Genomic DNA, 144,179 nt, shown 5'->3' on the forward strand with positions numbered 1-144,179 from the left:
CTCGTATCTCATCAGTCCACCTCCTCAGCCTTCTTGGGTGCCTTTATTTCTCTGAGCAAAGGGAGAGACTCTCCCTTGACAGCACCTTTACCCAGTGGTCGCAACGCTCTCGATCGTGCCTTTGCACCCAAACCCCTTCAGCAAAATGGCACAACATCTACCCCCCTCGCAGGATGGGTGGGGGGGTCGGATGACCACTTCCTCTCCAGCCTTGAAAGTCGTGCTGCCAACGCAGGCTCTGCTCCTCCTTGTTAAGGTGTCGGCAGCTGCGGGAGTTCCCAAACCCCCCAACCCCTGCGCCGAGACATCACAGAAACTCTCTTCATCGGAGCAAATCGACAAAGTGTCAGCAAGCTGCGCAATGGAATCGCAGATTTCCTCCACGGCATTGATGTGTCCCCCCCCCCCCGCGCCCCCCACTCCCTCATTCAATGCGGGTTTGCGGGCTGCCCTGACCTAGGGGGGGGGGGGTCGCCGTCAAGGATTGTTTCCACAACATTGATTTTGTGCAGCCCCTTCGTATGCTGTTGTTACACAGGGTGGTGCATTGCCCCAAGCACTTAAAACATGCAGTTCAACACGTACTGGGCTTTCGCGACCAATATTATCCATAATGAAGGGGGTTTTTTGTGGGTTAGATCGCGTAAGAATACGTGTCGTTAATTCACCACCACCCGACACGGTCAATTTAAAAGGTTCGTCACGTGAACAGATCGTGCATATTAGTTATTAAATTTCGATTTAAAGCTTTTGTGACTGCAGGGATTCATCTTCTTGGTTATTTCGGTAAAGTCACGTAGAAGGGGAGTAATAAAATAATAAAAATAAAACATGATAAAATTATTCTCACGACGTTTCGGCCACAACGCAAGGAGGACGGCTGCTTGCGTTGTGGCCGAAACGTCGTGAGAATAATTTTATTATGTTTTATTTTCATTATTTTATTACTTCCCTTCTACGTGACTTTACCGAAAGAACCAAGAAAATGAGTTATTACTTGAGCACACCGGTGTGTTGGAGAGTAAACCCACACACATTTAGAATGAGTTAACGACGTTTCGCTGGTGATTAAAACAAACAGCTTTATACGTACGCGATTTAACCGCCCCCCCCCCCCCCCCAAAAAAACCTTCATCGCCTTTTATTTCATGCGCTTTGCCCCAATCACTTTAATGACAGCGTGATCATTGATGGTGTGATTCTAATCGTCCATCATCATCTACCTCCAATAGACGAAGGACAGCGAACAAACAGTGTGTGTGTGTGCGTGCCCTCGGTGTTTTGAGTATGCTGGATAAAATATTTTCTTCATCAGCGGACTCTGATATTTCCTTATTAGGCTCACATGCCTTCACCCAGCGGTGGATTGATCGTGGCTGTTGATGATCTATGATTAGGCTCGGGGCTATTTATACTAACCCTCTTAATCAAACCCATTCCTAAGCAGAGCAGAACAAATTGATTTTTTTTTATTTCACTTGAATCGTCAGCTGCCATGGTCAATCTGCCGGATGAAGGCCACCACCACCTCCTTCCATGATAGGCAATGTAATAATCCACCTAAAACTTGCACAAACCGATTTCGTCCGCGATGGACGTACGCTTCTCGATACGAGCTTAGCTCCCTATTAATTTAACACGCGATTTAACAATCATCGGCAGCGTGCGCTATTTGGTTTAATTTACAGTATAGGGCCACATTTTACCGAGCGGTGTTTTTTTTTTTAATGACCACTGCATTTAATTTGTTCAACTTGCAAAACGACCGCCCTCATTAAAATCAGCCGGGAAATAGACCGTTCTGTTCTAAGCCCTCTCTCTTTGTCGTGCTGTTGCAGCATCGCACTCTGCTATCACCCGCAACACGTGAAGAAGAAGTCATAATAATGAGCAAAACTTTTGTTTAAACTCCGACGGGTTTTTTTTTGTGGGCGGTGGTGGTGGGGGGGTTGCAAATGAGCGGCTCTATTATAAAGTTCACATCAATTATCCCACGCCACCGCAAGTTGAAACTTTTTAAAGGCGCGAAAGAAATCACTCCGCTGTCACGGGTCGACGGCATTTGACCGCTCTCTCGAGCAAAAATAGAAGAAGCCGCGCACGTGAACTAGTTCTGGTCGTAGGGGTTAATTTCTTCTCTCGTGTTCAAGTTGCGGTTGGTGAAGTAACGCATCGTTAGAGTCACTTGTTCTTCGGGTCTTTCGTCAAGTTTTAGAGTCAAGATTTGGAGTCCACATGTTTCAATATATCGCTGGCAAGGCCGTAATTATAATTTATATTGGGGAGGACACATACCCCCCCCAATATTCAAATATGCTCAAAATGCCCCCCCCCCCCAATATATTGCTATAAAATAGATTTATGTTTATATGATTGTGGTTATGGTTGTACTTTATTAATCCCTAATCTCTGCCATTACATACAATGAAACAAGAAAAGGTAAAAAAATAAACCGAGCAATGTAATACAATACACTATTAGACGTTATTGTTAAAAGTAAATAAAAAGTCAAACCCATGTGTTAGTGAATATTTTAAATATTTACGGCGGGAAATGGCAGGAAATTCGTTTTAAAATTGAGATATTTTTTTCTAGGGGGGGCGACCCCCTGGAATATTTGGTCCCCCCCAATGTTGACTCCATGGCTACGGCCTTGCTCGCTGGTGGTGAGAGGCAGACTTTGGATGACGCAACGGCAGAGAGTGTCATGGGTTAAGAGAACGTCACCGCAATTATTATCGGCCGCAGCCGAGTGAACTGTGTCCAAGGGGATTAAAACAAACAAAAAAGTGTCAAGCGATCACGCCGACTTTGTTTTCGCTTAACGTTTAGCGTAACGCGAAAACATGAAAGGCCCCCCTCACCCCGTCATCCTCCCTTTAACCCATTCCAGAGCGCCATTGCGAGCCGGGAAGCAGTGTCGCGTTAGCCGCAGCGGATTCTCCCTCGTGTTTGATTTTGTTTTTGTCGTCGTCGTTGTCGAATTTCAGGGCAGCTCCCAAGCAACGCATCGCCTCGGCAGGAATCGTGAAGCAAATGACGTTGTTTCACTTTGAACGCAGGGTGATTAACGCAGTACCTAGTAGTGGCGGGGGTGTTATTCCCTTCTGTGTGTAGAAGGGGTTTAATGTAGCAGGGTGTTTTTTGTTTCCCCCGTGCCGTCTCGTTCAAAGGCACGGCAAACCCATCGCGTACGCTGTGCGAACGTGCAAAATCGATGTGGGCTCAACAATTAATATCAAAGCCAAAACCCCAGATTTGTATTTTTTTTACCCCCTCACATTTTATTTTTTTTACTGAGTGAAATGACCGCTGAGAGGGTGGATTGAGTTGGCATTGGGCAAATATGTGGGATGAAAGTAAGTAAATTAAACATCACAAGTTATTATATTTAACCTTTTTCAGCAGCGGACCTGGCTATCACAAATGGTAGCCCAATGAAGTGGCTTATCATGTAGACGTTTTTGTCAGTAGCCAAACACTCTAAACGCGTGATGTTCTTTCTACATGTGGATGGGAAATACCGGAGGACTCGGAGAAAAATACACGCGACCAGGGCTGGGGGGAGAGAGACACGCAAAACCCCCAAATATACAGCATGCCTCAGGGTCAGGATCGAACCCACGACCTCCTGTATACCAGGCGAGGGAGTTAACATCTCCTAGCCACCGTGATGATGATGAGAGAGAGACACACATACTCCCAATTCACAACATGCGTCAGGGTCGGGATCGAACCCACGATCTCCTGTGTACCAAGCGAGGGAGTTACCATCTCCTAGCCACCGTGATGATGATGAGAGAAAGAGAGACACGCAAACTCCCAATTCACAACATGCGTCAGGATCGGGATCGAACCCACGACCTCCTGTGTACCAGGCGAGGGAGTTACCATCTCGCCACCACGGCGCCTTATGCCAATGACAGCCGCACACGTTGAGGGCCCTTAAAGTTAAACCGTGGAAGGTAAAATGTGTTCTCACGGTACCGTGCACTCCTGGTCGAATCACAAAATGGAGTGCTTTATATGTTGCGAGTTTCCTGTAGTAAGTGGGTGTAGTGTTAAGTTGCCTGTGAAATTGTGTATTTCTTTGTACTTGTATGCCAATTCCGGACTTTGATTTCTTTTTATGAATGCGTTTAAGGCGTCGACACAAAAGCCCTCCGCAGCCAATTCCAAATTATGCCACGGAGCTCTGAGTTAAAAGTGTCCAGTAAGAGTGGGGTAGTGTAGGCAATCAACATTCAACACCAAAGATATTTATAAGCCTCCACTTTCTCCTTAATGCATTTATTTTTTATCAGCTTTCTGACACACCCGCAGATATAATGATGCTTTAACTTTAAATGGCGTCATTCATGCTCATAGCATCCCATAACGCTGTACATTCATTTATAATATATGGGGACCAAATCCCCATATACATCCACTACCAAGCGAATAGAGACCCTACGAGCAAGAAACATAAAAAATGAATAAACTCATTAAGAAATGCCACCAAAACCTAAAGCACAAACAAACAACAAAAATGATGGCAACAAAGAAAGATACGGCCAATTTTATACTGTGGTAAAAAATATAAACGAAGCAATTCTTTCTAGATTTGAAGTTTTCGTGACTGCAAAGGTCCATACACTTTGGTTCTTTCGGTAAAGTCACGTAGAAGGGAAATAATAAAATAATACAAATAAAACATAATAAAATACAATTCTCACGACGTTTCGGCCACAATGCAAGCAGCCGTTCTAGGAATAATATAGCGTAATTCAGATGCTGTCTTTCCGACAGCCCTGTTCTTCACCTGAGGACGGCTGCTTGCGTTGTGACCGAAACGTCGTGAGAATTGTATTTTATTGATTTATTTGTATTATTGTATTATTTCCCTTCTACGTGACTTTACCGAAGAAACCAAAGAGTATAAGCAATTCTTTGTCAATTTCCCCCCCCTGATTTCAGCAGTGTACTACCAAATGGGGATGCTGGTGTGGCAGTACAAACAACGGGGTATGTTTCTTAACGCTCTATACTTCCCCATCCAGCATGCACTATAAATGGGTCATTGGAAGATCATTAGTGGTGGTGTATTAAGTGTGGGCACTCCAACCTTTTTTAAAAGATGCCTGACCAGCGTGCAAGATTATACCTAAATAATATTATTTCTAAATATTATATGGTAAATGTTATATATTCAATATTATATATTAAACTAGCTTTCCTACCCGGCTTCGCCCGGGACTTGGATTCATCACGCCCGGCCGCCATTGTCTCCCCAGTGGCGATGTTTCCACACCACACCAGTTACTCGTTTGAGGCTGAGTCGACCTAGGGGAGGCCCAGGAGCGGTGAAAATAATCGTCACCGGTGGTGGCCGTGAGCGGGAATCGAACTCGGGTCGCCGGGTTCGCAGCGCAGCGCGCGAACCACTACACTACAATGCGTTACGCTTCTGCATGCGCGGGTCACGTGACAGATGTGACGTCACAGCTCACTTGCCGTGAAAAAAATATATGCATTATTTAGCTCCCACCCCACCTAAAAAAACACAAAAGTGTATTTTTATATGTTTTGCATGGTGTACAGTCTGGAAAGTACCCACATGGCAAATTTGAAGTTTGTTGCATGTCGGAAAATACGCTAAACATTTTGAACAGACACACATAATCACAACTTTGCCTTTTTATATATGGAGATATAATACCTAAATCCCGCTAGACGGGCTCTCTAGCGCCCCCTGTAGTGGATGAATTTCTGTCAACAGTGCAACTATAAAACTTCCATAATACAGATACATATATTGACGCAATCCAACCCAAAAACCTGTATTATCGATTATATTTGTCGCGAAAGCTTATGTGTTAAACTATAAACTCTTTTTTATTTTACCACGTAAGGCCCACTAAGCTATATCGTTCTTTTTCAGAAGCGACCTGGTCACAAATTATGTCACAACAAAGTGGCTTATACTGGTAGGAACCTCCTGGTTACACCAGCTTACAGGGGATTATTGTGTCCGTCGTGCAGGGAGGGGCTGGGTGGGGAGGGTGGGGCTGGGTGGGGGGTGGGTGGGGCTGGGTGGGGAGGGGCTGGTCACCCCGTGGTGCCCTTATAAAACTCAACGTTTAACCTACTCACGCCGGCTTGTGTCCGCCCTCACAGTCGGGCATATCTGCGGAATACACCACGCCGCCGTTGACCCTGGCCATTGACCGAGCAACCCAACGATCCTACCCGCTCCCTCCGCAGGAATGTATTTACTTGGAAATGTATAGCAGCCAAAAACTCTAAATGTGTGCTTCTCAATGTGGGGGGGGGGATCGGAAGACCCGAAGAAAAATCCACGCGACCATGGGGAGAGAGACACGCAAACTCCAAATATATAGCAGCAGGCGTCAGAATTGGGATCGAACCCACGACCTCCTGCACACCAGGCGAGGTATTGAGTGAGAACTTATAGGACTGCACCCTTACTGTTAGTGGAATTGTTGGTCTATCCTCCCATTACTGTCACCACACTCCATATTAGCACACACGAGGAATTGGTTTTGGATTTTTGCTAGGATAAATTGATTTTTAAGGACAATTGATGATCTCTTTCAGATGTTTAGATCATTCCCGTGATGTACTCGTATAACGTGTATTTCGTGCTCACAACAGCGGTGTCACCTCATGTCACCCACTTTTGGCAGGAAAAGCAGGGAAGTGACGCCATGTCTGCCTGTCGAATCAATCCGAAACAAAACTTTCACGTTCTGACATTTCATACCTAAGCCTGATTTTCCGATTCATGGATTAACACTAAAAATCGGAAGGGCATCCCTCGTACATGCATACGCACATAACAGGTAAACCGAATCAAGTGCAGACTATGAATGCGTCTCTCAGCCGATAAAAATAGAAGCAGAGGGTATACGGAGTACAGTGTATTCCTTGTGCAATGTACACGCCTGTGGCTACAAACGATGTTCCTGGTGGCTTTGCCAGCACCATTATCAGGCGGCGATGGCCAAGCCCAGTTTGCTTGGATTCATAAGGCTTTGCTTTGGCAGCGTGTTGTTCTCGCTCCCCGCATTTGCATGTAAATAGAAGGACTGCGTGTTCCCACCCAGGGCATCTGGACGCCCACTCTCTCTGTGTGTGTGCGTGGTTTCGCAGATAGCAAGTTCCGAGAGAGTAATATTTCTTCAATTCTCACCTTTCCCCCCCCCCCGTCACATCCTATAACTGTGTCAAGTTGGTCCAGAGCATGATCCTACATAAATTCATGCGGTACAGTATAAATAAATAAGCAATATCAAGGTGTGTGTGTGTGTGATGTGGTCAATATATGTACGTGTCGCATGTTTGAGATGCGCTGTAGATGAGATCTATTTGTTGCAGGGTGAACTGAGAAAAATAAATTTGGTTATATATCTGACAACCCAACAGTAGTTGGGAAGAATCATGTTGCTGTCGTAACGTTTAACTCTTTAAACCGCACCTCCAATTAGCACGGTTGGCTACTTACGGTAAGAAGTTCAACATCCATACATGGGTACATAAAAAATAAACTAAAAGTTTTTTGTTAATTACCGGTCGTAAATACTTCTGCAAAGAATCTGTCCTTTGATTGTTTTGCAGTAGGATTCTGATAAAATATCTAGAGTGAAAATTAACAGTGTCACTGCTTTACATGTGGCTATTAAATAATATGCACGTTAAAATATCGGCGAGAAAATGCATGCCCTGAGAGAGGCAATCCAATTGTGCGTGTGTGAAATGGCCAATGTTAGTTTTTCATAAAGTGCTCATGAATATATATGAACTACATATTTCCACTGCCAAATGCCCGACTGATATTTAGCAATAAATCAAGGGGAGTTGCACCGACTTTGAAAACGCTAATCAATTCCCAGCGTAATAGGGGCACACTTATACCAGGAGAACACAAAAAAACGTATTTTAGTCGAATATTTGAGGACGTCTAATTTGTTTTTGTGTGTGTAGGCCCAGATTTGTGAGAGCTTGAACAACTGCGTCAATTTCCACCAACACTAAACACAGCGCTGTTTGAAATGCAGTCTTTTTCCACGGTCTTTTCCAAAATCCGGTTAACAGCAGTATTATTAAATTCTCAACATTAATTGGCCGATAACATGTATGTTGAACTTCTCTCGCGCCGTACGCAGCCAACAAACTATAGGTCTCTGTGTGGGTCTATGTACGTATGAATGTTGAATTTCTTTTGTACCGTACACAGCCAACCGTGATAATTGAAGAGCGGAGGGGGGGGGGACAGCAAGCTAAACCCAACATACAGTGAGGGAAAAAAGTATTTGATCGCCTGCTGATTTTGTACGTTTGCCCACTGACAAAGAAATGATCAGTCTATAATTTTAATGGTAGGTTTATTTGAACAGTGAGAGACAGAATAACAACAACAAAATCCAGAAAAACGCATGTCAAAAATGTTATAAATTGATTTGCATTTTAATGAGGGAAATAAGTATTTGACCCCCTCTCAATCAGAAAGATTTCTGGATCCCAGGTGTTTTTTATACAGGTAACGAGCTGAGATTAGGAGCACACTCTTAAAGGGAGTGCTCCTAATCTCAGCTTGTTACCTGTATAAAAGACACCTGTTCACAGACGCAATCAATCAATCAGATTCTAAACTCTCCACCATGGCCAAGACCAAAGAGCTCCCCAAGGATGTCAGGGACAAGATTGTAGACCTACACAAGGCTGGAATGGGCTACAAGACCATCGCCAAGCAGCTTGGTGAGAAGGTGACAACAGTTGGTGCGATTATTCGCAAATGTAAGAAACACAAAAGAGCTGTCAATCTCCCTCGGCCTGGGGCTCCATGCAAAATCTCACCTCGTGGAGTTGCAATGATCATGAGAACGGTGAGGAATCAGCCCAAAACTACACGGGACGATATTGTCAATGATCTCAAGGCAGCTGGAACCATAGTCACCAAAAAAACAGTTGGTAACACACTACACCGTGAAGGACTGAAATCCTGCAGCGCCGGCAAGGTCCCCCTGCTCAAGAAAGCACATATACATGCCCGTCTGAAGTTTGCCAATGCACATCTGAATGATTCAGAGGACAACTGGGTGAAAGTGTTGTGGTCAGATGAGACCAAAATGGAGCTCTTTGGCATCAACTCAACTCGCCGTGTTTGGAGGAGGAGGAGGAATGCTGCCTATGACCCCAAGAACACCATCCCCACCGTCAAACATGGAGGTGGAAACATTATGCTTTGGGGGTGTTTTTCTGCCAAGGGGACAGGACAACTTCACCGCATCAAAGGGACGATGGACGGGGCCATGTACCGTCAAATCTTTGGTGAGAACCTCCTTCCCTCAGCCAGGGCATTGAAAATGGGTCGTGGATGGGTATTCCAGCATGACAATGACCCAAAACACACGGCCAAAGCAACAAAGGAGTGGCTCAGGAAGAAGCACATTAAGGTCCTGAAGTGGCCTAGCCAGTCTCCAGACCTTAATCCCATAGAAAATCTGTGGAGGGAGCTGAAGGTTCGAGTTGCCAAACGTCAGCCTCGAAACCTTAATGACTTGGAGAAGATCTGGAAAGAGGAGTGGGACAAAATCTCTCCTGAGATGTGTGCAAACCTGGTGGCCAACTACAAGAAACGTCTGACCTCTGTGATTGCCAACAAGGGTTTTGCCACCAAGTACTAAAAATTTTATTTGCATTAATTTTGATGTTTTACCTACGTGACTTTACCGAAAAAACCTAAGAATATGAATCCTTGCAGTCACGAAAGCTTCAAATCTAGAACCAAGTACTAAGTCATGTTTTGCAGAGGGGTCAAATACATATTTCCCTCATTAAAATGCAAATCAATTTATAACATTTTTAAAATGCGTTTTTCTGGATTTTGTTGTTGTTATTCTGTCTCTCACTGTTCAAATAAACCTACCATTAAAATTATAGATTGTCAGTGGGCAAACGTACAAAATCAGCAGGGGATAAAATACTTTTATCCCTCACTGTACGCACATGATACATGTGAAAATCTGAAAAAAGATTCAAAACTGTCCTCAAAAATACAAAGCTTATCACTACTATCTACACACGGGTAAGGTATGTGTACTTCACAGGGGTAAGCGAAAGTAAACATTTGCAGTATGCAGTTAAATCCCGATATAATAATCACCGTTATCATTCACGCTTCATTAAAGGACAAACATGATACCGCGACATGTCCTATTTTGCATTATTCTCCTGTTTTTGTACCGCAAACCCTACGCCTGTTTGTTTTCTAATGAGGCTTCCATTGGTTAAAAAAAGAGTGTTTGGTAAATTACGCACGGCGATTTGTGGACGCGAATGAACGTGCATTTCACGTACTGCCGGAGAACACGGTAATAACGGTTCATTATGATCAGGTAAACAACCAATAGTCGTTGCAGAACAAAGGCACCGCGGAGTGAATAGAGACGTTTTAATTTCTCACACAATCGGCAAGAACTTGCTGCGTGCCGGATTTACCAGAAGTTAATGCGGTGGCATTTCCAAACAGCCTTCGACGGTCAAACACTGCGCTGCTCTTGCAGATGTTCTTCATTAGATGATGCCTTTGCTTTCTCCTTTGTACTTGAAACGCACGTCATAATATTTATCATCGCCTAATTAAACATAATAAGGATTCTCTGCTGTTGGCTATATCGGACGCACGCTGCTATGCGTTCACACACACACATGTTGTTCACCAACAGACTGTTATCTGTTTCCAATGCTTTCTTTAAATTCGAATCGTAGTCGATCAATTGATGGATGAAGGCCTCCCTCGCAAAGCCACCATGATTTTGAATTTCAAAAGCAGTCCTAGGAAAATGGAACGGGTTGTTTTAATGTTGTGATGGTTTCATGTTAAGAAAACTCGAATAATAGGGTGAGTTGATTTCTTCTGTTCAGGATTCATAGCAACTAAAGATACATTAAATACCGTACGAATTAATATGCAAGCTATCATTATAATCATCATCGTCAGTCATAATAAATACACTGCTGGATGAAGGACTGCTGCCCAAGGCGCTTTCAAATGCGCTTCTGCGGCCGTCTGGAACGCTCTTCTTTCCAATATTCGAAAGCTACTGGGAGTTATTCAATTTGAAATCATCTAGATTTGCAAACTCATTTCTTTAGAACTGCTTTTTGTGTTTATTGAGGGGGAAGGTTAAAAAGTGAATCAATTGTCCCTTGATTTACCCTTATAATATTAAAGATGTAAAGTTTTATTCTATTATGTGAATTAGTTTTACTTTAGCACCGTACATATTAAGATGTGTGTAGCGATTTGGTGAGTACAGTGTTTGTACAGTGAAGGGCAGAGTATCGAATTATATTTTCTCAGATATTGGATTTTTTTGTCTTCAGGGCGCAATTTCGGATTTTATTTCGTAATTTCACATTTTCATATTTAAAGCTATTAGATTTTAATAACTTTAATTGTTTATGCACTGAATGTAATCCAAGTGTGTTTTATATATATTAATAGTAGCATTAAAATGTTTAACCACCACCTGTAAACATTTTTAAATATTTTAATGTTGTAAGCAGGGCCATCGATGGGGGGAGTGCGGGGCCCAGGGTAAATCGCATTGTGTGGGCCCCCCAGAGCGCAGGGCCCAGGGCAGTCGCCCCATTTAGCCGTGTACCCTCGGGACGGGCTCTTGGTGTAGGTAAAAACCACGACACAGTGGCACTTTTGGTAGAAAGGACCGTGCGGAAGCGATGTCGTGTGGTTGGCATCTCTTCACGGGACGTTGTCCTCACCTTCGATTGGCACGGTCGCCTATTCTTACGGTGCGAAAGAAGTTCAACGCACATACCCATCGCCACGTGTCGTCTCTGTTTCGCAAGCACATTCAATCGGTGACCTGGATAATGCATCAATGGATAATAACTGTCCAATGCACCGCTGCGTTAATAACGGTTGGGTTCTCTGATCAATGCCTCCAGTACGATGTTGGGAAACAAAGCAATAACCTATGACTGCAGCACTCGGGTTATTTATTTATTTATCTCAAATTGCTTCAAAATTAAACGTGTTATTTTTTTTCATACTCCATTGGCAGTTGGGCACGAACACAAGTCACACAAACTCAACACATTTGTCAATAACACTGTAGCCTTAAAAAGAATAACATAATGACTTGAACACATTTCTCCGGTTCTCATATAATTTTACACTGACTTCCAGTATTAAAACGGGTAGGGTTTAAGAACCCTCTACAATTTTTTTTTAAAGCCTTGCGTGGGCTGGCACCGCCATATATTCACGAGGTAATGCATCCGTATAATGTTTCTTCACCCGAGGACGGCTGCTTGTGTTGTGGCCGAAACGTCGTGAGAACTTTATTTTATTCTCTTTTAGTTTTTATTATTTTATTATTTCCCTTCTACGTGACTTTACCGAAATAACCAAGAAGATGAATCCCTGCAGTCACGAAAGCTTTAAATCGAAATTTAACCCTGAAGGTTGTTAAGATGTGCAGACTCCACCCTTCTGTGCGTTTCTGGGGTGTGGGGGCATTTGCTCTGTCTGTGCCACGGTTGTGGAATTCCCTACCGTTGGAAATTCGTTTCTACGATAATGTGAATACTCTTAAGTCTCGTCTTACAGACACATCGTCTTAAGTTTGTTGAGTAGTTGTTGTGGTTGTAGACGGAGGTACTCGGAGACGGAGGTGAGTTAGGGGCTTCCGCCAGGGTTTATTAACAAGTATCACTATAAAGGGTTCCCTCTTCACCCCTTCCACTATCCCCGTTCCTCCAGTGACCCCGCTTACGTCACGGGGTCTCCCTTAAATACCCTCTGAGGCGAGACGTCACGTGCACTGCCCAGCGTGTGCGACCCCACGTCCCGTAATGTCACCGCACCGGACAGCGCACGCGACGCCACCACTCTCCTCTACTCCTCTACATCACCCCCCCCCCGTGAAAAAAAAACAGCCGACCCGGCTGCAAGCACCCCGCAAGCGGGGCCCCACACCGGACCGAAGACCGAATATTCACGAGTTCGTGTGCCTGAAGGTATAACCGGCTGCTAGAAACTAAACCTTAGGGCAGCACGGCCCCTCAAGCAGAACAACAACAACAAAAAAAGAAAACAAATAGACCCCGAAGGCCTCATCCGCCGGATAGCGCCGAACGGGCGCCAGGGGCTGGGCCCGCTGAACGGCCATCAGGGCTGTCACCGGAGCCGCATCCCCCTCGAGCGGGTATGCGCTGCTGGCCCGCTCCCCCGTATGATGTCCGCCTCCCGTGCAGGTGGCCCGTCAGCGGGCAACAGGCCCACCGCCGTGGCCTCCGGTGACCGGGGGGTCTCTGTCGGCCTCACTCGGGAGGGGCCTGGGGGCACACACACAGGTCGGACGTCACCTCCGTCAACGAGACCTGGCCGGTCAGGCACGCCGGACACATCATCAGCCGGCCGCTCCGGAATTGGGGGTGGATCCCCCAGGGTAGATGGAACATAACGTTTGAGCCGGGACGAGTGCACTATCCACTGCCGGCGACCGAACCGAATCCGGACACATTGCGGCCGGCGGACCTCCACAACCTCCACGGGGCCCTGCCAAGGGCGATGCAATTTGGCCGATGTGCCAACGGGGACCTGGGGACAATGCAGCCACGCTTTTTGACCCGCTACCCACGGGAGGCCAGCTGCCTGGTGTTTGGGCAGCCACTCATTAGCCGCCTGCCGGCTTGCGGAATTCTCGGCAGCGGCCTGTCGCGCCTCGCGCAGCCGGTCAAGCGCGACCTTCAAAGGGGTCGGCACCGCCGACCCCTTCTTGGAGGAGCCAACGTCCATCTGGACGTGCACCGGGGGCTCCGGTTCCCTACCGTACATCAAATAAAAAGGCGAAAATCCCGTGGAGGCATGAGGGGCCAACCGATGCGCCGCCAAGACCCCCGGGACGAACAGGTCCCAGTCTGACTGGGACGTGTTCACCTGGTGGCACAGCATGGACGTAAGGGTGCGGTTCAAGCGCTCTACCATCCCGTCTGACTGGGGGTGGTAGGGCGAGGTGCGGATTTTCTTGGTGCCAAGGAGGTCACACACCTCCTTGAGCAACCTAGATGAGAAATTCCGCCCCTGGTCAGTCAACAATTGTTCCGGCGCGCCCTTGTCAAACACGTACCCCTGGACGAAGGCCTCGGTGATAGAAGAGGCCGACTGATCTACCAAAGGCCATGCCATGGGCCAACGTGTGAGGTACTCAACGCCCACCAAGAGGTATTTGTGGCCCCGTTGGGATGCAGGGAATGGCCCCAAAATGTCGAGCACCACGAGCTCATTAACGCGAGAAACCCAGATGGACTGCAGCGGGGCCCGGTCCCGGACAACTGGGGCCTTCCTCCGCGCGCAGTCGTGGCAACCCTTCAAAATCAGTGCCACGTCACCCTCAACACCCGGCCAGTAATAGTCCCGCTTAAGGGTCAATAAGGTCTTGTGGTAGCCAAGGTGCATAAGCTTCTCGTGAATGGCTCGGGTTAATTTACCACGCAGGCTAGTGGGCACAACCACACAATAGCGTTCCAATTGGGCATCCCAATGCATGAGTAGTCCGTCATGCACGGCGATCGCCGGGGCAGCCGACGAAGCTGAGCTCCGGGCCTTATGTCCGACACGGCGCCGTAGCTTCAGCAGAGAGGAATCCTCCATCTGCAAGCCGGACCATACCTCCCGGAGAAGTCCAAGGCCGAAATCCGCGGGTGCCGCCGCACCTGGAGGGGTGTCCGCCTCGGCTGACACGACCAACTGGGCCGCGGCATCCCCTGGGGCCTTGCAACGGCTAGAGCCCAGGGCGCAAGCACACCTGCCGCCTGCCGGCAATCGGGATAAACCGTCCGCATTTCCATGCTGTGTCCCCTTCCTGTGGATTACATCAATGGGGTAATCCTGGAGCACTTCGAGCCAGCTAGACAGCTGACCCGAGGGCTGACTAATCTTCAGCGAATATTGCAGGGCCACGTGGTCGGTTCGGACCGTAAACAGCCTACCGTACAAATATGGTCTATACAACTGAACAAAATAAACTATGGCCAAAAGCTCCCTCCGGGTCACACAATATCGCTGTTCCGTCGAGGACAGAACGCGACTGCCATAGGCTACCACCCTCTCAACCCCGTCGACCACCTGGGCCAGGACAGCCCCAATTCCCGTGTCGCTGGCATCGGTATCGAGCAGGAAGGGTTTCGTAAAATCCGGGTACCCCAAGGGCGGCGCATCCGCCAAGGCCGTGCGAAGCGCCGCAAAAGCCGCCTCCTCCTCCGCACCCCAGTGAAACCTTTGGCCTTTGGCGGAAAGGGCGTGCAGTGGCTTCGCAATGGTCGCAAAATCGCGGACAAACCGGCGATAGTACGATGCGAAGCCAACGAAGCTACGCACCTCCGCGACAGATGTGGGTGTCGGCCACGTCCGGACACAAGCCGTTTTATCCGGGTCCGTGGCGACACCTGACGTGCTAACAATGTGTCCCAAATACCTCACCGATGGTTGTAGCAAGTGGCATTTCTGGGGTTTGAATTTCAAGCCAGCAGCACGCACTTTGATGAACACCGCCTCAAGGCGTTGCAAGTGCTCGCCAAACGTACGACCAAAAACAATAACGTCATCCAAGTAGATTAGACAAGACTCCCACTGCAGCCCCACCAAGACCATCTCCATAAGACGCTGGAAGGTGGCCGGGGCCGAATGGAGACCCATAGGAAGCCGATTGAACTCGAACAAACCCTGGGGCGTGCGGAACGCTGTTTTGGGTCTAGAGGCCTCATCCAGTGGAAATTGCCAGAAGCCAGAGAGCAAATCTAAAGTTGAAAAGAACCGCGCGCCCGAGAGGGCGTCCAGGGAATCATCCATGCGAGGCAATGGATATGCATCAGCCACCGAGATCTTGTTCAATCTACGAAAATCGACGCAGAACCGGAGACTCCCGTCCCGTTTCTTGACTAGCACAATGGGGGCACCCCAAGGGCTAGTAGATGGGGAGATGATGTCCGCCGCCAACATTTCCTCGACAGCCGAGCGGACATGATCTTTTTCCGCTGGGCTAAAGCGGTGGGAATTAAGTCGAATAGGGGCCGCGTCGCCCGTGTCTATGTGGTGGTCCAAAAGAGTAGTGCGACCCAGATCAAACTTACTTTGGCTGAACACATCAGTGAACCGCTCGATGAGGTCGCGGAGTTGCCGACGTTCCCCGGAGGACAACGAGGCATTCTCGTCGCACAACGTGGCGATCCATGATGCGTCGGGGTCCCCCGTGCGCATCACGCCCGCCACGACCCCTCCATCCGGGGCAGCGCTCTCGGGTGGAGGAGCCGGGGTCGCGTGTGCCAGGACGGCGCTGGCCGGGACTACGACCGGCAAGGGTCCCGAATTGAGGACCTGCAAAAAAAGGTCCTGGCCCCCCGACACGGCTGTCAAGGCGCCCACCAACCCCTTCGTCCTTGAAAAGTAGCTTGACGGGGACAGGAGGATACCCGTCTCCGTGGAGCCCATTTCGAGCGGTTTGCGCAACCTAAGGGGTATCAGGATTTGTGACGCCGGTGGTACGGTCACCGGCACTTTATTCAAGGCCCGTACACCGGCGACCAAGGGAGACAGGACGGTAGGCGATTGTAGGAATTTCAGCCGCCTCCCTGACGGCATTTCCACACAGCCCTGGTCAACGAGAATTCGGATGGGCATCCTAGACAAAAAGTCGGTCCCCAAGAGGCATGGCACTGCCAAGGTCCTGGAGACCAAAATCGGCCCGGCCAACTCAATCTCGTCAACCCGAACCGACGCTACAACGTGGCCCAAGATGCCCAAACTGCCACCGTTCGCGGTGACACAAGCCCCGCGAACCGGCCTTAACGGACCCACGCTGCGGGGTAGCAGCCCAAAAATGGCCTCCGAAATAATGGTGGCCGACGCCCCCGTATCCACCAGGAGGCGAACGTGCACCCCTTGCACATATCCTGCCACCGCTGAGGAGCCGGCAGCTGCCGCCACCATCCTATGCGCAAGCGCATCCCAGTGGCGGGTCTGTCTGGGCCATTGAGGGGGTGATGACGATGGTGCACCCGACCCTTCGAGGACAACCCCATGACGATGGGCCCTAGCCCCGCTAGATGCATGAGGTGAAGGGAGCGGCGCGCAGATGATGCGTCGCGACTCGCCTGGGGCCCCGGACCCGATGCCAAGGAGGGTCTGGGAGAAGTTGGAGTCCCTTTTCCAAAGGCCCCCTGGCAAACCGGCAGCCCCGCTCAATGTGGCCCCGCTGACCACAGCGGAAGCAGGCCACCGTGTCCGCCTCCTGTGGACGGGAAGGTCCCGGCCGCCCCCGCTGCTCCGGACGGCGACCACCCGCCCCCCTTCCTCGACGATCGGGCATCGCCAGGGCCGCGAGGGTGTCCACCCCCTGAGAGGCGACCCCCCCGTCCGGCGCCGGGACCCCCGCACACGCCGCCATCTGAGGCCGTTTGCGGAGGGAGAGGTGCGCCTGAATGTTTTCGGCGACAGCCAAGGATGTGATCTGCCGATCATTGTTGATCGACAGAGCAATTCCTAGCTCCCTTGCCAGGTCAAGCAGCTTCCCCAAGGCCATAGAATCAAGTGCCCTGCCGTACAGGTCAGGGTATGCAGCCTGTGCCAGGGCCAGGAGCGAGCAGCGGAAGGCCAGCGGCAGTTCCCCCTCCTCCCGCCGCCGCAATGAAAACTTTAGCTGCGCGGTGGACGGCGGCTCAAAAACGTTGGCCATTTGGATATAGGCCGCCGGGAATGTAGCCCGATTGGCCGGATGGATGGACTTGAAGGCCTGCAGAGCCCTTTCGTCCAAGCAGGTCGGAAGCGCCGGCAAGGCCTCCTCCATGGACCAGCCGACCGACATGTATGCCGCGTCGAACCGGTCCTGGAAGGCCGACCAGTCGCCCCCTTGCGCGACAAACGGCGCAACGTCGGGTAACCGGCGCTGCCATTGGCCGCGCGGCGCCGCGAGGTGTGGAAGCCAAGCGGCACCTGCGGGCCACCCGGCGGACGCGACGTGGTGCGGCGGTGGCAGCATTGCGGCTCCCGCGGGCCACGCCGAAGACGCGGAAAGGTGCGGTGGTGCTGCGGCCCCCATGGGCCACGCCGTAGGCGCAGCGAATTGTGGCTGAGTTGCGGCTCCCATGGGCCACGCCGTAGGTGCAGCGAAGTGTGGCTGAGTTGCGGCTCCCATGGGCCACGCCGTAGGTGCAGCGAAGTGTGGCTGAGTTGCGGCCCCCATGGGCCACGCCGTAGACGCAGCAAAGTGCGGCTGAGTTGCGGCCCCCATGGGCCACGCCGTAGACGCAGCGAATTGCGGCTGAGTTGCAGCCCCCATGGGCCACGCCGTAGATGCAGCGAGGTGTGAAGGCACCTGCGCTTTCGCGACCCACCTGTCAGCGGCGGCGTACGAAGCCACGGCGTCGTCCCGCGACGCGGCGAGGGACCACGGCGTTGCCGAAGACGCGGCGGTATAATTCGGGCCTGCAGCGGCCCCCGCGGCCCACCCCGCCGGCGCAGTGAGGTGCGGGACAGCGGCCGCAGCCGCGGCAACCTCTCGCGACGCGGCGAGGCACCAGGGCGTTGCGGCCTCCCCGGGCCACGCCGAAGACGCGGCGGTATGACACGGAGCCGCGGCGGCCCCCGTGGCCCACCCTGCCGGCGCAGCGAGGTGCGGGACAGCAGCCGCAGCCGCGGCAACCTCTCGCGACGCGGCGAGGCACCACGGCGTTACGGCCTCCCCGGCCCACGCCGAAGACGCGGCGTTATAACACGGAGCCGCGGCGGCATCCATGACAAGGGACGCAGGCACGGCGTGGTGCAGAGCCGCGGCATCGCCGGTGGCCGGCCCCGTGAGCGCGGCGACAGGTGGAGCCGCGGCAGCACCCGCGGCCCATTCCGTCGGCACGGCGATGTACGGGGCAGCGGCAGCCGCCGCTGCCCACCCCGGCGGCCCGGCGAGGACGGCACGCACGTACTTACCCGGGGCCCCCCCGGCGGGCGCAGCTTGATGTAGAGCCTCGTCGTCGCCGGCGGCTGGTCCCGCAGGAGCGGCGTGCCGAGAAACTCCGGCCGCGTCGGTGGAGAGACGCGGCGTCGCGGTCGCCATGGCAGCCATGGCGCCGACTTGCGGCATCGCAGCAACAATGTCCGCCGGCTGCCACGTCGCAGCCGTAGTAGCGGCCGCATATGGTTCCCGAGCCAACATGGCCGCCGCGGATTGCGTCGCAGCCAACATGGCGGCCATTTCCGGTGGAGCGGTCGCTGGGAAAACGGCGGCGCTTTCAACGTTGGCAGTTGACAGTTGCTCCTGTCCCGAGTGCGGGGCGGTTGGCTGCGTCCGTGCCTCCACCTCGGCCAACCTGACGGTCAGCTGCCCCACCGCCTGCAGGAGCTGGTACAGCAGAGCTGCGGGGACGCTCTCCGTCTCTGGCGGCGGCGGTGAGCTGGCACTCCCCGCAGCCGACTCCTCCTGCTCCGGCCCGCTCGTCTCCGTGGGGACCGTCACCGGGGTCCCGGGCTCCGGGGTCACTGCTGGAGCCTCCTCTCCGCCTTCGGCACCCTCCAAGTCATGTGCCGGTGGGTTCTTACGCCGTGCGCCCGCTTTTGACATGTTGGCGATGGTGTAAACTTCTGACACCAGTTGTTGAATAGTTGTTGTGGTTGTAGACGGAGGTACTCGGAGACAGAGGTGAGTTAGGGGCTTCCGCCAGGGTTTATTAACAAGTATCACTATAAAGGGTTCCCTCTTCACCCCTTCCACTATCCCCGTTCCTCCAGTGACCCCGCTTACGTCACGGGGTCTCCCTTAAATACCCTCTGAGGCGAGACGTCACGTGCACTGCCCAGTGCGTGCGACCCCACGTCCCGTGATGTCACCGCACCGGACAGCGCACGCGACGCCACCACTCTTCTCTACTCCTCTACAAGTTTATACTTTTAGGAACCTCCTGGTTACACCAGCCCACAGGGGATTATTGTGTCCGTCGTGCAGGGAGGGGCTGGGTGGGGAGGGAGGGGCTGGGTGGGGAGGGGAGGGTGGGGAGGGGCTGGGTGGGGAGGGTGGGTAGGGGCTGGGTGGGGAGGGTGGGGAGGGGCTGGGTGGGGAGGGAGGGGCTGGGTGGGGAGGGTGGGGAGGGGCTGGGTGGGGAGGGTGGGGAGGGGCTGGGTGGGGAGGGTGGGGAGGGGCTGGGTGGGGAGGGTGGGGCTGGGTGGGGGGTGGGAGGGGTGGGGCTGGGTGGGGAGGGGATGGTCACCCCGTGGTGCCCTTATAAAACTCAACGTTTAACCTACTCACGCTGGCTTGTGCCCGCCCTCACAGTCGAGCAACCCAACGATCCTACCAACTCCCTCCGCAGGAATGTGTTTTTCTTTAGCTTCTCTTTCTCTCTTGGCCTTTTACTTATTCTTACAAGTAGGCCTTGAGACATTCGTCAAAGACGCCTTACAGATAAATGTAAATTATTATAGTTGGCAATGTTTTGGGCAATGGCCTTTGATGAGCTGTGAAGAAGGGACTATGCCCAAATCGTTTCCTTTAACATACATCATCATCACGAGCCATTGGGCAGATAGCCCCGTCGGTGCCAGTATTCTCAAAGTGGTGCCACATCTTTCTGGCAACCAATCTCTTGTGTCGTCATCACGTGCATTTAATTACTTTGGTCTAATTTTTTGGGTGTTTACGGCCGAAGTGTTGGCACCCTTTCGTCCGAACCCCCTATTCCTTTTTTTAGCCAGGCTTGGGACTCAGATATCCACTGGATTGTGGACCTCCAGAAGTCGGAGTTCCCTTTAACTTACATTGTATGTGTTTCCTTATTAAGGTGGTAAGAAACCTGTGAAGATTTCCTGGCTTGGTTGGGAAATTGGGACTGTGGTCTGGGATGTGTAGTAGACATCATGGACTCATTTCTTTGTTGTGATAACGTTTTTGTTGTTTGTCATTTTTTTTTGGTGCCATTTATCAATTTGTTTATTCATTTTATATTTGCTTGGTAGTAGCATAATTAATTTACAGCGTTACGGGATGCTATTAGCATGAATGACGCTATAAAAATGTAAAGCATTTTTATTATTATAGTGTTATTGACGAATGTGTTGAATCTTTTTTTTTTCCATAATTGTATCGCCATCAGCATGCTGCCACGCAGCTGCGTTAGCCGTGGTGCCGCCGACAGCCGCCCCGATGTTTTGGCGGAACATTCCGTGCCACGTCAACCACAACATCTTTGATATTTGTGCACAAATGTCACGCGAAATAAATTGGACATCGTTCCAAACAACGGTGGCGCCGTCGAGTTATTTGCGTTGATAAGAGCCACTTGCCAACATCAGCACTGCTTGACAGATATTCCCAAAAAAATCCTGCCCCATAATGATAACCCAACTAGATGCTTGAGCACACACCATTCTGATCCTCATTGCACATGAATAATAGAAATACTAATTGGCAGTAACAGACGCGATTTTATTCTTTGGCTAAGCAGTCCGTTTCCTAAACACTTGGCAGACTTTTGCGAGCAAATGCTTGTTAGTACAGCCCTGATCTAATTGGAAACGGACCAACCGGGTCTTGGCGCTTTCATCCCGCGGTTAATCTCTCCCTCCTCTGTTTACCCAGCAGTTATAAATGGGTTACACCACGGTCCATCCGATCGGCAGGTTACATGTGGTTTGCGTACAAAAAGTGTGGGTGGCTACCAACTCATCCAAGAAGTATTGCTCAGCGTGGAAGAAGAAGCGAAGGTCAACAAAATTCCTTAGAGAGAGAGGGAGAGGGCATCTCTGTTACATTGCTTATGGCTTTATTTTGGTGATTTCGAAAACGTGTTTTGGTTTGGCCATGTTTGTTTGTTGTAGTACGGAGTTAGACTGATGGCTTTAATCTAAGTTGTCTTGTGGTTGTTTGACTTGCACCCCAGTTTTTTCCTGGATTTTTTTGTTTGCGCATAGTCACTTTAATATGTTTTCTTGTTCATGTTTTTGTTTTTTGTTTTTTGTTTGTTGCGGTTGCACGCGATTCAAGAGCAGAATGGCTCACAGGGCTCTACCAAATAAATGAAACTGAAAACTGAAACTGAAATCTCTGGGTCACCCTCAAGCGGAGGCCATTCCACCACCAGCAGCAGCAAGTTGAGAAATTGCGGGGCTGCATCTTAACCTCGTTTGGTGCCGGAGGAGTGGTACAATCTCTCTTGTTATTGTTGTCTTGTATTCAATCGATCAATCCACCTGTCTGCCAGGTGTTACAGCAATATCCGCATTCAGAGGCACGACGACCTATTTCAACAGGGGGGGGGGCGATGCAAGATACGACTGTGGGCCCCCCCTTCCTTTCTCTCAAAACACTTTAACTGAAATCGCTGTGGATGTCTTTATTCCCTATACAATAATACATAGGCTATAACTATATATACTGTGTTATTGTTCTCATATTTATTTTTTTGGGAATACATTTTCTTTACATTTTTATTGCTTGTTTATCTTGTGGCCGACTGCCCCCCCCTTGTGCGTCGCATAACGCTGCCATATACCCCATTCATATTCTTGGTTCTTTCGGTAAAGTCACGTAGAAGAGAAATAATAAAATAAAGCAATACAATTCTCACGACGTTTTCATTGCAACACAAGCAATCATCATCAGGTGTGAAAACCACGGCAAGAAATTTAGAAAAAAGTGGCAGTCACGAAAGCTTTAAATCGAAATATACCCCATTGTTGTGCCCCTGTCGGCATTACATCCCCCCCTCCACCCCCACTTGATGTGTCACCGCTTATGGAGGCCCCTTTATAACGTCTGGTACAACACTTTACCTGTGAATGGCCGATCCCAAATTGGCGCCCTAGATCCATTACAGAAAGATGATACACGCTTGAGTTGAGCATAGGCTGGGCCAACTGCTCAATTGCAAACCAATTTCTTCTCGCTTGATAACCAATTTCTTAACAAATGTTTTTTTCTGTTTAGTTTGTTGTCCTTCGCCCGCACCTCCGATTAGTGCGGTTGGCTCCGTACGCTGCGAAATAAGTTCAACACGCATGCATCTACTGGAAATGCGAAGCGTTACAGCTGATGCTTGCCTTACAACATGATCTTACAACATGATCTTACAACATGATCTTACAACATGATCTTACAACATGATCTTTGTACCACTATTGTAGTTTTTTCACGGTTGTGTTGATGTGTAGCTCTCTGATGTCTTCTAGGGTTGTGCCGCGCGTCGTTGGGCATGGTGGCCGACGTTTCGCTCGCACGTGCTCGGAGCTTATTCAGCAACTGCATGCATTGAGCAGTATATAAATATATACACACACGGGCTCCCTCGATAATGTAGCCTTATCGGCAGCTGTTGATGTTCGATGCAGGCCAGCCGATTCAGTTTCTGCAGAGGCTCACAAGCACCGTGCCAGTAAAATGCCGGACATTGTGCCGAAAAGCACGCTTTATAAGCCGATAACAGATCGGAAAAGCCATGATAGGCTTTGCGGTGACTGGCTCAAGGATGTTCACAGTGAAGCCGTGTTAATTTTAGACTTAGTTGCATTTCATTGTAACGATTTACAACTGCAAGCGAGTATTCATGAACACATTCCTGCGGAGGGAGCTGGTAGGAACGTTGGGTTGCTCGGTCAATGGCCAGGGTCAACGGCGGCGTGGTGTATTCCGCAAATATGCCCGACTGTGAGGGCGGGCACAAGCCGGCGTGAGTAGGTTAAACGTTGAGTTTTATAAGGGCACCACGGGGTGACCAGCCCCTCCCCACCCAGCCCCACCCCTCCCACCCCCCACCCAGCCCCACCCTCCCCACCCAGCCCCTCCCCACCCTCCCCTCTCCACCCAGCCCCACCCCTCCTATTTTTGGATCCACGACGGATGGACGGACACAATAATCCCCTGTGGGCTGGTGGAACCAGGTGGTTCCTACCAGTATGATATAGTTGAATCCCTCCCCCCACCAAAAAAAGACAAACGTTAAAGCTGTTATCGTTTTATTTTCTTAAAATGCTAAGATCGCGTGGGTGGGCTGATGGTGCCATCTTGTGGAAAGAAATGAAAACTACATTGGCCACAGCTTAAATACAGTGCTGGGCAGTAGAATAATGCACAGGAAAAATAAACCTGATCTAAAATTGAACTGCAGTACGGTAGGAATGTTTAATTACATCGCATATTGGATGCGTAATTTCGTCAGCTTTGGAAATAATTATAGATGCTGATCGCAGATATAATGTTGTGATGGGCGGATCACGTGTCCATGATGGTGTGGCAGTGGTCTGAATTCGAACCCAGAATCGCAGTTGTGAAGATTAATTGCCCCTCAAGCCGGCGTGAGTAGGTTAAAGGTTGAGTTTTATATCAAGGCACCACGGGGTGACCAGCCCCTCTCCACCCAGCCCCACCCTCCCACCCCCCACCCAGCCCCACCCTCCCCACCCAGCCCCTCCCCACCCTCCCCACCCAGCCCCTCCCCACCCTCCCCACCCAGCCCCTCCCCACCCAGCCCCACCCTCCCTACCCAGCCCCTCCCCTCCCCACCCAGCCCCTCCCTCCCCACCCAGCCCCTCCCTGCACGACGGACGGACGGACACAATAATCCCCTGTGGGCTGGTGAAACCAGGTGGTTCCTATCAGTACAAATTGTATCTATTGCGTTGAGGCAGAATTTGTTCATAGAACCATTTCAATCCACAACGTGGGAGTGTTTTTTGGCTCGAGCAATGGGACCTTTTTGCCATTATCAAATCATGAAAACATAAAAATAGGCGTCACCATTTCTGGCAATGAAACAGGCGGTGTAAAGATGTCCAAACAACAAATAGATACCGCTTGCAAGGCATCAAGTCTTCATTAGCCACACGTACTTGTGGCAACAACAAAAAATGCAAACAAGCATGCTCTGATAATAATTAACTATGGCATTGTCTTGGAAACTGATTGGTCTACACCCGAGACAGCCTCCCTTATGGCCTTGCCTCACCACCAGTGTTAGACCGGAGAACGCCCAACTTCACTTGAGGACCCCGGTTTAAACACCGACGATTTGACTATCTCACCAGATTCAAGGCCCATCCATCCTTGTCATCGCTTTTGCCAGGCGGACCCCCCCACTCCTCCCTCCCCCCAGACTCGATGTAAACGGCACCTGGGTCTAACAAAAAAGTATTCTCATGACCCCCCCATCCACCCACCCCCCGCCCCTTTCAAATGCATAACCATTTCAATAACCGAGGTCATTTGCCCATCTCCTGCCGTTGAGCTCGCGTGAGATTGTTAAACTTTTAAGTTGCGCACAGTACGACCGCCCGCTGCAAAACCGGGGTGAAGAGACACTGGAGGACAATGCAATCGAAGAGTGTCGTCACCCACTCCAGCTTTGTACCTCAATAATAATAATAATGAAAGTTACATTTCTCAGGCGCCCTCAGACAATCCTTCTAGTGGATTGCGTGGGTGGTGGCAGTGTCATTTGCCCAACACAAAGGTTTGGCCAATTAAACGGCTCACTGCACTCTGTAACTGCTGCGGAGAACGTCTTGCAGAAGATATTTCTAAACAACAACAAAACAGTTCTCTTCGGAAGACAAGATATAGTATACATCATAGAGGGGGTGGGAGAATTGTGCTGGGTTAGATTGCGTAAATATAAACGTATCGTTAAACCCGCCACCTACCCGACACAGCCAAATCAGTAAGGTTTGTCACCTAAACAAAACACGACAATTAGTTACGAGTTCAACACGCCTCTTTGATGGACAATATTGGTCGCGAAAGCCTACGTGTTAAACTAAAATATATTGTCATAGGCACACCCACCCCCACCACACCCTCAACTCCACCATCCCCAAAGAGTGTCTTATAATGTGGAAATAATGGAGTGCACTAATAACCAGGGGCGGCGCGTCCATATCGGCGAACGTGGCGGTCGCCTAGGGGGCCCAAGTTAAGTGGGGTGGGTTTGCGCCAAATTCGAGGACAAACATACAAGTAAAACATATATAAATATGAAATAACGACGATGTCATCACGTCAATTCCACCTCGCGCGCGCACAGAGGGTGTACATGACTTGTAATTAATTTCTCGACATTTCTGAGAATGTATTGGTTGGACAGACTGACGGACGGGGCAAACCGTTATAATTATGCGTCTGTTTTTAAAATATATATATACACGCTTACAAAAACATTAAACGGAAAATTGGGGGCAAAATGTTTCCCATTCGACCAAAAAAAACTCAGCATAGATCTGCCCTTGGGGGTTTGGGGGCGCTGATTGCATGGTTCGCCTTTGGGCACCAGGGCCGCCCCCAGGTAAACACATTCCTGCTGCGGAGGGAGCTGGTAGGAATGTTGGGTTGCTCGGTCAATGGCCAGGGTCAACGGCGGCGTGGTGTATTCCGCACTGTGAGGGCGGGCACAAGCCGGCGTGAGTAGGTTAAACGTTGAGTTTTATAAGGGCACCACGGGGTGACCAGCCGCTCCCCAACCAGCCCCAGCCCTCCCCACCCAGCCCTCCCCACCCAGCCCCTCCCCACCCTCCCCTCCCCACCCAGCCCTACCCTCCCCACCCAGCCTCTCTCCACCCTCCCCTCCCCACCCAGCCCCTACCCACCCAGCCCCTCCCTACCCAGTCCTTCCCCACCCTCCCTTCCCCACCCAGCCCCACCCTCCCCACCCAGCCCCTCCTCCCCACCCTGCTATCCCCACCCAGCCCCTCCCTGCACGACAGACGGACGGACGGACACAATAATCCCATGTGGGCTGGTGTAACCAGGAGGTTCCTACCAGTATAACGCAACACGTGGACGTCACTCGTGTTGCTGAAGTTGCCGACGTGTCAGTGACTGATGACGGTCGTGAGTTCAGCAAAAACTCGGGGACTCGGACGTGAGCTTGTAAGGAAAACGCCGCGCGACGCACTAATGAACACGAAGCTCCCGTTTTGTCAGAACATTAAAAATGCATGCTAAGCAGAGTGGGGACAGATGTGTATGAGCAGGAGGTGCCCTGCACATTACACGTGGAATTGCAAAGGAGGCTGAGTAACGGTGCCGTGTTTTATTCAACGCGGTGACTGATTGGGTTAATACATAGTGGCCTAATAAGTCACGGGATGTTTTGGTTTTTTTAGTTGTGCATATGAGCACCATCAAAACGGGTTCACTAAAACAAATGGGTCCACTAAATCACAAATATGTCTACAATCTAAATGGGCGCCGATCTCGCTAGATTTAGAAATCTAAGCAGCGTTGAGCCTGGATAGTGGCTGGATAGGTGACTGCCATGTATGACAGGTGCTATAGGCTGCAGGGTTACGTGATGGGCAGCATTTGGCAGCGTGGCAACATACATTGGTGCAGAGTACATATATGTCCACGTGTCCATTCTACCCACCTCCTCCAACCCGCACTAGCCAGCATGGTGAAGTATGGTTAAATAACTGAGCATGGCCATCCAGCGGTGGTTTGATGAAAGGTCTGTAGATGAACGTATAAATACCCAGAACAATTGCAGATCGTTTCAATCCCAATGATATGATTTTTCTTGATCATTTGATAATAATTATACATTTATATATATTTAATTTTACATAAACTAAAGTCCCAGCAAAACACTCCTCATGAGTCCACTGGACAAATCTATAAACGTAAACCAGATCAAGCCTCCCGCAAACCACGTGACCTCCGTGTGGCCACCCCCACTCTGAATCCCTCCCCTCTCACCGCCGCCCGCTGAGAAAACAGACGCTGCTCCGTGCAGCACCGTTGAGGCCATTCTGTTGCCCTGCCCATATCCTCATCACTCCTGAGCCCTTTGCTCCTGTTTTTTTTCCATTCACTTTCCATCCTTTTCCTCTAAATGTTCAATTCTTTGTCTTCTCTCTTACAGCTCCCGTTCGTTTTTTTTTCTTTTCTCGTGCATGAATACATACACAAATACGAAGGAAACGTCACAGCGATGCTCTCCCCTGCTGCTCACGACGCGGCTGTCTGGCTTGACCACCCTGAGTGTCACATTGTAGTTATCGCTCTGCATCTACATCAGCCGTATGGAAGAACACATTCCTGCGGAGGGAGCTGGTAGGAACATTGGGTTGCTCGGTCAATGGCCAGAGTCAACGGCGTCGTGGTGTATTCCGCAAATATGCCCGACTGTGAGGGCGGGCACAAGCCGGCGTGAGTAGGTTAAACGTTGAGTTTTATAAGGGCACCACGGGGTGACCAGCCCCTCCCCACCCAGCCCCACCCCTCCCACCCCCCACCCAGCCCCACCCTCCCCACCCAGCCCCTCCCCACCCTCCCCTCTCCACCAAGCCCGACGCCTCCCATTTTTGGATGCACGACAAACGGACGGACACAATAATCCCCTGTGGGCTGGTGGAACCAGGTGGTTCCTACCAGTAAAAGCACATCCTGGACTCCACTCCTCTTCCCACGGTGCACCACGGGTGCAGGTTTGCGAGCAAGGTCCATTGCAGCGCGTCACTACCTGCACTCCGCAAAGCCACGGGATGGGAAGTGGTCCGCGAAACTGCTGCAGATGTGATTTGTATTTTCACAAATAACCCGATGTTTTACTGCGTGCTGGTCGTACAGCTATTTGAAATTTGACAGTTCTCCACAAGTCTAGGGACCAATTTTTCCGTAGCCTTTCAGGACTTTCGAAACCTCAGTTATAAGGGGTAAGACGAACAGCCAAATATAGGATCACAGAGCTTAGGCAATTGTTGGTGGCGTTCTGGATGCCTTCCCATCCGTGATTTCCCGTGCCTCCAAATAATTCACTCTCAGGGGGTAAAAGAAAACTGCTCGTTACGAATGTTTAATCAAAACAGACAGGGTTCCAATTAATCCAAAATCCTCCCAATGTTCATCTTGTATCCCGATTTGTTTTAGGTATGATACCTACCTCCTAAACATATTTTAGGTTTCATTTACGGTTTCTCGCCATGAAATGAGAAACACTTATTCTCTGTCCCTTCCCCTACCACTGATGCCTCGTTGGTTACTTACATTTCATTGTACATGGAGGTAAACGCAGTTGTTTTTTCATGGACTCTTGTTTAAAAAACGGTGTTGTTTTGTTTTCATATGCAAAAGGTTCGACGACAAAATATATTGTACTTAATCTTTGATTCTTTCAGTAAAGTCACGTAGGTATAAAAAATACATTAAAAAATAAGTTTTTTATTTTCTTTTATACCTACGTGACTTTACCGAAAGAACCAAAAAGTTTGGATCCCTGCAGTCACGAAAGCTTCAAATCAAAATTCTACTTAGTTTAAGACAGTGGGTTTTCGCGACCAATATTATCCACCACCGAGGTTTTGTTGGGTTAGATCTTGTGAATATAAATGTATCGTTAAATCCGCCACCACCACCTAACACAAGTCAAAAATTAGCAGTGTGAGTGATGTTATTTTAATGGGGAGTGGATAACATGTCCAGTGGGAGTGGGGAGGGTCATTCGTACGCATTGCCCCATCCAATATTATCCATAATAGTGGTTTGGTGGGTTAGATCGCGTAAATATAAATGCGTCGTGAAACTCGCCACCACACAAAACAGCCACCTAGTAAGGTTTGTCACGTAAACGAACGTGCCAATTCGTTACTAGTTCAGCACACCGGTGTGTTGGAGAGTAAACCCACAACATTTACAATTCGAATACTGTGACGTTTCGCCAGTAACCAGCATCACCATTCAGCGAACACCGGCGTGCTGAACTAGTGACGAATTGGATATGTTTTGGCGGGTTTACGAACACATTGCAATTTATGCGATCTAACCCAAAAAAAACATCTTATGGATATATTGTACTTCTAGGAAACGTACAATCATGGTTGTTCGTGCTTATATTGAGTGAACTGCAGTTGAATAACTTTTCATCAGTCTTTATTTGTACTTGGTAGTACAGCAAAGCACAAAAACAAGACGATAACATGATAATACAAAGTTATGGGCAACGGATATCGCAATAACCAGTTTAATACGTAGAATTTGTTTGGGTTAGATCATTTAAATAGGAATGCGTCGTTAAACCCATAGCCACCCGGCACCATTAATTGGTAAGGTTTGCAATTGTAAATGCTGTTCGTTTACTCTCCAACACACCGCTGTGTGCTGAACTAGTAAAGAATTGACACGTTTCTTTAATCTTCTTGGTTCTTTCGGTAAATTCACGTAGTAGAGAAAAAATTAAATAATAAAAGTAAAACATAATAAAATAATTCTCACGACGTTTCGGCCACAACGCAAGCAGCTTGCAAGCTGCATTCATATTTTTCATTATATTATTTCCATTCTACGTGACTCTACCGAAAGAACCAAGAAGATGAATCCCTGCAGTCACGAAAGCTTTAAATCGAAACGTTTCTTTACGTGACAACCCTTAATGATTAGCGGTCTAACCCCAAAGAAACTCTATTACGGATCGCAATAATCGTCTAAAAAAAATATTACCATTGCAGCAACCTTGCCGAGTGAGTGGCGAGTGTCTGGAGAGTGGCAGTTCGATTCCCGCTCACGACCAACATCAGTGGCGAGTGGTATCCGAGCCGGTCCTGGGCCTCCCCTAGGTAGACTCAGCCTTAAACCAGTGCAATACCTGGCGCGGTGTGTAAACAACACACCAATGAAGGAGACATGCGTGGTTTTGGCCACACCATTGCCATGTCGGCCTTCGTGGGCAATCGGTAACAGCACTTGCGAGTGTGGATGGTCGACCTCTGTACAAAAGCAGGTTGGTATAGGGCAGGGGTCGGCAACCAAAATAACAAGAAGAGCCATTTCTTTCCAATTCGGTACAAAATTCAGTATTTCAAGAGCCGCAATGCATCTGAGTACATACTGTACATACGTACATATCGTCAAGAAGCAGCCCGTAAAGAGCCGCATGCGGCTCCGGAGCCGTAGGTTGCCGACCCCTGGTATAGGGGCTTGCGAGAGCGACTTAGAGCACGGCGCAGCAAAGTCTGCTATGCTCCCTCACCTTCACCAAGCCATGCTGATGAGCTTGGGGAAGTGTAGTCAATCAACCCCCCCCCCCCCCCCAAGACGCACACAGCATGTGGAGGCCTTCATCCACTCGTGGACTGACCGTGGCTGACGACAATGATTTAGGTACAATCGTTAACTGTTAAAGATAACAGTATACATTCCTATCCTCAATCACGAATATAAACACGTACGCACAAAGTAAATCAGTTGAAAATATGCCTCCTTCGAATATCTGTCCCTCCGCTTAAAAAAAAGAAACGGTGCTGTTTTGCACAACTCATCAGACATACCGCCTTCTGGGAATGCATCGTTTCAGCAACATCGGTTCAAACTCAGAACCAGTTTTTACATTCGGTGCCTCATCAGCAGCCAAGCTTGCTCGAGCCAATGCTTGTGACGAGAAGGCAATGTGGCTGATGTAATGCATAAATATAAACACGTACATGGAGTAGATCATCGATTATCCGGCGGCTTCGGTGGGATTTGGGTGCCACATTTAATGTTTAAGGTGTTGTGTATGTTTTTTCGCGTGTTTAAATGTGTTCACTATATGAAATTGGCATAAATAAACGTACAAATAGACAAAAAATGAATATCCTACTGTAAAAAAGTTACCGTATTTACTGTTGCCGTACTTGCCACTCCAATATCGAAGACTACGCGTGCGGTGATGTAGGTACTACGCTCTTGTTTCAACAACCATGTGTGTTTGACGAATGCCGGACTGGAGCGGATTTTGCCGGTTTGCCCGGATCGGTCCGGGATCGCCGGATAATGTTGGAAGCCGGATAATCGATGACCAACTGTAATTACGTGGAGGAACAGATATTAGGTCTACTTATTTATTTTGGAACTGAAAATTCTCCACAGTGACACTAATCAGGTACAAAATCATTATGGACATTGCAAATCAGGTTAAATAAATTATGGTGGTTCACGTGATAAGTACACATGAGAATTAAAGATACTAAAATTAAATAAAAGATAATAAAATTTATAATGTACAAATAGAAACCCACGACATTTCGATCGAAACACAAGCGGTCTTCATCAGGCGGAGCGAAAAGAGGGGGCAAATTAAATATTAAATAGTTTTCCTAAAAAAATGTATCACTATCACAGTTCCTACTGTACACACTTCGGCCTGAAATCACAAAAGCATATCATTCGTCATTTGCTAATTTGTACACGTGTATTTGCTATATACATGTGCTATATATTGCAATGAAATGAAACATTTACTTAACAAACATCAGAAATCCCGCAGCGCACATTTTACTGGGTAGGTTTTCGCGTTTGCCCCGCACGCTCCGACGTGTTTTCGAAGTTGTTACCGCGTGTCGTTTGGGCACATCGTCCCGACCTTCCGCTCCAGGCGCTTCGTGAACTGGACAAACAGTGACCGAAGAAGCTTCCACTAAACACGTGAAAGCGACGTGGCCGAGACTTCGATGCCGAACAACACGCCGCTCGGAAATTTTCGCCTCCTGCAGAAGCTCCCAGTGCGCGGGGGGAAACGTCGCGCGTGTCAAGCAACAACGCGCGACGCCCAGCAAGAACGCATCAGGACGCGCGCAGCTCTCTTGAAAACCTTTCCCGTTCCAATGACGCGCGCGTACGTACGTGCACGTCATTGGAACGGAATCGGAAGTGAAAGGCCACGCGGGAGGGCGTGCGGCACAGTGGCAGCAGGTCGCGTCGCTGCGGTTCTCTGCGGCGAGTAACGATACCTGAAAAAACAACGGCGCTACTATGCCCCCTCTAAATGAAATTAACGGAGAACCGCTCGCGCGTTCCGAGATTCAGCGGTAAACGGGGACCGCCCCCCACCCACGCCCTGCAAATTGCTGATGCCTCGGCAACGGGAAAGAGTTCAAATGAATCCGTGACATTCCAAGCCACGAACAGACGGATGGGTTGGAAGGACCACGCTCACCGAGCCCGGCGGTAAACAACCGTTAGTCCAATGGTGCTCTGCGTTTGCCGCGCGTTTAAGGCGGCATTGCTGCTCCCTTAGCCGCCTTTGAGGACAAGGGTTGGATGAGTGTGGGAACTTGAACTTGAACCTCTCTCCGCCCGGTCTAGAAGTGTCCTCTGCGAGCGTGGGCTGTTGGTTCGCCTGCTCCTTAAGGGGACGCGATGATGTCAGTGATGACGAATCTGTACCTGTGGGTGGAGAGGAATCAGGAACTGTGAGTTCATTTGAATGTTTTCGTGCTCGCTTATTGTTTAAATGCTTAGCGCTTTTTGTTTTTGGTGCCATTTCTTAATTTGTTTATTCATTTATAGATTTTGCTTGGTAGTCGGGTTTTTCATTTGCCTGGTATGTGTGTGTGTGTTGTGCTTCTTTCGAGCCGTTCGCCAAAAGCGTATGTCCGATTTGGTCCTTGTACGTAACTAATGTACAGCGTTGTGGGATGCTGTTAGCATTCATGACGCTACATAAAATGAAAGTATTATTTGTATTAACAGTCACATGTTTTTTCATGATTGGCGGTGGTTAGTTAATGCGCTGTGCTGTGAACCTGGCGAAGCCTGGTTTGATTCCCAACCACGGAGAACATTAATGACGAGCATGGTACAGGGCACAACCTCGCGCCAACCCCACCCCCCGCCGATTCAACCCCCCCCCCACGCATTGACCAGTGTGGTGAAGTATGGTGAAACAACCCTCACGGCGTGCAGAAGGCCTTTATCCAGCAGCAGCCGCAGCAGATTGACAAATAGCTCCACATTCTTATTTAACATCATTACGATACTTTTTCATCAACACCATTTCATTTTCATTCAGCGAAGAGTAATGCAATGCCTGCAAAATGATTACCCATGTCTCGCTCCAGAGGTAACCTAAACCCATAGTCCAAGGGTGACCAACCTTTTACAAACTGAGAGCCAAAAGTACCCTTGAGTTCGGCTAAGGGTGTACGCATATTGACAGTTTTCGGCACAGCACGGCAGAGTTTCGTTATTCCTCGCTACTGCGATGGTACGTTGTGCCTAATGCCCCTTTCAAAGAGCCGCATGCGGTGGGTTAAAGAGCCGCACACGGCTGCTCGAGTAAAAAAACAAACAAAACTATCAACTTTTTATTTTATCAGGTGAGGCCCACTGAGCTGTACAGCTCTTTTTCAGAAGCAACCTGGCCACAAATGATATCTCAATGAAGCAGCTTATCGAGTGGAAATTTGCAGCAGCGAAATACTCGAAACGCATGATGTTGATTCTAAACGTGGAGGGAAAAACCGGAGAAAAATCCACGCGAGCATGGGGAGAGACATGCAAACTCCAAATATACAGCAGGCGTCAGGGTCGGTATCGAACCCACGACCTTGTGCATGCCAGCTAATGTAGTTAACATCTCGCCACCACGGCGCCTCATGCCAATGACAGCGAGACACGTTGAGAGCCTCGAAGTTAAACCGTCCAAGGTAAATATCTTCCAACGGCACCGTGCCCTCATTTTCAGTCCTGGCCAAATCACACAATGGAGTGCTATGCGTTGCAAGTTTCCTGTACTAAGTGGGTGCGGGGTTAAATTGCCTGTGAAATTGTGTGAGCCGTTCAACTTGTATGGCAGTTGGCCACCGCTGTGCCATAGACGGAGCGGGGAGGGGGGGGGGGCACACGTAGAGACGCGGAACTCACGTAGTCCGGAGGGAATTTTTCCTGAAGAATACGGCGACCATGAGCGCACCGCCGATGACGATGAAGGCGCCGGCCAGCCAGCCGGTGTACAGCGCAGCACCGAACGAGAATCTGCGGCGAGAGCAATAGCCGCACGCCATTCAGCACGACACGCACGGGGAGTTCGCTGCCCGAGCGTGCAGGCGGTGCAACTGCACAGGCACCCAACGGGGCCGGACGGGAGGGGGCCCCCGGGGCGGCAGGATACAAAGTAGGGTGGGGGGGTGGGGGTAGAAAATTGGACAGGGCGAAAGGGGCCGGGGCCCCCGTGCCAACCATACTATGCCAGCAGCATCAGTGTTCATTACACACTGAGCCCTTTCGTAGCCATCTCGTCAAGGAGCATGAACCATCATCACGCGAACTCCGGTCATCCTCGCAGCAGCAGTGGCTTCTGGCTGGCCATCGAACAAAGATGGTCACTGTATCGAGCGCTTTCAGATGCGCCTCTGTGGCCGTCTGGAACGCTCTTCCTTCCCATATTAGGAAGCCACAGGAGCTAAGCGCTTTTAAATCTCGACTGAAAACTAATTTCTTCAGAATTGCTTTTTTTGTTTAGTTTGCTGTCCTTCCCCCGCACCTCCGATTAGCACGGTTGGCTATGTACGGTGCAAAAGAAGTTCAACATACATACGTCTGTGTGCGATGCACTTACAGGCCACGTGCAGCGTAACTGCCACTGCCCCTGGTGTACAATGTTTACCAATGTTCCATAAATCCGTTTACCTGTTAATCTACAACCAGATTATATGGTGGTGCTGGATGCGGTGTAATGCCAACACCTGCCACCTTCAGAGCTTTCTCATCAATAAAAGCACACACACACACACTACCCTACAGGTGATATTTAACGTACACACTGCTGGCAGTTTGCTGTCGTCAAGGAAGGCACGGGTTCCGTCGCAAATTGCCCTCCACTTTTACAACTTGGGCAAAAGTACATTGGAGCAATGAGACTACTGTGACTTACACCAGCTTTGCGATTAACCTTTGTTTTTTGTGTTTAGTTTATTGTCCTTCCCCCGCAGCTCCGATGAGCGTGGTTGGCTACGTACATTGCGAAAGTTCAACATACATACATCTTCTTGGTTCTTTCGGTAAAGTCACGTAGAAGGGAAATAATAAAGTAATAAAAATAAAACATAATGTTTCATTTTCATTATTTCCCATACTAATGTCTTATTTTTTATTATTTTATTATTTCCCTTCTACGTGACTTTACTGAAAGAACCAAGAAGATGAATCCCTGCAGTCACGAAAGCTTTAAATCGAAAAATACATACATCTGTACAATCTGTAGCTTAGAATCAGATTCTTTATTCAATGTCGATGAATTTGACGAGCTATGGAGCTCCTTTATAAAAATTTCCAGTAAAAGTTACCAAACATGCCCTGGATTGGTCCATACAGCCCTAGAGGCAGAACAGCTGTCCCCAGTTTCCCGTATTTTTGGGGGGAAATGGGATTTTGTCCCGGTTTGGAATTTTCCGGTTTCACACTCGACTCTTGATATGGACAAAGGGCGAGGGCTACCCAAGGTTGTCAGGGAAGTTTTTTTTCCACGATTGCTGAAAATCGTGCGTGTGCAGCCTAGGCAAACACGTGACTAATGCGTGGCCACTGTCCCAGGCGGGTGAGTGTGTGTGTGTACCGGCCGAAGGAAGACAAAGAGTGGGGAGCGGTAGCGTAGCATTTAGCACGCTGCAGTACGAACCCGGTAATCCGAGACCAATCCCCGCTCATGGCCAACACAAGTGACAATTATCTGAAATGAGTACCTGGTGCGGTGCGTGTAAGCATCGCCACTAGGGAGACAAAGGCGGCCCGGGCCTGGTGCTGGCCACCCACCCCCTCGTGTGCCCGTGCCGGCCTTCGTAGGTGCTATTTGCGAACAGCACTTGCCCCGACAGTCTGTTAAGCCTACACGGGGGATCTTCGTCTTTGTACCCACCGAACGCCGTAGGGCTCCAGCGGGTTGTACAGCTGTTTCACGACGAAGTTGGCGTAAAGGGACACGGCCAGCATCACGCAGAGACCTGCGAGTAGCACGGCAAAGCTTAGCACGAGAGAAAACGTCACGTGCAACATTCCACGCCATCGATTCTTTTCTTTCAAGCGCCGATTATCGAATCGATCGCACACGCACAAAGACAACCCACAATCAAGGTACTTGTTGGGTGAGATCGCGTACATATCAATGCATCGTCAATATAAATGTGCGCGGTCTAACCCAAAAAAAACTTTATTATGGATATGGGTCGGGAAAGCCGACGTGTGAAACCCACGCAGACAGCCCCGTTTGTCAATCTACTGCTGGCTGAGGGCCAAACACCACGCCGTGCAGCCAGTGAGGCTTATTTGATCATACTTCACCACGCCGGTCAGTGTGCGTTGCGGAAGTTAGGCGGAGAGGGAGTACAGAAGCACAATGGAATTTTGCTGCACTGCCCACAACGACGAACGATGGCCATGGTGGTTGCCCGTCACAGCATTTTCCAGGCTCAACACACCTGCTTAGCTTCTGAGGTCTGATGGCATTGGGTGCATTCCGGGTGAACTACACGGGTCGTGTAAATCAACACCGTAACACGGGTTAAAAAAAAATGTTTGAATAACCGCATCCCATATCGTCACGGGAAGCTGCACAGAATGCAGTTCAGCTCGGTTGCCGTCTCGTCGCGAGTGTACGGGTATCAAATCCCTGCCGTGGGTCTACCCGTGACCCCCCTCTCTCTCTCTGTCTGTCTGTCTCAGCGAGGTTGGAGAATCGCGAAGCCACCCTGGAAACTTCGTGACGAGGCTGACCCCCGGAGCTGTGCACGGCGGAGCAGCGTGGCTGAATGGACACTGCTGCATTAATAATGCCTTCTCCTCTGGTCTCAACAAAGAGGGAACAGGTTTTGCAGGGTACAGGGAAAGACAACGCCGCTGCTCCCTTACGAAACATACATGTACGTGCATGTGCAGCAAACCCTTTTTATTAATCCGCTACGGCAGAATGAGGGCCTCCCTACGCTACGCCACGCCGTGCGGGTTTAAATTACCGTACTACACCGCGCTGGTCCGCGAGGAACATATACGCGAGAGCATAGCATTGCACAACAATGTATTTTGCTTATGAAAACGCCACATAATGACGTTTTATATCGCTGTTCACATATCCGACCTTTGAACAGATCTGCCTAAGAGCTCAGTCCGCAGCGAGTCGGATATGTGATGTTGCTCAGTCCTCCCATGCTTCCGCACATCCGCGCATCCGTGCGCACGTCCATCCATCCGCAACATCTATCCATCTGTCCATGCATCCATGTGTCTGTCCATCCATCACCGTGTCCATCCATCCGTCCGTCCGTCTGTCAGTGCATCCATCAATCCACCCGTGCATCCATCCATCCCTGCGGCCGTCACATCCGTCCATGCATGAGTGCGTCCGTCCGTCAGCTGTTCGTGCGTAAGTCCGTCCATCCATCCGTTGGTCCATGCGTCCGCCCGTCCGTCCGTTACGAACCCGAGAGCAGCCACAGGGCACCGCCAGCGCAGGTCAGCTTGGTCTTGGTGCTGGCGTGCTCGCTGAAGCGACGGGCGCAAGCCGTGCCCAGCGTGGAGACGAAGAGCGCGATGGCGCCCACCGCCACGGCCATGAGCATCAGCGCACGCACCACCTGGAAGAACCCTGCAGCCCGCGCGATAGCGCAAGTCAGCATCATCGCAACGCGGACTCTTGTCACGGCTGCTGCGGCCGTCTGGAACGCTCCTCCTTTCGATGTTAGGAAGCCACTGGAGCTGTGCACTTTTAAACAATCTAGAATGAACACTTATTTATTTAGAACTGCTTTCTGTTTGTTATCCTTCCCCTACACCTTCGATTAGCACGGTGCGAAAGAAGTTCAACATACATACATAGGTACTATCAGCATTCTGTCACGAAATGTAGAATCCGTCCAGATCTCTCACCGAGCAGTGCAACCCTTCACGTTGGAGAACGGCCCACAGAAGCAGATATTACAGAGCTACCTCCAAGATGCCTCCTGAAAGTGACCTCTTACACATAGCAGGGTGCAGCGCTTTCCCACCTGCCCTGGTAAAGAGAGTAATATTTGTCACGTGAGGGTGAAAGATATACTCTTTATTCTCAGGGCTTGAATTGAGCAAAAATGAAACGCAGAAGAAAATGTTACGTTGTGGATTTTTGTCATCGGTGACCTGGCTGAGATGATCAACTCGGCGCACTTGAGAACCCTACAGTTTAATCAAAGGGCGGTTGAGTGAATTCGAACACAGAAGCTCAGTTGTGTCAGCTTACCACTCTGATGTCGCAGCCACCTGTTCACCTCCAAAAAAACAGATACTGAACAAGTTGTTTCTACTGTGTCGAGACCGAATATGTTGACAGCCCAATGTAAACTCACTACGGCATAAAGGCCTGGCCATGCTGTGTCAATCGACGGAGTTTTTTTTTATGTGTTGGACCCTACTTCACTCGAGGACACGGTTTAAACACGGATGGTTACGCCACCGCTTGAGAAGCAACGCCCATCGATCCTTGTCATCTCATTTGCCAGGCGGACATGAGGGCACCCCCCCCCCCCCGCTCTCCCCCGCAGTAAAACGTCCCAGACTCGATGTAAACGGCACCTGGGTCAAACAAAACCTTTTTAGTGCCCCCTTGAAAGTCACTACCTGGCAATAACCAAAGTCATTTGGCATCTCCTGGTCACGTGACTCGTGTGAGATTGTTAACCATTTGAGTGCACACTTTACGACGCGTTGTTAAACTAGGGGTGGAATCTTCGCAAAATGCAAATCAACGAGTTTCATCACCAGTTATTACGGCTTTGGAGCCTTGGGTGGCAGTTTGTTTTATATGCTTAACCCTAAGTTCCCGCATGCACTGTAAAATATGTTGGTATGATTATTGCCTGTGGCCAAATCACGTGGAATGTGACCAACCTCCTGACAGCAGAGACTTTTGGCTAACCGTCGAACGCAGGCGGGTCACCGCATTGCGCGTTTTCAAAAGCGCTTCTGCGGCCGTCTGGAACGCTCTTCCTTAGAATATTAGGAAGCCACTGGAGCGATGCACTTTGAAATCATCTAGATCAGTGGTTGTTAACCGTTACTGCAGCCTTGCACCCCATTGGTTCTCAATCGTAAAAAATATGTATAATACTAAATACTTATGTTTGACGAAACAAAGTAGTTGCACCTACGTGTCCGTGCTTAATTTGGGTTTCGGTGATTTGCCTTCGAAAAAAATCTGGCCACGTCTCGCACCCCCAGAAAGGGCATCTCGCCCCCCCCAGGGGGTGCATGCACCCCAGGTGAAGAACCACTGATCTATGTTTAAAACTCATTCGTTGACCTTCTGCCGCACCTCTAACTAGCGCGGTTGGCTACGTACGGTGCGAAATAAGTTCAACATACAGTACAATGTCGTCATATCACGGAAACTGAATCGGATGAACACAGGCATGGCGCAGGGCTGTGGGACTGCGCTGTGGACAAGCCCCCTTGTTATTCCAGCAGTGGAATAACAAGGGGGCTGTGCATATTCATAATGGTTGTTGTTACCGTATTACAAAATCGATGTCTCCCAAGCTCAAGCAAGCAATGGGGGTGGCATTCATTGGGTGAGCGCCCTGAATCATTGGGCAGTCGACGATAGTGTCTTTAAAAGTCGGACGTTTGTTATTGTCTAAAAACAACAAATAAGACGCTGCACTGCGTACAAATATACAGGTTCACAAACACAATGGGCAGCAAAAATGGGACTCCACCTCCCTCCCCATGTTTGACCACTGCTACTGCTCAAATAAAGGTCTCAGATTACAGCGGCATATGCACGTACATTGGTGACGCTGCTATGGATTATTGTGCAGGTGGTGCGACACATGAGGATCCACTGGCCAGAGGGGAGCAGCCTAAGGGTTTCCACCTGTCGTCTGGACTGTCTGAACAGTCTTTACTGTCTGGACTGTCCAAACTTTCCAAACTGTCCGGACTGTCCAGACTGTCCAAACTGTCCGGACTGTCCCAACTGTCTGAACTGTCCAAACTGTCCAAACTGTCCAAACTGTCCAAACTGTCCAAACTGTCCAAACTGTCCAAACTGTCCAGACTGTCCGGACTGTCCGGACTGTCCAAACTGTCCCAACTGTCCGAACTGTCCGAACTGTCTGAACTATCCAAACTGTCCGAACTGTCCAGACTGTCCAAACTGTCCGAACTGTCCAAACTGTCCAAACTGTCCAAACTGTCCAAACTGTCCGGACTGTCCGGACTGTCAGGACTGTCCAAACTGTCCGAACTGTCCAAACTGTCCAAACTGTCCGGACTGTCCGGACTATCCGGACTGTCCAAACTGTCCAAACTGTCCGGACTGTCCAAACAGTCTTTACTGTCCGGACTGTCCGAACTGTCCGAACTGCCCGAATTGTACGAACTGTCCAAACTATCCAAACAGTCTTTACTGTCCGGACTGTCCGGACTGTCCAGATTGTCCAGACTGTCCAGACTGTCCAGACTGTCCAAACTGTCCAAACTGTCCAGACTGTCCAGACTGTCTGAACTGTCCAAACTGTCCAAACTGTTCAAACTGTCCAAACAGGCTTTACTGTCCAGACTGTCCAGACTGTCCAGACTGTCCAGACTGTCCAAACTCCCCAAACTGTCCAAACTGTCCAAACTGTCCGGACAGTTTGAACTGCCCAGACTGTCTGAACTGTCTGGACTGTTTGAACTGTCTGGATTGCCTGGACTGTCCGAACTGAGTTGACCCGGACAGTCTGGGGAATTGGCACCTGTGTTCGGGTGGCAGTACAGTTGTTTACTTAATAACAAAATGAAGATTAAAAAGATGACTACTAACAAAGATTACTTCATAAGGAGTAACTTCAGGGCTTCTTGAACGCTTCTGTGAGCTGCTTCTGTGAGCTGCTTCTGTGAGCTGCTTCTGTGAGCTGCTTCTGTGAGCTGCTTCTGTGAGCTGATTCTGTGAGCTGCTTCTGCGAAAATCGAATGACGCAGTGACGCCATCGTATTGAGTTTTTGTCGGTTAACCTACGAAATATTTTTGTTTTTTTTTTATTGAAAAATAACAATAATCACATTTTACAATTTGTTTCTTTTTTCCTTTAGCGCTTAACTGTGAAATGCACAGCGTAAGTGCGGAGTTTGTCCCTAAAAGATTAATCACGTAACTGCAAATTCGCCCTATAGGGTGGTGGAGGGAGGCACATTATGCCTCTACTGAGATCTTGGTACCTACTGGGATTGAATTGAATTTCATTAATATCTATAAGGTAGTTTCAATAATATTCCTAGGCCAGGGGTCGGCAACCAAAATAACAATGAGGAGCATTTTTTTCTTCTAATTCGGTAACAAACAAACAAACTCCCCCCCCCCCCCCTCGATATTTCAATAGCCACAATACAACGTGAATGCGAGACGGTAGGACCTGTGGAAATTGTACGGGTGGGGGGGTCCCATTCAATTCCTTGCACGTGGGCCCACACCAATCATGCTGCTTCACTGCATTATATACGTTTACCGAAGTTGTACAAGACCATAATCTGTTAATCTACAACTAGATTATACGGTAGTTCTGAAGGGCAGTGTCACGGCAACACAAGGTACATTATGAGCTATCTCATCAATAAAAAAAATCGCTACCCTACAGGTGACATTGAACGCACACACCGCTGCCAGCTGCTGTCGTCACGAAAGGTACGGGTCCCCTCGCAAGTTTCCGCTCGGCCAACAGTACACCAGAGTCATGAGACTACTCTTGACTTACACCAGCTTTTGAGGTGAACCTAAAGCGACCAAAATAGAGTTCCGGATCAAGCCGTAGCGCCACAAAGGCTGTCCCCCAGCGTCGCCAAAGCTTTTTGTGAAAAAACGGCTTCACGCTTGACGCGTGATGTGGGCAAAGGGGCAGAGCGGGGTGGGCAGAGGAGTTTTTGTTAATCTTCACGATTACAGCAATCGTGCATGTGCAGTGTGGGTAATGCCTTAATGCAGTGTGGATCTCGGCCACAACGCAATCTTGTACAAAAAAAAATAGAATCCTGCCCTCGCCAGCAACACACTGAATCAGCTAAGCCCGTGTTAATGATGGGGGGTTTTGTCTACAACATCGCTAATCGTCACGAACGCTGGCTTTGGGCTATAATAAGCGGTCGAAGGTCAAGGTGCAACGCTGTAATGTACTTGATCACTGCCACTGCTGGCAGATGGGCGTCAAGACAGAAGGAGCTCGAGAGAGTTCGCCTTAGGGAGAATCTTTGCCCACTCTTCCGTGCTGGCTGAATGTCTTGGAAGAGGTGCCCACCCAATGAGCATGTAGGACACTCACCCGAATCCCTGGACAAAGAGGACTTTAAAATACTGGTCATGAATCAAAGACGCTTGGTGGATAAGATCACTCACTTTACACAAATACCGCTGAACTATTTATCACTCACAGTGCACTTCAAAGTCACTCACTGGACATTAATTAAAACACACACTGAGCATCGGGGTTCACTCACTGAACATCATGAAAAAGATAATCACTGGCTATTAAGGTCACCAAAATCGTCACCGGATATTGAGCCGACTCGCAGGGGCATTCATCGCGGACGCTGGACATGACGGCCACTCGCCGGTGATCAATCACCAACACTCGGCGAGACATGAAGGCCACTCCAACTCGCGGGGAAGATGATCACCGAGTCTCCGAACGTCGAGGTCGCTCACCGGACACGCGACCTCACGGGGTGGGTGGGCACTTACTGGGCTGCGACAGCGTCGTGTAGAACTGCCTGCAGACCTCGCCGCGCTCCGTGCTGGCATTCCTCATGCAGATGTTCCACAGGCCGCTCTGCATGTAGGTGCCAGGCCCGTGGCTGTAGATGCTCCAGCAGTTGAGATAGATGACCATCACCGTGAGGCCAAAGCCAAGCGTGGACAGCGCAAACCCAACGACGTGCATGGCCAAGGTGACCCCGCCGCCGCCACCGCCGCCACCACCATCAGATCTGGTCCCGGCTCCCATCGTGGAATGTCACCGGGTCAGCTGTCTCACGTTCGTCTCGTCTGGAATTTTGAGATGGGCACTGCGGACACACACACACACAGCCCAGCCAGATTGATCAATGATCCGGCATTCACTAAATCGAGCCAATCACTCACTCACCGGCAGTCAGTTGCTTCCGTGTCACTCGTCTATCGCTACTACCATGGTTACTGTTCCCATAAACTACCCTCATTGATTCCTACACAACTATTGGGGACTCGGCCTTCCAGACTTGCCCGTTTCGTCTCATCCGAACTGCACGTCATAGCAATTTCTCTCGCCAATTCATCCCTCTCGCACTCCTCCGCTTTGGAATTCCCTCCCATCATGTTTGTGGGGCAGCAGTAGATTCTAGATTTGAAGCTTTCGTGACTGCAAGGATTCATATTCTTAGGTTTTTTCGGTAAAGTCACGTAGGTAAAACATTTAAATTAATAAAAGTAAAATAAAAATCTGATAAAAATCACGACGTTTCGGAGGCAACACAAGCTTCCGTCTTCAGGTGGTGGAACCGTCACAGCACGACAGCTGTATCAAGTGAGAGAAATTCCAAGCAGTAGATGTTGTGCGCACCGCAGGGACACCGCCAGGATGTTGCATGGATCGCGCATTCGCCGGTGTTGTGTTGTTTGATGGCTTGGGTTTCACCGCAATCGCAGTTCAGAGATGATTTAATGTGTGTATCTTCAACTTGTTTTGCAGTGTACGTAGCCAACCGTGATAATCGGAGGTGCGGGGGCGGATAAAAATCCAAACAAAAAAGTGGTTCTAAAGATATGAGTTTTCAATCTAGATTTAAAAGTACATAGATCCCGGTTTCTTCCTCATACCATCGTCTCTTCTCCCAAGTCCCACGTAACCTTGTTCGATGCAAGAAAAGTGTGAACTATCTTCTTCTACAGTACTTTGGTTAGTGCTGTGTGTCCCTGGTCGTTTGACGTGTTGGGTCGTTGGAGGGAGGCGGCAGCGCTCAGGAAATTGTGTTGACAAAAACAACCCCACAACCGGAACAAATATTGATTGTTCCTTGGGTTACTACGCTGAAGAGACTCCACTTCACACGCTCTGCGAATAATTATCCGCACGAAAAATACCGGACAAAGAATATCGATTGCCACACTCCCCGTAACACATCGGAAGGTCGGGGCAACATCGCCGCAACGTTAGAGAAACGTTACCCCATCGCTGGGGTAACGTTGCCACAACACTGGGGCAACGTTACCCCAACGTTGGCATGTTTACCGGGCTGTACGTTGCAGAGAGGCGTTCTGAGCACACTAGTTCAGGGGTGGGCAACCAAATTAACGAGAGGCAAAAAAACATCCGAATTTGGTATTAAACAAGAAAAACGCAAATATTTAAAGAGCCGCGATGGGTGTGAATATCGTCGAGCAGGAGCCGGTCCTTAAAGAGCTCTCATGCGAGTCTTAGTTGCCTCCGAGTTTTACGGCTTTGATTTGATAGATTTATAACGACGAATCTACAAACATATGTGAGCATGGGTCACGATCATTCCACTGCTGGATGAAGGTCGTCCGTCCCCAAAGCACCGGTCCCCCCACCCATCATCATACCGTGTCAACCCACTCGGTTGACCCCGTGTGCTTGTACAGATAAAATGTTGTTTTCAGGTCCGTACGGCGTACAGCCCGTTTCAATACGGGCCTAAATAAAATATTTAAAAATATCTTCTTGGTTCTTTCGGTAAAGTCACGTAGAAGGGAAGTAATAAAATAATAAAAATAAAACTCAGACGCTGTCGCCTCGACAGACCTGGTTTTCACCTGAGGACGGCTGCTTGCGTTGTGGCCGAAACGTCGTGAGAATTATTTTATTGTGTTTTATTTTTATTATTTTATTACTTCCCTTCTACGTGACTTTACCGAAAGAACCAAGAAGATGAATCCCTGCAGTCACGAAAGCTTTAAATCGAAATATTTAAAAATACTTTTTTTTTTAAACACGCTTTAATTAAATGTACCGTCCGCGTAATGACAAAACTCCACGACTCCAGGAAGTGGCCCCGCAGCTTGCCATAGCTTAAGGGGCCGTGGTGATTGAGCGTGGACAATTAGACCCGTAAAAAAGATTGTTTAAAAATATATTTTTAAAATTTTCACGATATCATATAGTATGGTCATCAGTATGACATACCTATACCAAGTTTGCAGTCGATACGACATTGGGAAGACGGTTGAAATAGAGTTACAAGATTTGAGGATACGACAACAGAGTTAAATAAAAAGCCGTGTAAAATGTTAAAAATCTTTGTTTTAAATGTTAATGATAGAATAAAGTCTTGTCATCAGTATGACATTAGTATACCAAGTTTGCAGTCGATAGCACATTGGGAAGTGGGTAAAAATTTAGTTACAATATTTTTTAAGGCTACGACAACAGTCGGAGTGAGTTAAATAAAAGCGTGTACTAATATAAAAAATAGTATGTGTCCATTCGTTTGTGTTTCTCGTTGTGATGGGACTTTGTAGGATAAACATTGAGATGTATAAGGGGCACGTGATGACCAAAAAGGTCTGAATTCGTCTGTAATAAGGTCGGGCACTGATAAGGGTTTGACAGGTATGCATCATCCATTAAACTCAGATGATCCCTGGGTTTTTATCTTCCACACAACTCAAGGTCAAGTTCATGTATTAGGTGTAGCCCTGTGAGCCATTCGGCTCTTGAATCGGGTCCAACCGCAACAAACAAAAAAACAAAAACATGAACAAAAACATCTTCAAGTGAATATGTGACTGAGTGCAAACAGAAAATCCAAGAAAAGACAGCAAAATATTGCAGAAAAAGCACCGTACACCAACACTGTGTGCACAAATCCCAGTGGGATGCAAGTCAAACAACAACAACCACAAGACAACTTAGATTAAGGCCATCATTCTAACTCTGTACTACAACTACAAACAAACATGGCCGAAGCAAAAAACTTTTCAAAAATCACCAAAATCAAGCCATAAAAGCTTGTACTACCAAACTCTGCAGCCATAGCTGGCTGCATGAGTCACTCCACAACAGCAGGAGCATCAGTCGGAGTATCAGCCCTGTGAGCCATTCTGCTCATGGTCCACCCTAAATCGCATCACCCACTGCACAAACCATGGCAGAGCAGTAGATGCCGACAACCTGATGCACAGATGGAAGATTAAAAACGCTCCAGTCGTAGTGGTGCGAGCCTAGGCTTAGGCAAGGTAAGGTAAAAGTGTAAAAACAACGAGCCTCCCTTTACCCTACCTTTTACCTTACCACAATACAATCACTCTACCCTACCTTTTACCTTTTGGCAGGTAAGGTAAAAGGTAAAAAACAACGAGCCTACCTTTACCCTACCTTTTACCTTACCACAATACAATCACTCTACCCTACCTTTTACCCTTTGGCAGGTAAGGTAAAAGGTAAAAAACAACGAGGCTACCTTTACCCTACCCTTTACCTTACCACAATACAATCACTCTACCCTACCTTTTACCCTTTGGCAGGTAAGGTAAAAGGTAAAAAGCAACGAGCCTACCTTTACCCTACCCTTTACCCTTACCCCTTGGCATGTCGACACCTTTACCCTTTCACCCAGTAAAAAGGGTAAATTACCTTACCTTGCCGAGGCCTAGGTGCGACTGTGGTCATCCAGAACAGACCGTGTGTGTGTGTGTGCATCAACGTGTAATGACGCAACGCCTCAATTCACAAAGAAGAAGGAGGAGACATCGTAGCGACGACGACGACGACACACTCTGTTTGCCGTCAATTGCAGAGCGGTGGTTGTTGTGGTGGTGGTGGTATAAAAAAAATTAACCCGTAAAAACAAAGTTTTTCACTATAAATCCTTTATATGCGTGGCATCGGGGCGGCTAGAGTCCTTTCGTCCTCTGGCTTCAGATGGCTGCCACCTATGGGTCAGATGATTGTCTGGCAGCATTAAAGAATTGGTAATTACATATTTAAACATTTTCCCCTAAACAGTGTAAAATTTTGGAGAAAAAAAATTCACGAAAATGCATTGTCACGCACAACGAGTCTTTTCACCCACTTCCCGTGGATCACGGGAAGTGGGTGAAAAAACGACCGAAAGATTTGCACGGTCCTAAGCAAGCAAGCGAACTTAATATAAAGGATTTAATAAGAATGGGTTTAACCCTTTCCGGCAATAATACGAGAGCTGTTAAGATGTTCAAAACACCAAATAAGAAACCTTTTGCAAGGAATCAAGTCTGCATTAACCACACCAGTACCTGTGGTGAACAGGCAAACCAACGTGGTCCGATCATTATTGACGTATTGTACCAAACAGCCTTGTGTCTTGATGGCCGAGTCTCATCAGTGTCAGAGCAGAGAACAACAACCTCTGGCTGTACACCTGATGATGCCGGCTGTGATTACTGGAGAAACGTCGAACTCGGATTGTAAATGTTGCGGCTTGGCTCTCCAACACACAACCGGTGTGCTGTACTAGTATACTACACTATACACTACACTATACACTACACTATACACTAGTGCTGTACTAGTATACTACACTATACACTAGTGCTGTACTAGTATACTACACTATACACTACACTATACACTAGTGCTGTACTAGTATACTACACTATACACTACACTATACACTAGTGCTGTACTAGTATACTACACTATACACTACACTATACACTAGTGCTGTACTAGTATAACACTATACACTACACTATACACTAGTGCTGTACTAGTATACTACACTATACACTACACTATACACTAGTGCTGTACTAGTATACTACACTATACACTACACTATACACTAGTGCTGTACTAGTATACTACACTATACACTACACTATACACTAGTGCTGTACTAGTATACTACACTATACACTACACTATACACTAGTGCTGTACTAGTATACTACACTATACACTACACTATACACTAGTGCTGTACTAGTATACTACACTATACACTACACTATACACTAGTGCTGTACTAGTATACTACACTATACACTACACTATACACTAGTGCTGTACTAGTATACTACACTATACACTACACTATATACTAGTGCTGTACTAGTATACTACACTATACACTACACTATACACTACACTATACACTACACTATACACTACACACTAGTGCTGTACTAGTATACTACACTATACACTACACTATACACTACACTACACTATACACTAGTGCTGTACTAGTATACTACACTATACACTACACTATACACTAGTGCTGTACTAGTATACTACACTATACACTACACTATACACTACACTATACACTAGTGCTGTACTAGTATACTACACTATACACTACACTATACACTAGTGATGTACTAGTATACTACACTATACACTACACTATACACTAGTGATGTACTAGTATACTACACTATACACTACACTATACACTAGTGATGTACTAGTATACTACACTATACACTACACTATACACTAGTGCTGTACTAGTATACTACACTATACACTACACTATACACTAGTGCTGTACTAGTATACTACACTATACACTACACTATACACTAGTGCTGTACTAGTATACTACACTATACACTACACTATACACTACACTATACACTACACTATACACTACACTATACACTAGTGATGTACTAGTATACTACACTATACACTACACTATACACTAGTGATGTACTAGTATACTACACTATACACTACACTATACACTAGTGCTGTACTAGTATACTACACTATACACTACACTATACACTAGTGATGTACTAGTATACTACACTATACACTACACTATACACTAGTGCTGTACTAGTATACTACACTATACACTACACTATATACTAGTGCTGTACTAGTATACTACACTATACACTACACTATACACTAGTGCTGTTCTAGCGACGAATTTGTACTTTCTGTTTATGTGACAAACCCCTTACTAATTTGCTGTCGGGTGGTTGCGGTTTTAACGAGACATTCATATTTACGCGATCTAACCCCCCCAAAAAACTATATTATAGATGTTCGCGAAAGCCTACGTGTTAAACTGACATAGAATACAGCATCGAGTTATAGCTCTTGTATAAGCGAATCGCGCTCCACCGCTCCCTCGCAATTGTAGCAGTCGAGATACACACACACACACTTCCACAGTACAGTACTTAACATCTCGTCTTCATTGCTGAAGAATCTCTCTCTCTTTCTCTCTGAAGTGCGTCTCAATACTTACGCCTTGACTTGGCCGCGTTAAGGTGTCCCTCTTATCGCCTTGAAACGCAACGAGACGCCGATGGTGCTCGCCTCCGCTGTTGCTGTGCACTGCGCAGGTAAGCGTCCTGTCCGCTCAACGTGAGCGAGTGTGTGTGTCTCTCTGTGTGTGTGTGTGCCTGTGTGTGAAGGGGGATGATGAGGAGGGAGGTCTTAGCCCGAAGCTATGTTGGCACGGTGGGGTGGGGAGGTCGGCACGGTGGGAGGAGACAAGTTTCATGTATTAGGTATAGCCCTGTGAGCCATTCGGCTCTTGAATCGGGTGCAACCGCAACAAACAAAAAAACATGAACAAGAAAACATCTTAAAGTGACTATGTGACTATGTGCAAACAGAAAATCCAAGAAAAGGCAGCAAAATATTGCCGAAAAAGCACCGTACACCAACACTGTGTGCAAAAATCGCAGTGGGATGCAAATCAAACAACAACAACAACAACCACAAGACAACTTCGATTAAGGCCATCAGTCTAACTTTGTACTACTACAACAAACAAACATGGCCAAACCAAAAAACGCAGCAAGAGACGGCTTGGCTTGGCTTTGGCGTGCAGGTGCATTGTTCATACGCCACTCTCTCATGTGACGTCGCGACCGGGGTTGGGTGGGTGAGTGAGTTGTGGGTGGGTGGGTGAGTGAGTTGTGGGTGGGTGAGTGAGTTGTGGGTGGGTGGGTGGGTGAGTGAGTTGTGGGTGGGTGAGTGAGTTGTGGGTGGGTGGGTGGGTGAGTGAGTTGTGGGTGGGTGAGTTGTGGGTGGGTGAGTTGTGGGTGGGTGAGTTGTGGGTGGGTGAGTTGTGGGTGAGTGAGTTGTGGGTGGGTGAGTGAGTTGTGGGTGGGCGGGTGAGTGAGTTGTGGGTGGGTAGGTGAGTGAGTTGTGGGTGGGTGGGTGAGTGAGTGAGTTGTGGGTGAGTGAGTTGTGGGTGGGTGGGTGAGTGAGTTGTGGGTGGGTGAGTGAGTTGTGGGTGGGTGAGTGAGTTGTGGGTGAGTGAGTTGTGGGTGGGTGAGTTGTGGGTGGGTGAGTGAGTTGTGGGTGGGTGAGTGAGTTGTGGGTGAGTGAGTGAGTTGTGGGTGGGTGAGTGAGTTGTGGGTGGGTGAGTGAGTTGTGGGTGGGTGAGTGAGTTGTGGGTGAGTGAGTGAGTTGTAGGTGAGTGAGTGAGTTGTGGGTGGGTGAGTGAGTTGTGGGTGAGTGAGTGAGTTGTGGGTGGGTGAGTGAGTTGTGGGTGAGTGAGTGAGTTGTGGGTGGGTGAGTGAGTTGTGGGTGAGTGAGTGAGTGAGTGAGTTGTGGGTGGGTGAGTGAGTTGTGGGTGAGTGAGTGAGTTGTAGGTGGGTGAGTGAGTTGTGGGTGAGTGAGTGAGTTGTAGGTGGATGAGTGAGTTGTGGGTGGGTGAGTGAGTTGTGGGTGAGTGAGTGAGTGAGTTGTGGGTGGGCGGGGTAGCTGGCTTACCTGTGAGAGCCCAGACGGTCTACGCCGTATTCTTGGACAGGGAAATTACATTTTCCTACGGCGGTACAGCCGTTTTGAAACGTACTCTTTGGTTCTTTCGGTAAAGTCACGTGGGTAGAAATAAAAGAAAACAAATGACGACGTTTCGATCGCAACACAAGCGGTCTGATGAAGACCGCTTGTGTTGCGATCGAAACGTCTGATGAAGACCGCTTGTGTTGCGATCGAAACGTCGTGGGTTTTTTTCTTTAATTTTTTTCTTTAATTTATTTTAACATTTTAATTTAATTTGTATTTTCTATCTACGTGACTTTACCGAAGGAACCAAGACTATGAACTCGGCATTGATACAATTATTGATCGGTGCTTCTTAATTTTCGACTGCAGCAGGAATCCGATGAGCTGTGACGCTCTTTTTATTGCACAGATGTCCGAGTAGGTTCACAGATGTCCAAGTAGTTTGCGTTTTGTTCGAAGTACGTTGTGCTTTTACTGGACATCCGTGAAAAAGAGCTTTATAGCTCATCGGATTCCTCCAGTATAAATACAGATTCGGATTGACGTTGTCCTTATATACAAAAAAAATGTACATCGTTATCCATGTATAAAAACCCCACTAAAACATAACAATTGCGAAACAAACTTAATTTGGAGCTTTCGTGACTGCAGGAATTACTCTTTGGTTCTTTCGGTAAAGTCACGTATAAAGATAAAATAATAAATTAAATACTAGAATACGACGTTTCGATTGCAACATATGCAATCATCATCAGGTATTAATGAAATAGAAACACAAATCTAGTATACTTAGAAATGTAATGTAATACAACAGAGAGTCGGATAACATAACAGTCAACACCCTACCTGGTTGATTACGTTCTTCCTGAGAATGCTAAATTTGAGAGAGAGATAAAGATATGTTTCTGGTTCTGTGTTTTAGCTCTCAAATTTAGCATTCTCAGGAAGAACGTAATCAACCAGGTAGGGTGTTGACTGTTATGTTATCCGACTCTCTGTTGTATTACATTCCATTTCTAAGTATACTAGATTTGTGTTTCTATTTCATTCATACCTGATGATGATTGCTTGTGTTGCAATCGAAACGTCGTATGCTAGTATTTAATTTATTATTTTATCTTTATACGTCACTTTTCCGAAAGAACCAAAGAGTAATTGCGAGACAATTATGAAGACGATAGCGCTTTAACATGAAAGCCATTGCACGCGTCTCACCAGCCCGATCACGCTCCAACACTCATCCCTCTGCTCGATTTCGAGTCATCGCTTTCACAATGTTCAGCAGACGCTTGTTGAGAAAGGAAGTGAGTCCTAATAAAAAAACGTGTCTATAAACGGATCACCCCATCGCAACCTAATCCGGTCGGAGCGGTGGCGCAGTGATTGGCGCGCTGAGCTCTGAACTCGTCGACTTGATTTAAATCTTTGACTCCGGTTAACATCAGTGCCCCCCCCTAGTTCAACTTATAATGACCAGCGTGGTGAAGTATGGTCAACATCTTACACGACTAACACGGCATGAGAAGACCCCCCCCCCCATCCAGCAGTGATTGACAGAAAAATAAATGAACGTTCTTGATACTGACACCATTGGGGAGAGATATGTGAATTCCCAAAGAATGAAACGCTACTAAAGTACATTAAATTAGCAGGTGCTCCGTGTATTATTACATCAATGTGGGGAGCGGTGGTGCTGCGGTTAGCGCCCCGCGCGCCGAATCCGGCCACCCGAGTTCGATTCCCGGTCGTGACCAACACCAAGTGGCGATTATCTGAACCGGTCCTGGGCCTCCCCATAGGTCGACTCAGCCTCAAATGAGCACCTGGTGCGGTGTGCAAACATCGCCGCTGGGGAGACAAAGGCGGCCGGACGTGGTGCTGGCCACCCACCCCTTCGTGTGTCGTTCTGGCCTTCATAGGTATTCGCTAACACCACTTGCCCCAGAGTATGTCAAGGCTATACGGGGACCCTTTGTATTGCAATTACATCAAAGGATTGCGAGATGTCGTGGTCGGATTTGGGAGGCCTTCATCCAGCAGTGGATTGCTCGTGACTCTGCGATGACTAATGCCTGCGTTATCTTATCACGTAAGCCATAGCTGATAACGATCGCAGTGCTCATTGAAGACGTAGTAGCACCCGCTGCGTTAACTCACGCACGCGACAATGAGTCAGCTTTCCTCCATCCGTGTTGCTTACTCTGTCGGCACAAGCATGTCATGTGCTCAGACGCGTTAAAACACACATCGCATGCAACTGCACACACGCACGTGTAAGGAATGTGTGTGTGTAGGGGAGCGGTGGTGTAGCGCTATGAACCTGGCGACCCGGGTTCGATTCCCGTTCACGGCCAACACCAGTGACGATTATCTGAACCGGTCCCGGGCCTCCCCTAGGTCGACTCAGCCTCAAACGAGTACCTGGTGCGGTGTGTAAACATTGCCACTGGGGAGACAAAGGCGGTCGGGCGTGGTGCTGGCCACCCCACCCCCTCGTGTACCGTTCTGGCCTTCATAGGTGCTCGCTAACAGCACTTGCCCCTACAGTCTGTTAAGGCTATATGGGGGATATTTGTCTTTGTAGTGGCACGTGGAAGATTTTTATATCAGCCTCTTTGTGCCGCTAAAATCCATTAGCGGTGATAGGTAATTGCGGATTCATGAAATAGAAATTAACACTGGACTCTTTGATAGCTGCTGGCTTTTATGAACGTAGTAATTTAAACTTAACCCAGTGGAGTGGCGTGGTGAGTTGGCCCTGTAGATCAGTCGTATGCTGCTGTATACTGGGCCGTAAATGTAATATTGTTTTAAAAAATATATATATTAAGCATAGCATTAAAATGTTGAACCGCCACCTGTAAACATGTTCATGATGTAGATGGGGCCGTCCATAAACTATTTTTTATTTTACCAGGGAAGGCCCCCAAACTGAGCTAAATGACCTTTTTTCAGAAGCGACCTGGGCACACAAATGATAGTTCAACGAAGTGGCTCACGTGGTTATTTTTAGCAGCCGAATATTCTAGATTTGAAGCTTTCGTGACTGCAATGATTCATACTCTTAGGTTTTTTCTGTAAAGTCACGTAGGTAAAAAATAAAAATAATAATTAATGAAAATAACTCAATTAAATCACGACGTTTCGGAGGCAACACAAGCTTCCTTCATCAGGTGTAAAAAAGGCACAGCAAAATAACTCGCTCGCTACAGTTATTTTGCTGTGCCTTTTTTACACCTGATGAAGGAAGCTTGTGTTGCCTCCGAAACGTCGTGATTTAATTGAGTTATTTTCATTTATTATTATTATTTTATCATTATTTTTTCACCTACGTGACTTTACCGAAAAAACCTAAGAGTAGCAACTGAATACTCTAAACGCGTGCTTCGAAATGTGGAGGGAAACACCGGTGGACCCGACAAAAAAAATCCACGCGACCACAGGAAAGGAACACACGCAGATTCCAAATATACAGCAGGCGTCAGGGTCGGGATCGAATCCACACCAGGCGAGGCAGCTAACATCTCGCCACCGTGGCAGCCACCTTTGTCTCCCCTGACGCCTTCAAATTACACGGGAAACATTACATCCGACACGTGACGTCGAGGTGCAGACCCCCCCACCCCCCAAACCGCAGGGCTTCAAATCAAAACTTCACTCTGTGACTGTCATTCTGTTATTAACGCGCCACGGATTGGTTGAAGTGCGTCGCGTGACCGCGAGCAAAGCAGCCGGGTGAATGAGAAATGAGGGAGAGCCGCGCTCTCTCCACTGCTGCCCTGAGGCAGAGCCGTGCTCGGTCCGCTGCTGCCCTAAGGGGGACGGGTGAGTGACAGGCAGAGCCGTGCTCCGCCCACTGCTGCCCTGAGGGACTCCCGTGGTCTCAACTGCTGGCTTGAGGCAGAGCCGTACTCTGTCCATTACATTAGTACTGGGGGTTTTTTGGGGCTTAAATTCACTGCTGGATGAAGGCCCGTCCGCACGCTGTGGGAGTGGATCGTAAGGATTTGCTTGACCAGTCTGTTTGGGGTCGCCGCAGGCATTTAAGGCCACTATTATTAACGAATGTGTTGAGTGGATTTTCTTCTTCTTTGTGCTCTGCCATCGCAGGACCACGTGCGTGTGTGTGGCAGGATGCATTGACCGGTTTTTCTTGTTCGACTGGGTTTTATGTCCGCGCGTGTGTATGTGTGTGCAAGTGGGGAGGGGTGGGGGGGATACGCCCATGGGTATGACTTCAGCAGAGTTCGCTGACCATCGCATTCTTTTTCCAAATCTTCGGTCCCAGGAATTCAACTTCTAACGCCGAAACCTGCTCGATCCAGTTTCGGCAAATTCCGATCGGAAAAAGATACGCGCGCCAACCAAGCGAAGCTTGTGGATGTTTCAGCAACACTCGACGTGATGAATAACACTGGTCAACAAAAAAAAATTCTGGCCTGGACTTTTGCAGCTGTTTTAGACTAATTTCAGGGTGCTGATTCCAAATCTGATCTCAGATTTGCTCTATCACATCTCATTTTATGCTATCGGCATACCCCATTTTCATTGATTTTACCCGAAATTAACTCTGTCACTTATGATTGCAAGTTGTTGCGAGTCAGTGACTGCTTTAGTGTTAACATATGGTGCTGTATTTTTAGGATAGTGTGTTTACAATATCATTTCATATAGATATCCACATTTATTTAATATTTTTCTTCTGCAGTTTTTATTGAAAATGCAATATTTGATATCTCAAAACCTGATGTGATAGACAAAAACTTATGCCAGATTTGGAATCAGCACCCCAAAATCACCTTAAAACCGTTGGAATACCTTATGCCAGAAAAAGTGTGTTGACCAGTGTTATTTATGGAAACAGCGCCTCCTCCCAAACCTCGACCACCTGGAATGCTTAAACCGTGAGGTGTAGCCGGATTATTTACAATTCCACAGAAGCTGGTTTCGTGTGGTGTGAAATGTGCCCCCAGTTAATTGATGAGGTTGGTTCACTGATTGAAAAAGGCCCCCAACCCCACAACTGCCGACCCATGTCTAATGTAAGGGGCCCTCGCTTGTGTCACGTGTATGGCTTCAAGTTCAATCGATCCGATAATAATCGAAATTATTTTTTCCCGGTCTTGCTTTGTTCCGTTATGTACTGCTCGGTTTTGTCTCATTTGCAATTTTGTCTCCGCTAGATTCGTGTATCGTGATCAATTAATCTCTGCATCACGCCATGTAATTGTGCTATTGGGTGGTCTAATTTACAAAAACATCCGAAAACACACAGAGACAAAGATCCCCCGTGTTGATTTGAATAGACTGTTGGGGCAGGTGCTCATTCTGGAAAATTGCTCGATGAAGCCGGATGTAATTACCAGCGAAACGTCGAACTACTCAAATTGTAAATGATGTTGATTCACTCTTCAACACACCAGTGGGCTAAGGTAGTGCATTTTTTGTTCTTTGAAAAGTGACGCATTTTTTTACTGTTTGGCCGTGTCGGGTGGTGGAGGGTTACGACACATTTATAAATAACGCGATCTAACCCAAAAACCTTTATTATGAATAATATTGGTCGTGAAAGCCTACGTGTTAAACTGGGGCAAGTGCTGTTAGCGAGCACCTAAGGGGCCGTCCATAAATGACGTCACGCACCTTGGGGGGGGGGGGTCAGACATTTGTGACGATGCGTGACGAGGGGGGGGGATTTGAGAAATGTGACGTCACATCAAAATGCGCAACTTTAAATAAATATAGACAACACGTTCTACTTAATTAAATAGACGTTTTAATAAATGTTTTCTCCTACAACATCAGAGTGCAGCGCCACATTAAATACGCACTACAATGGCAATAGTTTAAAGCGATTTAAAGCATGTTTAATCTTTTTTGGGGGGGGGGGCGGGCAGAGCTTTGTGACGTCATATTTGAGGGGGGGTCTGACTTTTTGTGACGCCGTGTGACGAGGGGGGGGTGGGTAAAAAATCGTCCAAAATCGCGTGACGTCATTTATGGACGGCCCCTAAGACACGGCACACGAAGGGGTGGTGTATCCAGAAATTCATGTCCGGCCGCCTTTGTCTCCCCAGTGCTGATGTTTACACACCGCACCAGGTACACACCATTCAAGACTGAGTCGACCCAGCGGAGACCCAGGAATAATCCTGATGTCAGTTGCCAACTAATGTATACACAAACACGTACACACACGCAAACACACACACACAATGGCATGAAGGCAGATACTAGAAAAAGCACACACCGACATGCCTATACATACCATGACGCACACAATCATGAACTGAAAAATCATACACACGTAAGCAGCAATAACATCAACCGCCGTTCACCACAAGTGGCGGTGACGTCACGACGGCGCTTGTGCCAGGCTAGGTGCACTTTGACGCCACGTGCAGTATCGAAGGCCCACGAAACAGACCCGGGTAGCCGTGGGTTGACTGAGATGACTGGCAGATGTGCTTCCCACTGTGCTTCCCCACTGTGCCCAGCTGCGTCTTATCCGCCCGGCGCTCTGCTCGTTGTTGTGAGCGTCGCTCCTCTAACCTCCGTTGTTGCTGGAGCTCGTCTGCTGGTCGCCGTTCCTAACTCTTGTCTTGGTTCCCAGCTGGTGCTGGTCGGTGTGTGTGTGGGTTGAACCCACGGCGCTCTCACTGGCGCTGACACACTTGCTCATGGGGGGCTGGTCAGGCTCTTTCCCCAGCCCCGTGCTCTCTCCTTGATCGTGAAGCTGCCAGCTTCACACGGACACCCGCCCTTACTTCAGGGCTGCGTTGGCTCAGGCTCTTTCCACTGCTCCGTTCTCTCTGGCGATGCACGATGGCTCTCGTCGCTCATCCGCTGCTGCTGCTCCTCTGCGATGCTCGCTTGGTCGATGCTTGCCGCTTTCCGCCCTTTCTCCAGGTTGATTGCTTGTCGTCGCTCGTCAATCTTTCTCAGCTGCCAGTTTTGCACTGGCGTTCAGTGTTGCCTCTTCCACCCTTCCATCAGGGCTTCGCCTTGTCGTTGCTCAACTTTCGTGCTCTCCGCCCTTCTTCCAAGAGGGCTCTTGCTGTGAGCCGCTCGTCGCTGGCTGGATCACTCACTCTCAAAACTTGTAAATTGTATTAGCACACCTCTTACACAACTCTGATAGCGTAGTACAATACAACTTATTGCAATTCTCGATTCCGCAAAGTGACTCAAAACATCAAGATAAATGTAGAATAAAACTTTCAGCGATACTCTGTCGGTTCATGCCGAACTCGGCTCTTAACAACACATCGTCCCTTCTCTCTGCGAGACACGACACCCATGGTTGATCTAGAGGCCATGCCCCGGAGCCTACCCCTTTGCAAGACTGAATTGCATGATCTGTGTCCGTGCTTAAATGTTAAATTTTCTCCCCTCTTTGCGCGTCTCTTGCGAAAAAAAAACAGATGCCCTCTGTCTCGTTTTTTCCCGTGGCCGCAGCGGCCCCCCCTCCCCCCCTCCTTTTTGACATTTGACTGGCTAAGTTTTTGTTTGCACCCCCCCCCCCCTTCTTCATAGTGTTTGTTATCTTGAGGCCAGACACCCTCCATACGTATTTTATGGCTACCATGTGTTTGTGTCAAATTGTTGGAAGACAAAGGTGGCCGGGGAGGCTCTGATTTCATGGAATACATATTATCTAGTCTTCTGTGTTTTACCTATTTTCTTATATCTCTTATGAGTTACCCCCTGTCAAATATCTCGTGGTTATTATTTGATTTATGTTTAACCAAGATTCGTAATGCCCCTTGTTGTTACCACCATTATTCCGAGGGTTTGCCAAGCTTTGTTGTTAGTCTGTGTCACCAGGGATCGGAGTGTTTTATTCTAGAGTTCTATTTTGATTTCCCGAGATTGGAGATGTAACGAAGTTTCCACTTAAGCTTTCTTGACTGCCGGAATTCATATTCCTTGGTTCTCTTGGTAAAGTCACATAGATAGAAAGATGCAATACAAAATAAAATAAGTAATACTGCAGTCAAAAATCTCGACTTATTCTCATAGCTAAGCTTCAAATTTTACCGTATTTAAAAAAAAAATATCAGTTATAATGTCCGTTGGTCCCTGTGTTTTATGGCTCTGAAAATTTGTTTGTCAACTGTCCTAAACGTCCGTTGGGGTCATGTCATATGGTCCTTTGACAATCTGGAGATTTTGCAGGTTGTCGTGAACCTTCCTTTTCCCCGGAGTTTATTATGTAATGGCCTTTTACGACCTCCAGATGCTTGGTGCTTGCGGGAGGTAGCGGGGTTTGAGGGTGTTTTTTTATTGATTATTATTATTTAAAAAAATTTACAGAATTATTTTTAATATAAATTTTTGGAAAAAGCCCTATTTATATACAACAACACAGACAGACACACGTACATACATACAGACACACGTACATACAGACACACGTACATACAGACACACATACAGACACACGCATGCTCGTTCTCGTCGCTGATTGGCCACACAGTCGCCTTTATTAAGAGACCTCCCGCATCCCACCGGGCGCGCACCTGTGAGTGACGTCAGCAATGCCAGGTGAGAGGCTGTGGCGGCAGCAGCGGCTGCGGCAGTGGCAGCAGCGGCGGCAGCGACAGCAGGAACAGCAGCAGCAGGAACAGCAGCAGCAGGAGCAGCAGCAGCAGGAGCAGCAGCAGCAGGAGGAACAGCAGCAGCAGGAACAGCAGCAGCAGGAACAGCAGCAGCAGGAACAGCAGCAGCAGGAACAGCAGCAGCAGGAACAGCAGCAGCAGGAACAGCAGCAGCAGGAACAGCAGCAGCAGGAACAGCAGCAGCAGGAACAGCAGCAGCAGGAACAGCAGCAGCAGGAACAGCAGCAGCAGGAACAGCAGCAGCAGGAACAGCAGCAGCAGGAACAGCAGCAGCAGGAACAGCAGCAGCAGGAACAGCAGCAGCAGGAACAGCAGCAGCAGGAACAGCAGCAGCAGGAACAGCAGCAGCAGGAACAGCAGCAGCAGGAACAGCAGCAGCAGGAACAGCAGCAGCAGGAACAGCAGCAGCAGGAACAGCAGCAGCAGGAACAGCAGCAGCAGGAACAGCAGCAGCAGGAACAGCGTGGTGGTGGCAGCAGCTTGCTGATGGTGGCAGCAGCAGCGCGGGAAATTCAATCTAAGCATTGCCTTATGATGCGCCACAACCACCACCACAACAGCAACAACCACCACACAGCAGCAGCAACAACAACAACAGCCGCCGCCGTCGTCGCAACCTGCCTCAGCGGACCCAATTTCTCGTGCAAGGTGATGTTTCTTGCTGTTTCGCTGGCTGCCTCGCCCTGCCCCAGTTTGTGTCAATATAATTGTTAAATAAGTGTAGCCCTTTCGCCAGAAGAGGGCAGTACTCTACAATATTTCAATGCATTGGTGATAATGCATTGGCAGTGTTGTACCCAAGCACGTATTGATAAACCGTCAATAACGCCACCTTGAAATGACAACATTAATTTGGCGACGGTTCGGGCAATGGCCCTCCTTTACAGCACATAAGCCATGCAGAGAGGTAGTGGACTTTATCATTTGGATTGGCCAAAATATCTTCGTTCTGGATTATCATGAAAGTCTTGAGGACAAGGCAGGCTTATCTTGAATAAATAAATAAATATTCTTGAAACGGCTCGTGGAAAGGAGTTGAAACGCCGTCAAACGTATTTTGTACTGACCAGTTTGTTTCCAAGACGATGCATATATTACACTGGTCAACACACTTTTTCTGGCATAAGGTATTCCAACGGTTTTAAGGTAATTTTGGGGTGCTGATTCCAAATCTGGCATCAGTTTTTGTCTATCACATCAGGTTTTTGAGATATCAAATATTGCATTTTCAATAAAAACTGCAGAAGAAAAATATTAAATAAATGTGGATATCTACATAAAATTATATTATAAACACACTATCCTAAAAATACAGCACCATATTTTAACACTAAAGCAGTCTCTGACTCGCAACAACTTGCAATCATAAGTGACAGAGTTAATTTCGGGTAAAATCAATGAAAATGGGGTATGCCGATAGCATAAAAATGAGATGTGATAGAGCAAATCTGAGATCAGATTTGGAATCAGCACCCTGAAATTAGTCTAAAACAGCTGCAAAAGCCCAGGCCAGAAAAACATGTTTTTTTTTTTTGACCAGTGTTATCAGAGCATGTTTGTATGTTCACCGCAAGTACGTGTGGTTAACGCAAGACTTGATTCCTTGCAAAGGGTTTCTATTTGGTGTTTGAACATATTAACCTGTTTTATTGCCAAAAAGGGTAACGTCTAATCAAACTAGTGTTGGCGGATTTCTCGTACAATGCTCATAACTGCTCATTACCTGCAAAATAAGTATACAATACAGGAACACAATCTTGTATAACCTAATGGTATCCGTATATTTTAGACACCGTGTACTGTTTGAATTGCAAGTTATGCACTAATGATATCCACCATGGCAATAACATCAATAAACTAAACTATATTTTTAGTTTGGCAGGTAAAGCCCAATTGAGCTATTTAGCTCTTTTTCACAAACGACATGTCCATCACAAATGACAGCTCAACGAAAGTGGTTTGTCACGTGGAAATTTACACAGGTAGGAACAACAGGTTCCACACTGCCTACCATGGATTGTTTGTCTGTTGTGCATCGGAATGCAGCCCACCCATGCCCCCCCCCACCGACCGCCGAGCAACGCCGCGATTGGTTGAGGATGTTGGGGGGAAAGGTGTAAACACGCCCACTCATGCATTCACACCCCCCCACCGACCGCCGAGCAACGCCACGATTGGTTGAGGATGTCGGGGAGGGTGGGGGGGAAGGTAAACACGCCCAATCATCCAACTGCCCCACTCCCCAAACGCCGAGCGGGGCCGCCATTGGTAGAGGTGGGTTGTAAACACGCCCACTCATGCAATCCCCTCCCCACCGACCGCCGAGCAACGCCGCGATTGGTTGAGGATGTTGGGGGGAAAGGTGTAAACACGCCCACTCATGCATTCACACCCCCCACCCAACGACCGCCGAGCAACGCCACGATTGGTTGAGGATGTCGGGGAGGGTGGGGGGAAGGTAAACACGCCCAATCATCCAACTGCCCCACTCCCCAAACGCCGAGCGAGGCCGCCATTGGTAGAGGTGGGTTGTAAACACGCCCACTCATGCAATCCCCTCCCCACCGAACACCGAGCAACGCCGCGATTGGTTGACGATGTCGGAGAGGGTGGGGGGGGAAGGGTAAACACGCCCACTCATGCAATCCCCCCCCCACCGACCGCCGAGCAACGCCACGATTGGTTGACGATGTCGGGCAGGGTGGGGGGGAAGGGTAAACACGCCCACTCATTCAACTGCCCCCCCCCCCGAACGCCGCGCTGTCCAACCAAGTTCCTACCTGCCCACTCCGCAGGAACGTGTTAGCAGCCAAATACCCTCCACACATGTCGATTCTAAATGTGGCGTGAAAAACCGGAGGACTCGGAGAAAAATACAGAAAAACGGGGAGAACATGCAAACTCCAAATATATACAGCCGTTAGGGTAGGGATCGAACCCAAGACCTCCTGCAAACCAGGTGAGGTAGTTAACATCTGGCCACCTATGTGCCTATGTATTTTAACATTGCAGCATCATGAGATGACCAAGGCTTGAAGAGGACACCAAACATGACGTGCAAATGTGGTGCATTGGTAAACGTGCATGTGTACTCAGGGTTATGTTTTTTGTTTGCATTACGACTGCAGGTATTGTGGTCTATGCAAACATGACTCCTTGTAAAAAACAGGTGTCAGTTTTGTTGCCAGATAAAAGGGTAACAAAACAATTATCACAGCTTACTTTTATTTGTGTTTTTATTTGGAAGTGATTTGTTTACCTTGCCTATACTCTGCACTCGCTTGTATTTGTATGATTTGTTATAACGCTCTGACCCCGTGGCCCTACTTGAAATCTGAAAAAGAGCTTTGAATGCTCATTGGATTCCTCTTCCCAGTAGAAATACACATTCTGATCATGACGCTGCTTTTCCCTGGGCAGTTTTCCAGAACGGCTCGCCCTCCGATGTGCGCCATGTGCTACGGGAGGCCCCACGATGATCGGTGCATCTTCAGGCCCTACAAGTGCCCGTGCTATGGCCCCACCGCCTGCACCTGGCAGGGCTCCCTGCGTGGTGTGCTTCCACACCTGGCGCAGGCTCATCCCAGAGTGCCCAAGCTGTGCGGCACAGACGTCCTCTTCCAGGCGACCAACCTCGAGAAACCGCCGCCCACATTCTGGCTCATGGTCCAGGTATTGGCCCGACGGATGGTCCTTGGGTCCGCGGGTGTACGTACGTGTGTATATTCTTGGTTCTTTGGGTAAAGTCACGTAGAAGGGAAATAATAAAAGAATATTAATATAATACAATAAAAATTATCACGACGTTTCGACTGCAACACAAGCAATCATCATCCGGTGTGAAATCCACACATTCTGATTCTGATCTGTGGATTTCACACCTGATGATGATTGCCTGTGTTGCAGTTACGACCAAAAAATAACAAAAAAATTTAATCTGGTCACGAACGCAAACTCGGGTGACGATCAAACACGGCCGCAGCCGATTTCCCCTTCCGCGCCATTTTTTTTGTAAGCGCCAAATTATATATATAACTTTTGTTATATAAAATTCCTAGTAAGATATTGATTTTGTGAGTGTAGTCATACCCCTCCCCCCTCATTCAAGCCGTAATTTAGAGATCGAAAGCGCCGAGTACATAAATTGCTAGCATAAGAACCCGTTCATCTCTTCTCACATCATTCATACAATGATGCGGTGAAGTAAACGTTGATACGATATTACGGTGAATGCTTCCAAAAACAATACTGTACCCAAATATTACTGTTAACTTACTTTCAATAGAAACATGAATTGCTCATGCGAATATTCTCTCTCTCAGAATCGACCGACTGATGTAGCAGACGAAACAATCATCTTGTTGAACGATTCTAAACCTTGACGCGGCAATGTTAGTTTTCTCTGTTCAAGGTTTTCTTAGTGTTATTCAATGTTTTTACATTTAGTTTACTATTACACTGTGAATTTTATGGCATAATTAACAATTTTTGTGCTTAAAACCCTTTAAAAAACAATATTTATATACAGTTCGTAAGTCTGGAATGGATTAATCGTATTTACATACAATCCAATGGGGAAATTAGGTTCGAGTCACGACCAAATCGGGTTGCGACCAAAGTTATGGAACGAATTATGGTCGTGACCAGAGGTTCTACTGTATGTTGAACTTTAATAGTGTAGTTTAGTTAATAGTGTAGTTTTACGAGAAGCAGTCCTGTTGAATATTATAGAAATGTTTAACAGGCTGATAATTATCTGAACATCGCAACAGTTCCAACAAGAGTTTGGCATCTTAAGCAAATGCTACTGGGAATTATTAGTCCAGCCACAAGGCCCATATCCCGATTTGCTTCATTTCTTACGTATTTATGTATGTATATTGAACTTCTTTCGCACCGTACATAGCCTACAGTCCTAATCGGAGGTGCGGCGGGAAGGACCACAATATAATCACAAAGCTAAATTTCGATTTAAATAAATATGCTAAATTCCTCTTGATATGCACATTCTTTTGTTAAGGCGCTCTTCTTCGACCTCCAACCCAGCTTATATATAAGCTCCTAGCTTAGCAGTGTCTCATTCTTCACCTGAAGACGGCTGCTTGCGTTGTAGCCGGAACGTCGTGAGAATTATTTTGTTATGTTTTATTTTTATTATTTTATTACTTCCCTTCTACGTGACTTTACCGAAAGAACCAAGAAGATGAATCACAAAGCTGTTGAAGAAATGTATTTTCAATCTGGATTTACAAGTGCACAGCTCCAGTGGTTTCCTAATATCGCTGTGCTTTGGTCATCTAGCCATCTTCGGAACAGACGAATGAAATTTACTTGTTTTCAACATTTTTTTTGTGTTATTATCCTACTTGTACATAAGAAATCAAGTGTTCTCTGTATTGTCGGATGAGCACATTCATGATGCTATAGAAAAACTATTACATTTCCGAAAAACGGTCAAGTTACTCCGAGTTTCACGGACACATTTTGATTCCAGTAAACTGAAATTTTATCCCACTTATTGGACACCCAGCAAGTCTAAAATCCAGCTCCAGTATATTGTGGCTTCGTCCCCATTTTTAGTTTATGTGAGCCACCACATTGTATTCTAGCCAATCGATTATTCTCCAAATGCTACTGTTAAATAATCTACGTGTGTTGGGTTCCATACCCTTATAATTGGAAAGCAACTTTAAATCAATGCATACATTTAGATTTAAAGCTTTCGTGACTGCAGGGATTCATCTTCTTGGTTATTTCGGTAAAGTCACGTAGAAGGGAAATAATAAAATAATAAAATAAAACATTATAAGATAATTCTCACGACGTTTCGGCCACAACGCCAGCAGCCGTCCTCAGGTGAAGAACAGGTCTGTCGGGGTCTTCACCTGAGGACGGCTGCTTGCATTGTGGCCGAAACGTCGTGAGAATTATTTTATTTGTGTTATTTTATTATTTCCCTTCTACGTGACTTTACCGAAATAACCAAGAAAATGCACACATTGTAGCACACGCTGCCATTAGTGGCCGAAACAAAGGCAGACATTTTTTTAGTCAAAATGCGACATTTGTTTTAGATTATATTCGTCTGCTATACATTTCCACGTGATGAGCTACTTTGTTGAGCTGACATTTGTGGCCAGGTCGTGGCCGAAAAAGAGCTACGTAGCTCGGTGGGCTTTTCCTGGTAAAATAAAAACAATTACGTTTTATTTTTCAAGTGATTTGATTACCTCTCCTCGACTTTTAACTCCTGTTTTTGTATTGTTTGTTATTTGTCGTTGTAACGTCTGACCCTGTGCCTCTTCTTCTGGACATCTGTGGTGTCCAGAAGGGGCATTGCATTCGTCCAGTATAAATACATATTCTGATTCTGATATTGAAAACCCAGTACTGTAAATGAAATCCAGATGTATTGTGCCTTCTTCCCCACCCAAGCACACATCTTGGTAAGGCTACTTAAAAATCAATGCATAAATTGTAACACACAAAGCCAGACGTTTTTGGGTCAAAGCAAAAAAAAAAATATTCTCCTGCCTCATTGAAAACCCAGTACTGAAACTGAAATACAAGATGCTTTTGTGCCCCCCCCCCTCTTGGTTCGAGGTGTGCCTGGGCCACCAATTCATCCTGGCCCTCGAGAAACGCACTGTGTCGCAGGAGGTTCGATTTGCGACCTCCCTGCTGCTTGTGGGGCCTGACCACCTGGCTCCATCCTTCACGTACCGTGTGGAGCTTGGCAGCTCGCATCACCGCAGGTGGGCATCGATTTAAGCTGCCGGTTGGCAGTAAACCTACGTTTTTAACTTTTGTAGTGCTTTGCACCTTGGGTTGAGCGCATGAACGCTTTGGTGGCTTTGTCCATCGGTCTGTAAAGGTTGGGGAGCCGGGGAATAGCAAAAACTCTTGTTATTGAGACCTTTTTTTTCCACGAATACTTCCCCCATTATTTAAAAAAAAAACAATCTAATATTATTTTCAAAGCACTTTGCACATTAATGTAAAACGTCACCCCCCCCTAACTTTAAGAGTCCCTAATGTAACCAGAGTGGTTGTGTTGCGAATGAATGGTGAATATATTCGCACTACAGTATAATTTGTGGGTGTTAAACCTTGTCAATGTTGCCGGGTCACTGTTGGTTTAGGATAGATGGGCCAGTACGTTAGGTCATGCCCTTCGTCAAATGCAGGTTAGTCAGCCACGTGATTCGATTTACAGAGCCACGTGGCCACTAGACAATATTCCCTTGGGATCTTGAAGAGAGGGAGGCCTGTATCGGGAACCAATCGTGACGCCAACACATCGATATTACAGGTCCGTTGGCGTATCTATGTGCTTGGGAGCCTTTCGAATAAACCGAACCTCGTCACCCCCGTAGAAGGTTCTTGTGTGCACGTGGCCGTGTTTGGGAGAGAAAGCGAGTCGTGTCGCAGCCAATGAAAGGGAGGATCAGGCAGTGTAACCAAGGAAAACAACGCAGGAGTGCTCCAAAAACTTTGATTTTATCATTTATTGATGACTGACTTCCCTGTGTCCTCGAAACACGATCATGGCCAGCAAACATCGAGGCACAGTGGGCACGGGTCACAACTAACAACGTGGAGTCCCAACCGGTTGACCTCGTGCTCGCTCGCCCGCCCACCGTTTCCCGTCGCCACAGGATGAGCTACGAGGCGACGCCACGGCCTCTGAGGGACGGCATCGCGAGGGTCATCGCCGACAAAGATGGCCTCTTCTTCAGCAAGGAGGTCGCCCGGCTGTTTGCCGAGAATAAGACCCTGGCCATCGCATCCTCCATTGCCCGGTGCTAACGGTTGGGGGGGGGGGGGGAGTGCGCGAGGTGCAATGGTGGTGGGTGGTGTTTGTGGTGGGTGCCGAAGTCAACTCTCCTCGATAACTCAACACCGCCCACCTCGTCTTGCGCCTTGCCGGTCTCCTTCATAAGTGCTCGCTTAACAGCGTTTGCCCCCCCCCCCAGCACCGCCTCCCAAAAGCCTGAAGAGGTTGCGGTGCGGGTGAGCGTTCTTTTTGTCTTTATTAGTGTGGGCAGACGGGCTGAATTGTATTTGTTTTTGTTGGCTACGTTGGGGGGGGGGGGCGCAAGGGAGCCGTGCGAAGGAACGGTGAATGTTGGAAGGGGCACGATACAATGCCGTGGTTGCTATTATCCATCACGTTAGTGCTTTTGCAAAAACTTTTCCCGAAGTAAACGACAGCATGATGTGGTTATACGTGTATTTATTTATTTATTGCGTAACTGTTAGAGTGCATTACTGGCGTCTCATAGGTTGTCAACATCCAGCGATTTGGAAATACTTCGCGGCGAGGGTTACGTTGTGCAAACTGCAGCCGAAGGCATAATTTTTAAGCAGATCTCAATTCATACTGGGAGTTGAACGGAGAGCAAACTTGCACTCGTGAATTTGTGAAGCAAAATGTGCGAAGCTAACCGGCAAGTTGTCGTCACGACGAAATTTATATCGTGCGGACCCTAACATGCAAAAATGTATGTCGTGCAACCCTTGAGTGCCCATTTCACTTATGAACGGTTACAGCTCGCGGAAGCTGATTTCTGTATCGTGCCTGGCCACGGTGAGTAGCACACATTCGGCACATGTGCTACCCACCCCCCCCATCCCCACTCCCATACCACTGTGCTTTTTGGACCTGGCTTGATTGTTGTTTGTTTCCTGCCTGCAGTTGTTTTGCAAACTTAAAGAAAACAGAGAAGGGGGTGGGGGGAAAATGTACTTAAGAATTACCACTTTTCTGTACAATGCCGTCTTGTGGAGATGCCCCCTCCTTTCTGCCACGTATTGTTTCGGCAGCCTCCTGTAACCAAAAGAAAAAGTCCTTGGCAGCAACAAAGAAAAGGTTAAAATGCTCGCACCGAATGCAGAGTGTACCGTGTGTACTGAGTGGTATCGTTCAAATGAAAACTGACAGTAGCCCGAGACGGCTGTGAATTGGGGTAAGAGGAGCAGGGCTGTTATAACCAAACCAGTGCAATATGTTGTGAGCACCATCCTCGTTTAATTTATTTAATGGGTGCATTACTAGACGACGGTGTTCCGTTTTGAGATTTGCTTTTGGTGACGTGACGTATATTTATTGATGGCTAAATGCACTTTTTTGCACGCTTCTGTTTTGGTGTGGAGAGACACAGAAGAGGAAATAGCAGTGTATATTTTCTCAATTTGCTGCACTTTGTTGATGCCAATTTGCGTCTCGCTTGAATGTAATTGTTTGGGTGGAATCAACTTGGGCATCACCTTTATGATACTATCAAAAGTAATGACAGGCTTTTTTTTTTACTAATGGTAGTGACCCAAAGCTAAATTATTATTCTTATTAGCTCACATTTTTGTACTTTTTTACGACTGACTCAACATTTATCTCGTATTTAATTTTAAGAACACGTTATTCCATCGTACAGAATCGTGGACAAAAATGAATTGTCACCAAAATAACAATGATGATGATGTTGGAACGAAGTGGTGCAGTTTATTCCGCGCGTTGTTTTCGGAAGCCTGGTCGAGTTTGACTCTCAGCTAGCAAATGACATCGGTTGGGATTGATCTGAAATATCTCCCCTCTCTACTTCACCAATCCTCAATTACCAGCGTTGTGTAATATTATGGGGGGGGAAAAAAAAGAACTCTCCACGACTTAGGTCTTCGTCGATATGGTTTTTGTTTTGGGGGGTATACCGCGTCGTACACTTCTTCACGATGTCTGACGTTTCGTGGAGGAAAAATTGCAGCGTGCAGAACAACGTGCGCCCCCCCCACCCACCAATACGCAGTAATAACCCTCATGCCTCACACGGCATGGGGAGGCCTTGATCCAGAAGTGGATTAACAAAGGGCTGAATAGAATTGTTGTTATTTGCCCTCCCTGGTGAGGTTGAAAATCTGACAAATGTAACTCTGGAAGAGAGAGCATTTTTGTGATTTTTTTATAAGGCTCTGAGATTTATTTTCTCGAAGGGTAAAGTTGCAATAATCCCACCTCTGCATTATAATTAGATAGTTTCTTTCTAAAGTCTTAAGCACCGTTACGGGTTAATGGGTTTGTTTTGTTTCACGTGAACTGAACACCCATCCTCTTGTCCCACCGTACATTCTTGCGTTGCATTAAAACCTGAGATGTTCCACCGGATGTCGCGATTCAATTCCCTTTGTCTCAATCTGCTGTTTGAAACTCGCACAATATTTATCTCTAGATCGACCAACGGCTCCCGTAAATCACTTGAATTACATTTAAAAGCTGTTTAAACTATTTGTTAACCATTTTTATTTTACCAGGTAACACTATGTGTGCATGCTTTCAATATCGGTAGAAATGTTTTTTTTTTAATACGACTTAAATATTTTTTTTATATTATAAATAATCAATTAATCTGTGAGAGACAGATAATGCGTCGACGCTTTCAAACTTGGCTGGACCGCGCTATTAAAGGACCCCTTTAAAGAATTAATGAATGAAAGCACATGGAGACGTTCATGCCGAGCCTTTTTATATAGGCCGCGTGTGATCTCCCGGTGACCTTTTAAGGGAGGCAGTGGGTGGCCTCCGATTGACGAGGCTTGTTTTTTCGCGGTATTCCATAGAAAGGGGGGCTTCAGGTGGGCCAATAAAAGGCCACAACACAACGTTGCGGTCTATGACCTCAGCCCGCTTTATTTATTTTGCTTCTCTTCCCCGCTCTCTTGCCTTTCCCCCCTTTGCTCTCTCGCTCTCTCACGTTGATCATTAGCAATAAAACTGTTACTAACAACAGTCCTGACGGCGGCGGCGGTGTGTGTGTGTGTGTAGGAGTGACTGACGCCAAGGTTACAGCACACTGACGATGCTCGCGCTTGCTTTAGAGAAGTGTGTCACACAGACTTAGAATGTGTGCATGCCGTTGCAACGACGAAGCAATTCGACTGAGTTGTTGTTTGTTGTGGCGCTTGTAATAATCTCATTGATCGCAATTTTTAGTCACTCTCTCACGTGAGCAATAAGCCTCAACTATGAACATCCAGGCAGGGCAGGTGGATATGCGACCGCAGTAGCGGGCCTCCACTCCGACTGTCGGCGTAAAAGGTCGAGTGGCACACTCGCGGCATAGCCGGGTGCCGTGCAGCTGAATGAATTGGGGAGCGGACTTGCTCCATAATTGTGAAGCTTCGCCATTGAGAGCGACCAGGAGGGCAAAGCGTTTGATCGGGGGCGGGTTCCGTGGGCAACGACGCTGTGGGGGGCGGACTTCACGACTGGTGCGGTTCGAGCCGAAAGGAGACGCGCACGATGGCGGAGACTGTGGTGGACAAGACGGGAGGAGCGGGCGAGACGGACGAGAACGTGGCAGGAGGGACGACATCGGAGCAACGCGCTGACAGCCCCGGGGCGAGCGAAGATGCCGCGTACAGCTTGGAGCAGATCGAGATGCTCACCGTCGTTGGTAAGTGTCCCGTCGTGACGTTGTTTCTTTCGAGGGCGACCCTGGGTTAGGGCACATTGTGTGGCGGTGGTGGTGATGCGCTGGCAGTGGTACACAGGCAAAATGAAAAAAAAGCTCAATTCACTCGTCACCAATAGTGTGTGGCCTTAAAATAAGCACATGTAATTGGGGACGTTTCAGGCAATGGTCCTTCTTCATAGCGCGTTTTTTTACGTTAACGAGGGTGAGTTTGTTGGGTGACAATCACTTTAGGCGTGGCGGTCCATCCATCCAAGCATTATCCAAGCTGAAAGCTGCTTAGCTTCCAAGATTTGATGAGATGAGGCGCATATATTCTTTGTGATCCGGTAATAGAATGGGCTCATATTTGGAAATACGTATTATTATAATAACCTATTTTATAAATCGCCTTTTCATATTGAAGTATCTCAGCACGCTGGACGTAAAAATACAACTACACTAATAATTATAGATACAATCTAAGTGAAATAGCTGATGCTGGTAGGAACCTCATAGTTACACCAGCCCAGAAGGGATTAGTGTGTCCGTCCATCCGTCGTGCATCCAAAAATGGAGGCGTGGGGCTGGGTGGAGAGGGGAGGGTGGGGAGTGGCTGGGTGGAGATGGGAGGGTGGAGAGGGGCTGGGTGGGGAGGGTGGGGCTTGGTGTGGAGGGGCTGGTCACCCCGTGGTGCCCTTATAAAACTCAACGTTTAACCTACTCACGCCGGCTTGTGCCCGCCCTCACAGTCGGGCATACAGTATTTGCGGAATACACCACGCCGCCGTTGACCGAGCAACCCAACGTTCCTACCAGCTCCCTCCGCAGGAATGTGTTAATAACAATATAAATGGCGACTCGAAATTCCAATAACATGAAGAACTATGATAAAAGAGATACTAATAATTGCAGAGTAATTCAATCGGACAACAGGTTACAGGGAAGTTAGTACAAATAGGTGAGTTTTAAGATAGCCATTTAAAAAGTGACACCGACTCAGAACCCAGAACAGACCGAGGAAGGAGATTCTACAATCGCGGAGCTTGGCTGCAGGAAGATCCGTCTGCCGTAGAACAACATCATCACAGTCTTTGAACCAGAATCCGCTGGACTCCTAAGATTTCGCAGTGGTATATTAAACGTGCCTATGTTGTTATAATATATTTGTTTAGCTTGGGCCACATCCACATATCGTCCACTAGGAGTCCCTGGCATCACATCACTCGACTGGCCATCTTTGCTCTCTGTGTGTTTATGTATATTGAACTTCTTTTGCACCGTACATAGCCAGCCGCCCTAATCCGGGGTGTTTATTGTGGTACATTAATTTGCATTGTCGATCCCCATTGCTCTGAACAGCTTTTTGTAACTTTTTTTAGTGACTGCTATTTTACGCGACTTCCCACCATCAAAACACCAGATTCATTGACGAAACATAGATGAATTAAAGACAGTTTTTGAGTGGACGTCAGCCCACATAGCCACAGAGTCAATTTGCCGCTTCTTCTCCCAGCAAGTGCAGGGCATCCTGTCCGCCCGGCACGGCCTGCAAGTTATTTGTTCACGGGATCCGTGGTTGACATCGGGGAGGGGTCGTGCAGCAAAAAAAATCCGTTGTCCTCTGCAGTGGCTGCTGGTCGTGAGGCCCCTGTCCCACTCATGAAGCTGAAGAAATAACCCTCAACATATGAACCTGCTCATTGTGTGTGTGCGTATGTGCATGCTGTGTATGTGGGGAGCGGTAGTGTCGCGGTTAGCGCTCTACGCCACGAATCCAACGACCCAAGTTCGATTCCCGCTCACGGACAACACCGGTGACGATTATTTGAGCCGGTCCTGGGCCTCCCCTAGGTCGACTCGGCCTCATGAGGAGCTGGTACTGTGTGTAAACATCGCTACTGGGCAGACAAAGGCGGCCGGGCGTGGTGTTGGCCATCCACCCCCTCGTGTGCCGTGCCGGCCTTCATAGCTGTTCGCTAACAGTCTGGTAAACCTCTAAGGGGGATCTTTGTATGTTGAACTTTTTTCCCACCCCACGTAGACAACCGTGCTGATCGGATATGTGGAGGAAGGAAAGATCAGTAACCACATCCAACCAACATAATTAACCCACTGATTGTACTATACTTCCATACTCCCCCCCCCCCCCCCCATGTCTTTGCTTCGCACTTTAACCAACCGGTTTCTGACCAGCCTGGCGAAGTATGGTCAAATAGTCGATGGTTTTTTTCTGACCTGGCCCTCCCTGGGAATCTGTGAAAACGAGCATAGCTCCTCGGATTTTTCCCAGGATAAATAAAAAAATCCGATTCTGATATTTCAACACGTGCCATCAGTATATTACAAATGTAAGAATATTTTGCTCAAATTAAAGTTATATTTTGATTTAAAGCTTTCGTGACTGCAGGGATTCATATTCTTGGTTCTTTTGGTGAAGTCACGTTGAAGGGAAATAATAAAATAATAAAAATACAACAATAAAATTCTCACGACGTTTCGATTGCAACACAAGCAATCGTCATCAGGTGTGAAAACCACAGCAAGAAATTTTGGAAAAAAGTGCCGGTTTTTTATAGCTGGGATGATTCTTTGGTTAAGTCGATTAATCGACTAAACATTTTAATCGATTATTTAATCGTAGTCTTGGTTGTCACCAACACTGTTAAAATCGGGCATCGTACTCTTTAAAGTTTTCGACCGCAGTGGCATGAACTTAATAGATTATGTCAAGTGAAAAGGGACCATTTGCCTGACACTTTGCCTATTGTATAGTTTTACTTGCAAGGCTTCAGTATTATTGAACTTGTGGAATGCTTTGATGTTGTCTGCCGGCCGACTCGCCCATTAAAAAGCGCTTCTTGGCACAATGGGCTTAACTGGGGAGACAAACTCTGATTCTGATTGACGAATGTGTTGACCTTTGCTTCATCATCTGTGCTTGTGCACCGCTCCCAATGCAGCAGCAGCAGCAGCGGCAGCAGCATCGCCAAATACTCGCAGAAATGTTTCTGCGAGAAAATTGTTGCAACAATTTTTTGCTCGATTTTCTGCAAGGAGAGTGATAGGAACAGCGATCGTAAGACTGCATGATACCAGAGTAGACGAAACGCATGTCCCAGCCTGCCTACCCAGATTCCCTGACCCTCGGCTATGATTCACACATTTCCTTAATGGACAGTTTGTGATTTGAATGCACCCTACGTGTATGCTTTAAGTGTGCATGTTTTTATGGCCTCTGCTGAGCCGGCCTTGTGCTTTCTGGTTGGAGGGCAGACGTCAGCGGTAGGTCGTGTTTGTTCTGTAGCAGCACGTCTGTCACTCGCCAAACCGCTTGGAATGCACGCCCAGATCTCGTCTAATTCTAAAAGCTAAGCAAGTTCGTGCCTGGATAGTATTTTGTGCCCGGATGTCCACGTGTCCCTGTCGACGTCATCATCATCGTCATCACATTATTTATAATGGACCTCCCATGCAGTAATCAAGGCACCCTACGGCATTTTAACCACAGAGGGGCCATTACAGAGGCAGCCAGCTGTCCCTGTGCCTTACAACATGAATGCAACGCCATTCAGCACATGGCTGCTTTCAGTAATTAACTATTTCCTTGCTTATAGCGCGAGGGAAAAGCAACAGCTTTTCGTTGAATTATAGGTTTTTTCGACAAATCCAAAGGGGTAGCTGTAGATGTTGTGCGCATCGCAGCGACAACGCCAGAATGTGCATGGATCGCGCATTCGCCGGTGTTGTGTTGTTTGATGGCTTGGGTTTTACCGCACTCGCAGGGTCAGCGATTCTTTGACGTGTGCATGTTTAACTTGTTTCGCACCACATGTAGCCAACCGTGCTAATCGGATGTGTGGGGAAGGACAACAAACTAAAGACAAAAAGCAGTTCTAGAGAAATGAGTTTTCAATCTAGATTTAAAGGTGCATAGCTCCAGTGGAGGAAGAGCATTCCAGACGGCCGCAGAAGCGAATCTGAAAGCGTGCGATGCGGCGACCCCCTTTGGTTGATGGCCAGCCGAAATCCACCTCGAGGATGACCAGAGTTCGAGTGATGGTTTATGCTCCTTGACGAGATCAGCAAGGCAGTGAAGATTCTCATTTGATCTTCCATTTGTGAAAGGTGGACGGACGCGCGTCTCCCACACTGTGTTCGAGCGCAGCATAGACAGGTCCACGGTTGTCCTGGGGCAAGAAGCAACGGAGCTTCCACAGCGGGTAGCTCAATGACATTATTGTTTATTGCCACGTCCATAGAAAATGTTTCCTGGATTTCGGCCGATGGCGTGGGGGTTTTCTCGACGTCTTGTTGTAACGTCAGAGTGCTGTTGTCCATAGTCTTGTAGTAGTCCCCGGGTCGTGACGCCATCGCGTCAGATGTTGGCTCGGGCGGTGTTCAACTGCACGGGAAGCCACGGGAGTGGAGTGCCGCTGACAATGCGAAGTGCGGTGTCTACTTCGGACGTTAATTGCGAGTAATGTAAGTAATGTTATCGCATTCGCCAAATTTGGACCATGTACGTATGTGCGTTGAACTTCTTTCGCACCGTACCGAGCCGACCGTGCAAATCGGAGGTGCGGACGACGATACCCACGACGCCCCCGGGTGACGCGGTGTCGCCGTGTGTGTGTGTGCACCCGTGTCACCCCGCAGGAACGGGCACGTTTGGCCGCGTGCTGCTCGTGCGCCACAGGCGCAGCGCGGCGTTCTACGCGCTCAAGGTGATGAGCATCGCGGACGTGCTGCGGCTCAAGCAGGAGCGGCATGTGCAGAGCGAGAAGGACATCCTCCGCGACGTGCAGCCCCACCCGTTCATCATCCAGCTGTGAGCCACTCGCAAGCACCGACGCGTCAGCTCTGTCCGTCAGCCTGTCGGCGTACGTCCATCTGTCGTTTGTCATATCCGCCTGTCCCGTCCCTCTGTCTGTCGGTTCGTTTGTCATGTGTCCGTGTGTCTCCTGCCCTTCCTTCTGTCCATCCGTCTGTACCGGGAGGGCACGGTAACTCTCGAAAGGAATATCGAACGTGAACTAACCCACAAGCACAAAGATGGGTTGCTATCAGAGGTCGCAACCGGGTACCCGTACCTTACCCAATACCCGGCTACCCGTACCCGGCCAGGTACGGGTACCCGTTTGCGACCCTGGTGCGGCTGGGTACGGGTAGGCCGTGAGTCACTGGTGAGTAACCGTTTGTCACTCATTTCGGGTAGATTATGGGTAGGGAACGGCTATCCTTACCCGGCCGGGTACGGGTACCCATTTGCGACCCTGGTGCGGCCGGGTACGGGTACGGGTAAGGAATCAAAACCCGTTTGCGACCTCTGGTTGCTATCGAGGGCTAAGCTATCAAAACTCTCGTTGAATAGGCGGGCACCTTGGCCCATCGCGACGATATCGCGTGCCGTGCGCACGTCACCCGAGGGGGGGGGGGGTGAATCATTTACACCCCAGACCGACGTGCTGGTCGGCTGCTTGGTGATTCGTTGTTCTTTAACACAGGCGTTGGGGCGGTCGCACTGGGACGCTATGGTGTACCCGGTGTTCAGGGTTTTATTCGACACTGCGGTGGCGAGATGTTAACTGCCTCGTCTGGTATGTCGGAGGTCGTGGACCCGATCCCGATTTTGATGGCCTGCTGTATATTTTGAGTTTGCGTGTTTTCCCCATGGTCACGTGGATCTTTCTCCGGGTCCGTCCGGTTTTTCCCCTCCACGTTTAGAATCGGAACGCGTTTAGAGTGCTGCTAGGCTGCTATACATTTCCACGTGACAAGCTACTTCGTTGAGCTATCATTTGTGGCCCGTGTTGCTTCTGAATAAAAGAGGTACTCTCCACCTGAGGACGGCTGCTTGCGTTGTGGCCGAAACGTCGTAAGAATTATTTTATTATGTTTTATTTTTATTATTTTATTATTTCCATTCTACGTGACGTTACCGAAAGAACCAAGAAGATAAAGTGGGCCTTACAGAAAAAAAACCGCCACTTTTTTCAAATTTTCTTGCTGTGGATTTCAAACCTGATGATGATTGCTTGTGTTGCAGTCGAAACGTCGTGATAATGTTATTGTTTTATATTTTATTATTTTATTATTTCCATTCTACGTGACTTTACCGAAAGAACCAAGAATATGAATCCCTGCAGTCACGAAAGCTTTAGATAAAAAATAAAAACTGCTGTAGTTTAGATTAGATTCCCAGGCATGGCTCACACCAGTGATGAGTGATACCTCTACCGGTCCGGGCAACAATACCTTCTTTATCAACCCGAGTTGAACGACAATGGTGAAGTATGGTCAACAAAAATCTCCACGAGCAGACTGCCATATGAGGATGCCTTCATCTGGCAGTAGATTGACAAAAGGGTTGACGTTTTTTTTTATGTTCACTTTGAGAAATGCTCTTAAAGTTGCTCCTTTCGGGATAAGCGTATTCAGGCAGTGTGCCTGCCTGAAGAAGCCCCCGATTAGCACGGTTGGCTACGTACGGTGCGAAAGAAGTTCAACACATTCGTAGCACGGTGGGCTACATGCGGTGCGAAATAAGTTCAACATGCATACAGGAGAAAGGAGCAGAGCTCGCCACGGCTATCCCGAAGGAGCAGCTTTCATGAGAATGTCTCATCCATCGAGTTGTGAAAACCCACATCGGCGTACTTTAAATTTAACTTGAAATTTCAAGAAACATTGGTCAACATTCTACCAAAGTCCGAGGTTAATGCTAATGCCAGGGCAATGCTTAGTGGTAAAGCTACCAAACATGCTGGTTTGACCAGGACAACCCTAATAGCTACAGAAACGTCTGCGGTCGTGTCTCAAAGCTTGAGAGAGAGAAAAAAAGAAATGTTTTTCCCAGATTAACATTTCCCGTACTCGCGCTCAAGGGGTGGGTGGCAGAGGTCGCAAATGGGTTTTGATTCCTTACCCGTACCTGGCCGCACCAGAGTCGCAAACGGGTACCCGTACCCTACCCGATACCCGATACCCGGCTACCCGTACCCGGCCGGGTATCGGGTAGGGTACGGGTAATGGGTACCCGATTGCGACCTCTGGGATGAAGCCATGTTGCAGGCGCGGGTGGGTTGATTCTAGCAACTTGAATTGTGAGAAGAGACAAGACGTTGGGAAATGAGTGACAAACGGTTACTCACCAGTGACTCACGGCCTACCCGTACCCGTACCCGGCCGCACCAGGGGTCACAATCGGGTACCCGTACCCGGCCGGGTATCGGGTAGGGTACGGGCATCGGGTACCCGATTGCGACCTCTGGTGGGTGGGGCTGGTGGAATTTGTGGAGCCTTGAACAGTGGTCAGGGCCAATGTCAGAACGGAGGCAGGAGGCCACTGTGTGAGCGGGGCTAGTGATTGAGTGGGCGTGGCTATGTACAACTGGGCTTGGCTGATGGGGAACCATGTGTCCCGGTGGAGCTTCCCCCAGAAATGTGGTCGTTTTATATTACGAATAAATCTCTATTGTACGGTATGATGGCAAACATCCCCCCGCTAAGCCTTTACGAGACTGTTGTGGCAAGTGCTGTTAGCAAGCACCTTTGCAGGCTGGCACGGCACGCCAAGAAGTCCTCGGCCTCCTTTGTCTCCCTTTGCACTTCCTCAACAGATGGCACATCAGCCACGGCACTGACAGCGCGCGGCTACTTCCTCCAATAAAGATCAGATAAAGATCACCCGTGTAGCCTGAACAGACTGTAGGGACAAGTGCTGTTAGCGAGCACATATAAAGGCCGGTACGGCACACGAGGGGGTGGGTGGGCAACACCACGCCCGGCCGCATTTGTCTCCCCAGTGGAAATGTTTACACCGCACCAGGTACTCATTTGAGGCTGAGTCGACCTAGGGGAGGCCCAGGACCGGTTCAGATAATCGTCACTGGGGTTGGTCGTGAGCGGGAATTGAACTCGGGACGCCGGGTTCATAGCGCAGCGTAGCGCTAACCACTACACTACCGCTCCCCACTAATACACACACACACAGACAAAGATCCCGCGTATAGAATTGGAATCAGAATCTTTATTTAGACTGGAGGAATCCGTTGAGCTATGAAACTCTTTTTCACAGATGTCCAGTCAGGGGCAGGTCAGACAAAAAAGTAATCTAACAAAGTGCACTATCAATCCACTGTTCGTAGAGGGCCTTCGCACACTACACGTGGTCCATGAGGACCATTTGACCATAATTCGCCAGGCTGATCAGACAACCGATTGGTTAAAGTGCTTTTTGTGTTTTAAATCTCGATTGAAAACGAATTTCTTCAGAACTCATTTTTGGCGTGTGCTTAGTGTCCGTCGTCCTTCTCCCGCACCTCCGACGATTAGCGCAGCCGGCTACGTACGGTGCCAAAGAAGTCCAACGTACCGCTGGTGCGAGAGCACCGTTAACCGAGCGGTTTTCCGCGTCGGCCTCCCCTGGCGGCCGCAGGTTTTGGACGCACCACGACGAGCGTTTCCTCTACATGCTCATGGAGTTCGTGTCGGGCGGGGAGCTCTTCTCCTACCTGCGCACGGACGGGCGCTTCGCGGCGTCGCGCGCCGTTTTCTTCGCCGCCGAGATCACGTGCGCGCTCGCCTACCTGCACTCGCGCGCCGTCGTCTACCGCGACCTCAAGCCCGAGAACGTGCTGCTCGACCGCGACGGGCACGTCAAGCTCACCGACTTCGGCTTTGCCAAGATCCTCCAGGACAGGCGGGTGGCGTGGCGTGGCGTGGCGGCGACGGGTTCGCGTGCGCGCGTGGACCGGGGGTTGGGGGGTGGGTGGGCAAAGCTGATTCATTGAATACTCCTTCATTTTACGTGGCTCGTAAATGCATTTCACGTAACTTCATTTTCACGCAACTTTGTTCCATAGGGCCCGCGACTTTGTTTCATGCAACTTCGTTTCAGTCGGCCTATGAATTAATTTCATACTCCTTCATTTTATACGGATCGTGAATTAATTTCATACGACTTAATTTTCATGCAACTTCGTTCCATATGGATCATTAATTAATTGCATGCAACTCCATTTCATACAACCCACGACTTCATCTCGTGCAACTTCGTTTCATACAACCAACGACTTCGTATCATGCAACTTCATGTCATGCTTCTGTTGCCCCGTGGATAAGCCAGATCCTCAAGCGTAGCGAGTGGATAGCCGCAACCCGGTCACCAACGACTGCACAAAAAATAAAGGTCACGTGCAAAAATGTGGCTTTGTCGCACAATTTTGCTTAAAGCGAGCTCTGAGAATCAAAAACCATTGGTTTGCCCAGCGTTGGCAAAGCATGGTCAAATAATCCCCATGCACCGCACGTTGCTGACAAGGGCTACATCCTACCAGGGGATTGACAGAGGGTTGTACGTGTACGCAGGCCGATAGAATGTCAGCGTATCTCAATTAACTTTCTAGTTGACAGTGATAGCATAATAGGGCCTTTGTAAAGTTGACAGAATTAGAGAATGTTGACACTTCCAGTTGACATCTACACTTAGACATCATTATTGTTTGCAGTGCGCTTGTCACGAACACACAGAATGCTAGTAGGTCAAACTAAGCAGGCGTGTGCATGTCAATCCGCTGCTGGATGAGGGCAACCCTACGCCATTATGAGGTTATCTGACATTGGTGAGTAAGGTTTCTTGAAGCCAGCCGTGGCGAGGGGGGGGCATAGATATTGTATCGTAGTACTGTACAACAGCGTACTGCCCGCTTCTGACCACAGCATGAATCGTAATCAGAATGTCTATTGATACTAGAAGAATCCGATGAGCTATAAAGCTCTTTTCAAGAGCACCTGTTTCTATTTATGGAAGTCACCCATCCTGGTACTAACCAGGATCAACTCTACTTGGCTTGCAAGATCTCAGAAATATTTTGTTGCTCTTCTTCGATTGCACATTCCGGCCTTGCGATGCCCTGTAACTGCCACCACTGCTGATGGCCTTGGGCTGTTGTCATCCTTGTAACGTAGACTAATTAGCTCAATGGCGCCTTACATTGAAATAAAGTCTTAAGTCGTAGATTGGGTATTTTACAGGTTAAATATAGGCTGAAACATTGTACATGTTCACAAGTCTGCGACTGGATTCTCAGAATTATGCAGTGAACCCTCGGTTTATTTTGTATTACCGACTGGCATTTTTCAAAGGAAATGCAACTTAATACACTAATTTGACAATATGCACTTGCTATCAATTTGGCAGTTTGTTGAATGCCATGGTTACACAAGCGGTGAATGTCTGTTTATTTTGCCGATGGGAAATGTCGCATGATGATGAAGGCTGTGTCAGCCAAAAGGTTACGTTAAAAAAAAAAAAATGTTAACCCTTCTGTACGGAATTTGTTTGATCCATTGAAGCAGCAACGCATGCAGGGCCGGCCACTTCCGATTTGCACGGTTGGCTACGTAGGGTGCGAAAGAAGTTCAACATACTCACGGAAAAAAAAATCGTAGATATTCATGTATGTTCAGGCCAGACCTACCAGACCTGAATGCCTAAATGACACAATGCGTAGATTCACGAATAAGAAATTGGTTATAATTTGCTCAGGAGACAGGCATGGTATCGTGTGCGAGACAACTCATTGCGCCTAATTTAGGCGAGTTGAGTTCAACGTTACTTTTAGGTTAACGGAGCAAAAGTAAACTGTTGGAATGAGACATCAAATAAACGAGGCACGCTACAAACAATATTAAAACAATGATAACAGTAAGGCTGGGAAAATGTGTGCAAACTCATGGATTTATGTAACGATTTCCAACGTGCCCATTCAATTTAGCAGCATCTCATCTCCCTTCATCTGCCACCCCCCTCCCCCCCTGCGTGCCATACAGGACCTGGACGATGTGCGGCACCCCGGAGTACCTGGCGCCCGAGATCATTCAGAGCAAGGGCTACGGGAAGGGTGTGGACTGGTGGGCGCTGGGAGTGCTCATCTTCGAGATGCTGTGCGGGTGAGGGACCCCCCCCTCCCTTCCCGACGGTGACATCCGTGCCCTGTTAATCGATTGTATAGAACAAGTCTCCGTGCTCTCAACTGGCTCCCCATCGCCAGTAGGGTCACATACAAGACCGCCTGCCTCTGCCACAATGCCTTCATATCCGCCTGCCCCGCCGTACCTTTCTTCATTATTGACAACTTGCAGCTCAGCACATGGCAGATGCCTGCGCAGCGCGACTCATGACCTCCTCTTGATACCAAGATCCAGGATGGTCATGTCTATGCGCCGCTTCTCGGTGGCAGCCCCAACAGTCTGGAACGCCATCACCCCTCTGCACATTCGCAGCATCACCTCAATCGCCTCCTTCAAGAGAGACCTAAAAACTCACCTCTACAATCATGCTTTTGAGCGACTCTGAGCTTGGCTCTGCGCCTCTGAGTTGCGGCCACTACGTCCGCAAATTTGCGCGCATTACAAATTGAACTATTATTATTACTATGATAGTGATAATAAAAATTATCAGTTTAACACGTAGGCTTTCACGACCAATATTATTCATAATAAAGGTTTTTGGGTGGGAAAGCGTTATTTATAAATGTGTCGCAACCCTCCACCACCCGACCTGGAGAAAAATTCACAGAGACGCATAGAGTCACGTAGAGTTGCATTAAGATACATGGAGTACACTGAGTTACATAAGGCCCACTGAGCTAAGGAGGTATTTTTTATAAATAAACAGCCCAAGACTGTCGGCAGTGGCTGCCATGCGCTATATTGGAGCTCGGACTGACTTCAGGTCCTGAATAAGCTCGCTGCACGTGGAGCGAAACGTCGAGCAACACGCCACGTGGAACGACTCCCAGACCACGCATGGGAGAGCGGTCACACACGGGGTCGTCTCGGGTCAGGTGCACGGCATCCGTTGCTCATCGCGCTAATGGCACTGTCGTAAATGGACACGCGCGCATCTGTGTTCGTTGCGGCGTGCATTTAAGAGGTCACTTTCTGCTGTGGCTTGGTCCAATCGAGAGCTACGAAGAGCCCCGCATCCCGCAGAGTGACCGCAGTCAGCTATCATATCATGTTTCGTATACCCTAATCTTGATTCGAAGCTTTCGTGACTGCAGGAATCCATACTCTTTGGTTCTTTCGGTAAAGTCACGTGGGTATAAAATAAAATCAATCGCGACGTTTCGGGCGCAACACAAGCGTCCGTCATCAGGTGGGAAAGCATGGTCTGCTGCTGAGGCAGGCTGTTTTAAAAGGTTTGAAATGGGTGTAGCCCAAGGGTCGTAAAGAAGTGGCCGGGGCTAGTGATGCTAATGTGAGAAATTAGCATGTAACTGTAAGATAGTATACCCTACTTTAATGTATTATCTTTGTTGTGATTCTGCTGGTTTACCCAAGAAATCCTAATTGGGTCTCAAGACTCCTTTGCAGGAGGGTCCTGCGAAGCTGTCGCAGTCGGACGATGATCGCTATGTTTCCCAATCAAGTGGGGGAGCCACGGTGGCGAGATGTTAACTACCTCGCCTGGTATACGGGAGGTCGTGGGTTCGATCCCGACCATGACGCCTGCTGTATATTTGGACGTGTGCGTGTCTGTCTCTCTCTCACCGTAAGTCGCGTAGATTTTTCTCCGGTGGCCTCTAGTCTGTCCCCCCACAATTGGAATCAACATCACGCGTTCAGAGTTTCGCCGCTGTAACATTTCCACGTGATGATAAGCCACTTCGTTGAGCGATAATCAGTGATCGCCAGGTCGCTTCTGAAAAAGAGCCACATATCTCAGTGGGCCCTTGCCTGGTAAGAAAAAATAGTTTAGTTTAGACGTAAACTTTCGTGACTGCAGAAATTCATATTCTTGGTCCTTTCGGTAAAGTCATGTCGATAGAAAACAAAACTCTAAACTAAAAGCAAAAAACCCACGTCGTTTCCATCGCAACACAAGCGGTCGTCTTCAGACGATCGAAACGTCGTGGGTTTTTTGCTTTTAATTTTGATTTTTGTTTTCAATCTACGTGACTTGACCGGAAGAACCAAGAATATAAAAATTGTTTAGTGTTTTCGTTTCAGAGTGCAGCCCTTGGTGACCGGGTTGGGGCCACAGTTTCACGACATTTGAAAAACTTCGTTTCAGCACAGGTTGAAAGGTTACATTGTTTTGAGGTTTAAATATTTGCTCGCGGCACTTTCAAATAGTCGCGCGTGTGCTTTAGCCAAGGCCCATGTCCCCTGCGCGTGGCTGCACCGGTGGGTGCCGTGTGACTCACCGCCAGAATGCAAGCGACAGTCGTAAGAAAACAGTTGACCTCCTAATGTTGACTCGGCGGTACACCGGTGCAGCATAACACAGCGGTCCTCGTAAAACAGTCTGAAATACAAATTTGAATCGGCAAATATGTTTATTATTCTTCGATTGACTCTATCACTAAGTTTGACGTGATTGGAGGGTTTAATCAGTCGAGGGTGGCTTGCTAAAAAAGGTCGATATTGAACGTTGATTTGGGTCCAAGTCAAAGGGCACGAGTCAAATCTGCTTTTGGAACATGGAGCCAGCCAATCGCCATCCGGCTGGCTGCTATACAGCAACGGACGGTGAAGCTTCGTGTTTAGCTGCTCATAACATTCCGACTGCTTAGACATCACGAGAACTGACTGACGCACCGCCACCATGCTGCGAGATTTTCTGACCGGGTTTGCGAATAGCGGGAAAATAAATAATGATTGCGATATCTTTTTTTTTATACCGCGTACAGGTTGTACCGCCAATACGTTCACGCGTATAAAAAAAAAAATCTGCCTGCGCTGAAGCACGAGATAATTAAATGTTTATTTGATGGCACCGTTTAATCGCCGCAAAAGGCTTGTAAACTGTGGGCGATGTCCACAAAGATCCCCCGTGTAATAGACTTCTTGGGGCAAGTTCCAATTTGCGAGCACCGATGAAGGCTCATGAGTGGGGGCGGTTTGGTCAGCAGCACGGCCCGGCCAAATTTTGTCTCCCCAGTCAGAGGAGGCAGCTGCAGCTCCCACGTCATTCTCTGTCGCGGCTAAGTGTCCTTATATCAGGAGGAGCCGGGTAGTTTCTCGGTTGAACAAGTCGGTGCTTGACTTCCATCTAGATTTGAAGCTTTCGTGACTGCAGGAATCCATACTCTTTGGTTCTTTCGGTAAAGTCACGTAGGTAGAAAATAAAATAAATCACGACGTTTCGGGTGCATCACAAGCGCCACTTCCGCTTTGGATTGCACCACTCTTCGATTTCACATTAACATGCTAATCCCTCACATTAACATAGCCACTTCCGTGCCCTTGTCGACGAGGCCGCTCTCCTCCTATCTTACAGTTGCATGCTAATTTCTCACATTAACATCACGAGCCCAGGCCACTTCTTTATGACCCTTGGGCTACACCCATTTCAAACCTTTTTAAAACAGTCTGCCTCATCAGCAGACCATGCTTTCCCACCTGATGACGGACGCTTGTGTTGCGCCCGAAACGTCGTGATTTATTTTATTTTATACTTTACTTCCATCACGGACATTGCAGGATGACCACGTATCCCTCCGTCCATTGGCTCCCCGTGTCTTTCTTGGCTGAAAAAAGTGTTGGAGGCATGCGCCTGGAAAGGATTCCGAGACTTTAGGCGGCTGGGATAATGTGATAAAAGTGAATGCAGACTCCGAGATTTCATTCTCCCACGTGTTTTTTAACCCCAAACGACCGCTGTGCTTTTCAGCATTGATTATTCCGGGCGCGTGAGCAGAGATGATTTTTATAATTGCCTCTCGGACCACGGCCAAGTAATATTAATAATAATAAATAAATACATTTTTACCGTCATCTGTAACGCGCTGCGTAGTTTTCATTCGCTCACAGTGACGGAGAGCGAATGATTCAGAGATGTGGGAAACCGCACACAGGCGGAAACGGTGCTAACAATTGCCCAAGCTCTGTGATCCTCTATTAGGATGTTTGGCCAACTCCATTGATTAATTTTATACATGTGGGTGCATGCCAGGGTACCCGGATGAAAACACACGTGTGAGGGTGAGGAGGGGGGAGGGGAGATTAACACTCGATCCCTGCACAGATGGAAATTAATTGACTGCAGTGTGCGTCAAAGTAATTGTACAAATGAGGCTGTGCCACCGAATCGGCGGCCGTGGAGTGTTGTACAAGATTTTCTCCGGCACGTGTCGTTGACGAGGTTACCGCAAGAAGCGACCGTGTCCGTCCAGTTGCTCCGTCGAGCTGGATTGGCTTCGGGTTGCCGAACGAATGCGTTGCGAGGTCGCAACTCAATTGCACACAAAGCGGCTGCCACAAATTAACCCGAATACTTCGCCGATCCCGTCAAGGAGCGAACCACCACTTGGCGAACTCCGGTCATCCTCGCAGTGGCTTTTCGCTAACCGTCGAATAAAGACGGTCACCACATCGCGTGCTCTCAGATGCGCTTCTGCGGCCGTCTGGAACGCTCGTCCTTCCGATATTAGGAACTCGCTGAAAGCTGCGCACTTTTTTAAACAAATTTTTATTTCGAATTCCTTTTTAGTGTTTAGTTTGTGGTCCTTCCTCCGCACCTCCGATTCACGTGGTTGGCTACGTACGGTGCAAAAGAGGTTCGACATCATACACACATACACGAGGTTCCAGCCCAACCGCCGTAAACGTCCGCAGCTCTCGGGAAGCTCGTCGCTGAGAGGCGAGCGTTGTTCGGGAGAGCGGTTTTTCACTTTCTTGGCACGCGTTCGAGGGGACGGGTCGACAAATTCCCTCGCTGCGTGTGAGCGAGGGCGCCCCGCGATGTTTGGGCACCTTGTGACGATGGGAGCTGGGGGGGGGGGGGGGCACGTTGGAGGGTTCTGGCCCCATTTGGTAGAACTCGGCAGTGAACTTTTTGGGGGGCGGAGGAGGGCGACCACCCCCTTCCGACAAAGGAAATTTTCGTCGGGATGACAGCGGCAGAGATACAGAGCAACAACTGCAATTTCACGTTCGGGTGGTCAATCCAGGCAACCGCGCTGAGAGTAGCGGAGGACATCGGGGTGTAAAGATCGAGATGTAACGCGGTGAAAAGAGACCCAGACGAGGTGGAGGATGAGAGAGTCTGATTGGCTGTTGTGCGTTACGTTTCTCGTTGTGTTGATTAGATTCGAGTCCCAGCCGATATTCGATGCACCCGTCGATTATTTATTTATTTTGTCGTGAAACCCCAGGACCCCTTGGCTCTGCTTGGGACCCAATGCATTCGCTCAGTTTTCTCAGTTCGCTCGGTTTTTTTTATCCCTGGGTCCGCGGCCGTTGCTGGGTGAGTGCGCGTGAATATTCCGCGGCGATTAAGTGGCACTACGCTGCCAGATTTCGCAATGTTTGCCGCCCTCGCTAGGAAGGCAAAAAAAATATCTCGCGCAGGGAGATGAAGAGGTTCAAGTTCATTTATTAGGTATAGCCCTGTGAGCCATTCGGCTCTTGAATCGGGTGCAACCGCAACAAACAGAAAACACAAACATGAACAAGAAAACATCTTAAAGTGACTATGTGCAAACAGAAAATCCAAGAAAAGGCAGCAAAATATTGCAGAAAAAGCACCGTACACCAACACTGTGTGCAAAAATCCCAGTGGGATGCAAGTCAAACAACAACAAGCGCAAGACAACTTAGATTAAGGCCATCAGTCTAACTCTGTACTACAACAAACAAACATGGCCAAACCAAAAAACTTTTTGCGTCCGTGTGAGCACCATCCATCGCCAGTTCGACGCGACATTGTACACGGCAACGCACTCACTTTCAGATGCGCTTCTGCGGCCGTCTGGAACGCTCTTCCTTCCGATATTAGGAAGCCGCTGGAGCTATGCGCTTTCAAATCTAGATTAAAAACGCATCTTTTTTTTTTTAGAACTGCTTTCGTGTTTAGTTTGTTACCCTTCCCCCGCACCTCCGATTAGCGTGCTTGGCTTCCTGCGGTGCGAAAAAATCTCAACATACATGCATACATACGTGACTTTGAGCGTCGTGAAATACATAAATTGCGTGGACGGTTTGGCACTGCCTGAGCGAAACTAGACACCAGGCGCAGCACTTTCTTCCGTGTGCGATGAGAAAGTCGCCACCAGACTGGTGCGGGCGGGTCATCGCAGAGAGACTGGAAAACGAGCAGCGAGGGTAATACCAAAGAGCCCGTGCACAATCGCGCGACTGTGCACGGCCTCTCGGAACGTGCCCATGTATACAGGGTGTGGACCAAACAGCGCCCGACCAAATAAACACAGCGCAGGGTCAACATCCCGCACCTGCGAACGCATCGGGACCCACTGCCCGCTTAACCCACATGCCCCGCGGCCTGTCTGTCTGTCTGGGGAGCTGGTTCGTGCAGCGGTTAGGCGAGCGGCACTGCCCACCGTCCTCCGTTCGACCGCCGCTCACGGCCAATGATCGTTGGCCAATGATCGTTTTGGCGAATATCTGAACCGCTATTGGGCCATCCCTATGTCAGCTCAGCCTGACGTGAGTGTTTCCTGGTGCCGTGTGCAAACATCTCCGCACTGGAGGGGAAAACAAAGGTGGCCGGGCACGGTCCTGACGACGCTGCACCCTCACGTTCAGTGTCGGCCTTCACAGGTGCTCCCTAGCAGTTGTGGTGGCTGATGCGTGGGTCTTTGTCTTTGGGGAGCGGTAGCGAACGCCGGTGGCCCGAGATTGATTCCCGCTCACGGCCAACACCAGTGACGATTATCTGAACCGGTCATGGGCCTCACCTAGGTCGACTCGGCCTCAAATGAGTACCTGGTGCGGTGTGTAAACATCGCCACTGGGGAGACAAAGGCGGCCGGGCGTGGTGCTGGCCACCCACCCCCAATCTTCATAGGCGTTACTCGCGAACAGCACTTGCCCCAACACTCTGTTACAGGCTATACGGGGAATATTTGTCTTTGTGTGGGGGCGATGGGCACCACAGGTTGTTAGAATCAATCGGAATCTGTATTTAGACTGGATTCCATGAATCCGATGAGCTATGAAGCACTTTTTTTCAGACGTCCGGTGACGCAGGCAACCCCAAAGCGTCGCGACCTGACCGGCTCCTCCGCCTGCTATCCCCCAAATCCCCAATGGCTAGACAACCTCCCCCCCCACCCCCCCCCCCCGATCCCCCCCCCCCCCCCCGCTGCTCGAAAGCTTTTCATGCCATCGTTTGAAGTCTCGCCCAGCCGTCACCTGACAACCAGCTGGCCGCCCGTGCGTTCCTACAAAAAATCTATATTCCCGGGGTCAGAGCGGGCGGTTTTTGCTCATCCCGAAAAAAAATTCGAATCCAACAACAAAGTTAGTCGCTTAATACCGCCGCTTGTGCGTCGACCCAAACGACTGGCCTGAAGGTAATTAAAAAACATACGTGTGGTTATATGACATTTTGAGCTTAATGGGGTCTTCTTCATCGCAGCGATGGCCTTTGCAGTTGCGGGGTTGAATGAAGCGCTTTTTAAATGTAATGTTTCGCACCTCCGATCAGCACGGTTTGGCTACGTACGGTGCAAAAAAGAGTTCAGCATACATGTGTTGCACACTCGAAATGAAGGACGTGGGCAGGTGCTCCAAATCGAGGGCAAGCACATTTATTTATTGTGGTTCATATTAATCTTGTGAAGAACAGCACCGTCACTCTGTAAAATGCAACAACACGTGTGTTACACGCAGCGATTCTTCCGAGACGCCATTAACCATGTGGCTGGTTTGATCCATTCCTAATGTGCCACACATGCACGCAAACAATGAACCAGAGTGACAGGTTGACCAATTGGTAACCGTTGAGAGCCCGTGTGTCTTTCCACTGCTGGATGAAGGCCCCTCCCCATGCCGTGTGAAGCCGTGCGAAGAGTTTGTTTGAGATTACTTTGAGCCATGCTCGCCACTGCGGGTTGGTGATCAGAGTTCCAGGATCGGTTCCAGTGGCGCAGTAACGACATCATCAGCTCAGGGGGTGCGGCAATTGGTCAGGTGGGGTCCCAACACCAGTGGGGGGGGGGGGGGTGGCACGTGCCCCCCCCCCCCCCCAATGATCCGATCGAAATCCCTAATTTCGGTCGGATCATTGGGGTTTATATTAGTCATAAATCGGCATTTTGCGACCCCCACTGCCACTGTAGAATATAATGACTTGCCCGGGACTCTATGAGATGATAGGACAATAGTCTGAGTCCATAATTGGCAATACGTAATGGCAAAGCAGTTCTAAGTGACTCACAGTATTGTGCGCAGTTGCGTAAACAGGACACGACTTCCCTGAAGGCATCAACACCTTCAGCGAGCGCGATGGCGATCACACAACGTGGTTCGAATTCGACCCTCGATCGATGGCTGCGCCATCGCCGCACACGTGTCGAACAAAAACCAAGGGACAAGTCCTTACTTACTAACAACTCCTCTATCATTTCTCATTGCTGGAGGGGTTGCCCCCCCCCCCCGCTTACCTGAAAATTCTGGCTCCGCCATTGGGTCCCAATGTTTGATTTGTCTCCCACGGTCGCACCTCGGCTGTTATACATTGTGGCTTCGCTTGCCTAATCACATCATTAGGGGCCGTCCATAAATGACGTCACGCACCTCGGGGGGGGGGGTCAGACATTTGTGATGATGTGTAACGAGGGGGGGGGGGTTGAGAAATGTGACGTCACATCAAAATGCGCAACTTTAAATAAAGAATTGTTATAACAACACTAATTGTTATAACAACACACCTACAACATCACAGTTAAGCGCCACATTAAATACGCACTACAATAACAATAGTTTAAAGCGATTTGAAGCATGTTTATTTTCAAAATGGAAATATGGTTTTGGGGGGGGGGGGGGCAGAGCTTTTTGACGTCATATTTGAGGGGGGTCTGACTTTTTGTGACGCCGTGTGAGGAGGGGTTGGGGGGTAAAAAATCGTCCAAAATCGCGTGACGTCATTTATGGACGGCCCCTTACATATATTTTTTGTTCTTTTACACTTTTTCTTCTTGGTTCTTTCGGTAAGTCACGTAGAAGGGAAATAATAAAATAATAAAAATAAAACATAATAAAATACAATGTTTTTATTATTTTATTATATCCCTTCTACGTGACATTACCGAAAGAACCAAGAAGATGAATCCCTGCAGTCACGAAAGCTTTAAATCGAAATTATTTTACACTGTTGTTGAAAAAATATCTCGGGGTGGTTGTCAAGGGCGGGGAGCCAACTCGTAGCTTTGGCCACTGGAGGGGGGAGGGGGGGGGCAAGGCAAGCGCGGGGGGGGGGGGGCAAGGCACCCCCTGCCCCCACGCAAGTTACGAAACCGGTCAGTTCCGATATCATCACCATTGCATACAGCTGTGGCCGGGAGTCGAACTCGGAGGGCCAGGTTCATGGCGCGGCGCGCTTACCGCTGCACCGCTAATCCCACCGCTAATTGGTCTCTCGGCAGGTTTGAATATAAATGTTGTTATTCGCAAGTCTTGTTGAACACGGGGCGACTGGGCATTGATCTCTTACTTTCGCATCGATGGGATAAGGCTGGTGAATTCATGTGACCTGTGTGTGTGTGTGTCTGTAAGTGTATATGTATATGCGTTCCTGCATGTGTCCATTTGTGCCTTGCCGTCCTTCATAGGTGCCTGCTAACAGCACTTGCCCCAACAGTCTGTTAAGGCTATAGGGGGAATCTTTGTCTCTTTATTGTTTATTGGGGAGCGGTGAGGTAGCAGTTAGCGGCGGAGCGCTACGAACCCGGTGACTCCAGTTCGATTCCTGCTCACAACCAAATACATTCCTGCGGAGGGAGCTGGTAGGAACGTTGGGTTGCTCAGTCAATTGCCAGGGTCAACGGTGGCGTGGTGTATTCCGCAAATATGGCCGACTGTGAGGGCGGGCACAAGCCAGTGTGAGTAGGTTAAACGTTGAGTTTTATAAGGGCACCACGGGGTGACCAGCCCCTCCCCACCCCCCCCACCCAGCCCCTCTCCACCCAGCCCCTCCCTGCACGACGGACACAATAATCCCCTGTGGGCTGGTGTAACCAGGAGGTTCCTACCAGTATAACTGGTCTCCCCTAGGCTTACTCGGCCTCAAATTAATTGGGGATAGAAAGACGGCCGGGCGTGGTGTTAGCCACCCACCCCCTCGGTGTGTGTGTCCAGTGCCGGCCTTCGTAGCACTTTACAGCGGCACTTGCAGCCTGTGTAGGCTAACGAGGAGGAATGTTTGTCCTCATTGGCGTGCTTGGCAGGTACCCCCCGTTTTACGACGAGGTGCCCATCAACATCTACAAGAAGATCTTGGACGGCAAAGTGGAGTTCCCAAGACAGCCCCAGCTGGACCTCTTCTCGAAGTCAGTGCCTCCGCTCACTGCCACTCTCGGCCCCTCCTCTCCCCGAGTGCCACGTCCCTCTGGGGGCAACGGCGGCGACATCGGGGCGACTGCCCTGGGCCCCGCGCTTTGGTGGGGGGGGGGGCCCACGGGTCAATATCACGGTGTTAGATGTCCTACTTCTGGTTCAGTTTGAAGGCATCGGGCGAGGGTGGCCCACACGGTGTGATCTGCTCCAGTCCCCAGATAATGGCTCAGTGGGCCTTACCTGGTAAGATAAAGAAAAAATGTGTTTAGTTGTATTTGTATATACAGTATTTTTTAAACGATTTATTTACCTTTTCTATACTTTGCACTCCTATCGTGTATTTTTTTACATATTGTGAGTTGTTGTAACGTTCTGACCCCGTGCCCCTACTGGACATCTGTGAAAGAAGAGCTTTATAGCTGATCGGATTCCTTCTGCAGTATAAATAAACATTATGATTCTAAACCTTTCCCTGCCCCCATGGACGGGGGGCCCTGGCTGTGTGTGCCGATGGTGGTAGTTGGGGCTGTCCCAATAGTGATCAGATCCCTGTGGTCATTGGCTAGAATGCAAACAAGATCTGTCAAGTTCGCCCACCCCCCCCCAACCACCCTTCCAACTTCCTTGCAGATAAAGACGAGTTCTCTTGCACGATGTAAATATAACATCTACCCAACCACTGGCTATCGACTCACTGCTGAGCTTCACTGTTAGCGACGCTGCTGCTGTGTACAGTATTCAAAAGGTCCGTCTTCGGCGTAACCGGCATCCGCGTCTCCGTGTTGAAGAGAGGCAAGACGCACAATCCCAAAAAAAAAAAATATCCACGTTTCGTTGTGGGTGTCTCTTGGCCTGAACGTCGCTGGTGGTGCCGGGACACCCACGGCACCCGCAGGGGGGGGGCCTCCTTCCCTGGCCGATGGACGCAGCCTCGTGCGTCGCGCCTGCCTGCCGTTCGCTTGGCAGGCCCCAAGTGTACGGCCCATTTCCTTAGGGCCCCATCCTTTCCCTCGTTATTCGCGTCTCTTCCCAGAGTCATCGCTTTAGAAGCGGCCTCCCGTGGTGAATTATCTGCAACTCTGCCGGCAAAGGATGGAAGCGAGCAGTGGTGTTCCTGGGGGGGTGGCGAGGTGTTAACTCCCTCCCCTGATATGCAGGAGGTCGTGGGTTCGATCCCGTACCCTGACACCTTAATATTTGGAGTTTACATCTCTCTCTCTTTCTCCCCGTGGTCGCGTGGATTTTTCTCTGGTTCCACCGGTTTTTTATTCCACATTTAGAATGAGCGTGGGTGTCGAGTATTTTGCTGCTGTAAATTTCCACGTGATGACAAGCCACTTCGATGAGCTATCATTTGTGGCCAGGTCGCTTCCTGAAACAGAGCTATATAGCTGAATGGACCTTAACTGATAAAATAAAAAATAAAAGTTTAGTTTAATCGTTTAGTTTTAAAGTAAAAAGGCACACGTTTAGGCCACTGAAGAATACAGTTTTTCTAGATTTGAAGCTTTCGTGACTGCAAGGATTCATACTCTTAGGTTTTTTCGGTAAAGTCACGTAGGTAAAAATTGATAATAAATAGTAAAAATAATATAAATAAAATTATTATTTCTATTATTATTTATTTTTACCTTCGTGAATTTACCGTTAAAACCTAAGAGAACAAAGTTGTGTTTTAAATTAATATGAAGGAGGTGCATTTACACCATTGGAACCTCATTTGCCAGTAAAAAATATGATAATTGTTTTTTTTTACCACAATACCTGCAGCCATAATGCATTATGGCTGCAGGTATTGTGGTCTATGCAATCATGACTCCTTGTAAAAAAAAGGTGTCAGTTTTGTTGCCAGATAGAAGGGTAAAAAAAACAATTGTAAAAAAGGTGTCAGTTTTGTTGCCAGATAGAAGGGTAAAAAAAACAATTGTAAAAAAAGGTGTCAGTTTTGTTGCCAGGTAGAAGGGCTAAAAACCAATTATCATGAGGGAGGTGTTCATTCAGTCCTTCTGGCTTAATATATTAAATTTAAATGAAACAAATAGTTGTAGCTTGAAAGTGGCGCTTTGAGAGCCAATCAACGGGCTGAGGTGGGAAGTGGGAGGCGAATCTCTGGAGGAGCAGTGAGGGCAGTCTTTCTTTACCTTTGTCTCCCCGTGTGTTGAGCACGGGAGGCTGTGCGTGTAGGGCCGCCGCTTGCCGAGACAGCCCACCGTACACTCTGGCACAGAGTGATACTCCGCCGTCGTCGTCCGCAAAGCCCGAGACTTTAAAAAAGAAAAATAGCACTGAAAAACCGCGCCGTAATAATGATATAATGTGCCATGGCAATTAATACGTTCTTGTACATCAGGCAGCGATCACCGCGATTCACCCCCAGAGGGCTCTTGGCAATGCGCCAGCCATAGCAAGAAACATAATACTAACTTAAGTGGATGTTTGGACAGGGCGGTTTAAAAATAAAAATCATGAAAATGACTATAATAAATAATGCACGCGCGGGACGGTATGTTCCGCGGGGGGGGGGTGGGGGGAAGGGTGCTGACCTTCGCTACAAACTAAACGCGGGGTGGAACCGCGCCCTCGTTTTCACACGGCGGATCGTTGACCAATGCTGGTTCGCTCTCTTGCGCCCTGTGACCCCAGCGCTCTTCGTTGCAAGGCCACCGTGGGCCACGGGCAGCCGTTGTTGGCCTTCAGTGCGGCCCCTGATGTACGCCACCCACCCCCCACCCATCATCATCGTGCTGTCAAACCCCCGCTGGTTTCAAATGCGTAGCGGCCCTCTCACTGATGATGTCTTATCGGTGAAAGTGACACCCCCTCCCCTCTGAAAATGAGTGCTGAACAACTGCATTAGCCGATTTCCGTTCCATTGCCCAGGGGTCCATTGCACCAGAGGTCCATTGCACCAGGGGTCCATTGCACCAGGGGTCCATTGCACCAGGGGTCCATTGCACCAGGGGTCCATTGCACCAGGGGTCCATTGCACCAGGGGTCCATTGCACCAGGGGTCCATTGCACCAGGGGTCCTATACACCAGGGGTCCATTGCACCAGTGGTCCTATACACCAGGGGTCCATTGCACCAGGGGTCCATTGCACCAGGGGGTCCATTGCACCAGGGGGTCCCAGCCACGGGTCGAAGGTCTCGCATGACGACGCGGCGTTTATTCGCCCACCAAATAATTCAAGGGCGATGCGTCGATTCAAATCCGTTCTTTCACTCCTGATGCCATCCTTCCTACGTAAAGGTCCAGGCCCAGGGCCGGTGCAGATATCCGCACATCTACTTAGCACACGGTTGGTTACGTAGGGTGCGAAAGAAATTCAACATTCCTCTATCCTCTTGTCTTGGCCAGGGATTTAGGGTTTCTGGGTTCATGGCGCAGTGCACTGACCACCACGTGGGACTGCTGCACCTCCATCGTGCGTTTAATAATACATTTTATGAATGGTAATCGTATGCACATTAGACGCGAAGAGCATATGGCATATGGATGGGCAGTACGAACAGGGCCGACAGCACAACACAAAGTGAGGCAGACAACACAAACGAGACAATGTTAGTGACGAAATATGAAATGAGAACGATACAGACGGGATTGACATTGCAAACGATTTGCACAACACAAACGAGACGATACAAACTCGACAAACATTACAAACGAGATAAACAATACAAACGAGACAATACAAACAAGGCAGACAATAGTGCGTAGACGGACAATACAAACGAGATAGAGAATACAAACTAGATAAACAATACAAACGAAACAGACAATACAGACAATAGAGCAATAAGGACGGAACAAACAAGACGAGCATTAGAAACGAGCCACGGGCTACTGCACAAGTCAAACAGAAGGAATTCGTGAAGAATATCGCCCCCCCGCACCCCCGCCCCGCCAGCATTATGACGTCACTGCGAGGGTGCACAGCTCGTGAGAAAACTGCCAAACACAAGTCCCGCCTCCTCCCCGCATGTGCCCGACAGATGTGCCCAACTCTCAAGAGAGATAGAGAGAGGCTCTGTGCATCGGTCTGAACTATGGGGGGGAAGGGGGGGGGTTGGGGGGCAGGTCTGGGTAGCGGCGTTTAGCACGCAACTGGACTGCACACCCGAGTACGATTCCCGCTCATGACCCCCAGTGACGAATATCTGAACCGGTCGTGGGCCTCCCCGAGGTCGACTCGGACTTAAATGAGTATACCCAGCGAGGCGTGTAAAGATCGGCACTGGGGGGGGGCGGGCGGGCAGGGCGTCTTGCGGTCGACCCCGAGTTCGCATGCCAAAGTGCCGGGCTCTATCGGTGCTACTCACTAACTGCACTTGCGCCCGGCAGGGCCGAGCGTACGCACCTGACGAAGGCGGCCGGGCGTGGGTGACGCTGGCCCACCCGCCCGACGACCACCTGTGCCACAGTGCCATCACCCGGGCTCCGAGTCATTGAGACGCGCGCAGACATTGATGCCGTCGCACTCTCCGACGGCCAACTGCCCGTCCATCACCGACGCAATGAGGCCACGGAACGTTGGCACGGTCGCAACAGCGCCGGCTCCGCGTACGTGTCACGCTGACTTTGTTTGGTTTAATTCGATTGCCGTGGCGGCGTGGGTGGGTGGGTGCGGTGTGGTGGTGGTGGTGGCGGGGGGGGAGAGAAATGATATTCTAAACGATACAAGTTGGATGTAGTCCATTAAAAAGTCTGAGTGATTTATTGGGGAGATATTCATCTCCTGCATACAGCACTCCGCCCCCCCCTCCCCCTTGCTGAGCCGATGGTGGAAATTCCACATTGCAGTCGTGGCGAGCGAGTCTATCCATAGGGCAACTACTGTCAACTTCCCCGCAAACTGGTTCTCAATTTATTGACCCCCGGAGGGATGTTGGGCTGAGTCAGACAAAACCCAAACAGGATTTGAACTCTCAACCCGTCCCATTGCTAGCCGCCAAATCTCCCACGGAGACACGTGACTGGTTTGGATGTAAGCACAACGTGTATTTGCACAATTCTGACAGAAGCAGCATATGCTTACATTCCACTGGATTAATGATGAATTGACAATGGTGATGAGGATGATAGTTATGAGGATGATGATGGTGATGGATTGATGATAACGATGTTGATATGCCATAGATAGAAATTATTATCATGAATAAGTATGGTGAATAGCATCATCCGGTAGTGCCGTGCAATTGCATCAAGGCCGTGATCATATTGAGACTCTGAAACGGTAAAAAAAAATCTGAATTGCATTTCTGCTCTTGAGCGCGGGCACACGGTGACAAATTGTAAACGTTTTCAAGACGAAACGAAATAAAACAGTACTGGTAGCTGCGTAATTCCCAGACGGGCGATAAAATATCTGTTTGTATTGCACGTGAACCACGGTGGCGCTCAACGTTACCAGCTGGCAACAGATTTACCGCATGATAAACCCCAGAGAAAGACCATGAAATGGATTTACTTATTTTCCACCTGAGGATAATATTAAACAGTCGCAGGCTGCAGCAGGTCAGGTATCCAGTTGAAAGCCATAAACTATCTTCTTGGTTCTTTCGGTAAAGTCACGTAGAAGGGAAATAATAAAAATAAAACATAATAAAATAAAATTATATTATGTTTCATTTTTATTATTTTATTATTTCCCTTCTACGTGACTTTACCGAAAGAACCAAGAAGATGAATCCCTGCAGTCACGAAAGCTTTAAATCGAAAAGCCATAAACTCAACAACGTTTTAGTATTTTACCATGTCAGGCTCACCGAGCTGTGTAGCTCTTTCTCAGAAGCGACTTAGCTATCACAAATGATAGTCCAACGAAGTAGCTTATCATGTGGACATTTACAGCAGTCAATTGTGCGTATGCGTCTACGTATGCTGAACTTATTTCGCACCGTAGGTCGCTGCCGGCCGTGCCAATCGGATGTGCGAGTGTTGAATGTAAATGTGGAGAGAAAAACCGGAGGACCCGGAGAAAAATCCAGGCAGCTATGAGGAGAGAGAGAACACACAAACTCCAAATGTGCAGGTGTCAGGATCGGGATCGAACCTACGAGCTCCTGCATACTAGCCGAGGGAGGGAGTTGACGTCTCCCCATCGTTGCGAGATGTTAATGTTATAAAAGACACAAGGCTACCACCACCACCACTGCTTCAGAAATGTTCATCACCCTCACATGGAATTCATCACCTTCACATGGAATCATGCACAATCAATCCACCGCTGGATCAAGCACTTCCGAAGCAGTCAAAAACATTGATGGCCATCATCCCCTAAAAAGCCACCCCCTCCCCCCCCCCCAAGCTCAACGTTAATTCAGAGTGATATTTGTAACCAGTCCTGAGAACCCTCCGTCCCTTCACCGAACCCACACTGACCGTCGTGGTGCAGTATGGTCGAACATTTAAACGCGGAGTCTCTCGCAACCACCAGCTCGATTCGCGAGTGATTTCTGGGTCGGATCGAGCGACTAAAAAAGTGTGGAGGAGGAGGGGGGGGGGGTGCACGACACACATTTTTTGCTAGCACAAAATCGGACTCGGAAATCAACGGAAATGATCACGGCCAGTAGGGGAGGGTGCGAAAGTTACAACAACAAATACAAAAACACGATTGGAGTGCAAACTAAAAGATATAAAAAGTTACTTTTTTTTATTTTACCGCGTAAAGCCCACTGGGCTAAACGCTTCTTTTTCAAAAGCCGCCTGGCCACAAATGATAGCTCCACGCGGCCGCGGGGTGAACACACAAACTCCAGGTATACAGCAGCAGGCGTCGGGGTTGGGATCGAACCCCTGACCTTTTGCATACCAGGCGAGGTAGAAAAAATCACGCCACCATGGCGCCCCTTAAATAAAAAGTATAAAAGTAAAAATTGCACAAGTACATTAATTCCCAAGCTTGTTTTATAGGGGGAGGAGGAGGAGAAGGGGGCTCAGCCCTCATCCAGGGGTCGCACCGTGTGTGCGTGTACACACGTACAGCGAGCGGGCTGCCGTGAGGCACTCTCCCTTTGCAGCCGGAGCTGATCCGAGGCTACCACGGACAAACACGCGGAGGAATGCGCGGCAGGGAGCGAGACCGCCCGTGCACTGACCTGGCACGCACCGCCGTTTTGACTTTTACACCTCTTTCCTCCCCCCCCCCTTCCACGTACACTCCCAACTCCCCGCGAAAATCACAGGGACCTGATTAAGAAGCTCCTGGCTTCGGACCGCACCAGACGGCTGGGCAACATGAAGGTACGGTATGCGGCCGCATCGCAAAGTCAGCACAGGTGTGTGTGTGTGTCCGTGCACACGCGGCATCCGTGTGGAGTGGAGCGGTCGTGTAGTAGCGCTCAATGCCCTGTGCTACCAACCCCCGGCCGCACGAGTTCAATTCCCGCTCGCGGCCAACGCCAACCGCCAACCGCCGGTGATGATTATCTGAACTGGTCCTGGTCCTCCCCTAGGTCGGCTCGGCCTCAAATGAGTACCTGGTGTAGCGTGTAAAATCATCGCCGGTGGGGAGACGGCCACCCACCGCCTCACAATACCGGAAGAGGGGAGATCTGCATCGAATTTTATTGTATTGTATTGAGAAGCGTATTGTTACACAGCAGACGAAAACCAGGACTGTTAATGTCCCAGGAAGACTTTAAACTAAAGTATTATAAAACTAAATGTTATTCTACCAGGTAAAGCCCACTGAGCTGTTTAGCTCTTTTTCATACAGTGAGGGAAAAAAGTATTTGATCCCCTGCTGATTTTGTACGTTTGCCCACTGACAAAGAAATGATCAGTCTATAATTTTAATGGTAGGTTTATTTGAACAGTGAGAGACAGAATAACAACACAAAAATCCTGAAAAACGCATGTCAAAAATGTTATAAATTGTTTTGCATTTTAATGAGGGCGATAAGTATTTGACCCCTCTGCAAAACATGACTTAGTACTTGGTGGCAAAACCCTTGTTGGCAATCACAGAGGTCAGACGTTTCTTGTAGTTGACCACCAGGTTTGCACACATCTCAGGAGGGATTTTGTCCCACTCCTCTTTACAGATCTTAAGTGACCTGGCCACAAATGATAGCTCGGCCAAGTGGCTTGTCATCGTGTGGACATTCATAGCAGCCAAATACTCCAAACGCGTGATGTTGATTCTAAATATGAGGATAAAAACCGGAAGACCTGGAGGAAAATCCACGGGACCATGCGGGGAGACAGACAAGCAAACTCCAAATATATAGGCATCGGCGTCGGGATCGAACCCACGACCTCCTGTATTCCAGGCGAGGCAGTTAACATCTCGCCACCGTGACTTACACGTTTCTGAGGACAGCTACATGAACAATGTATCCTGGTATAAGCAGGACAGGTGGCAACCCGACTCTGGGCAAAGGTGTAGACATCACCGGATCCTCAAAGCACCAAAGGCTACCAAATGTCAGGGAGGCTCAACTGAGACATGGTCAGCTGGCATCATCCCGATCAACTGACCCCATCATCTCTTTCTCCAATTTTATATGAAGTGTAAAAACTATAGTTCTTATCCGCTTTGGTATCATTTGTGTTCTTAAGCGATAGCGTTGCACACAGATACTGTTATGTTTCGATTTAAAGCTTTCGTGACTGCAGGGATTCATCTTCTTGGTTCTTTCGGTAAAGTCACGTAGAATGGCCGTCCTCAGGTGAAGAATAGACATGTTCTTCACCTGAGGACGGCTGCTTGCGTTGTGGCCGAAGCGTCGTGAGAATTATTTTATTATGTTGTATTTTTATTATTTTATTATTTCCATTCTACGTGACTTTACCGAAAGAACCAAGAAGACTGTTATGTTTGTTTTTTAGAAAATATATTTTTGAAAGAGATTTAATGGCACTCATGCCCATAGACGACACCGCTCTGGGCATTGACAATGGGAAGTTGGGTGGCAAGTTTGACTGCGATTGGTTGTCGATATCTTGTAGCGTGTTTGTTTCTTCGCGAAAAACTTGTAAGGTGTCCTTCGAAATTAATATTTTGCAGACGTAGCAACCGTGTAACCTATCGGCTCCCATAAAAAAATAAAACAACTTGAACGATTTCCTTCATTGGAGCGGTCATTTATTGCTCCGTGGCAAAAAATTGATTTGCGATTGATATGGAGGAGCCATGTGCGGTGTGGTTTGGTTATTCAGGATGGGGCAGAAGATGTTAAGAGGCACCGGTGGTTTAAACACGTCGACTGGGCGCTGGTTCCACAGCGCAAGCTCAAGGTGAGACAGTCTCTTAACGTGATCTCCCAGCTTAATCTCCAATCACAATCTCCATTGCAATCTCCAATCACAATCTCCCATCGTGATCTCCCATCACAATCTCATCGTTATCTCCCATCGCGATTTCCCATCGCGATTTCCCATCACAATCTCCCATCACAATCTCCCAAATAATCCAACAAATACCAATAGTTTTGGTGAACGTCAGGAATAACGTTCTCAAGGTCCCTTCTTCCTCTGGCAGTCTGCACTGCCCATTTGTCAAGGGCGGAGGAAAGAAAAGAGCCAGGAGTGGAGCGTGAAGAAGTCACGCCACGAATATCTTTCAGCAACGCCCGTCTCCGCTGGTGGCCCCAGGGCCGCAGCCAGTGAAGGAAATTCCCCGTTACCTACAGCGTAGACACGCGCGGTCTCTCTGCGCGCGGACACACCGCTAGACACAGACAAGCACCCAAACTGTGTGGCATAATGAACACGCAGTTGGAATGCTCGCACGATGTGTTTTTTTTTGTACCCGCTCGACTTGCTCCCGTTTCCTCTCGCGCGCCTCGTGCCACGTGTGTGTGTGTGAGTGTGTTTGCGCATCTGCGCGAGGAGGCTTACGCGCTCGGAGGTTCGGAGAGCCGTAAGGCGCTGCAAGGATGGGTGGTGGTCGTGGGTTGCTGAGGAGATGGAGTCTGCCTCAGTGGCCCGCGATCACAAATCACTATTTAACTCCATCACAAAAGTAACCTGCAGCGCCACACCTATTACCATCATTAGGGGAAAAAACGGTGATCCGATCTCCGACCCCCAGGAACAGGTTTGCAGATTTGCTGAGCATTTCTGTGAGGTCCTGGGGAAGGGGAAATACTCAGCCAGGAAAACATCATGACACAAAGTGGGGATGACCCTGCTGAGGCTGCGGTGCCTCAAATATTGGAAGAAGTCACCCCCTGTGAGTGGCTGGCTGAGGTGCCATCTGTTGAGGAAGTATTGAAGGTGATCCAGAGTCTGAGACCAGGAAAGGCACCGGGCAGAGATGATCTCCCAAGCGAAATGCTGAGGGAGGGTGGCGTTTGTGCACAGACTACCCTATATGACATTATAACAACAGTCTGGACCACTGGACGGATTCTGCAGGATTGGAAGGATGCCCTGGTGGTCCCCTTCTCAAATGAGTACCTGGTGTGATGTGTAAACATCAGTCAAGCCTTCGTTCAGTGGGAAGTCCCTCATTCCTCTATGCTGCCCTGAAACTCCCTTCTCCAAACCCCTCGGCGCTGTCAACTCTTAAGTCCTGGATCTTTGTTCCTCCACCCGCATCTCCGATCAGCACGGTTGGCTACGTACGGTGAAAAAGATAAGTTCAACATACATACAACGGCGGCCGGGCGTAGTGCTGGCCACCCCACCCCCCTCGTGTGCCGTGCCGGCCTTCGTAGGTGCTGCTCTCTGCACGGCACTTTCCCCAATGGAGGAATCTTCGTTTGATTTGTATTTATTGTTGCATTGTGTGTGCCTGTTGTCGTCTGTCGAAGCCTCCCATAATCCCCAAGGTGTCGCACGCCGGGGACATTTCCAACTTTGAGTCTTACCCCGAGGAGGACTGGAAGGACGCCGCCGTCATCCCGGCGAAGGACAGAGAGCCGTTCCGTGACTTCTGACAACACTCGCCGCCGTCTCTTTTCGGGTTTTTTTCGCCCGACGCGGTTTTCGAACGGCGGTCGAAATCAACGTGCGGCGAAACGTTGCGTGTATATGATGTCCGACTGGCAGCGTGACTGCGGTACAGCAGGATGTGTGAACATCCACGGATAATGACGGTTACCGTCAAGCGGGGGGGTGCCACGGTGGCGAGATGTTAACTACCTCGCCTGGTATACTGGAGGTCGTGTGTTGAATCCTGACCACCGACACCTGTATATTTGAAGTTTGCATGTTCTCCCTCCTTGTGGTCACGTGGATTTTTCTCCGGGTCCTCCGGTTTTTCAACGTGCGTTTTAGAGTATTTGGCTGCTATACATTTCCATGTGATAAGCCACTTCGTTGGGTTATAATTTGTGGCCACGGTGCTTCTGAAAAAGAGCTACATAGCTCAGTGGGCCTTACTTAGTAAAACAATAATACCAGCTTGAGCTAAGGTCCTAATCAACACGAACAGCTCATGAATCTAAAACAGCACCACCAAATGTCACTTGAACGATCAATTTGCCTACCAACTTAATTATTTTACACAGCCATGAAATACAACACCATTTACATCTGTCTATATAGCGTCTAAATGCAACCGTATATCTCCAGAAGCTTCAACGCACGTGCAAACAAATGGGTTGGGAAATCTTAAGTCTTGACTCGAACAATGGCAGCAGCAGCTGAGTCTCGCGAAGGCGATTTCAAGACACGGAGAGCATTCCAGACGGCCGCCAGAGGCGGTGCAGCCGAGAACGGAGGCGACCTCCTCCCCCACGTGGCAACGACGAAGGTCGATGGCGCGTGGGAGGCGTTGTCGGATGGAGGAGGCCCTCCTCGTGCGCAGAGTGAAGTGAGACGTCAATAGGTGCCGTCGATTGTGTGGCATTACAACATTGGGGTTGTCAGTGTGGATGCCACCCACAGCTGTGTTGCGGTCAGGCGGCCCTCCACCCGAATGGGCTGGCACTACATGACGCACTACTTTTATCGCTTTTGTCGTGAGTTAAATTCAGGCGCACACTGGACTTTGGGGGCAACACTATTTATTAGCTAACACAACAGGTCACACTTAACATAACGACTTAAGGTGGTAGCCACCGTTCCTAACTTAGCTAACCCACGGGGGGTACTACATCACTGGACCAGGACAGCCCAACACGCTGCCTGGTCCGCTAGCGGAGAGCGGAGAGCTTCATCCCAGAGATGACCCAGCAGAACAGCCCAGCACAGCCCAGCACAGCCCAGCACAGCCCAGAACAGCCCAGCACAGCCCAGAACAGCCCCGCTCTACGTCCACGCCCCGCTCATAACCACTCCGCGTGTGGCCGGCTCCGCCCCAGGCCACGCCCCCCTTCCCGATCCTTCGATCGGGAAGGCCCGAACCCAAACCACGTGACCCCCCTGGGCAACTGGCCCCCCTTTATCCGGTCACGTGTCCTGTTGGGTTCAGTAAAGTGTCACGGCCCGACACGACCCCCGTGACACCTGCCTACAGCCCCCATATCGAGCCAATACAGTAGTGTCGTTCTACTACACTACACTTATAGTAATAGGTTTTTACCTATATTACTATATTTTGCCACTGGTAAAGGAGGTGTCTCATAGTGTAAATGCTTACCCCGAGCTCTCAATACTCAGATAGTGCACTGTTTTTGAGTTGTACGCCTTTTGGCGTCATCTGGTCCAACACCAATGGAGACTAGGCTCTAAGAAAAGCTGTCTCGGGTGTGGACCAATCAACTTCAAGGACAGTGCATATCATTATCATTATCAGAGTTGTTTCTTTTTGTTTGCATTTTGACTGCTTGTGTTGTGGTTATTGCAAACATGATGCCTTGTATAAAGGTGTCAGTTTTTGTACCAGTTGAAAGGGTAAAAACCTATTACTATATTTTGGCACTGGTAAAGGAGATGTCTCATAGTACACTACACTTTCTTCCGAAATGTATGTACATGTATGTTGTACTTCTTGGGCTTGGCACCGTACGTAGCCAACTGTGCTAATCGGGGCCAGGACAACAAACTAGACGCACGAAAAGCAGCGCTAAAGAAATGAGCTGACGTATGTTGAACTTCTTTCGCACCGCACGCAGCCAACTGTGCACATCGGAAAGTGCGGGGGGAAGGACGGCAAACGAAACGCACGCGACAAAAAAAGCAGTTGTACAGAAATGAGTTGATGCACGTATGTTGAACTTCTTTGGCACCGTACTCGTTCCGAGGTGCGGGGGAAAGACGGCAAAACTAAACACGCGCACGCACTAAGAATGTTCCATCAACGACAGCTGGCAAGGACTCGCAACACAGTGGGTGCAGTGTGCGCCGCTGTACTTTGACTTGGTCGACTACCAGGAATACATAACAGAGAGGGGGGGAGGGGGGGGTTTAGGTTATATGGCGTAAATATAAAAGCGTCGTTAAACCCGCCACTAGCCGACACGGCGAGTTAGTAAAGGTTTGTCACGTAAACAGAACGTGACAATTCTTGTTACTAATACAATACATGGTTAAATTTCGATTTAAAGCTTTCGTGACTACAGGGATTCATCTTCCTGGTTCTTTCGGTAAAGTCACGTAGAAGGGAAATAATAAAATAATAAAAATAAAACATAATAAAATCATTCTCACGACGTTTCGGCCACAACGCAAGCAGCCGTCCTCAGACTCTTGTCTTCCCGACAGACCTGTTCTTCACCTGAGGACGGCTGCTTGCGTTGTGGCCGAAACGTCGTGAGAATTATTTTATGTTTTATTTTTATTATTTTATTATTTCCCTTCTACGTGACTTTACCGACAGAACCAAGAAGAACAATACATGGTTGTTGTGGATTTGACAAACCTCACTAGTTGGCTGTGTCGGGTGGTGGCGGGTTTAACGACACATTTATATTTACGCGATCTAACCCCCCCAAAACAACTGTTATGGGTGACATTCGTCGCTACAGCCTACGTGTTAAACGTACCAGGGATACATTATCCACCTACGTTTTGACACATTGTTAATATTTTAACAAATAGGTGCTCCTATGTAATCGTTTTCCCCTCCTTCTTGTCAAGATCTGTGGGTATTTAATTTTTCTGTATTATTATTTTCCATGATGTAACTCTCAACGTGGAAACGTTTCAAGTGCTGTTTGCAGTGCGCGGCGCTTGGAGTGTACTGCTGCGTCGAAGGCCCTCCCCATGCTGTCTCAGTCGTGGGGGGAGTATTTGACCATACTTCACCATGCTGACCCGTGTGTGATGGTGTCGTGGCGGAGGCGGGGAGGGCGGTGGCTTGCGGGAATCAAACTCTCAGGCCGCCGAGTTCACACCGCCAGGCGCGAATCACCAACTCGCCAAATAGAAAAATCATACTGGGCGTCATTCACAAACTCGGTGTTATTAATGTAGCGGGCCTTAGAATCATTATTCCAGTCTCAAAGTAGGCTTGACCTCCCATGCAATGTTGCTGTCATGTACTTCAGTCCCAATACCGCTGATTTATAACAGTATTTGAACGTAATGTGTGCATTGACCTCCATATTATTAATCGCGTGCTCGTATTTTCCACGTTTCTTTTATTTATTTATTTTGTAAGGCTAATAAATCTTCGCGCGGCACGGCGAATATTTCTCGCACATTTCAAGAAACGCGCGCGCGCGCGCGCGAGAGAGAGGCTTCGAGCAAAGATGCCTTTGTGTTTGCGGCTGCTTATTTAATTCCCTGTGGCCTGGAGACGTGTTTAACGTCAACGTCCAGCACAAACTGAGACTTTTCTCTGGTTTTTTTTTCTTTAACAGGGTCCTGAATAATGATGGTTCTAGACCGCACAGCCTCTTGAGTTTTCAACTCTCGCAGAGCTCCTTCGTTCGTCCGCCCCCCCCTTACAGCGCAAAATTGGTCAACGGCGCATGCATTGTGACGTTTTGGCACGGAGGGTTTTGTCGCGATATTTCTCCTCGATCGACCCGGGACAGCCCCCCGCCACTGAGTCTAGGTCACTGATGTTCAGGAGTTGTCCTGCAAAGTTGTTTTTTTTAGTTTTTTGACAGAAGGAGACGACGATCGAGATTTTTTGTTTGTTTTCTAAACTTTGATTATACGTGGTGCTTCAAAAACATGGTAACACTTACATGAGACTGTCGTTTTTAATGGAAAATGAACGGATAATAAAACGCTGTAACACGATAACAAAAGTATGTTAATAGCTTCAAAAAGTCCAAGAGTCTCCATTTATTCGCCATCATTGTCAACGCGTGCCTGGAATCTTCTCCAGGTGGTCTCCAGAGCCCGGAGGCACACTTCTTTTGTGGGTTTTGTTGAAAATTCTCGGAAGCGTTAACATTTTTTTGAAGCACCCCGTATTTTGGCGGTGGCCCTACTCTTGCGTGTCATGTCCCTGGATCTTTAACGTCCGGGAGGCAAGCGACGCGTGGCGTTTTAGGGTTGACTGAATCACCGCAGCATTGACCAGGGCGGCCGCTCGGGTTGATCCGCGACGGGCGGCGAACGCGCGACCGCAGGCGATGTTTCGCGACAAGAGCGTTCGATATTCTACCGGCGGTCATCGCATCGAAGTGGTAAATAAGTTGCTGTCATTCAATTCGGCATTGGGCTGCTATCATTGCCCACGTGATAAGCCACTTTGTTGAGCTATCATTTGTGATGGCCAGGTAGCTTCTGAAAAGCAAAGCTCAGTGGGCCTTATTTGATCAAATAAAATGAAAAATACGTTCTAAATTGGTGCTCTGTTGAAAAAAAATCCCCATGTAATTAATGGCGTGGAAATTATGATATCGTATTTATCGTCCATTCGATTAGTTCCTGTGTGATTTGACATCGTGTGCATTTACATCCATTATACATTGTAAAGTCACAACGATTATGAAGACTTGGGGCAGGCTTGTGCCGAGCAAACTGCAGTTGAAAGAACCCCATTGGAACCTCCTTTGCCAGTAGCAAAATATGATAATTGTTTTTTTTACCCTGTTATCTGGCAACAAAACTGACACCTTTTTTTACAAGGAGTCATGTTTGCATTGACCACAATACCTACGGTCGGAATGCAAACAAAAAACACAACTCTGATAATGTAGGCACTGTCCTTGAAATGGATTGGTCCACACCCGAGACAGCTTTTCTTAGAGCCTAGTCCTCACATCGTATTGGACCAGATGACGCCAAAAGGCGCCTTTTGGCAAAAAGCTGTCTCGGGTGTGGACCAATCAATTTAAAGGACAGTGCATACATTATCAAAGTTGTGTTTTTTGTTTGCATTCCGACCGCAGGTATTGTGGTCAATGCAAACATGACTCCTTGTAAAAAAAAGGTGCAGTTTTGTTGCCAGATGAAAGGGTAAAAAACCAACTATCATGCAGTTGAAGAACTTTATTTGTACTTGAAGTACATCGAAGCACAAAAGCAATACAACAATAATAACAATTCCGAAAACAATAAAGCAGAGTTATGGGGAAATTATATCGCGATAATCGCTGTATCATTATATCGTAAAATGTTATTTCGCGGATACCCTTCGTGCCATATCGATTGAGCCCACACACACAAATTAAATTAATTTTACGTTGTAAATTAATTATGCGCATGTGTCATTGTACAGCATCGCAATGCAAAGGTCTGTGGGTGTGTGCTCATGAGACAATGCCTGTCGCGTTGATAACGGGGGAATATGTTTACAGACATCACCATTGTCGCCTGGTTTATGCCGCGTACTTACATGCCTTGCTCTAAATGAACAATAAAATACTTTTGATAAATTCCACCCCAGTTATCATTTTATTTAGAAAAGGAGTGTGGCGAGCTCCGGGCAGAACGCGTTGCTCGAAGGGACAATGAGCCGCTTGTGTCGAGACTAGCGACGGAGTGGCAGCCGAAGGAGGGAGCATTGCTCGAGAGGGCATCCAGTGCGGAGATGGAGCGATGGACGCAGCGTGTGGCATCGCAGGACCGTGTGAGATGGTGACGGCTTGGCTAAGCCTTCGTCCAGCAGTGGATTGATCAATGGCTTACGATGACGTTGAAGGTGGTGAAGATCCAGTGAGTGGGGGGGGGTAGTGGGGGTATGGGTGGGTTTGTGAGTGGGGGGGGTAGTGGGGGTATGGGTGGGTTTGTGAGTGGGGGGGGTAGTGGGGGTATGGGTGGGTTTGTGAGTGGGGGGGGGTAGTGGGGGTATGGGTGGGTTTGTGAGTGGGGGGGGGTAGTGGGGGATGGGTAGGTTTGTGAGTGGGGGGGGTAGTGGGGGTATGGGTGGGTTTGTGAGTGGGGGGGGTAGTGGGGGATGGGTGGGTTTGTGAGTGAGGCGGGTAGTGGGGGTATGGGTGGGTTTGTGAGTGGGGGGGGTAGTGGGGATATGGGTGGGTTTGTGAGTGGGGGGGGTAGTGGGGGTATGGGTGGGTTTGTGAGTGGGGGGGGTAGTGGGGGTATGGGTGGGTTTGTGAGTGGGGGGGGGTAGTGGGGGATGGGTAGGTTTGTGAGTGGGGGGGGTAGTGGGGGTATGGGTGGGTTTGTGAGTGGGGGGGGTAGTGGGGGATGGGTGGGTTTGTGAGTGAGGCGGGTAGTGGGGGTATGGGTGGGTTTGTGAGTGGGGGGGGGGTAGTGGGGATATGGGTGGGTTTGTGAGGGGGGGGTAGTGGGGGTATGGGTGGGTTTGTGAGTGGGGGGGGGGTAGTGGGGGTATGGGTGGGTTTGTGAGTGGGGGGGGGTAGTGGGGGTATGGGTGGGTTTGTGAGTGGGGGGGGGTAGTGGGGGTATCGGTGGGTTTGTAAGTGGGGGGGGGGGGGGGGGGGGGTAGTGGGGGGTGTCGGTGGGTTTGTGAGTGGGGGGGGGGGGTAGTGGGGGTATGGGTGGGTTTGTGAGTGGGGGGGGTAGTGGGGGTATGGGTGGGTTTGTGAGTGGGGGGTGGGTAGTGGGGGTATGGGTGGGTTTGTGAGTGGGGGGGGGGTAGTGGGGGTATGGGTGGGTTTGTGAGTGGGGGGGGGTAGTGGGGGTATCGGTGGGTTTGTAAGTGGGGGGGGGGGGGGTAGTGGGGGGTGTCGGTGGGTTTGTGAGTGGGGGGGGGGGTAGTGGGGGTATGGGTGGGTTTGTGAGTGAGGGGGGGGGGGGGTTTGTGAGTGGGGGGGGGGTAGTGGGGGGTGTCGGTGGGTTTGTGAGTGGGGGGTATCGGTAAATGAGAATAACTTTGATTTTAAAATGGGTCACCGCATACAGAAAGCTAGAACCAAATCGCCACATGTGCCTGATCTCGTCACATCTCAGAATCTAAGCAAAGTTGAGCCTGGTGAGTGCTTGGATGAGTGACCACCGCCAGGGCTTGCCAGGTGTTGTAGGTGTTGAATAGGAAGGTATTCCCAGGCGGCGGCAGTTACTCAGTGTCATCCTGTAAGTTGGCAAGGTGAAGTTTTCTCCGGGTTCTACGACTTGAACGACTTTTTATTTTACCAGGTAAGGCCAACGGCTATGCAGCTCTTTTTCAGAAGCGACCTGGCGACGAATGATAGCTCAATGAAGTGGCTTGTGACATTGTTAGAGCAGCCAAATACGCTGAACGCGTGTTTCTAAATGTGGAGGGGAAAAATCGGAGGACCTGCAGAAAAAATCCACGCCACCACGGGGAGAACGAACATACAAACTCCAAATATGCGGGCGTCGGGGTCAGGATCGAACCCACGATCCTCCTGCATACTAGGCGAGGCAGTTAACATCTGCTAGCCATCGTGGATCATAATCCACGTGGGAAATTTATCGCGAGGCCTGAGACAATTTCACCGCCGTGCCCAAACTGCGGCAACGCATCCCCCGAAGATGCCCTGGACCGATCGAAATGGAGAAGACAATGCCAAAAAGCGGACCCTGTGCCACAGCGGGAACAACGCTAGGAAGAAGAAGCCCAAACAGCGGCAACAGCCACGTCGCTTCCGTGCGGACGCTATTTATACATTTAGAACGATTTGTCGAACGCGCTGCCAGAGAGAGGAGTGAGTGAGAGAGAGTGGATGAGCCGAGACGTTTGCCAACCGCCCACTTTTGACGGCTGCGAAGTGCGCGCGGAGGTGGGCCAAGACATTCCATCCGGTTATTTGGCACGACGAGGTGGTGGTGGTGGTTGTGGGGGGGGGGCACCACGTGTGATCCCGACAGGCGCGTGTAAACATTCGACATCTCACTCCTTTTACGAGGATTACGAGTCCGTTTCACTTTGGGCGGCCGTAACGTTCTGCGGCTTCCGTCTGTGGTGTACAACGACCCCGTTGCAGCGGACCGCGAAGAGACGTTATATAACCGGGAGTGAACAGTCGGATTAGCTGTGAGAGGGAGGGGGAGGGGGAGAGGAGGGGGAGGGGAGGGGGAGGCGGAGGGGGGCCCAGCGCTATTATTGTTTTTTTGGTGAGCCCTCAATTCTCTTTGGTTTTTTCGGTAAAGTCACGTATGTAAAAAATAAAATAAAAATGAATTAAATCACGACGTTTCTTGATACAGTAATTTTGCTGTGATGGCTCCACCTGAAGACGGAAGCTTGTGTTGCCTCCGTCACTCATGGAGTGACAGAGTGGGTGAGTGGGTGAGTGGGCGAGGGAGTTTGGTGAGTGGGTAGCTAGGTAGGTGGGTGAGTGAGGGAGTGGTTTGGTGATTGGGTGCGTGGGTGGGAGAGAGAGTAGGTGATTGAGAGGTGGGTGGGTGGGTGAGTAAAAAAGTCTGTGAGGAAGTTGGGGAGTGAGTTGTTGGGTAAGTAGGTGGGTGAGTGATTCATTGATTTAAAGAGTGGGTGAGAGAGCAAGTGAGTGGTTCGGGGGCTAGTGAGTTAAAGAGTGGATGAGGAAGGAGGTGATTGAGTGGGTGGGTGGGTTATTGAGTGGGTGAGTGGTGTTATAGTGGGGAGCGGTAGTGTAGCGGTTAGCACACTGCGCTACGAATCCGGCGTTCCTAGTTAATTTACTGCTCACGGCCAACGCCAGTGACGATTATTTGAACTGGTCCTGGGCTTCCCCTAGGTCGACTCAGCATCAAGTGAGTACCTGGTGCGGTGTGTAAACATCGCCACTGGGGAGACAAAGGCGGCCGGGCGTAGTGCTGGTTCACCCACCCCCTCGTGTGCTGTGCCGGCCTTCATCGATGCTACCCGCTAAACAGCACTTGCCCCAAGGCCGTAGCCATGGAATCAACATTGGGGGGGACCAAATCTTACAGGGGGTCTGGGGTCCCCCCCCCAGAAAAAAAACTAAATTTGAAAACTCATTCCCTGCCTAAAATATAAAAAAATGCACTAACACATAAGATGGACTTTTTATTTTTTTTAAAATACAATGTCTAATAGTGTATTGTATTACATTGCTTTGTTTTTTCTTTTTACCTTTTCTTGTTTCATTGTATGTAACGGCAGAGATTAGGGATTAATAAAGTACAACTATAACCACAATCATATAAACAGAAATCTATTTATAGCAATATATTGGGGGGGGGGGGCATTTTGAGCATATTTGAATATTGGGGGGGATGTGTCCCCCCCAATTTATATTATAATTACGGCCTTGACTTGCCCCAAACAGCGCGTTGAGGCTATACGGGGGATCTTTGTCTTTGTACGTCCCTGAAGGAAATGAATTCAACGCTTCCACTGAATCTCTGTTGCCCTCTTGGCGAGGTCACACCGCAGTGCTCCACCACGAACCCGGGCAAGGGCCCAGTTACATTCCTGTTCACGACCAACAACGGTGGCAGCGATTATTGGAACCGGTTGCTGGGCCTCCCCTAGGTCGACTCGGACTTAAATGAGTACCCGGCGAGGTGTGTGAACATCGCCACTGGGGAGACAAAGGTGGCCGGGCGTGGCGATGGCCATCCACTCCCTTCGCGTGCCGTGCCGCCCTTCCGAGGTGCTGCTCACTTGCCCCCAACACGCCCCCCAAGAGGTCGCAATCGGGTACCCGTACCCTACCCGATACCCGGCCGGGTACGGGTAGGGTACGGGTATCGGGTAGGGTACGGGTACCCGATTGCGACCCTGGTGTGGCCGGGTACGGGTAAGGAATCAAAACCCGTTTGCGACCTCTGCCCCCCCTCCACTCACAAACCCACCCGATACCCCCACTACTCCCCCCACTCACAAATCCACCCGATACCACCCCCCCCTCCACTATCCCCCCTCCCCCACCAAATAGACCCCCCCTCCAACCCCCCTACTCCTCCATACCCCAGACCCCCCCACTCACACACACACAAGCTCACCCTGTGAGCTCACCACCCCCCCCCCACCCACCCCCACCAGCTTCTCTCTCGCTCTGCCCTCTGCACGCCGCTCACGCCGACTTCACGGATCGGCTGGGAGGGTTCCGAGCGAGCAACTTTGCTGACGTGTGTTTGGGAATAGCGCACACACTTACATACACACACGCGCGTACACACACACACACACACGCGCGTACACACACACACACACACGCGCGTACACACACACACACACACGCGCGTACACACTTACATACACACACGCGCGTACACACACACACACACACGCGCGTACACACACTTACATACACACACGCGCGTACACACACACACACACACGCGCGTACACACACACACACACACGCGCGTACACACTTACATACACACACGCGCGTACACACACACACACACACGCGCGTACACACACTTACATACACACACGCGCGTACACACACACACACACACGCGCACAGACACACATACGCACGTGCGCACAGACACAAACGCACACGCAGACACACACACACGTGCACAGAGACACACACACGCACAAACAGACACACACACGCGCCCACAGAATAAACACACATGCGGACACACACGTGCGCACAGACACACATACACACGCACGCACACACACACACGCTCACGGAGACACGCGCGCGCGCACACGCAGGCGCACACACACACATCTACTTGCACACACACACACATCTACTTGCGCACAGACACACACGCGCGCGCGCAGGCATAACCACGCGAAATCTCGACAACATTCCCGTGGATACTCTGCAAAGCGACGACCCACGGGGCTTGCGTCGTTCTCTCGTTTAAAAGAGGCGAGTGGACAAACAAACAAGAAAAGAAGCGAGTTGGACATCGGCCGTCATGAAAAGGTAAATTAAGAGAGCTCGACAAGGCATTTCAAATATCTTGTGAATGGGCAGAAGTCGGGATGCGTTCACGCGAGCTGATGAGAAAGGTGCTCTGTGAGTCTCGGTCGACAGGATGCTGGTGTCGCGTTCAACCAAGTCTTCTCTGTGAGTCTATGGGTCTCGGTGTGAGCCTATGGGTCTCTGTGTGAGCCTATGGGTCTCTGTGTGAGCCTATGAGTATCTGTGTGAGTCTATGGGTCTCTGTGTGAGTTTGTGGGTCTCTGTGTGAGCCTATGGGTCTCTGTGTAAGTCTATGGGTCTCTGTGTGAGTCTATGCGTCTCTGTGTGAGTCTATGGGTCTCTGTGTGAGTCTGTGGGTCTCTGTGTGAGTCTGTGGGTCTCTGTGTGAGCCTATGGGTCTCTGTGTAAGTCTATGGGTCTCTGTGTGAGTCTATGCGTCTCTGTGTGAGTCTATGGGTCTCTGTGTGAGTCTGTGGGTCTCTGTGTGAGCCTATGGGTCTCTGTGTAAGTCTATGGGTCTCTGTGTGAGTCTATGCGTCTCTGTGTGAGTCTATGGGTATCCCTGTGAGTTTATGGGTCTGTGTAAGTCTATGGGTCTCTGTATGAGTCTATGGGTCTCTATGTGAGTCTATGGGTCTGTGTAAGTGTATGGGTCTCTGTGTGAGTCTATGGGTCTCTGTGTGAGTCTATAGGTCTCTGTGTGAGTCTATGGGTCTCTGTGTGAGTCTTTGGGTCTCTGTGTGAGTCTACGGGTCTCTGTGTGAGTCTATGGGTCTCTGTGTGAGTCTATGGGTCTCTGTGTGAGTCTGTGGGTCTCTGTGTGAGTCTGTGGGTCTCTGTGTGAGTCTATGGGTTTTTGTGTGAGCCTATGGGTATCTCTGTGAGTTTATGGGTCTGTGTAAGTGTATGGGTCTCTGTGTAAGTCTATGGGTCTCTGTGTGAGTCTATGGGTCTCTGTGTGAATCTATGTATTGTATGTATAACTTATTTCGCACCTTACGTAGCCAACCGTGCTAACCGGAGATGGGGGAAGGGAACAGGACAACAAACTAAACACAAAGAGCAGTTCTAAAGAAATTCGTTTTCAATCTAAAAGATTTAAAAGTGCATATAGCTCCCAGTGGCTTCCGAATATCGGAAGGAGGAGCGTTCCAGACGGCCACAGAAGCGCGTCTGTGATCGTCTTCGTTTGATGGCCAGCCATCAAACGACAGCCGCGGTGAGTACACATCGCAATGAGTATCGATGAACAGACGGTATCGTCTAATAATGAATCGAAGTGTTGTATTTGAACCGTGCGAGTTTCCAGCGAGAAATGCATTGTGCGAGTTGGCAGTGAGTCCATTGTACAGAGCGGTGTGTCATTGTCAGTGTAACAAAGACAAAGGGGCCGTCCATAAATGACGTCACGCACCTGGGGGGGTTGGTCAGACATTTGTGACGATGTGTGACGAGGGGGGGGGGGTTTGAGAAATGTGACGTGACATCAAAATGCGCAACTTTAAATAAATATAGACAACGCGTTCTACTTAATTAAATAGACTTTTAAATACATGTTTTCCTCTACATCAGAGTGCAGCGCCACATTAAATACGCACTACAATGACAATAGTTTAAAGCGATTTGAAGCATGTTTTTTTTTGGGGGGGGGCAGAGTTTTGTGACGTCATATTTGAGGGGGGGGTCTGACTTTTTGTGACGCCGTGTGACGAGGGGGGGGGAGTCAAAAATCGTCCAAAATCGCGTGACGTCATTTATGGATGGCCCCAAAGATCCCCCATGTAGCCTTAACAGTGCTGTTAGCGAGTAGGACCAATGAAGGGCGGCACGGTACACGAGGGGGTGGGTGGCCAGAACCACGCCCGACCGCCTTTGTCTCCCTAGTGGCGATGTTTTTACACACCGCACTGAGTCGACCTAGGGGAGGCCCAGGACCGGTTCAGATCGCCACTGGTGTTGGCCGTGAGCGGGAATCGAACCCGGGTCGCTGGGTTCAGAGGGCGGCGCGCTAACCGCTATCCCACCTCTCCCCATGGAAGTGTAACACACAAACACACAATCAGTGTCACAGGAACGCACTCGCATAGTGGTGTCAGTGCAGAGACAACCTCGCACAAGCATGTCAATGTCATGGCACGGGTACACACAAGTGTGCCAATGCTTGTGTGTGCCACCACAAAGACAAAGATCCCCCGTGTAGCCTTAGAAGACTGTAGGGGCAAGTGCTGTTAGCGAGCACCTATGAAGGCCGACACGGCACACGAGGGGGTGGGTGGCCAGCACCACGCCCGACCGCCTTTGTCTCCCCAGTGGCGATGTTTTTACACACCGCACCAGGTACTCATTTGAGGCTGAGTCGACCTAGGCGAGGCCCAGAACCGGTTCAGACAATCGCCGCCGGTGTTTGCCGTGAGCGGCAATCGAACTCGGCTCTCCAGGTTTCGTAGCGCGGCGCGCTAACCGCTACGCCACCGCTCCCCACATGCACCTAACATGTGCCACACACGCACGCACACGCACACACGCACGCACACGCTACCACAGGAGCTCGCCAGCACGGGCCGCTGTGTAAGAAGGCCGGCCTCCTCTCCTCGCGATGGCTGGACTCACGCACCGTGTCTCCCTCTCTGGAGCAACGATACTTCACCTCCACCACCTTGTCCACCACCACCACCTCCTCCTCCTGCTGCTGCTGCTCCTGCTGCCGTTCTCGCTGCCCGGTGACGGCGGCGTCGCCTCTGCGCAGCGAGCGGGGAGGGACTGCCCGCGGGCGTGCACCTGCTACCACCGCGAAGAGGTGCACTGCACGTTCCGCTACCTGAGCGCCGTGCCGGCCGGGCTGCCGCGAGACGCGCTGCGAATCAACATGGGGTGGGTGCGTGCCGTGAGATGCGTGAGTTGCGTGGGTTGAATCTTGATTTGAAGTTTGCGTGGGTTGCGTTGCGTGCGCGCGCGCCAGCTCCGAGGGCACGGCAGCTCCTCGCTGCTTTCATGATGATCGTCGAGATGATTATGATGATGATTATTGATGATGATTATTGATTATTGATGATGATTATTGTTGATGATGATGATTATTGATGATGATTATTGTTGATGATAATTGTTGATGATGATGATTATTGATGATGATTATTGTTGATGATGATGATTATTGATGATGATGATTATTGATGATGATTATTGTTGATGATGATGATTATTGATGATTATTGATGATGATTATTGTTGATGATGATTATTGTTGATGATGATTATTGATGATGATTATTGTTGATGATTATTGTTGATGATGATGATTATTGATGATGATTATTGTTGATGATGATGATTATTGATGATGATTGTTGATGATTATTGTTGATGATGATGATTATTGATGATGATTATTGTTGATGATTTTTGTTGATGATGATGATTATTGATGATGATTATTGTTGATGATGATGATTATTGATGATGATGATTATTGATGATGATTATTGTTGATGATTATTGTTGATGATGATGATTATTGATGATGATTATTGTTGATGATTATTGATGATGATTATTGTTGATGATGATGATTATTGATGATGATGATGATTATTGTTGATGATTATTGTTGATGATTATTGTTGATGATGATGATTATTGATGATGATTATTGTTGATGATGATTATTGATTATTGTTGATGATTATTGTTGATGATGATGATTATTGATGATTATTGTTGATGATGATGATTATTGATGATGATTATTGATGATGATGATTATTGATGATGATTATTGATGATGATGATTATTGTTGATGATCAGTAACGTAACGAGCGTGAGCTATTCGGCAGGATTGTCCGACGTTTCGTTCCACGCGTGCTGGAAGCTTCTTCAGGAACAAAATTGTGTTTGCATTCAGTTCCTTGGGGGCCGTCCGTAAATGACGTCACGCACCTAGAGGGGGAGGGGGTCAGACATTTGTGACGATGTGTGACGAGGGGGGGGGTGTTTAAAAAATGTGACGTCACGTAAAAATGCGAAACTTTAAATAAATATAGATGAAATTTTGATTTAAAGCTTTCGTGACTGCAGGGATTCATATTATTGGTTCTTTCGGTAAAGTCACGTAGAAGGGAAATAATAAAATAATATAAATATTAAACAATACATATTCTCACGACGTTTCAACTGCAACACAAGCAATCATCATCAGGTGTGACATCCACAGCAAGAACATTTTCTTGTTGTGGATTTCACATATTTGTACTATTTTATTATTTCCCTTCTACGTGACCTTAGCGAAAGAACCAAGAATATAAATATAGAATTGTTATAACACTAATTGCTATAACAACACTCCTACAACATCAGAGTGCAGCGCCACATTAAATACGCACTACAATGACAATACTTTAAAGCGATTTGAAGCATGTTTTTTTTCAAAATGTAAATGTTTTTTTGGTGGGGGGGGGGGGTCAGAGCTTCGTGACGTCATATTTGAGGGGAGGTCTGATTTTTTGTGACGCCGTGTGACGAGGGGGGGGAGGTGTCAAAAATCGTCCAAAATCGCGTGACGTCATTTATGTATAGCTCCTTGAGAGCTCAGTTCCTGGGAGTTTCTTCATGAACCAAATTCATCATTGGAACCTCATTTGCCAGCAAAAAATATGATAATTGTTTTTTTACCCTTCTATCTGGCAACAAAACTGACACCTTTTTTTTACAAGGAGTCATGTTTGCATAGACCACAATACCTGCAGCCATAATGCAAACAAATACTAGGCTCTAAGGAAAGCTGTCTCGGGTGTGGACCAATCAATTTCAAGGACAGTGCATATATTATCAGAGTTATGTTTTTTTTGCATTATGGCTGCAGGTATTGTGGTCTATGCAAAAATGACTCCTTGTAAAAAAGGTGTCAGTTTTGTTACCAGATAGAAGGGTAAAAAAAACAATTATCGAACCAAATTCAGTTTGCATTCAGTTCCTGCAGAGTTCAGTTCCCGAAGAAGCTCTCAGAACGTGGACACACGGGACGGGACGTTGGGCATCACGACGCTTCACGCGCTGGGCGCTTCTGCAGCGCAGCCGTCCGCTGCTGTCTTGTTCGACACGATGTTGCGACGTTTCGCTCCACGTGCCCGGGTGACAGCTGTCTTCAAAAGCGAATTCTCTCTCGGCACCAGGACCCACGCCACTCTGGATTTAGTTTAACCGAAGAAGTCCCCCCTCCCCCCACCCCTCCCGCCCGCACGCGAGGCTAAATATCGGACATTGCGAGGAACGACACGGGGCACGAACCGCGAAAACACGTGCTCTCAGAAACCGCGTTCGTCTGAGAGTCAGCCCAGCCACAGCACTCGCTCGGGTGATGATCATCGTACGGTGATCATCGTCTAAAAGTCAGCCCAGCCACAGCACTCGTTTGGGTGATGATCATCGTACGGTGATCATCGTCTGAGAGTCAGCCCAGCCACAGCCCTCGCTCGCTTGGGTGATAATCATCGTACGGTGTTGAGTCCTTCAATTCGGCTGTCCAACGCAAACTATGATGGTTGCGAAGAACAGCGAGCAGCAGCAGCAGCATTTTCCTGAACGCCGGTGGGATGAGAGGCACCAGCCCCTTGAGCGAAAGCATCGTCCGCACTGTGGGCAAAAGTTGTTGGTCGTCTGCTGGATGGGATTCGTGTTTTTGTACCGCTGCTGCTGTTGATGCTGATTAAAAATTAACCCGTAAAAACAAAGTTTTTCACTATAAATCCTTTATATGCGTGGCGGCTAGAGTCCTCTCGTCCTCTGGCTTGAGATGGCTGCCACCTATGGGTCAGATGATTGTCTGCCACCATTAAGCAATTGGTAATTAAATATAAAAAAAAAATCCCTAAACAGCGTAAAATTTTGGAGAAAAAAATTTCACGAAAATTAATTGTCACGCACAACGAGTCTGTGTGCAAAATGTCAGCTCGATTGGATCACGGGAAGTGGGATAAAAAACGACCGAAAGATTTGCACAGTCGTAAGCAAGCAAACAAGCACGCATGCACGCAAGCAAGCAATGGAACTTAATATAAAGGATTTTAAAAAAAAGGAATTTTTTTCTACAAGCCTCTTGACCGAGTCGGCTGCAGCAGCCACTCCTCCACCGCTTTACGGATGACCTTGACATCTTCCTCCCGCGTGTTCCACATTGACATTGGCCGTCGAGAGGGGTCTCTCAAGGGCGTCTTGATGATCTGGTGGCATTGCGTGGTTGGCAATGAGCCCTGACGCAAGTAATGAAAAGCCTTCCAACCCTCCACCCCCCCCTCAGCGCCTTCGCACCCCCCTCTCCGCATGAACCCACCCAAGACAGTGGACCAATCAACTTCAAGGACAGTGCATATCATTATCATTATCAGAGTTGTTTCTTTTTTTGCATTTTGACTGCTTGTGTTGTGGTTATTGCAAACATGATGCCTTGTATAAAGGTGTCAGTTTTGTACCCGTTGAAAGGGTAATAACCTATTACGATATTTTGCCACTGGTAAATGAGGTCTCAATAGTGTTGACGAGAATGTTTGTTAAAGTACCATGGGCGATGCTGGGGTAGAGGGGGGGAATCAGGAGATGGTGGGGGGGGGGGTAACCAGTGAACGTCATTGGTGGGGGGGGGGGGTAGCTGTTAAGGTGGGGGGCACCGGTTGAGAAGCGTCGACGGAGCGGCGACTTTGTCGTCTCGCCCACGACGTCGCGTGACCTTCCGTTGCTTGCGTCCTGCTGTGTGCGCGCCAGGTACAACAGCTTGACGGCGCTGGACGAGGGATCGTTCGCCGGCCTGGCGAAGCTGGAAATCCTCATGCTGCACGGCAACGAGATGCGCTTCCTGCCAGACGGCGTGTTCGGCCAGCTGCGTGCGCTGCAGGTGCGCGTCACGGTGACCCTCCGTGACCCCCACTGCGAGCACCTCGGTCACTCGACGTTTATTTGTGTTGTTGCTGTTGTTGTTTAAAGCCTCGCGTCCCATCGCGAACAAGTGATGGCGTGAATGAACGACGCTTCGCGGCGCGGCGCTGATGTCTCCCCCCCCCGCTGCCTCATTCAACGCGACAAACTTGTCTTCTTGGTTCTTTCGGTAAAGTCACGTAGAAGGGAAATAATACAATTAAAACATATTTTATTGTTTTATTTTTATTCTTTTATTATTAAACATAATATGTTATTATGTTTTATTTTTTTAATTTTATTATTAAACATAATATTTAAATATGTTTCATTTTTATTATTTTATTATTTACGTTCTACATATTAATATATAATGTTTTATTTTTATTATTTTATTATATCCGTTCTACATAATAATATATTATGTTTTATTTTTATTCTTTCATTATTTCCCTTCTACGTGACTTTACCGAAAGAACCAAGAAGATGAATTCCCGCAGCCACGAAAGCTTTAAAGCGACAAACTTGGTTTAGTCACAGGCGGCCGCTCCAGTTTCGAACCCAGCATCTCATCGGTGGTGGACAGCGGCGTTACGACATGGCCAACCATTTGACATCGACAAACCCGGTCGCGCGTATCAGAAGCGGCGTTCACTACATAGCTCCAGGCTGCCACAACGGTGACACCTCCATCGCGCCGCGTGCCCTCCGTCCAGGTGCTGAAGCTCAGCTACAACAAGCTGCGCTCGCTGCGGAGGCCGGCGCTGCGGGGCCTGCGCTCGCTCGAGCGGCTACACCTCGACCGCAACCTCCTGGAGCGCCTCGACCCGGACGCCTTCGTGGGCCTCACGTCGCTGCGGCTGCTCCAGCTCGAGGGCAACCAGCTGCGCTCGCTGCACGCCGACGCGTTCGCCACGGCGTTCGTGGCGCGGGGCGCCGTCGTGTCGACGCTGGCGCACCTCTCGCTCGCCGACAACCGCCTCCGCTCGCTGCCGCCCTCCCTGCTGGCCTCCATGCCGGCGCTGGAGAGCCTCACGCTGCAGGGGAACCCCTGGGTGTGCGACTGCGCGCTGAGGCCCTTGCGCGAGTGGGCCGCGGGGAATGCAGCCGGTGAGTCAGCGCCCTTGGCTCGGAGTCGCCGTGGGAACTTTTTTGGGGGGATTTTCGAGATGTCGCGCGGAGCCTTTTTCGCGTGATCGAGATTACACCGGTCAAAAAAAAATTTTTTGCAACTGTTTTAGACTAATTTCAGGGTGCTGATTCCAAATCTGATCTCAGATTTGCTCTATCACATTTCATGTTATGCTATCGGCATACCCCATTTTCATTGATTTTACCCGAAATTAACTGTCACTTATGATTGCAAGTTGTTGCGAGTCAGTGACTGCTTTAGTGTTAAAACATGGTGCTTTATTTTTAGGATAGTATGTTCATAATATCATTTTATGTAGATATCCACATTTATTTAATATTTTTCTTCTGCATTTTTTATTGAAAATGCAATATTTGATATCTCAAAAACCTGATGTGATAGACAAAAACTGATACCAGATTTGGAATCAGCACCCCAAAATTACATTAAAACCGTTGGAATACCTTATGCCAGAAAAAGTGTGTTGACCAGTGTCATTCACGGTGTTTGTGTTTCGGGTTTGATCACGCAAAGGTAGGCGAGGTTAGTTAACATCTCGGCACGGTGGCGAGATGTTAATTAGCTCGCCTGATATGCGATTGAGGATCTTCATTTAGACTGCAGGAGGAATCCGATGAGCTGGACAAATCCGATCACTGTTCCCCCTCGTGGGCCACTGGGATGGAAACTTCCAATCACATCGCAGAGATCGCACGGGGTTGTATGCGTGTTGCTCTACATTCGCATTGAGCCCGTGTTAGACCCAAGCCTGTGTTAGTCCCGAGCCTGTGTTCCACTTGCTTGCTTGACCGCATTTGTAACCCATGTCTCCCTTTAACAATTACGCTCTTTGGTTGAGCGACCTCTCGCCTGCTTTGAACTGAAGGTGATCATCTAGATCTCCTTTTGGAGAAGGCACAAGTCACACGACTGGCTCAAGGCCAACCAATAGAGAAGAGCGCTACGCACCGTTCATCTATACAGAGGCACAATTTTTTTACTTGTGAGCACATTTTTTTCATTTTCATGCGTGTGCATGTCTACCGACCCTTTTTAGCCTCAACGGTCCCTGCCGTGGTGTGACGGTCAGCACGCTGTGACCTGCAATACAGGGGTCACCGCTTCGATTCGATCTCCCGGCACGGCGAATGAAACAACGGATCTAGTTTCATAAATCCATGCCCTGGCCTCGGCAGTCTCTTTGGGTACAACCGCAGGTCGCGTGTGGTGGGGTAAAATATGGGTACTGCCATCTCTTCCAAGACATCTCGCCAGTGCGGACGAGTAGGCCAAACAACCGCTAGAGCTCCTGCCAGAGGAGGGCCCTTCCGCCAGCAGTGGCGCAAGCGAGCGGTTCAACGGGGCCTGCGCCTTCACCCGTTACCACTCCGTGTGCGTCTCCCCTCGCGCCGCAGACGTTCTCAAGTGCACGGCGGTGGACGGAGGGAGCCGAGACGGAGACTCGCGGTGTCCCCGCTGCGCGAGCCCCGCGCGCTACAAGGGGCGCCACCTGCTCTCCGTCCCCGCACGACGGCTCGCCTGCGCCGCGCCGTCCGTCGCCGCTCCCGGGACGCCGAGGAAACCCGACGGCGACGGCGTCGGCGAGCCGCCCCTGCGGCATCTCCTGCGGGCGCGCGCGTCGTGGGCCACGCTCGGCCTCAACCTGACGGCCGGGCCCGGGCGGGCCGCGACGCTGCGGTGCCGCGTGGGCGAACCGCGCGCCGTCACGCCGGTCGCCGTGCGGTGGCTGGATGACGGGACGGTGCTCGTGGACGGCGCGTTCGAGACGCGCCTGGCGTGCGACTCGAGCCTCGGAGACGGCCGGCGGCAGCTGCTGAGCGCGACGGGGGGGGAGGCGGCGGCGAGGGTGGGCGGCGACGCGGCGGGGGGAGGCGGCCCGCGGCGGCGCGAGCTCCGCTTGACGAAGCTGCCTGAGGTTCACGGCGAGGCGAGCGCGAGCCTCTACGCCGTCGTGGCGGAGCGGGGGGAGCTGTTGAGCGACGGCGCGGCCCTCGTGGCGAGCGTCTCTACGGAGGCCGACTGGCTCCTGCAGCCGACGATCGGCGTCTCGCTGAGCGGCGGCGTCGGCCCCCCTGGCGCGGAGGACGGCTTGGACCTGACGCTCACCACGGCGATGTCAGGGTACCGTGGAGCCGGGGACCACGGCACGTCCGAGTGGGTGCTCATCCGTGGCGGCGGCAGCGACGGCGACGCACGGCTCAACCAGGCGGTGGTGGAGGGGGCGCCCGTCCAGATGCTGTGTGGCGTCGATGCCGCCCCGGGGGCGCCGGCCGCGCTCCACTGGACCCTCGCCGATGGCACGCGGGTGCGGGAACCCTACGAGAGCGCCGACAACCGCGTGACGGCGGCCCGCGGTGGGCAGCTGCTCATCAAGTCGGCGCAGGTGGCAGACTCGGGTGTGTACGCGTGCGTCGCTTCGACGAGAGACGACGCGGATGCGACGGAGTTCAGGCTCGAGGTGCTGCCGGCAATCGCGGAGGGGGCAGCGGGCGAGGATTTGTCGGTGCTGGTTGGCGGAGACTTGGGGCTCCCCTGCAGGGTGCTCGGCTCGCCGGACCCATCAGTGGTCTGGGTCTTCCCCGACGGCTCGGTCTCCGTGGACCTGCCTTCGCGTGGGGACCATTCGGCCACCGTGAATGGCACTCTGAACATAAAGGGCATCGGCGCTGGGGACGGCGGCCTCTACAGGTGCGTGGCCATGAATCGGCTCGGAGCCAAGGTCCTGTCCGTGAACGTCACCGTCGCATCGCCGGACGCCAATGGTGGCGACGCGAGTGGAGGGTGGAGGCCGAGCTCCCAGCTAAACAATGAGAATTCGTATTTCCCCTCGGGAAACGACGGACTGCCCCGCGTGGACCTTTACAACGCCACGCGAAGCGATTCCTCCTTGACGCATCCCCCAAGCGCGAAGCAGCACGGGAACAGTGTGGCGGGCGAGGCCAGAGTGACGGAGAAGGATGAGAAGCAGGAGGAGGAAGATGAGGAGGAGGAGGAGGACGACGAGGAGGGTGAGGAGAGCGGGCATGCTCTGAAGAGTGGGCCAAGCGGGAGAAGGCCCGCTGGACCTGCGGGCCCACGCAGGATTGACAATGTGTCGGTGAAGGAGCGCGACCCTCAGCGGTGGGCCCAAGTGCTGGAGGAGGTGAGGCGGCGGCACAGAGAGTGGAGGCGCCGGGGGGGCCACAATGACAGCCTCGCCATCACGGCGGCGGCCGCGACTCCGGCCGGACACGACCTCGCCCCTTCGCCCGGGGCATCGGCTGCTGGCGAGACCGAGACAAGCACTGAAGGGAGCGCCACGAGCCGCGGGGTCACAGTGGGGTATTCTGGTGGCCGTGATCCGGAGTGGGCGAGCACATTTTCCGGTGGGTTGGTGGAGCTCTACGACGACCACTCCGCCATCGTGGAAACGGTCTCCTCCGACGAGCCCGTGACGCCGGCGTACGAGGCCGCGTACACCGAGACGTACACGCTCGGCGCGCGGGCGGCCATTCACACGAGCACGGCAGACGCCGACTACGGAGTTTCGGAAACGATCCTGAGCCCTTTCCCCACCACGTCGGCGACAACCGAGAAATCGGACGTCGCCTTGACTCGACGGACTTCGGCGGCGGGAGACCGCGCGGGGGCGCTTCCCGCGAACGTGGACCCAGAGCACTCAGGCTGGGGTCCCGACAACTCCTTCACGAGGCTGCCATCGCGCCCGCAGGTGCAGGAGCACGCAAGAGAAGCGCAGCATTCCTGGCACCGGATATCCAGCACGACGACCGTGCCCAGCGCTCTCCTCCCTCCGAGTCCTCCGCGAAGCGCGTACGGACGCTGGCACGAGAAGCTGCAGTGGGCCTCGGCCGTGGGCACTCCGGCCGCAAGCCTCTTGCCTTTCCTCCAGCCCGAGGCACTCCTTCCAGTCACGTGGGGGAAATTCCGCAGCACGGACGGGGACCCGACGGTGCGGGCGGCCGTCTCCGCCACCGCTGATCCAGAGCTGGAGTCGCAGGTTCAAACGCCGACGGGGCCCGCGCATGGGTCGTCATCGACGTCGTCCTCAGAGGGCTCCGAGCGACCCCGCGGCATGACGAGGCGTCCCTCAGGCGTGACGGACCAGAGGGAAGGGGCCACGTCCACATCGAGAGCAGCCCGGGCACAATCGCGCTCGGCTACGGGATCCGACCCGGCGGCCGGTTCGCCTCCGTCTCGTTGGCAGAACACGTTCACCGGACCGCCGGTGAAGGAGGGATACCAAGCGCCGCTTCCCTGGGATGGGTTGCCACGTCCTGCCGTGTCCGACACGAGGTTAATCCCAAAGGGCGCCCACTCGACCAAGACACGGCCGCTGCCCACGGCTCCGACCACACGCAACGTCAAGAGAGCGTTTCCCAACAGGGCGGCGGCGGCGGCGATGACGGCCCCAACGACCGTGCTGCAAACGGATCACGCTCACGACCGACAGGGGGAAGCTTCGGCGGAATCTGCCGAGGGGCCTCCACCGAAAGACCAGCACAACCACGGCGACGAGAAGACCACCACGTGGAGGGAAGAGAGCGGCTCGGATTCGTCCAACGCCGTGCGGCCCCACGGCGATGCCGACGAGGATAGCCTGCATGGCGTGCCGGTGATCGTGGACAAGGCGAGCACGATGATCGCGATCGTGGCCGACTCGGACGTCGCAATACATTGCCCTGCGATTGGCAATCCTCCGCCAACCATCAGCTGGACGAAAGTGGCCACAGGTGACATATTGCAGAATTCACGTGGTTGTTTTGTTGTACGGACAGCCAATTATTTCCATAAACTAATACATTTTACCAGGTAAAGCCCACTGAGCCATATATGTCTATTTCAAAAGTGACTTGGCGATCACAAATGATAGCTCAACAAATTGGCTTATCACGTGGAAACTGCTGTGCCAGGAGATCGAGTTGATCTGGAGGCCTCTGGTTGGAAAGTCCAGTGTGCTATCCATCACAACACAGCAGCATCCCTTGTTTAGTGTATCCAATAAGCACGTTGCAAACAAAAAACACTCGTCCAGTGCTAATGAACAGCTGCGGCTTTGGTTTTCCCAGGCGCCACCATCAGGGCTGGCTCCAGGCTGGGCAGCCGGTTCGAGGTGCTGCCCAACGGCACTTTCCTCGTCCGCAGTGGCCACCTGCAGGACCGCGGGCAGTACCTGTGCACGGCCGCGAATGACCGGGGCTCCGACCACTACACCGTGACTCTCACAGTCCTCGCCTACCGGCCGCGGGTACGCCAGCCGCGCTTCCAGAACCTCACGGCACACCAAGGCGAGCCGGTGGAGCTGCGCTGCCCGGCCGAGGGGCGGCCCAAGCCGCAGGTGTCGTGGCTGCTGCCGGACCGCTCGTTCCTGCGTACGGCCAGCCTTGGCGAGGGCCGGGTTACGCTGGCGCCCGACGGGACCCTGCACATCCGGCGGGTGGCGGCGTCCGACCGCGGCAGCTACAAGTGCATCGCGAGCAACCCCGCCGGGACGGACACAGTCGGCTTTCAGCTCGACGTGATCTCCGCGCCGCCCAAGATCGCGCAGCAAAAGACAGAGGATCTCCCTGGCGTCGTGGGCCAGAGCCTCGTGATCCACTGCAGCGCCGGTGGCTTTCCAACACCGAGCGTCCGCTGGTTGCTGTCCGACGGGTCAGTTGTGAGGCCGTCGCAGTTTCTCAAGGGCAAGCTGTTCGTCTTCCCCAACGGCACGCTCCACATCGCCCGGCTGGCGACGGCCGACAGCGGCAGCTATGAGTGTGTTGCGACCAACGCCATGGGCGTGGACAGGAGGGTGGTCAGCCTCAGCGTGAGCAGCCCCCTCTCGCCAGCCAAGATCGCCCGCAACAAGCAGCGGGCCGCGGTGGACGTGCGGTACGGAGAGGTCGCGCTCCTGAACTGTGTGTCCTCCGGCGACCCCCAGCCGAAAGTCATTTGGAGGCTGCCCTCGAAGATCGTGATCGATACGCTGTACAGGTGAAAAAAGAGATTTATGCTGCCATTCATGTTCCGAGACTGGTACATGCGTGAGTCTATGGGTCTCTGTGTGAGTCTATGGGTCTCTGTGTGATGAGTCGATGGGTGTCCATGTGAGTCCATGAGTCTCTGTGTGAGTCTATGGGTCTCTGTGTGACTCTATGGGTCTCTGTGCGAGTCTATTGGTGTGAGTCTGTGTATGTATGTTGAAATTATTTCGCACCATACGTAGTAAACAGGAGGTGCAGGGGAAGGAAAACAAACGAAACAAAGCAGTTCTAAAGTGACTTTTTAATTTAGTGTGCGAGTCCAAATATATGAATAAGCCCAGCTTCCACACAGTACTGTGCAAAACACTTACCATTCGTTGACTGAAGCCAATGATCAACCAGGAATGGACCGAGTTCGTTACGTTCTGCCGATCCATACCTCCGCTTACGTGCTGAGATCATGTCTGGTTAGGTCGTAAAACAATTTTTTTTTACTATTTCTAGCACCTAAATCGGTGGGTTCTCAACCTTTTTGGTTTGGTGGCTCCTAAATCAACTGCAACCTCATCTCAATTAGCCTCGACAAAAGTGAAGAGCTGCATTGGGGTAAGAGGAGGGTAGAGGAACGTGCTAGAGCAGGCGAAGCAAAGGTGTCCGGAAAACTCAAAAGGCCAGAGTTGGCACCGCTGAGATTTTGAGTTGGTATCCTGGAAGCTACCCAAGAGTAAACTGGCTTCTCAATTGCAGTGAGCTGACGGTCTCAGTCTCATCACCAGTGACTGCACGAAAAGAAAGACGTGACGGTAAACTTGGTTTTCCTCTTAACCCTCTCCCCATTCTGATGACGTGCGCGTGTACGTCATCGGTTTTTCTTCCGGTTCTGTTGCAATCACGTACAAGTACTTTGTCGGTACCGAGGCACCCACAAGGCCATGCGAGATGCACGGGTTTTCCTTTTTCACTGCAGAAGCAGGGCCGTGCCGTGAGCTCTGACGTCACACGCGATGATGCGGTGACAACCGGGTTTCGAGGTGCACCGCCTGATGTCACACGCAATGTGCACGTCGTTGGCCCCATCGGTAGCATGGCTGGGACTCGAGTCAGATTCAGATGTCGTGTGGGGTCGGCACCTCAGAAACATTGCTCGACTGCGAGGCAAGGTTTGCCGCCAGCTATCGTAGAGTGGCGGCGATCGTGTCACCGTGATTCTCTGCGGCGAGTAACGACGTCTTTTAAAACAACTGCACCCGTTTCAGACAAAAAAATTAACAAGCCAAGATGACGTGCCACCCCATCGAACAAAGACGGTCACCGCGTCGTGCGCACTTCTGCGGCCATCTGGAACGCTCTTCCTTCCGATATTAGGAGACCACTGGAGCTATGAACTTTAAATTCATCTATTTTCTTTAGAACTGAATTTTGTGTTTAGTTTCTTGTCCTTCCCCCGCACCTCCGATTCGCACGGTTGGCTACGTACGGTGAGAAATAAGTTCAACATACTTTCGAATATCGACCACCGTGGTGGTAATTTATTTCATTCCCCCCCCCCCCCCATCGTGCACTTGCAGCCCCGACAACCGAGTCTCGGTGCACGAAAACGGCTCACTGAGCGTGGGCACGGTGATCGAGGGCGACGCGGGCGACTACCTGTGCGTGGCGCGCAACAGCCTCGGCTACGACATGCAGGGGGTCACAATGAACGTGACCCTGGAGGCGGCGCGGATCGACAAGCGCGCCGCGGGTGCCAGCGGGACGGACCTCGTCGTCGGCGCCGGCGGCACGGCGTGGCTCGACTGCGTCGCCTCGGGCCTCCCGCGGCCCGACGTCTCGTGGAGCCTGCCCGACGGCACGATGGCGGACGGCGATGGCGAGCGGAAGGACGGCGGGCGGCGCACCGTCCTCGGGAACGGCACGCTGCTCGTACGGAACGTGGCGCGGGGGGACGAGGGCGTCTACACGTGCGTGGCGCGCAACGCGGCCGGAGGTGACGAGGCGACGGTGCGCCTGAGCGTGCCGCCGAGGGCGAGGCCACCCAAGATCGAGGGCCACGCCAAGAAGGCCGCCGCCGCCGTGCCCCTGCAGGTCCGGGGGGGCGACGCGGCCCGGCTCGGCTGTGACGCTGCCGGCGAGCCGAAGCCGAGCGTCGCGTGGGTGCTGCCGTCCAAGCGGGCGCCGCTCACGTCCGCGGACGGGCCGCGCGTCCAGAAGGATGGCTCACTGATCATCGAGCGCGTCGGGAAGGCCGACGCCGGCGTCTACACCTGCATCGCCCGCAACGCGCTCGGGGAGGACTCGAAGGCGATCAGCCTCGAGGTGGTGCTCGTCAAGCCCGTCATAAACGGGAACCAGGACAGGCACGTGGTCACCGGCGACTCGGCCGTCAAGTTCTCGCGCAAGCGGATCAACTGCAGGGCGGACGGCGTGCCCCAGCCACGGGTGGCATGGGTCATGCCCGGCAACGTCGTGCTGACTACGCCCTATGAGGGCAGCCGGATATCCGTGCTCGAGAACGGGACGCTGGAAATCAAAAACGTGCGGCGCTCGGACGCTGGGGAGTTCCTGTGCGTCGCTCGCAGCGAAGCCGGAGAGGCGACGCTGCGCGTGAAGCTGGCCGTGGCAGACACGTTGGAAAAGCCGGTTTTAAAGAACCCAAAAAACGAGAAAATCATCACCAAAGAAGGCAGGGTGGTCACGCTGAATTGCTCGGCAACCGGTGTGCCGACGCCAGAAACAAATTGGCTGTTCCCGAACGGAACCCTCGTCAGCAAGTGGCAGAAGATGGAAAACTTCCGGCATGCCAAGGACGGCGCCCTGGTGATCCTCCGTCCCGCCCAGCGGGACGCCGGTACCTACCGATGCACGGCCAAGAACGCCGCGGGCTTCGTGGAGAAAGCGGTGACGCTGGAGGTCGGCCAGAAGCCCGTGATCGCGCTGCGCCACAGGGGCCTGGTGCGCAGCACCAGCGGCGAACCGCTCTTCCTGCACTGCGTCGTCAGCGGGAACCCCAAGCCCACGGTCCGCTGGGTGCTGCCCAATGGCGCGAGCGTCGACGGCACGTCCCGCGCCTCCGCCGCCGGCGGGCGCGCGGCGCTGCTGGCCAATGGCACGCTGGCGCTGAGCGCGGCGACCCCGCACGACCGCGGCACGTACGTGTGCCACGCCGAGAACACGGCCGGGCACGCGTCGGCGGCCGTGCCCGTCATCGTGGTGGCGTACCCGCCGCGAATCACGCGGGGCCCGCCCCGGACCGTGCTGGCGCAGCGCGGCGCCAGGCTGCGGCTGCGATGCGCCGCCATCGGCGTGCCCAAGGCCGACGTGGCGTGGGAGCTGCCGAGCGGCGCCAAGCTGTCGACGGCGAGCGCTGGAGCGCACGCGGCCGGCGGCAGCGGCGGCGTCTACTTGCACCCCGCAGGGACGCTGTACGTTCAGACGTCCAGTTACGAGCACTCGGGCTTCTACAAGTGCGTCGCCAGCAACGCGCTGGGGAGCGACGTCGTGTCCACCTACGTGCGGTTTTATTGATGGGTCAGTTTTGTTTGTTAGTAATGGGTCCATTGGTTTTTTTTTTGACTGGGGGGGGGAGGGGATTGTCGAGCAATTGGCCTAAAAGTGGCTTTAGCTTTCAAGGTTGACACGTGCGGCCACCGCAGCAGCGCTTTGCAAGCGCAATGGTCTCTATTGAACTGCACCAGCTGAGCATCGTACGGCAAATGCTGTGCCTGTATCCCGCACCGATGGACTGTTCAGAATAGCCCAGGGAACGACTTATGGGCGGCAATCTCAAAATCAAGGGGGAGACAGTTAATGCCACTGGCTGCGTCGATCATTCGCCTAAAGATGTTCAGATATTCGCCGGATGTGTGAGTGTGAACCTATGGATGTCTCTGTGAGTCTATTGGTATCTATGTAAGTACAGTACGTATGTATGTTGAACTTCTTTTGCACAGTACCTCCGACTAGTCCACCGTGTTAATCGGAGGTGCAGCGGAAGGACAACAACGCAAACGCAAAAAGTAGTTCTTATAAAATTAGTTTTCAATCTAGATTTAAAAGTGCATAGCTCCAGTGGCTTCCTCACATCGGAAGCAAGAACCTTCCAGACGTCCACAGAAGCGCATCTGAAAGTGCGTAATGCGGTGACCGCCGTTTTCGTTCGATGGCCGCCGCTGCTGCGATGATGAGCGGAGTTCGCGTGATGATGGTTCATGCTCCTTGACGCCGGGTCTCCATCGTGTGTCAAATCGTCACCACGTTGCTTCTCCTGAAGATGGCCACTGGCTCACTCGGCAACCTCGACATGAGAACACGAACATTGGATGATCAACTGCCCACAAATGAAAGTCTACGAAATTCTAAATGTGCCAACCAGAATGTGCGAAAGACTGAAAAGTGGCATTAGAAATCAAAAATGCTTTTATATTTTATTGCTGATTATAGCCAATTTAGATTTTTATACGTTCTATTTTTAATGCATTTAGTGTGTTGGTTAATTTTACAACTACCTCTGCTGACAATGTTACCACAACTCTATGCAAAATGAATGGCGATCCATTTATAGATACCCCACCAAAATACACGCACACTGCATTCAATATTTCAACGCTCTCCTCCGTGAGATATGGATCCGTCGCTTTCAGAGCGTTCAAACCGCTGTTGAGAAGAATTGAGATGCCCATTTTCAATCAGTGGGGTATCTAAATATAGATTACCCTGTGCTAAAGCGCCTCCTTAGAAACGCGTGGATTACAGTGCACTTTGATCTCAATTATGACAATTTTCTGTAATCTTCATCATCAGCATTGACTTCATTAACCTCTCCTCTTCACCCGTCACAGATCGTACTTCCTGGCACACCCCCTGATACCCCTTTTCCACTCGCACATCCGGTCCGTGCCAGCACGTGGCCGGCACACACGTGTGCCCCACGGTGGCTAGGAGATGTTAACTCCCTCGTCTTGTATGCAGGAGGTTGTGGGTTCGATCCCGACCCTAATGCCTGCTGAAATTCGGAGCTTGCATGTTCTCCCCGTTGTTGCGTGGACTTTTCTCCGGGTTCTACAATTTTTCCCTCCACATTTTGGACTCAACGTCACGCGTTCAGAGTATTTGGCTGCTATAAGTTCTCCCATGATGAGCCACTGTCGCTAGGTCGCTTCTGAAAAAGAGCTATGTAGCTCAGCGGGGCCTTACCTGGTACAATAAAAAATATAGTTAATAGTGTTACCAAGGCTCGCCATGGTAAAAATGCCAGTTTTTCCCTGGCATTTTACCATGGCAAGCTTGGAAGCGAACCATGGTTTCCCGGCCCCACAAGACATCCGAATCCGACTCGGGTCCAAGCCGCGCTAGCGACGGGGCCAACGACGCACGAAATGCGTGCAACGTCAGGCGGTGCAACTCCGAAACGCGTCAGCGCTCACGGAACGGCCCGGGCTTGTGCAGTGGAAAAAAAACGTGCATCCTGACGGGTGCTTCACATGGCCCCGGCACAGTTCGGATGTGCAAATGGAAATGAAAAGAGGTATCGGAGGCCAAGAGGAAGACATTATTTCACGACTACTACTGCTGCTGCGTAGGTTTATGGCGGTCGTGTTGTGTGGCTCTCTGGGATGTTCGTCAGCAATGGTGTCCGACGTTTCGCTCCATGTGCCGGTTATAACCTGAAAGGACATTCGCGATTAAACAAATTGCTATTATATTGTTGTTTTTATCTGCATCTGCCGGGTTCCTCTTGAAATGTGTAGCCTCAATTGACTTTCGCACCTGGTTATGAGTAAAAAAAAGCATTACAGAAGAACCCATCTTAATGACCACCCTGTTAACGATTATTCGCTTAACAACGGGCCTCCAGAGAGCCCAATGTGTAGTGTATAGTAGTGTAGTGTATAGTAGTGTAGTCTATAGTGTAGTGTATAGTAGTGTAGTCTATAGTGTAGTGTATAGTAGTGTAGTGTATAGTGTAGTGTATAGTAGTGTAGTGTATAGTAGTGTAGTGTATAGTAGTGTAGCCTATAGTGTAGTGTATAGTAATGTAGTGTATAGTAGTGTAGTCTATAGTGTAGTGTATAGCAGTGTAGTCTAGTAGTGTAGTGTATAGTGTAGTGTATAGTAGTGTAGTGTATAGTAGTGTAGTGTATAGTGTAGTGTATAGTAGTGCAGTGTATAGTAGTGTAGGCTATAGTGTAGTGTATAGCAGTGTATAGTGTAGTGTAGTGCTCCATAGAGCCCAATGTGTAGTGTATAGTAGTGTAGTGTATAGTAGTGTAGTCTATAGTGTAGTGTATAGTAGTGTATAGTGTAGTGTAGTGCCTCCATAGAGCCGAATGTGTAGTGTATAGTAGTGTAGTGTATAGTAGTGTAGTCTATAGTGTAGTGTATAGTAGTGTATAGTGTAGTGTAGTGCCTCCATAGAGCCGAATGTGTAGTGTATAGTAGTGTAGTGTATAGTAGTGTAGTCTATAGTGTAGTGTATAGTAGTGTATAGTGTAGTGTAGTGCCTCCATAGAGCCGAATGTGTAGTGTAGAGTAGAATATTGTATAGTGTAGTGTATAATGTAGTGTATAGTGGTGTTGTGCCTCCATAGAGCCCAATATGTTCGCTTACGGACTATTCCCCTGTTAACGATGGGCTGTTGTAGGTACACTAAATATTAATGAATGCATTGATTAACCATGTTTATTTTGATGTTATTTTTATAATTGTTGTTAGTATATTTATGTATTAATATCCATTGTTAAAATATTATAAAGTACGTTTTTGGGGGAGAAAAAGGTAACTTTTGATGCTACCGTGTGTTTCCTAGACTCACTCGATGACCAAATCACTTGACGACCGGTTTCGTGGAACCAATTACCGTCGTTAAGAGGGCTTCTCTCGTACTTGCTGTGATTATGATGATACTCGTTGTTTCTTTCAGTAAAGTCAAGTAAAGAAGTTTTTTTCTTGCTGTGGTTGTCCCACCTGATGACGATTTGCTTGTGTTGCGATCGAAACGTCGTGATCTATTATTTTTCTACCCACGTGACGTCACCGAAAGAACCGAAGAGTATGGATGCCTGCAGTCACGAAAACTTCAAATCAAGATTGATTACACTGGTCAACACACTTTTTCTGGCATAAGGTATTCCAACGGGTTTAAGGTAATTTTGGGATGCTGATTCCAAATCTGACGTCAGTTTTTGTCTATCACATCAGGTTTTTGAGATATCAAATATTGCATTTTCAATGAAAACTGCAGAAGAAAAATATTAAATAAATGTGGATATCTACATTAAATGATATTATAAACACACTATCCTTAAAATACAGCACCATATTTTAACACTAAAGCAGTCACTGACTCGCAACACCTTGCAATCATAAGTGACAGAGTTAATTTCGGGCAAAATCAATAAAAATGGGGTATGCCAATAGCATAAAATGATGTGATAAAGCAAATCTGAGATCAGATTTGGAATCAGCACCCTGAAATTAGTCTAGAACAGCTGCAAAAGTCCAGGCCAGAATTTTTTTTTTTGTTGACCAGTGTAATTGTTTCTACCCACGTGACTTCACCGAAAGAACCAAAGAGTATGGATGCCTGCAGTCACGAAAGCTTCAAATCAAGATCGATGATTATAATGTTTCAGCGTGTAACATGCTGCGCAGTATTCGTCCACTCTCCAATGATTCAGAGAAATTATTCAGAGGCGCGGGGAACCACAGACAAGCGGGAAGGCAGCCACACGATGAGCCAGCACCAACAATTTCCCAAGCTCTGCGGTCCTCTATATATGAAGGTGATATCGGTCAACAAATGAGTGTTTATATGGCGAAGTAAACTATTTGTTTGTATTTTACCAGGTAAGGCCCGCTGAGTTATATGGCCTTTTCTCGGAAGCAACCTAGCTATCACAAATGATAGCTCAACGAAGTGGCTCATCGTGTGGAAATGTAGAGCAGGCAAATACTCTAAATGTAGAGTGAAAAACCGTAGAAAAATCCACGCGACCACGGGGAGAGAGACACGCAAACTCCAAATATACAGCAGCAGGCGTCAGGGTTCGGGATCGAACCCACGGCCTCCTGCGTACCAGGCGAGGAAGTGAACGTACCGTCACCGTGGCGCCCAGAGGCAGCCTGCACATGCGAGGAGGTAACACTGTATCCCATACTGACGGAACAAGAGGAGTCCAAATTTTGACTTAAAACTTTCGTGACTGCAGGAATTCATATTCTTGGTTCTTTCGGTAAAGTCACGTAAATAGAAAACACAAATCTAAATTGAAAGCTAAAAAAACCCACGATGTTTCGATCCCAACACAAGCGGTCTTGTGATCGAAACGTCGTGGGGTTTTTTGCTTTGAATTTAGATTTTTCTTTTCTATCTACGTGACGTTACCCAAAGAACCAGGAATAAGTTGGATTCCACATTTCCGCCGTACCGCCTTCTCCTGGTGAGCACAGCGTATTTCTCCTCCTCAATATCCACAGGTTTACACACCATCTGTGCGGTGATCCAGCAACCATCACCTCCAGCGCTGGGTTACAGGCGTGCACCAACCACCACCGCCTACATTTTTTTATTCCCGACGGTTTTATTGCTTTGGGTTTTGCTCGTAAAATGTGTATGCATGCGTCGCACGAGCCTCTCTTAGATTCTCAGAGAACCTTTAAGAAACCTTCGTACGAGAAGTAACATTTTATGAGATAAGCAGTGATGACGTTTTCTGAAATAAAAGGTATCGATTGTATCGTAACCTGGCAGATTATTTACTGTTGTGATTAGATCATGATGTGCAGCCCCCTGTCAATCCACCGCTGGATGAAGGCCTCCCCATGACAATATCAATCTTGGAGTTCATAGACTCACACAGAAACCCATAGACTCACACAGAGTCCCATACACTCACACAGAGACCCATAGAATCACACAAAGACCCATAGACTCACAAAGAGACCCATAGACTCACACAGAGACCCACACACTCACACAGAGACCCAAAGACTCACACAGATACCCATACACTCCCACAGAGACCCATAGACTCACACAGAGACCCATAAACTGACACAGAGACCCATAGGCTCACACAGAGATCTATAGACTCACACAAAGACCCATAGACTCACACAGAGACCCATAGACTCGCACAGAGACCCATAGACTCACACAGAAACCCATATACTCACACAGAGATCCATAGACTCACACAGAGTCCTATAAAATCACACAGAGACCCATAGACTCGCACAGAGACCCATAGAATCACACAGAGACCCATAGAATCACACAGACACCCACAGACTCACACAAGGCCCTATAGACTGACACAGAGACCCATAGACTCACACAGAGACCCATAGACTCACACAGATACCCATAGACTCACACAGAGACCCATAGACTCACACAGAGACCCATAGACTCACACAGATACCCATGTACTCACACAGAGACTCATAGACTCACACAGAGACCCATAGACTCACACAGATACCCATAGACTCACACAGAGACACAGAGACTCACACAGAGACCCATAGACTCACACAGATACCCATATACTCACACAGAGACCAATAGACTCACACAGAGACCCATTGTTGTCTTCCCCCTCCGCATATCCGATTAGCACGGTTGGCTACTTACGGTGTGAAAGAAGTTCAACATACACACACATGTGGCCACTACTTGAGCATATTGGCACAAAACAGAAGGAAGTGGAAACAAATTTACTACATGTGCAGTGGTCACCTACGCGCTATCTTGCCCATGTATCGTGATAGTGATGGTGACAGTTAATTTGTAGGTGCAGAACATGCTGATAATAACACACATTTTAACGCGCGTATGTCACACGAAGCTGACGCAATTGTTCGATTGAAAACTCGGGAGGTGGGGAGCCAGACAAAGCTCAAAGTCCCTCGTATGCCGGCATGAACAGCTGAGAGAATGAACAGATGAGAGCCTCGACAGGTGAGGGCCTGAATAAGATGACAGCCTGAACCCGGTGAGAGTTTGAACCAGGTGAGAGTCTGAACCAGGTGAGAGTCTGAACCAGGTGAGAGCCTGAATCAGGTGAGAGTCTGAATCAGGTGAGAGCCTGAACCAGGTGAGATCCTCGACCAGGTGAGAGTCTAGACCAGGTGAAAACCTCGACCAGATCAAAGCCTGGACCAGGTGAAAACCTGGGCTAGGTCAGAGTCTGAACCAGGTGAGAGGCTGAACCAGGTGAGAGGCTGAACCAGGTGAGAACTTGGGCCAGGTCAGAGTCTGAACCAGGTGAGAAGCTGAACCAGGTGAGATCCTCAACCAGGTGAGAGCCTCAAGCAGGTAGGAGCCTGGACCAGATGAGAGGCTGGATGGGTGACGCATTGAACGGGAGAGAGCCTTGAGCTACTGCTTGGAGGGTGAATGACGGTGCTTTGGATGCTGCTGTGAGTGTTCAGCAGTGGTCGAGAGAGAGATACACGTGTCTGCTTGGAGGGTGAATGACGGTGCTTTGGATGCTGCTGTGAGTGTTCAGCAGTGGTCGAGAGAGAGATACACGTGTCTGCTTGGAGGGTGAATGACGGTGCTTTGGATGCTGCTGTGAGTGTTCAGCAGTGGTCGAGAGAGAGATACACGTGTCTGCTTGGAGGGTGAATGACGGTGCTTTGGATGCTGCTGTGAGTGTTCAGCAGTGGTCGAGAGAGAGAGATACACGTGTCTGCTTGGAGGGTGAATGACGGTGCTTTGGATGCTGCTGTGAGTGTTCAGCAGTGGTCGAGAGAGAGATACACGTGTCTGCTTGGAGGGTGAATGACGGTGCTTTGGATGCTGCTTTGAGTGTTCAGCAGTGGTCGAGAGAGAGATACACGTGTCTGCTTGGAGGGTGAATGACGGTGCTTTGGATGCTGCTGTGAGTGTTCAGCAGTGGTCGAGAGAGAGATACACGTGTCTGCTTGGAGGGTGAATGACGGTGCTTTGGATGCTGCTGTGAGTGTTCAGCAGTGGTCGAGAGAGATACACGTGTCTGCTTGGAGGGTGAATGACGGTGCTTTGTATGCTGCTGTGAGTGTTCAGCAGTGGTCGAGAGAGAGAGAGATACACGTGTCTGCTTGGAGGGTGAATGACGGTGCTTTGGATGCTGCTGTGAGTGTTCAGCAGTGGTCGAGAGAGAGATACACGTGTCTGCTTGGAGGGTGAATGACGGTGCTTTGGATGCTGCTGTGAGTGTTCAGCAGTGGTCGAGAGAGAGATACACGTGTCTGCTTGGAGGGTGAATGACGGTGCTTTGGATGCTGCTGTGAGTGTTCAGCAGTGGTCGAGAGAGATACACGTGTCTGCTTGGAGGGTGAATGACGGTGCTTTGTATGCTGCTGTGAGTGTTCAGCAGTGGTCGAGAGAGAGAGAGATACACGTGTCTGCTTGGAGGGTGAATGACGGTGCTTTGGATGCTGCTGTGAGTGTTCAGCAGTGGTCGAGAGAGATACACGTGTCTGCTTGGAGGGTGAATGACGGTGCTTTGGATGCTGCTGTGAGTGTTCAGCAGTGGTCGAGAGAGAGATACACGTGTCTGCTTGGAGGGTGAATGACGGTGCTTTGGATGCTGCTGTGAGTGTTCAGCAGTGGTCGAAAGAGAGATACACGTGTCTGCTTGGAGGGTGAATGACGGTGCTTTGGATGCTGCTGTGAGTGTTCAGCAGTGGAGGAGCGTGAGAGGACAGAATGAGGGAGTCATACTCTCAGTTTTTTCGGTAAAGTCATGTAGGTATAAAATGAAATTAAAATTAATAAAAAATAAAATAATAAAAAATCACGACGTTTCGGAGGCAACACAAGTCTCCGTCATTACCTACGTGACTTCACCGGAAAAAGCTTCAAATTTTGGAAGAATGAGGGAGGGTTACACGCGGCCGCTTGCCGGTGCATCTTACTGAGAAACGCCGCTCATCCAGGACAGTCCTGGCTCTGGGTGACGATGGGCAAGCGTTGTCGGATGTGCACACCGGGGGACGTGTCCGGTTTGTTTGTTTCTTCTCAAGGCACGTCGTTCCGTCGCGCGTCTCAACTCGCTCGACCCGATGACGCGGTTCGATCAGCTCCAAAACAGCTCCGACTCCTGGTCTTTAATCACCGGCACAGGCGAAAATACGTTCATGGCTTTCTCTGTGTCTCTCTCCATATTCTGAGCATCGCCGCCTCCTCGCATGGTGGCGGTCACTCTTGGCCAGAGGTCGGCACCCCTGAGGCTCCCGAGCCGCATGCCGCCTCTTCAAGGGTTGCTTCGTGACTTTATGTATTCAGGATCATCCCAAACTAGGGCGTCCTCGACTTACGAACGCACAACTTACAAACACCCGTACTTACGAACACCCGTACTTACACGTAGCAGGCTTTCGCGACCAATGTTATTCATAATCAACGTTTTTGGGTTTAGATCGCGTTATTTATAAATGTGTCGTAACCCTCCACCACCCGACACGGCCAATCAGCAAAAAAGTGTCACGTTGACAAAAGACAAATAGTTCAGTGCTTTAGCCCACCGGTGTGTTGAAGCGTGAAAACACAACATTTACAGTTTTTGAGTAGTAAGACGTTTCGCTGGTAATTGCATCCAGCATCATCGGGCGGTGGAGGGTTACGACACATTTATAAATAACGCGATCTAAACCTAAAAACGTTGATTATGAACCCGTACTTACGAACACCCGTACTTACGAACCAGCTTCCATGAAAGATATATATTTTTAATATTTATTTAAAACGCGAACCGGCAATTTCAGCCTGAACCGCGGAACTATTTTGTTCAGAGGAGCGGTAGTGTAGCGGTTAGCGCGCTGCGCTACGAAACCAGCGGCCCGGGTTCGATTCCCGCTCACGGCCAACACCAGTGACGATTATCTGAACCGGTCCTGGGCCTCCCCTAGGTCGACTCAGCCTCAAATGAGTAGCTGGTGCGGTGTGTAAACGTCGCCACGAGGGAGACAAAGGCAGCGGGCGTCATGCTGTCCACCCACCCCCTCGTGTACCGTGCTGGCCTTCATACGCCCTGTTAAAGGCTACACGGGGGATCGTATCGTTGGGGTGAGTGTCTGCGTGTCTGCGTGTCTGCGTGTCTGCGTGTCTGCGTGTCCCGTGTGCGTGTCCGTGTGTGTGTCCGTGTGTTTGCAATTGCAGTGACTCATTACCCCCTTTCCGCCTACAAGCTAGCATCCGATTTCAAGGTAAGTGAAAATTAAAGTTTTTTTTTACTATTTGTTACTTTCTTTTATTTACTATGGAGTATTTTTTTACAGTGTTACATGTAAATGCCCAATATTTATTCTTATTTATGAGTCTAACATTGATTCCCTTTTTGTTGACCGTAATACCGACCGTATATGGGCATTTAAACAGGGTGCACTATTGTGTTCCGAATTACGATCCCGTTCGACTTACGAACGCGTCTCGGGAATGAATTCGGTTCGTAACCCGAGGACTGCCCGTAAATACAAAAACAAAAGTCTCTTGTTACTTTTGTTTGCCGGCCCCTGGCCTCGCTCCCACACAACAATGTCATCAGGGCCGCGTACGTGGGAAGTTGTCACTGGCTCCCTCTGTCTCCTTCCCTCGTCTCTGAAACACGAGACCTATCTTCTTGGTTCTTTCGGTAAAGTCACGTAAAAGGGAAATAATAAAAATAAAACATAATAAAATACAATTCTCACGACGTTTTGGCCCACAACGTCAGCAGCCGTCCTCAGATGAAGAACATATCTGTCGGAAAGACAGCGTCTGAATGAAAGACAGCGTCTGAATGAACTTGCGTTGTGGCCGAAACGTCGTGAGAATTGTATTTTATTATGTTTTATTTTTATTATTTTATTCCTTCCCTTCTACGTGACTTTACCGAAAGAACCAAGAAGATGAATCCCTGCAGTCACGAAAGCTTTAAATCTAAACTACAGCAGGCGTCAGGGTCGAGATTAAACCCAGAACCTCCTGTATGATTCTTTGGTTCTTTCGGTTAAGTCACGTATAAAAATAAAATAATAAATTAAAATAATAGCGACGTTTCGATTGCAACACAAGCAATCATCATCAGGCATAAAAAAACATCCTGTATACTTGGCAGGTAGTTAACATCTCGCCACCGCGGCGCTTTGCTGGGTGTCGTAAGGAAGCAGTTATTCCTCGGCTTGCCACCTGCCGTCGTTTTCCCAGGAGTATCCGCTGTGTGAGGCAGTCTTCCTGGGACATGAGGGTGTCTTTTGAAGGCTGCAGTTGTTACTGATGAACGTGTTGAGTTTTTGTCAACAGTGACAATGTGTCCGTGTTAACATTTTAATTTATTTAGTCAGCGACCAACGTTGGGAATCGATCCAATGATGTTATTCCTCATTTACGACGACTATTTTGTTTAGACCTGCAAACGAACATCTTCAGATGTCATTCTCGGCTGGTGTTAGCCACTGCCGATAACAATCCAACTCGATCGATGACGCAGTGCGCTGACCACTGTGCCACCCGCTCCACCGCCTGTGCTGCGATCCATCTCCACGAAACAGTGAATCGATGAGCAACAATCGACAATATCTCGGGATAAAACGACCAGGCGCACGGTAAAAACACACACGCGATAAATATCCCTTACCGCTGCCGAGAATTCTGACAGCGAATGTTGATGAAGTGGGCCAAGTGACATGGGCCAGGTGACTAACACTGCAAGATGTTCTCACCAGCGATGCGTGTCGGTGAGCCTTCTCGTGTTTAAGCGTCTCGGTACAAAAAATGTATCCAATTAACATAAGCGTCTGTCAAAGAAATTAGCAATAAACCGGGTACATAAATCTCTGGCAGCAGCAGCAGCAGCAACCGGGCAGGGAGGTATGCATCTCAGTTTGGCTCTGCGCTCGTTCTCATCACGAAGACAGAATACCAATTAGTTTCTTTCGTGCGTTTTTCTTTAAAAGCTCGCTCGTCGAGATTACAAAACCAAGGACGACTACATCGTCGACGTTCAACCCTGTGGTGGGACAGCCACGCCGCTCGGAGACACCGCGGCTCCTCCGCGAATCAATTGCGACGGCGCTGGACGAGAAATACGAGTTCTTTCGAAGTGTGGCACGCGTGTATTTATACGCCAGAATGCGCCCCGAGGGGCCCAGGGCTGGATTCTGACCGGTGACTCGACGAACATCACCTACCTCCCCCCGCCGAAACCTCACCGCCTCCATCACACGAAGAAGAAGGACTGCGATCAAACCCAACGCGGGGAGCTCGCTGAACGGGGGACGCTGTCCG

The 144,179-nt window shown here is 49.5% G+C and overlaps 5 protein-coding genes across 6 annotated transcripts in view; 4 read left to right on the forward strand and 1 right to left on the reverse strand.

Moving 5' to 3' along the window:
• Positions 1–29,910: 29,910 nt before the first annotated feature.
• LOC144734359 (claudin-1-like) lies at positions 29,911–50,180 on the reverse strand. Of its 2 annotated transcripts, none has more exons than XM_078616466.1 (6): positions 49,998–50,180; positions 43,492–43,814; positions 38,224–38,388; positions 36,667–36,751; positions 34,677–34,787; positions 29,911–33,197 (listed from the first exon to the last, which is right to left on the reverse strand). In XM_078616466.1, exons 2-6 carry the CDS (start codon positions 43,751–43,753, stop codon positions 33,158–33,160), a joined length of 663 nt encoding a protein of 220 aa, XP_078472592.1. In that variant the 5' UTR covers positions 43,754–43,814; positions 49,998–50,180; the 3' UTR covers positions 29,911–33,157. The 2 variants fall into 2 exon arrangements, with proteins under 2 accessions (XP_078472592.1, XP_078472593.1); XM_078616467.1 differs by lacking the exon at positions 49,998–50,180 and adding an exon at positions 47,383–47,518.
• Positions 50,181–60,024: 9,844 nt separating this feature from the next.
• LOC144734373 (uncharacterized) lies at positions 60,025–70,271 on the forward strand. Its single transcript, XM_078616520.1, has 4 exons — positions 60,025–60,765; positions 63,538–63,789; positions 66,721–66,872; positions 67,776–70,271. The coding sequence occupies exons 1-4, from the start codon at positions 60,037–60,039 to the stop codon at positions 67,924–67,926; spliced, it is 1,284 nt and encodes a 427-aa protein (XP_078472646.1). The 5' UTR covers positions 60,025–60,036; the 3' UTR covers positions 67,927–70,271.
• A 94-nt stretch (positions 70,272–70,365) lies between these two features.
• On the forward strand, positions 70,366–105,504 carry PRKX (protein kinase cAMP-dependent X-linked catalytic subunit). The gene is made up of 8 exons (XM_078616522.1): positions 70,366–71,564; positions 76,221–76,392; positions 80,002–80,265; positions 82,398–82,517; positions 92,765–92,866; positions 100,062–100,119; positions 102,040–102,117; positions 103,638–105,504. The coding sequence occupies exons 1-8, from the start codon at positions 71,411–71,413 to the stop codon at positions 103,761–103,763; spliced, it is 1,074 nt and encodes a 357-aa protein (XP_078472648.1). The 5' UTR covers positions 70,366–71,410; the 3' UTR covers positions 103,764–105,504.
• Positions 105,505–117,456: 11,952 nt separating this feature from the next.
• On the forward strand, positions 117,457–135,875 carry LOC144734557 (immunoglobulin superfamily member 10-like). Its single transcript, XM_078616804.1, has 7 exons — positions 117,457–117,779; positions 121,663–121,792; positions 122,529–122,922; positions 124,360–125,929; positions 126,047–127,695; positions 128,032–128,938; positions 130,497–135,875. Exons 1-7 carry the CDS (start codon positions 117,505–117,507, stop codon positions 132,448–132,450), a joined length of 6,879 nt encoding a protein of 2,292 aa, XP_078472930.1. The 5' UTR covers positions 117,457–117,504; the 3' UTR covers positions 132,451–135,875.
• Positions 135,876–144,113: 8,238 nt separating this feature from the next.
• LOC144734418 (P2Y purinoceptor 4-like) overlaps positions 144,114–144,179 on the forward strand; it is a 12,081-nt gene continuing 12,015 nt past the window's right edge. Inside the window, exon 1 of the mRNA XM_078616600.1 lies at positions 144,114–144,179. This exon is cut by the window's right edge and continues 201 nt beyond it. The gene's annotated coding sequence lies outside the window, so the exon portion shown is untranslated.

The sequence above is a fragment of the Lampetra planeri genome, chromosome 51 (genome assembly GCF_965212315.1).
Source record: "Lampetra planeri chromosome 51, kcLamPlan1.2.h2, whole genome shotgun sequence".
Lineage (NCBI taxonomy): Eukaryota > Metazoa > Chordata > Hyperoartia > Petromyzontiformes > Petromyzontidae > Lampetra > Lampetra planeri.

Bases quoted from the DNA above. Each gene is read 5' to 3' on its own strand.
- LOC144734359 (XM_078616466.1), bottom strand. From the start codon at position 43,753: ATGGGAGCCGGGACCAGATCTGATGGTGGTGGCGGCGGTGGCGGCGGC. The intron at 38,389-43,491 runs GTAAGTGCCCAC...CGCGGGCTGCAG, and splicing joins CACGACGCTGTCGCAGCCCA to GGTTCTTCCAGGTGGTGCGT. The intron at 33,198-34,676 runs GTGAGTTCCGCG...CTCCACCCACAG, and splicing joins AAAAATTCCCTCCGGACTAC to GTACAGATTCGTCATCACTG.
- LOC144734373 (XM_078616520.1), top strand. From the start codon at position 60,037: ATGCCAGGTGAGAGGCTGTGGCGGCAGCAGCGGCTGCGGCAGTGGCAG. The intron at 60,766-63,537 runs GTGATGTTTCTT...TTCCCTGGGCAG, and splicing joins GACCCAATTTCTCGTGCAAG to TTTTCCAGAACGGCTCGCCC. The intron at 66,873-67,775 runs GTGGGCATCGAT...CCGTCGCCACAG, and splicing joins GGCAGCTCGCATCACCGCAG to GATGAGCTACGAGGCGACGC.
- PRKX (XM_078616522.1), top strand. From the start codon at position 71,411: ATGGCGGAGACTGTGGTGGACAAGACGGGAGGAGCGGGCGAGACGGAC. The intron at 71,565-76,220 runs GTAAGTGTCCCG...GTCACCCCGCAG, and splicing joins CGAGATGCTCACCGTCGTTG to GAACGGGCACGTTTGGCCGC. The intron at 100,120-102,039 runs GTACGGTATGCG...TTGGTTATTCAG, and splicing joins GACGGCTGGGCAACATGAAG to GATGGGGCAGAAGATGTTAA.
- LOC144734557 (XM_078616804.1), top strand. From the start codon at position 117,505: ATGGCTGGACTCACGCACCGTGTCTCCCTCTCTGGAGCAACGATACTT. The intron at 127,696-128,031 runs GTGACATATTGC...TGGTTTTCCCAG, and splicing joins CTGGACGAAAGTGGCCACAG to GCGCCACCATCAGGGCTGGC. The intron at 128,939-130,496 runs GTGAAAAAAGAG...GTGCACTTGCAG, and splicing joins GTGATCGATACGCTGTACAG to CCCCGACAACCGAGTCTCGG.